Source organism: Bacillus rossius, chromosome 6 (assembly GCF_032445375.1).
Source record: "Bacillus rossius redtenbacheri isolate Brsri chromosome 6, Brsri_v3, whole genome shotgun sequence".
Lineage (NCBI taxonomy): Eukaryota > Metazoa > Arthropoda > Insecta > Phasmatodea > Bacillidae > Bacillus > Bacillus rossius.
The window spans coordinates 53,049,788-53,172,321 of NC_086334.1; the positions used below are offsets into that span (position 1 = coordinate 53,049,788).

General features: G+C 39.3%; 3 protein-coding genes across 3 annotated transcripts; 2 read left to right on the forward strand and 1 right to left on the reverse strand.

The window, feature by feature from the left end:
• The first annotated feature begins 38,054 nt into the window (after positions 1-38,054).
• Positions 38,055-39,221, forward strand: LOC134533193 (ELMO domain-containing protein 2). Its single transcript, XM_063370565.1, has one exon. The coding sequence runs from the start codon at positions 38,147-38,149 to the stop codon at positions 39,083-39,085; it is 939 nt and encodes a 312-aa protein (XP_063226635.1). The 5' UTR covers positions 38,055-38,146; the 3' UTR covers positions 39,086-39,221.
• A 5,967-nt stretch (positions 39,222-45,188) lies between these two features.
• On the reverse strand, positions 45,189-78,413 carry LOC134533194 (thioredoxin domain-containing protein). Its single transcript, XM_063370566.1, has 6 exons — positions 78,164-78,413; positions 61,859-62,044; positions 59,370-59,508; positions 55,195-55,356; positions 51,965-52,090; positions 45,189-49,551 (listed from the first exon to the last, which is right to left on the reverse strand). Exons 1-6 carry the CDS (start codon positions 78,291-78,293, stop codon positions 49,386-49,388), a joined length of 909 nt encoding a protein of 302 aa, XP_063226636.1. The 5' UTR covers positions 78,294-78,413; the 3' UTR covers positions 45,189-49,385.
• Positions 78,414-78,668: 255 nt separating this feature from the next.
• On the forward strand, positions 78,669-98,631 carry LOC134533195 (signal peptidase complex catalytic subunit SEC11A). Its single transcript, XM_063370567.1, has 5 exons — positions 78,669-78,955; positions 82,029-82,138; positions 86,195-86,344; positions 88,936-89,113; positions 96,820-98,631. The coding sequence occupies exons 1-5, from the start codon at positions 78,908-78,910 to the stop codon at positions 96,868-96,870; spliced, it is 537 nt and encodes a 178-aa protein (XP_063226637.1). The 5' UTR covers positions 78,669-78,907; the 3' UTR covers positions 96,871-98,631.
• Positions 98,632-122,534: the final 23,903 nt, after the last annotated feature.

Consider the following 122,534-nt stretch of genomic DNA (forward strand, 5'->3'; position numbering starts at 1 on the left):
TATATAAAAATTAATTAATGAAATTTTAATAAAATGAATTTCTGCCATTTTGAATTTTTTATGCAACATTGAAAATAAAACATAATTTTTATCCTATTTTAATTGCGAAAAAGTTTTAAAATTCATAAAAAATTTACTAAATTAAATTTGTATAATATAATTTTATAAAAGGTACTGGGTTTGGACCCGGCGAGGACAAATAATGGCGAGGAATAATTTCACCACGGAAGCCAAAGGCAGACTGACCAGTTTTGTATTTTTTTTTCCTCGTGATTAACACGCATCCAAAGTTAGTCGGTCGAGTTAAGACTCACGGTTTGGTCACTTTGACCTAAGAGCAGGCATGGCTCGGAACAAGTGTCTGCAGTGGCGTGTTGGGTCGACTGCGCCGCAAACGAGCCTGCACTGGCGATGCCGGGGCAATAAGAGGCCTCGTGCGCGGATGGCTGGAGGGGGAACCCATCTGGCTCGCTCCCCGGACATCTTCTCCCCCGCGCCAACGATACCCTGATTGCCGAGGAGGCGAAGCGGCGAACTCGGCGTGTGCGGTCGAGCGGCGGCCGAGTAAGAACTGCATCCTTCCCCTTCCTCGCTGGTTCCCCCCGCCGCCGCTAGATAATGACGGCGCTCGCCGCGGCTTGTCCGCTGCCAACCTTTACAATCACTGCTTCCCCCTTCGTCGGATCTCATTCCCAGAGGCTTCAAGTCACGTACCTGTAGCGCGTGGCAGCTTCTGAATCATTGCTGAACGCCTCGTTACACTGTCAATTATCTGCCGCCAAATACATTTGGAAGGGTATTATTGGACAGATAACCTCAAATATATGTTAAATCCTGTCAGAGTATATCAAACTTTTTTTTTTCAATTTTAATCTCAATTTTGAAATTAAATAATGCACCACAGTGCAGCTCCCTCGTCTCTGTAGCGGATATTGACTTCTGCTACACAATAGGTTAGATATGTCGACTTATCTTCAGAAACAAGGTTACTGCCACCCTCACAAAATTAGTACCCTGGCAGCACTCTATAGTAGATAAGAAGTTTCATCTAATAGTGCAGCCTTCACTCATCTGTCATAGAAATAGACGAGATAAGCCGTCTAATCAACTAAAAAGTAGATAAGATGGCTCATCTAATATTGCAGCCTACACGCATCTGTCTCAGGTTTCGCCTTAAGAAGCACACTATGTTAGATGAGCCGTCTCATCAACTAAAATGTAGATAAGATGGTTAATCTAATAGTGCAGCACTATGCATCTGTCGCAGATAACGTCCCAAGAAGCACAATAGGTTAGATGAGCCGTCTCAATAACTAAAAAGTAGATAAGACTCTCATCTAATACTGCAGGTGAACAGAATTTATCGCTGAATTTGTCGCCTGCAACACACAATGTTTGAATAATAATATCATACACCAAAGCATACTTGCTGCCACACTAGCTTACCTTTACCTTTTTCCCCGTGGGATGGGGGGTTGGAATATTGATCTCTTGTTGCAATCTCATCGTTTCTCTTCCTGACCTGGTCTCTTGCAACCAATCAGTTAGATCTCAATTATTCAAGCGAAACCTTCTCGCTATCTGACTGTCCTCGAACCGACCATCGCAGCTCACGAGTCATCTGATTTATCAGGCTCTCCGGGGGCTTATTACTAGGTAAGGAAATCCATTATGCTGGTTCGCATGTACTACATTAACCAGCTACAGTTCACTTACTATACACAATTTTTCATACCTATGTATTATTAATCTTTTTCAACTTTACCTAATCACCATAATGTGCTTTAGTTAAATTTATGAGTGCACACAAAACTTAATATGTAATAATATATGTTTATAATGTCCGCATTTACAGGGATATTTTTTATTTAAATTTTATTTTTAGTTATTTTAATTTTTATTTTAATCATTACATTTTTTATGTATTACTGTTTGATTAAATATATCAATTTATAAGGTTTTCGTTTTAGATCGTTTGAGTAGGAATTGTAAATTAGTTGAAGCTACTGTAAGGCTGGATGTTCCACCTGCAACATCTGATATACGAGACGGAACTGCGCTGACCATATCGCAGCACCAGAAGCTGCACTTAGGGTGGCGTCAGAGGCTGCAGAGAGGCGCATTGCTGACGGCAGACGACCTGAGAAACTTCAAGCCATGTGGGAGGAATGCATTACTTGTACATAGGTCTCCTGAAAAAAAAAAATTGGTTGTCTGTAAAGTCGGTTTACGGACGATAGTATAAAGTGACGTCATAACAAAAATTGATGAAATGATTGCATACTTTTATGAATAAAATTGAATCATTTTTATTTTAATAATAAAAGAATAAATACTTGAAATTATACTAGTAATCAGATTTAAAATGCAAGAATAATTAACCTTTATTGCCGAAATTGTTGTTGTAATAAGCAATGAAAACCACATTAACTTTTCACTTCACTTTATAAACAGTCGACGAAACAGTTCACGTGTAGATGTAAGTTGTGTGCTGCCGCTGTCTTTCTTCTCCTCGGACGCATAGGCCAATCGAGTGGAAGAGAGATAGATGCGGCGCAAGCGTACAATGAGCGTAACGGGACACAGCGTAACGGAACAATGTGCGTAACGGGACACTTTTTCGTGCGTGCAGCTGGCGTTCATCGATTTATTAGACGTTGTCACGTCAAAAAAAGATGTTGATAAGATACCTTTAACCTTGTCTCGTTAAATTGATCTCAACAACGTCTTTTTTTTATTGTGAACATAAATGAACAGGCTTCTCGGGGAAACTCACTGTGTATAAAAAATAAAGTGTTAACGAATCGAGCGCTGTACCTCCTGAGGACGTCTTCTAAGGTGATTTGGAAGAAGGATCGACGTCAGAGTTGCGATTTATGTAAATTAAATAATGAAACCACGAATCCCAATTTGCACATGCCTACTAAATTGTATGTTCAAAACACGTGAGCCCTTTAAGGAAGTCCATCCTCTTTCAGGTCATTATTACATATTTGCGTTAAACAGTGTTTAACTTGTAGACATTTGGCTGTGTTAAATATCACCAAATTAAATGGACGATTACACAAACTGCAGACGTTTCACATAATCATATGCAAAGTTTTATTTAAACGTTTCGGCATCTTAGAAAACTAGAAAATTAAATTAAATGCAGAACTGAATCCATTTAGGTTTAAAGGCAATACCACGTTCTACTTCATTTAATGGTTTTAACTTCCTTCAGTAGAAGTTAATTTATTTTACTTAGCTGTATAAATACTTACAAATCAATTAACTATGAATGAATAGACAAAATATAAAAAGTACTTCTTCAAGAAATTCAAGCCTTATCTTAAAACAGCCTTTAAAATGTAAACATTGAGACATGTTTACATGTTTGTATTCATTTTTGTCGCATAGTTATATGTTTACTTTTTTCATTTAAATAAAAATAATTGTATTTATTTCATGTATTTAAGTATTGAGTTATGCAAAATGCAACGACCCAGGCTTATTCCATAGTATATCAGTTGCTATTCATGTTTGGGATTTTATTCTTCTTTGCTGAATATTTATTTGAGATATATTATTCCATTTATTACTGATTTCGCTTCACTGCACTCATTAGCTATGGTCTTCGAGCATTAACTCTCTCGCCAAGTAGGAAGCGAGGTTGCTTAGTCATTATTCCTAGCCTAGATACTCACTGGTCGGCGATTTTAAAAGAACACTTACTTAAGAGTTGGGCTTCGGATTGAGAAGACGTTCTCTGTGCGTGGGGCGGTCCCTCGTCTAGGGATCCCGCGCAGAGAACGATAAGATACACGGCTACCGCGAATTTATGTAGTTTTGCAAGTATTAAGTCAAGGAAGTCCGGGTTTTTACCATACGGACCATAGGTAGTCGTGTTTCGCAGTCATTTACACTACCGCGTCGGGCGAATATCCGCTATTGTGCTGCGAGACTTCCAGTCAGTTATACAACTACTATTCCTGTCTACACTGGTGAGACACACCCATTTTAAGAAATTTTAAACCAATCCTGTGCGGAGCCAAGCTGAGTCGCTGTCATCAATAGTTTTGCTGTGTCGTAGTTCTAGACTTTCTTTTACAGCGAGAGTTGGCGCATATCCTGAACCGGCTGGGGACAAGACCAGAGGTTCTAGAAGAACGGAGCTTTCAATTGCCTTTCCCTGAACTTAGTCGAGTATATTTTATCTAATTATCGTGTGTAGAATAATGAGGCTGAACCATACTGTCTAGACTGAACGTAACATTATCTTCAATCAGTTTCAATGGGTAGTCCTACAGTAAATAATATGGCATGAATAGTTTTAGAGCTAGCAGATATTGTGTTTTAAATTATATTGTTTCATGTAAGTACCTTAACTTTTAATGTTAGCGATGTGTAATGATGTCCGATACTCACAAATTCATATGAACTATATCGAAATATAGAAGAATAGTTGAAAAAATAATAAAAATTTTTTATTTGAATAATTCTGTGGATGTGTTACGTCAGACACATATTTCTGTAGTGCTAAGGCAGAACCCAATATGTCACAAAAATTAGATTTTTAGGTTTTAATGCCAATACGTACATCATGTGGTGAATTTTACGATGGCAAAACCAGATATTAAAAAAAAAAAATTCTGTAACGGTTTTTAAAGTAAAAACGAATTCCAATATGTTAATTTATTTGTATTTGATTGTTGGTAAAACCCAACATGTTTGACATATTGGACTCTGGCATCCTTTCGCAACAAGCGTGCATATGTGAAATCCAATATGTCAGAGTTATTGGGATTTGGCTGTTTCTCAGCCCATCATTATCCTGACTTATCTCGTGGCTGTTGACAGCTACATTACATTACCAGAAGACAGCATTCCTGACGTTGTAGAAATGGAGGTAGGTGACAGACCAACACAAAAAAGAACAGACAATGCAGACAATACAGCAAATATCATTGAAGAACAACGCACTTGTTCACGGAAGAAACGAAGGATTAACACGCGGAAACAACAGAAGGAGCTGCGTGATCATGGACAGGAGGCAAAGACAAGAGAAGGCAAAGTCATTCCGAAGAAAGAATTCCAGCCAGCTGGTAACTGTTGCCGTAAAAAATGCTATGTGAAAATAAATGAAGAAAAGCAAGAGGCTTTCTATGAAAATTGTTATAAGTGTTCAAAACAAGAACAAAACCAGATTTTGGCAGGAGTTATGTCAATCTCCAAAAAAAGCGGCGAAAGGAAAGATCGAAGTAAAACAGGTATTAAGCACAACCGACAAATCACTGCTCAATATTCCTTGAAAGTAGATACAAGTAGAGAAATTGTCTGCAAAAAAAATGTACCAATCTGTTTATGGACTGACAATGTTCAAAGTAGATTATTTGGTGGAAAAATTAAAAGGTTCTCCTGTTCCGGTTGTTTCTCTTGAGGATAAAAGAGGTCGGCATGAGCCCACAAACAAGAAGATCGAAGAGCGGAAAGCTATGTTGGAGCACATAGAGAGGTATTCCAAATATGAACGTCATTATTCAAGAAGAGACTCAAAGAAGAAGTACCTACAAAGACATTTAAACATGAAAATTTTGTATAGTGAATACAAGGTGGAAAATAAAAATGCTGGATCATACGATTTGTTCAGGGAAGTGTTCAAATCAACAGGTTACACATTTAAACAACCACATGTTGATACATGTAAGACATGTGACTCGTCCATATTGAAAATCAAGCAAACCAATGACCAAAATGTAAAGATAGGATTGATTCAGGAGCATAACAAACCTAAGGATATGGCTGACTTAGGCTACAAATCGAAGGATATCGACAATAGCAAAACAAATGAAGACGCAACCACGAGAGTCTTGGTATTCGACTTACAGCAGGTCTTAGATACACCTTCACTTACAGCCAATGTTTCTTTCTACAAACGCCTCCTTTCGACTTACAACCTGACAATCCGGACCTACAACCTGACAATCCGGGACTGCACTACAGGTGGAGGTACCACACACTGCTACATGTGGCATGAAGCTATTGGAAACAGGGGCTCTGAAGACATAGCGTCCTGTGTATTAAAAAAACTTGAAAGCTTGCCCAAAAATGTGAACCATGTGGTAACTTACTCAGATACATGTGGGGGGCAAAACAGAAATATTAACATGGCCTGCATATTTATGTTGTTTGTCAGCAAGAGTAACCATGTTGATTGTGTTGATCAAAAGTTTTTAATGCCGGGACACACACGCCTTGAATGTGACGTAGATCATGCCCGCATTGTAAGGGCAAAAATGAATGCTGAAATTCCTATCATGGTACCCCGGGACTGGTTTCAGTTTGTTCAAACTGTAAGGGGAAAAATGCCATTTCAAGTGCATGAAATAAGCCAAGAGGACTTCATGTAATTTTCAAAAATTGTTCAAGAACACTTGACACGTAGGACTACTGACACAGAAGGCAGAAAAGTAAGTTGGCATGAAATGAAATGGATCAGGTACGAAAAGACTTTCGGGCTAATATTGTTCAAAACCTCACTTGATGAAGAAAACTTTTGAGTGCTCGACTTGCGGCGATTGAAGAGGGACAAGAAACCAACGCCGGTGTTAACGAAATGCTACAATGGTCCACTGCCCATCAATTCCCTAAAGAAGAAGGATCTACTAAGCCTCCTTCCTCTGATTCACACCAAGTGTCACCAATTTTACATGAATCTAGAAACGAGTGGCAGAGTACCTGAGGTAATGGACAATCATAGTGAAGAAGAAGACGAGTGATTTGATTACTTTATTTTCATGTTTCTTATATTACCGCTGAATGTCACAATTTGCCTTGTAAATCTGGAAATGAGTGGCAAAGTAACTGTGGTAGTGGACAGTGAAATTGAAGAAGACTAGTGATGTTCCCTTTTTCTTACTTTCCCTAAAATTACCACTGAGTATTACAATTGGTTATGTAAATCTAGAAGTTAGTGTCAAAGTACCTGTGTTAATAGACAATGATATTGAAGTACATGAATGATTTTCTTTCATGTGGTTTTTCAGTAAATAAATGCTTTTTACCTAAATTTTATTAAATTAATTTTTATATATTATATCTTCAAGTATTAGTGTAGCCTACTATAACATTACTTTAAAGACTTACACAATCAGTCACTGAAAGATCCTAGTAAAAGCGCAGGCTCATTCGGTTGTAGGTATAATCAAGGTAGTTAAAAGAAGGAAGAAACCTGTATGTCGCTAACCATCACACAAATTTAAGCAATAAGTCAGTATTTGTATCAAACAAAAGAAGGCAGAGGACGATATGTCAAACTAACAGTAATTGTTCGCTTTGTCTAGTAAATTTCAGAATGATCTATATTTTCAACAATATAAAACCCTTTGGTTACTCATCTATGTTAATAAAGTGCACATTGAAGTTACACCTTAATTACAGCAATGCTGCAAAGATTAAAACTCGCGTCCTGAAAATTCTAGATTTTTGACATATTGGGTTCTGCCTTAGCACCACAGATTTATAATAAGAATATTAATGAGAATAAGTGTTTATTATGGAATATATTTGTTAACAGCCTAAAGGTCGGACAAACACATTTCTAACACGTTAAGAGGATTAGAATTCAAACAAAACAGATATATATATATATATATATATATATATATATATATATATATATATATACAGGATGTATCAAAATTCATGTTACAACGCTTGAGGGTAGAAAGCTCTTATTATTTGCAACCATTTTTGCCAATAAACATGTTGCCGGAAACGCGTAGTTCAGCCCCTGTAGCCCCAGAAAGAGTCAGCGTAGGCAACCCGTTGTAGAGTTTTATGTTGTGGATGTGCGGGCGTTCGAGTAGAGAAATAACCTTTTTAATCGTGGCACAGATTTTAATTTCACTCTGAAATCAATCACAGCTTCGGCTTTTTTTCACAACATTGAAATTGTTGCATACGCTTTAACAACGTGACAGCCTAAAGCAATGGCTCAAAAACACATCCACCTTGAGCGACACAGAGGTGGCAACGGCGAATCATGTTTTCACGGATACGCTGGAGCATGTGTGGAGTCGACCTTATGATTTCGAACGCTTCAATGATTCGCTGTGTAAGCTCTTCTACCGTTTCTACTGGCGTAGCGTAGATAAGCCCTTTTACGTAACCCCACAGAAAAAAATCTAACGGGGTTAGGTCCGGTGACCTTGGCGGCCATGCGACAGGGCCCGCTCGTCCAATCCATCGGTTTGGAAATATTTGGTTTAAATACTCTCGCACTTGCAGGTAAAAATGAGGTGGTGCCCTGTCATGTTGGTACCACATCACACACCGGACATGCAATGGAACCTCTTCAAGAAGACCTGGTAGTTCGTTCTGAAGGAAGTGGAGGTATCCGGCGCCGGTAAGTCGTTGCGGAAGAAAAAAAGGCCCGATGAGTACGCCGTCAACAATACTGACCCACACATTAACTGAAAAACGTTCCTGGCGAACTGTAACACACATTGCATGCGGATTGACTTCGTTCCAAACATGACTGTTGTGCGAATTGAGAATAGCGTCTTGAGTGAACTTGGCTTCATCGCTGAATAAAACCGCTAACTCGGGGTTCCTCAATACTCTTCGAATGTACCAACGAGAAAAGGTCATGCGAAGAGGATAGTCCGCCGGACCCATGTGTTGCACTTTTTGAAGGTGGTACGGGTACAAGAGTTGCTCATGAAGAACTCGCCAAACAGCCATTTTGTCAGCGTCCATATCGGAACCTTCTGCCCTTGTGCTTGTATCCGGACTCTCCTCAAATCTCTGAAGTACATCTTCTTCAAAACTGGGAGTACGAACCCTGCGTGGAGCACCAGCATTTGGTCTTGTGACGGCACATGTACCAGCATCACGCATTCGCTGAGTAAGTCTTGCAAACATGGTGTGAGCTGGAATCCTACGACCCGGATATCGTTCTTCGTACAGACGACGGGTGGCTCGTCCATTCTTACCGTAAAAAAGCAGCATGTCCGTGTACTCACTAAACGTGTACTCCATTGAGCTCTACTAAAACGTCGCCCTTTTCAGAACCACAGCGAAAGAAATGACACCACGAGTTTGCTTGTACGACAGAACAGTCAACGACAGACCACCAGTGATATCAAAACACACTGCGACACGGCGATGTCAGGCTGCGCAGTGCTATGGCACGGCACGAACGGAAGAAAAGAGGTGAGGGCGCCACCAACGGAAGTAAAAAGGGGTGGGGGTCAGCATTCGACATCGTACAGTCCTCTCGAGCGCTGCCCGGCGTCGTAAACACGTAATTCACCACAGCATCGTCTGTCTCGTACAAAGCCCAACTGATTGCCTACGCTGACTCTTTCTGGGGCTGCAGGGGCTTAACTATGCGTTTCCGGCAACATGTTTATTGGCAAAAATGGTTGAAAATAATAAGAGTTTTCTACCCTCAGGCGTTGTAACATGAATTTTGATACACCCTGTATATAAATATGTATGAATATATATACATATAAACATATATATACACACACACTTATATATATAACTGTAGGTGTACACACACGAGAAAACAACACAAAACAAAAAATTAAACCTATTAATACTACTCATTAACAAGCCCCAAAAAAATACAAATGTATTTTTATAGCTAACTGTGCAAAAGTATTCAATGAATATTATTCCCATTTTGTGAAAGTTAAATCACTAAGAATATCTACAAATGTACAGTGTATAAAGTAAATATAAAATAATGAATTAAAATGGAATGCCCGCCCTTAATGATTTGTGCACTTCGCGCACGAAGGTGACATTGGGCATCGTGCGCATCCCGGTGGACACAGCAGTCGTCCCTCACCCAGCGACGAGGCCGGACGCGACATATCGGGGCTTCTCGCCCAGCCACAGAAGTGGTCTCTCAGTCAGCTCTGGGGCTGGACACGCTCGCATCTGCGGGACTGTCGCTGCCTTCACTCACCAGCCATAAACCATTACATACATAAGCATATCAACCACAGCACCAGCTCTGTGGCCAAAACCTCCACTATATGGCATATGCACAATATTGCATATGTAGCTTACATATTCCTTTTGTTCATTCTCATCCTCCTGACCACAAGGTGTGGTGCAGGGTTTGTTTAACTAAGACTTTGCAGTGATGTACATAATAACCATGTAGGACACAGTTCTATGGGACAGTCTGCCCAGTGTTCAACGAAGAGGCTAGACATCCTCTATTTTGCCGACTTCACTGCATCGTCTGCATGTATTATTAGTTTCCTTTGTAATCTGTATGCCATTAAGGATAATATCCTTTTAGGCATCTTCCTTTGTGTTTAGTGTTTCCGTGTTTGTTGGTGAAACAGCTGCACTGTGGGTCTGTTAACTTAACTCGCCCCACCTGCTCTTGGAATAGACAGACTCATAAACTTTCTGTTATTCGAGTAACTGCGAATAAGTGATATGTGGTGTACCAAGACGAGTCCCAGACTTGAGAGTGGAACAGGCAAGGACATGGACAACACCATGTAAAGTGTGTTTGCTTCAATAAACCTAACATCATACAAGTCGTAGTTATTATTCCATAATTTAAGGCTTCCTGAACGGTCTGAATCGTCCAGGAAGATTCACTGCTGACGCGCTACTGCCTCCGGCAACATGGTTGACACTGACCCCTGAGGAATGCTTTTGCTCTATGCTCAATTGCATAGGGAAACACCTGGACTCACATCAAACTGGTTTGACTTTCCTTGTTACCTCGAAGCCATTTTTAATTATGCAAGTTGTTATGCCAAACTCAGATGAGTGGTAATAGTAATGAAACCTTTTTGGAAATGATTTTGGAACTATGCCGATGTCTCCTTCCCAGCCGGCATGCTAAAGACACTTTGCCCCATATAACTTCACCCATTAATATAAAACTGCTTCTTATCAAGGGCTAGATGTCATTTTTGCACATGGAGCACTTGATACATTGCCATGCTGGGGCGAGGAGCACCAATGTTGGCAGCTAGTTAGCCAGAGGATAAAATAGTGGTTGTACTGCCGTCGCCCGGGTTCTCGTGTTCGAGATCCGGCGGAGTTCCTAGCGGGAAGGCTGATTTCTTGCGGAGAAACGTGTCCGGGAGGGCGCCAGGCTAACTCAGTGGTGGCATTGGTGTTAGGGATCCCTAATTACTGATGCACTACTGGCCCTACACAGCATAGCACGCTGATCCCTAACTGGATGGGGGAGGTTCACAAATAACGTACACGAGTCTGTTTTGCACTGTCGTATAAACGTCGCGCACAGAGCACACACTGGGCACTCTGATGCGCCATCACTAAAATTAAGCCCTCATGCCAGTCGAGGTTGAGGGGGAGAGTTCGATTGGAGTCGGCCAATCCCGTAAATGGCGAACGGCGACGCTCGGGTCCACTTGTGTGGACCGCGGCTCGCTATTAAATTAGTTAAAAGTCTTTAACTATATGTGGCCAGTGCCTGTTCACTGCGGCAATTAATGAAAGTTCTGTTTTGGCGGAGTCGGCCCACGCCGTATGCTGCACTGCCCCGCGTAAAGCGTGTTGCGGGGAGTTTTATGTTTAATCGGCTGGGATAGGCCCTACACCGTAAAGGGACCGGGCGCACATGGGGAGTTAATTAAAAAAAGGTTTTGGTACGTGACTATATTTACCAGAATGAATTCAATGTAGACTATGGTTGATGGCTCCCCGTGGGACGCACGTCCGTCCCGGTCCGTGAGTCACTCGGTACTGGCGTCTGACCCTGGCGCGAGGGGAGGGGTGAGCATCCTCTCGCGCAAAGGTTTCTAAAGTTCCGTTATTCGTAAAATATTGTATTAATAACAAAAGGTAAGTGGCTCTAAATTCACACATTAAATATTAACAATTAGGTAACCTAATACATATATACATTTTGTAAATTAGATTTAACAAGTTTATATGAAATAAGTTTGAATAATCTGAGTCACACTGGAGACTGTTCGTCGCTTGATGACTGCTCCAGTTAAGAATGATACATGAAAATTTGGGGCGGTTTTAATTAAGTCACACACTATGTTATTGAAATTAAGCTGAAGGCCGCAAGGGGAACACTCACAACTGTATTAATAAAAAATCACATGTGAGTGACCCGGGCACTCCTACGTCGCACTTCCTTTGCACGGGGTTGTTAATTAAAAGTGATGTGATCATTAATGTGTGTTGAATTTACAATGTACTGGAATCGTGTTGTCTGGTCGATTAAGTCATGGGCTTTGATTCTACCTTTGCTCCACGGCGCTTGCCTGACTCGGGTGGGACATGGCTAGGGGTGCATTCCGTTAGCGGGGTTGGATACTGGTGGTTGCAGGTCGGGCTTTAGGGTGGCCTTCTGTCGGACGATGTCAGTACTCTATGAGAATTATCTACCCATTGACTCTACAATAACCCTGCTGCTGACCAAACTAAATGAGGAGAAGCATAATGTTTAGCGCTGGCCAAGCCAAACAGATAGGTCACCACCAGAGGACGATTACTATGTTGACTAACCATCTGCATTAGAGGGGCACCAACTCCATAGTTCCTACTACTGAACACAACCCTCAACATTTCACCCAGCTCACCAACTAGGCTGTGCTGCCAAATCGTAGTATGCAGGAGCAGCTTACACTAATCGATGTCGACATGAACACACAGGTCGTCAGTAATGATGGTGGGCCACTCAATTTCAATGGAAACTCCAAAAGAACCTCCGAAGACTCAAGTTTAGAAATCTTACCCATATCTGACAACTTGTTGATGCCGACCTAAGTGTGTAGTGCATCTTGAACTACAGTTTACATAGTATCTTGACGCCGACCGCCAACGCTCCTCTATGTCGCATAGACCGCTATGCCTCATCAACATCTCACAAAGGTGTGTGCACCGAACGCGCTCGTGCGCGCACCAAAGTGTAGATCGTGCAACGAGGCGAATGCCAGGCAACAAGTGCTACGTCGGCGGAAGGATCCGGCCGGGTGTGGCATATACCTCCGCCAATATACAACAAATAATGTAATTATGTATATTTTACACAGGTTTTTATTAGACATTATTTTCATCATTTAATATTTCAGTCCTCTCAAAAATTATGTTCACTGTGCGCCTGGTCCCGAACCTGGCCGGTTCAGTTACCCGCGAAAAGCACACGTTTCCGCGAGAGGGTGGCGGGGGAGGGGGGTCGCGCGCGGCGAGAGCAGCTGTGTCCTTCAGGAGCTCGGGGAGGCTGGCAGCTCCGCGCAACACGGAACCAGCAACTTTTATTTTCACCGCCATGTAGTCTCCATAGTCGTAATCTTTCCGAATCCTTTTCGTACATGTCCGTGGTCAGCCTCAATTTACCATGAGGTATTTCACTTAAATAAATCAGTGCTCCAAGATGAGCAGCATATTACGTAAGTACTGTGGGGAGTCTACGATATGTTACATCGGCACTTCACGCAACAACCTAGCTTACCGGCTAAATAGTTTCAGCCCGCACGGGGAAGCCAGTAGGCGACACGTGCCACCAAAATTATTAACGAGTCAATATCTGGGACAAGTCTAAGTGTCATGTAGAGTCACCGGATTTACGGGCCTACATGTCATTAGCCCAGTGTAATACATAATATGTAGTAGTGAAGTGTTTTTTGTCGTCAGGGTTTAATATGTCATGTTAGAGTTTATTCTGTAACTGCCGCACTGTATCGTGCCACCAAACTTACTAACGAGTCAATATCTGGGACGAATATGAGAGTCTGGTAGAGTCGCCGGAGATACGGGCCTACGTGTCATTAGCCCAGTGTAATACGTAATGTGTAATAGTGAAATGTTTTATTCGTCAAGGTATTGAAGCACTGCTGAGCTTTCCTTCCCCTCATTTTCCCTCCCCTCTCCACCTTTCTCCTTCCTCTCCGACTTCCCCTTTCTACCCACCCTCTTCCTCCCTTCCCCGCCGCACCACCAGCGCACTCTGCCGTGTATTGTTCCCGGCCTATATAACCTCGGCACCCGGGCTATTTGCCGCAGTCTTCCGGTCGTTTGACACGAGGGCTGCCACTTGGGACTGGCATCGCGTTGGTATGTACTCGGCTGTGAAACTTAACGTCTGTAATTTTCAGTAATTAGTATGATATCTTGTTCTTGCTTGCGCGTCGTGGCCGCGCTTTCTTTTTTTCATTTTTGCCATGTTTAGTAATGCTTGTAATTTCTCTTGGACCCTTCAGGTCAGTGCTTAATTGGATTCTTTGCCTTAGTTTCTCTTGCTCACGCCGAGTACTACCGGTAGCTTATGTAACAGTGTTCTTCTGCGGTTGTATATGGGCATGCCATGATGGCTTTGGACACTTCTTGTCAAGCCGCGTCGTAACGGTAATCGTAATTGTATGTAATTGTAAATGTAATCTCTTTCTATCTTTCTTGTTGTTGCCTAGCGGTCCATATGATTGTGCTACGTTAAACGCGTCGTCAGCTTGCCCCATTTATCGCACCAATGTTTTAACTTGTTTTGTATGTATGATTCCCGTGGGATGTTTCGCTCACAATTCATAAATGTTATGTGCATTGTATGTTACAAATAAATTACACTGCTTGTGGACTTTGTTTTTTGCAGCACCAGCAAATATCTGCCGTTAGTCTTACTGGAAAGACTCCTGTTATTTCTTGTTTATGTTGTTGTCAGTTGTAGGTGCGGGTACAGTATAATTTGTCATGTTAGAGTTTATTTTGTAACCGCCGCGTCGTGTGCAAGAGTACGTCCTTCATGCGTAGTAAAATCGTGAGCCGCCACTGAGGAAGTGGGCTGCGCGTGTGACTATTCGATTCGGGACAACCGTTATGGCCAGAACAGGCAGCACTATGTATAGGGCTGTGCCATAATAAATTCATCAGGCATCAACCAGTAACTTTGTGTTCTTCTTCAGGCGTCCCGAGTGGCCATAAAAGCTCGGGGGGCCCTACTGCGTTAACCCCTACCTCTAGCCACAAGGCCGAACCTACCCTGAGATCACGAACCATATAAAAATCAAGTAAAAATCAATGGAGGTAGAGGGGACGACGTCAATGTTATAAAAATGTATGTTTCTGGTTTTACTCACAATAAATGCTTCGGATGGCAAGTTTGATCAATTGTTCACAAAAGCAAATATTCGGGTTTGACTATTTTAATACAAAAATTAATTAGAGAATGGGAGATTTTTGTTTATTTATTTTTTGTTAAAACACAGAGTAGATTAAAGTTACCTTGTTTTCTTGCCATCTTTCCTTATCTTTTACTATTGATGAGACACCTGTTCTACGGGTCGTTACCACAACGCCGAAATACCACAACGCCGAACGTACAATAACGCCGAATACCATAACGCCGAATTACAAATTGACCACAACGCCGACGACCCGAAAACTGCTGTGTACCACAACGCCGAATGACCACAACGCCGAATGACCATAACGCCGAAAAATGTTGCTGCGGGAGTGCCAAATGAGCAAACTGAAAACAACTAAATGAATTTATGTGTGTTTCTCAAAAGTACCTTAACGCCGAAATACCACAACGCCGAATGCCATAACGCCGAATCGGTAATTGACAACAACGCAGAATTCAATGTTGACGATAACGCCGAAATCCAAATTGACCATAACGCCGAATCTATACTTGACCACAACGCCGAATCCGTATTTGACCACAGCGCCGAAACCCTAGCGTGTTGCCTACCAGCCAGGAACCTAAACGCAGTATTTGGAAACTTATTTTCTTTATAACGAAAGCAGCAAAGTTTAGAATCTTATCTGTAGTTGTAAAGTTGCACAGTTAATTAAAGTAAGTTATAATTGTCAGTTATTATATGAATTGTTAGCGATGATTAGTAGCCCCGGATACTTGGTGAACGGAATAGTTATTTATAAAATCATTCCTCTCGAGCTGTCTCCTGAGTTAATACTTCGTTATCATTTCATGATAGCATTTAAACTCACTTCCATGTATCATTATTAACCGCAATGCCTAAGTTTCATTGTGCACTGTGTAGGTACATATAATTGAAGTAGGTATTCAAATGCTTGGAAAACATTTAAGACTTTCAAGATGACTACATAACATAATTATGCATTGTATTAAGGTGGTTTGGACGCAATAACAGTTGTAGTTTTATATTTGTACCAAACAATGTCCAACTTTTAACATTGATTGCGGTTTTCAATGGTTTCCCGAAAGGATAATGCTAAAATGGCGCGGTTGAGATATTCGGGCGTTTTTAGGGTCTTGAAAATTACATTTCATAAATTCCTTACATATCGCAGGGGTTTGTGAATTTTTTCATGTTAAGAATAAATCTTGTTCTAGCCGCAAATGCGTTCTTAAATGCGATATAAATGTGTTTAATAAAAAAAATAAGCATAGTACACCTAATAATTTTTTCTTGAACAGTTCGTATTTATGTTACAGATTTTATGAAAGTATAATTAGCGAACATATTTTGCTGTTTTTTTTTCATTCCTAGGGGCTTTATCTTGAGCCTAGCATAGAAAGAAATTAGTGTGAATTGTGTGATGCAATAAACAATAAATTAAATATTATTTACTTGGCTACTGTAAATTGTATGCACCTAATTATAAATTTATCTTATTTAAGCGTAGCGACGAATTAGTAAAATAGCATGTATGTAAACTGATAGAGCTAGAGTTAGGTCCCGTTCGTAAGTTTACTGCGTTCAAGAAAGGTAATTGGTTCGTGCAGGAGCCCAAGAACAAACTATTCTCTATACCGCGAGGGTAAACGTTGCTTCCGAAGAGCCCGCTAGAATGCGTGGAGTAGTGTGCTAAGGAAGGCGCGCTTTTGTCACTTACTCGTCTGTTCTTTTCCAAGTGAACGAAGAGCGCCGGAAAGTCCAAAACACAAAACGTGACAACTTCGTAGTCGACAGTGTGAATATTAATGTAAACTAAATGTATGTATGTTCAGTTAGAAAGCGTAGGTCAGATATTCTATTGGGTTTGCCATAAATTTACGTTGCCGTGATGCAGTAGGTACAGTGCGTATAGTGAAAAATCGTTACGTTTTTCTAGTAAGGCCTGTTCTAAAATGCAACGGTAACGGAACAGACGGGACCGAAAACGAAAACGGATCGTTGTTCCGTTCCGTCCGTATTTTTCTCTTTCTACAACTACACAGACCCGTAATAAAAACAGCCGGTAAATAGCAAGCGTGACGTCACATAAAACTAAGAGTATCAAATTAATTACTTTTTAAATCTTTGTATATGTACGGTAGTATATCTGGAAATATATTAAATAGACATTTGGAAAGGAATTCCGAAATAATGGAAGGCATAAATCCCCTCGTCTTACGTTTAAACATTTCATTTTAAAGTTTTTCTCCTTCTTGTCATATATATAGTAAATATTTTACCATGAAAATCAGCAGTTCGTTAAAATTCATCACGACGAAAAACACGCGAACAATTAAATCACAACACTTGTTTCCATTTTGTTTCTGTAAAGTAAAAATAAAAAAATAAAAATTTAACAAAAATAAATCAAAACAAATTGCGGGAGGTTATGCTGTCCACCCTGGATAGTCAAGGTCACTGTGCGGAATGAGTGTTTTGTAGTAGGAGTACGGGGGTGGTGGTGGAGGGTTAAACCAAATATTTTAGAATGACAATATAGGAAACTCGAGCCTTTTAACATGGTGAAAGCTGGCGACACCCGACAGCAGCGACCCTGGTGGCATTGCATAAAGGAACGCCCGCGAAATTAAAATTCCCATGTATTACAATGGGAGATACCAGCACAGATTTACTCTCGTCTCTTAAAATATTGTTGTTATCGTGAAATAAATTTACGGTGAATATATTTTTACTGAAACAGAGTATTCATATTTCAAAACAGTTACCCAATTTACAGAGCTATATTGATTTTTAAGACCATTAAATATAGTGTTACTGTAAACATAAAAGACAACCAAATGACGCAAATCAGACAGTTTTTAATAATGAAACATACTTAACTCTAAACCTGAAATTTTGTAAATCACATATTTTATAAATATTCCGTGAAAGTTGAAAAAAATTTTCCTCGAGGAACTGCTTAAAGTGAAAAAAACAACTTAAAAATTGAATATGAATTGTCCCGAACCAAAATTAAGTATTTTTAATGTTGCTAATTGAAGTCAACCAAACACTTATAAAATTGAGATTAATTTAATTTATTTAACATAACCAAACACTTAAAACTAATTTACATTATTTTTATGTTGAAAACCAAACATAAAACCTTTGAAATCAATAATTTAGGTAAACTGCTTGAAATACTACAGTGACAACTAAGTCATTCAGCATGAGTGGAGCGCAAATATACAAATTTGAGGATATTTAAATTATTTTTTAGGTAATGCTCTGGTTTAAAAATATACAATAAAAATTTAAAAACAAAATTATATTAAAATAGATTAAAAAATATTTTAAAACATTGAATGTTGAAATATGTATCATTGTTTCCAATAATGCACTATCATTTTTAAACAGTGGAAAAGGAATATTTGATTTAAACTATACACGAGTAAACATGGCTATAGCAAATATTGTAGTTCTTATTAAGATATTTGGCTATAGTTTCAGCCTTCGGAAAACTAAAAAACGACTTCTAACAGCTAGATACATCGTAATTATTGCAACCAAACATTGCACAAACTTTTCCAGTCATTATAAATAACTTAAACAGGAGAAAACAAAGAAAAAACGTCCATTCAAAATTATCAAAATAACATTGTCTCAAATGCGCTTACAACGTATGTCCAGGCTAGGCCGCCAGAATGCGCTGCTGAATGTGTCGCCCGTTTTTTTGATGAATTTCCTATATTGTCCTTAAATATTTGGTTGAACCATCCTCACACTACCATAAACCTGTTTAGGGACTTAAGTGGGGGGGGGGGTGGTACATATCCCACATTGTAAACAAACAACGTCTACCATCAACTACTAAGTACTATAACTACTATTATAAACGTTCATTTAGTAGTGTGTCAACGATGTGAGGGATATAATAGACTATAGATGATGATAATACACACAGATTCACGCAATTACTGAATGCTGGTTGTGATCTGCCATACCACTGGCGCTAAAATACTAAATTCTTCCACGCTTGATAACTTAAAAAAAATATTTTCATATTTGAATTGTTTTCACATTGTAAACACCGCTCTTAAAGTGACAATAGATGGTTAACACCACTATGCAAGACTAATTTATATTCAAAGTCATCCACCAATCCCTTGTCATAAGCTTGGAACAGTTTACCGACATCAGATTAGTCATCCCATGGCTGAGGGGATGACACTGACATCACGCAAAATGTTTATTCAGATCTGTAGCCTATAATTTTGGGTGTGAGTGTACATGAACGTAATAGAATTGTAATTTTTTATATTAGTACTTAGTCTGCCACTTAGGAGTGTTTTTGTGTATTTGTAACATTTATGTAATTGTATCGTTTGAGCATTGATTTTTAAATAACATATCAATAAAAATAAAGTGTATTTTAAATGTATCCAGTGTAAGGAACGTTAGCATGCCCTCTGCGCTTTTAAAGACGTTCATAAATGAGAATGAATCACTGGAATATCAGGTGTAGGAATAGCGATATATATACACAAAAGCATAAAAGTGACTGCCTTAGACTTTCTCATGCCAGGTAGGCATGAATACTTATCAGCAGAAGTACGTCATAAGCACAGGGATATTGCCGTTAGGGTCCTGTACAAGCAAAAAAAAAACAAAATATATAGGTATATTCCATATACTAATTAAACTGAAGACTGTTCATGATAAATTTAACACTTCTGAGCACCTGGTTACTTTTTTCTCTCGATCAATTTCACTACTTGTTTATGCTAAATATTTATATTTTTCTATTCAGGATAGTCTGTTTTTTTCAACCCAACAAAAATTATATGTCCGAAACCTCCACGAAATATAATATTGGTTGTTGTTGTTATTCAAATAGTAGTGATTTTCAAAGTGTCCACTTTACCGTGAACGGCCTACCTTAAAAATGAATTATGTAACATGTTAGAAAAATATGAAGATATAATCTTATTAGATGATTTCAACATAAATATGTTCAAACTTTCCGCTGTGAAACAGTTCTACGCAGGAATCCTAAATATTGCGCAACGATTTAAGGTGGCCGCCTGATAGCGGGTATGATTTAATGTTCGAGGCGTGGGAAGGGCGGGAGAGCTAAGAGCGATACAGACACGCGCATCAAGGTCCTAACGCCTATATCTGCCAGGCGGTCTTCTGACATGCAGCAACATTGTCGAAGACTCCCCTCTAAGGCAATTTCAGTGGGGATCCTATCATTTTATGACGAAATATTAAATATGAAGTTTTTTTGCACGTTCCTATACCATTTTCAAGTCAGTGAAACTTTATTTTCAAACCTAAAATTGACGGTGAAAATAACCATTTTAGCCATTTTCAGCTTCCTAAAGAGGTTATTTATATAGAGGATTGTATCAGCTGGCATCAATGGTCTAGGAACACGTGTAACATATGTTAAGTGGTATTGGTAGCAAGTGCCGAGCACACACGCGGTACACTTGTGTGATACGTGAACTGCTGAAGCTCTGCACAGTATTTATAGTGGCCGGTCTAAACAACCTCCTTAAATAATTTCACGTAACTGGATATAATAACCCAAAGATATCACCTGAATACCAGAAGAACCTCAGTAGTATATAATAGGGCATCCGAGATCTGGCTTCTGGCTGTGGTGTCTGTGGTGTTTTCCGCCATCTTGGATTGTGACGTCACGGCGGCCATCTTGGATGGATGTGACCTTGACCTTTACCCAGGCGGCCATTTTGGATCCGCCATCTTGGATCCGCCATTTTGGATGACGTCATTGTGTTCTAGAAAATTCCGGCGTTGTGTGTTCCGCCATATTGGATTATGACGTCACCGTTGTAATTTCCGTTACGGCCGCCATCTTTAACTTTTTTATTTATTATCCGATTTTAATGAAATTTTTTTTAAAAATTATAAAAAAAATTAAATAATAAAATTTTAATAAAATAATTACAAAAAACAAACATGTACGACACGGAGTTCGGAGTCCTCGGTTCGAACCCGACGAGTGCAAAAAAAATTAAAAATGGCGACAGGCTCCTTCCTTAATGGTGTCTGCAGGCAGACTGACTCCCACCACTTTTCTTAAAGCATATATATCGTCACCTAGTATGACGTCATGTCCGCCATCTTGTCTTCGTTGCTGGAGACCACCATCTTGTTTTCGGCCGCTAGAGTGCGCTGACACCATGTTAGTTTAGTTCTTATCCGCTAGAGTTCAGTAATCATTTATTACTGTGACACCCGCCATCTTGAAATTTGGACGCCATCTTGAAAATCCGTAATTATTTAGCTAGAAATTCGGGAAAAATTCTAAAATTCATTAAATAAATCACTCATTAACTTACATATTGATTCGATGGATTCCCGTCTTTGGTTCGATACCCGATCGATGCAATAATGTTTAATTTTATGTAAAAAAATAATTGCCATAAACCATGTTCAAAATTCATTAAATAAATTTGTAATCTATATACTGATTGAATAGATCGACTAAGGTCCATGGTTCGATCCCTGACCTATACCAAACAACAACTTTAATTTTAAAAAATACCACTAAAGTGTAAGGTTTGAGTAAATAAAAACACCGCAAGTTCTTTTAAAAAAACTTTTATTACATACATACTACACTACTACAAGTACAAAAAAAATACACAGACAAATTACTAAAGCCTTGTGGATTTCTCGACGTCTGCATCTGCCACCCACGAATTGAAGCGAGGTGGAAAGCCCCACCACTTGACGTAGGACAGTCCATTTCTTCGTTTTATAATCTTCTCCACCAAGTACGTATCGGGATACAACGTAGGCTGAATCTCTTCGGCATAGAAGCCGCCATGGATAGGTTTGTGGTCCAAATCTTCGAGGTAGTAGGTCCTAGGCTCTGATTCACGAACATGTGTCACACGGAAAAGTTCGGGACTCCAGTTCGCAGTGAAACCTTTCTCGAAGATACCTTTCTGCTTGGAGATTCGCACAATGTCGCCGACGTTAGCTTTACGCTTTCGTGGATCTTTCTTCTTCGTGTTGGGAAAAACTGTTTGAAGCAGGCGATTATCCTTTACGTCCTTTGGCTTCATTTTCGTGGTAGAATGCACAGTGGAATTATACTCGCTTATTAGTTTCGGCAAGATGTCAAGCCACTTGTAATTTCCGTTAGCCGTGAATTGCCGCCACATCTTGGAACGCAAAGTTCTGTTAAACCTTTCGACAACGGAGGCTTTGACGTTACTAAATGTAGAGTAGTGTTTGATGCCATACTTCTTCATCAAAGCCTTGAAGGTCGCATTGTAGAATTCTTTCCCCGAGGTCCGTTTGCAGGTGCGACGGTACACGTCCATCACGCAAAATATTGTTCATGGCCTTGGCTACGTCAGTTGCAGTCTTTGATTTGACAGGTCTAGCCCAAGCGAACTTGCTATAAACATCGATGACTGTCAACATGTACTTGAAACCTTTATTCAATCGGGAATACGGTATCATCTCAACAAGGTCCGCCTGGAATAAATCATCAATTCCACGAACTATGACTTTGCGACGAAGGTATTTCCGTCTAGCAGGAGCATGAAGTTCGCGAGCGATTCCGGTTCGACTCATTGTATGTAGCCGGCTTCCTTCAGTTCTTCAAGTATGGAGACTATTTCGTTGATGTGCGAATAGTTTCCTACACTAAGCGATGCATGTAGAATTCTAAGGCGATCAACTAATTCATTAGGGTCGTCCCAATATACATAGTCAAATGTCTGACCACTTTCTAGCTTTTTTAAACCTTCGCCATGTATTGTTAGTTCACTGAAGAGATTAGCGAGAATGTCGATTTTTTCATGATCTACGTCTTTATATACACCACTATCTGGATCGTTATCGCGAAAATGTGCATTGGTTAGCTCTAGCAGTTTTTTGTACTCTTGTAAGTCGTTGTGAGAATATCCTTTAGGCTCCCTGCGAAACAGCAATTCGTACAGACCTGGAGTCCCGCGCGTTTTGAACTCTGCTACGCGCACGATATTTCCTGGTAGAAAGTCTATTTCTTTAGCACCGAGGAACCATTTATTATGTTTTCTGTACACTCCGTAGGTCGTGTCATTATTCCGGCTCGTAAACGATATCAGGTATGGTCGGACCATTGCATTAACTTGTTGTCCCTTTTTCGGTATTTTTTTCTTGTGCATGGACTCTGTACTTGTTAAGTCCTCTTCTTCTCGATCTGGTTCATACTTTCTCTTCTTTACAGTCGGCATTTCATCTTCAACTTCTGTCTTCACAATGAAGGCTGGTTCTTCCTTGTTTTTAAGTTCGTCGAGGCGACTAGTGATTGGTTTAAATATCTCCTCATTTTCCATCTCACGTGCAAGTCTGGTTCGTCTAGCAAGTAAATATTTTTCGCGAACAGACTGTATAGCTCGATGAAGGTCACTGGCCAGGTCCGACATTGTACTGGCTGAAAACTTATTGCAAGACCTCCTTTTATACTTTTCTATTCGTTCGCAGAAACTTCTTTCTTGTGTTTGGCCAAATCTGAATTTGTTGACGATTGAGATAGTGATGCTTTCAGACTACTTTGAAAAGTCCTCAGATCGTCCCGTCTTTGTGCATTCGAAACTTCGATCATGTCGCGAATGCGAGAATCCGAAGCTTCCACGCGCTGGTCTATGGCTACGAGGTACTCAAGTAATTCCTTTTTCACCCCGTTTATTTTTTGAGCCAGTAGCGAAATGTATTTGCGGATAACGTCGTCATGAGACTTGAGAGCAGTACGTAAGTCTCGACTGCTACGACCGAATTTCGAAATGCTATGACTCATGTTTGGTGATAAACTGATCGAAACCTCGTCTGTACCTGCCCTTATATAGAGGCCAGTCTTTGACTACAACTAGGAATCCGTGTTCTTCTTTCCAACACAAGTAGCACATGTCTTTGAATTCCTGGAATGTCATGTCGGTGTTTACGTGATCATCATAAGCGTGGCGTAAATTAAGTTCGTCCATGCGAAACAAAACTATGACATTTGCGTTGTCTCGTAGGAGATGTTTTGGAATACGACTGTACGTCTGACACAGGTAAACGCAGTCTACCTTGGCGTGTCTGCCCATGGAAAAGTACTCTTGTATTATGCCTTGTTTCTCGCACATTACATCGTCGAAAACAAACACGGAATTGGCTTTTGCTGCGCTTGGAGGTACAACATCGGTATTATCGCTAAACGGAAAATACTCCAGACCATGCACAGATCGTAGAACAGTTGCTAGGCGCTGGTACTTTGGCTGTTGCAATGACTTGGAATACAAGTAGACGTTCTCGAACCGAAGACCATTTGGTTCCTCCAGTAAACTCAGTAAAACACACGTCTTGCCACAGTTTGACGGACCCGCCATTATGCATCGTACGGCAGAAGGCAACAGTAAGCCATGTCGTGATTCACGTGCACTAAATACATCATCTTGCGTAATGCGCACGGGCAAACACACGTCTTGCTTGACGACCTGCATTGTACTAAAGTAATTGTATAAAAGAAGCGTATTTATACTTTCTGGTCAGTTGTGCGTAATGACTCGAAGAGGTAAGAACAAAAAACACATCGGTGCAGGACTTGTGAACTCGCTGATAAACAATCTGCCATTCGAGCTACACATTCCCGGCTACAGATTTTGCGGCCCCGGGACTAAACTAGCGAAAAGGTTAGCTCGAGGTGATGTGGGCATTCATTCTCTCGACGAAAAGTGCAAGCAGCACGATATCGCATATTCATTAAGCAAGGATCTGGAATCTAGGCACAGAGCAGATCAGATATTGGCACAGGAAGCCGAAGATATAAGCAAATCGCCGGACGCGGGACTAGGAGAGAAAATCGCAGCGTGGGGCGTATCTAAAATCATGAAGGCAAAGACGAAATTAGGACTGGGTGCTCGACGAACCAGCTCCATCAAGTCAAAGACTAACTCACGCAAGACCAAGAAGCGCAAGACTGGCGCAGGCGTGCAAAAAGCCAAGCAAAAATTACAGACTCTCGACAAGAAGATTATAGGAGGATTTCTTCCTTTGCTTTTGCCTGCATTGGGTGCTCTCGGCGGCCTCATCGGTGCAACGAGCGGTATAGTGCGGGCAGTCAACACTTCGAAGAATGAGCGCAAGCAGTTAAAAGAAGCACAGCGACACAATGCCAACATGGAAGCCATTGCCATCGGTAAAAAAAACGGCGCAGGACTCTACTTGCAACCTCACAAGACAGGACGAGGCATGAGGAAGAAACGAATGAAAAAATCCTAAGTTCTTTGCCGAAACGTCCGCTCACCAACGTAGATTTAATAAAGTACGCACGCAAACTGAAAATACCAAATTTCCGCGGCGTGTTTATGCGAGACACTTTGCCCAGTAAGCCAAAGACACGTGAGTGCGCCATAATTAATTTAGACACGTCAGCGGGTCGAGGCACGCACTGGGTGGCCTATGTAAAGACTGGAAACATGGCCGAGTACTACGACAGTTTCGGTAATTTGAGGCCTCCGCCAGAACTGCGACAGTACCTGGGCCGGTCCACTACGTTGTTTTACAATTACGAAACGGAACAGAAGCCTAATCAAACAAACTGCGGACACTTGTGTCTTCGCTTTTTAACAAACAAAAATTAGCTGACAAAAAAAAATTTGCTACTTAAAGGTTGTGCAGTGATGATAATTTATTAGTCATGTCGATAACACTTACCCTGACAGGTCACGCATCTGAGCTGCGGGGGGTTCATTTCCCGCCTCTGGATTTAGTCGGAGAATGGTGTATCGGACTCGTAGATTTTCAAACGTATAATGCCATACCTAATATCGACGAGGAAAACTGCAAGATCTGCTTCCTGAAAAGCGATGGGACCGCTCATGAAATACAGTTACCTGTTGGCTCTTACGAAATTGACGACATTGCAAATTACATCAGGGATATGTTACCACAGGATGTAGACTTTCAACTGCGTGGAAATCCAAACACTCAAAAAAGTATTCTAACATGCAGTGAAAATGTCGACTTTACGAAACCTGGCACCATAGGTACCATGCTCGGATTCGAATCAAAGGTGTATTATACAGGAAGAACATACGAATCTACGCGCGCAGTAAACATTTTGCCTGTGAATGTCATAAGAATAAACTGTAATTTGGCAAGTGGAACGTATCTCAACGGAAGACTAAGCAACATGCTGCACGAGTTTTCACCGATGGTCCCGCCAGGATATAAACTGGTAGAAGTACCGCAAAGTATCATTTACGTTCCAGTCGTCGTGAAGTGCGCACACGAAGTCGTCGTCCGAATCGTTGACCAGCGAGGTCGATTGGTGAATTTTCAAGACGAAGAAATTACATTACGTCTGCACTTGAAGCGATGGGCATAAAGTTCGTAACACCGAACAGTTATAAAAGAAATCGTATTGCCTTGAATAAGAACAGTTCTCTACCAGACATCGGTGCATTAACACCTGACAACATAAAGTATCTTCTCAGTATTGGACAAGTGCCGAATAAATATGGAAGACGAAATCCTCAACGTGGAAGATCCGGTCATTTTTGAAGACAGCATTACGAAAATGGAATTGCACGAGTACCAGCCTTTCCTGCTCGGACCGTACGCACTACCATCGGAAGTACGCATTGCAGTACAACACCAAGATATTTGTACTTTACCTTCGCAGTCATTTCTACGTATAAGAGGCACGCTTACAAAAGCGGATGGTACGCACCCGACAACGACATCAATATCCTGCAATGGTATTCTACACCTAATCGAGCGCATTACATATGTACTCAATGGTGTCGAGGTAGACCAGACGAGAGATGTAGGCATAACATCTGCTATGAAAAATTACCTTTCGCTCACTCCAAATGAACTGTCTGCTGCAAAGATGGCCAGTTGGGCTCTCGAGGATGAATATAAGCTTCCGGTTTATGCCGAAGGGAAGTTCGAAGTTTGTGTTCCTCTGTCCATGCTTCTTGGATTCGCTGAGGACTACAAGCATATAATCATTAATTCGAAACAAGAGCTCGTACTGCTTCTAGCCAACACGTACATTAATGCAATTGTCACCGCTGCAGAAAACCCTCAAGATGTCTCGCTAACACTACAGTCTATCGAGTGGATGCTGCCCCACATCCAAGTGAGCACCGTTGAACGAGTCAAGATGTTGAAGAACATAGAAAATGGCAAAAACTTCGATGTGCCATTCCGATCCTGGAGCCTGGAAACTTATCCCGGCTTGCCTCATAGTCAGCGTATCAATTGGATAGTAAAGTCCAGCTTCGCTACGGAAAAACCAAGATACATCATCGTTGGCCTTCAGACCGGAAGGCAGCTCAATGCAGGAGTAAGTCGCTCCGTATTCGATAACTGTCAAATACGCAATGTAAAAATATTTTTAAACAGCGAAAGTTATCCGTACGTTGACATGAACATGGATTTTGAAAGTGGAAGATTTCTTCTAGCATATCAAATGTACGCCAAGTTTCAGCAAGCTTACTATGGGCGGATACAGTCACCGATACTGAGTCCAGACAGTTTCAAGAACAAGGCTCCGTTAATGGTGTTTGACGTTTCCAAACAGGATGATCGAATAAATTCAAACATCATCGACTGTAGGATCGAGATAACGACTAGCGGAAATATTACCCCAAACACCTACGCTTTTTGTCTGATACTTCACGATCGGCTTGCTTCGTACAATTGTCGAGACAAACTTGTGAAAATGCTGACTTAAATACTGTTTCGTTTGCGATAATAATTCAGTTACGATCGAGCATTGCTAGCGACAAGATGTACTGCAACCTGCAAGGTTTTCAGAGCCAAAACGGCTTTGTTCTCAAAGAAATTGCCGTCACCTCTGGAGACAAGACTCGAACCCGCAGCTTCCGACCTCCGTATCCTTGGAAACTACTAGACGAAAAAAGTAAACGCTCGAACGAATGGCTATGTAAATACTACCATGGCCTGGAGTGGGACGAAGGAAAAATTCCGTACCACCAAGTGAAAAACACACTTCAAGATTTACTAGTTCAAAACGGAACAATCTACGTTGCCGGACCTGAACAGAAGAAATGGCTGAGCAAGTTGTGTGACGACAGAGCAGCTGAAATCGTAGATATACAGACCGACTACGGCTGTCCTTCCCTGCGCAAGCTTAGTGCAATATATGACATGCAGCCACGTGACAAGTTTGAACGTGTCTGTGCCTGTACAAACTCGCAGTTAATGCAGAAATGGCACACACAGTGTTAGTAGGAGCCTGCATATATAAATGGCGTACCTACGTACATGCCTTCAGTTGACGTTCGACCTGCAAGAAGATGTTTACGTTTCATCCTGCTAACGTGTACGTGAGCGCAAGACCTAGCTTCAGCAGTGTAGAGTACAGCTACTGGGATTCCGGGTATCTACGTACATATACAGAAACCTGTGATGGAGGCGCTCAGCATTGGCGGTTTGCGCACTTTCCTGTGTCCTACGAACCGACCCAGCAGCTGGTAGATTGTTGCGAACCTGGAAACTGTGCCGTCTATCACATGAGACCACACACAATCCTTCCTGCTAGCATCGCTGAGGTAGTCGCCTCGTCTGCATGTGCAACACCAAACATGAGCGTGTTGCAACCTGTTGCGACCTGTGATGCTTCTATGCAGACGTCCAAACGGTGTGTGTCTCGTCGTCGCAGTTCAGGCAGTGAATCTGTCCCAATTAGCACTGAGCCAAAGCCCAGGCGTAGACGTGGTCACAGACGTCATCGACCATGTCTTGTCGGAGTTGTCAACGTCACAGAAGATGACCAGCTGGAAACCTGTGTTCCTGATCCTGTGGCCTGCGAACCAGTTGGAACCGGAGTCAACGAACCAGTTGGAACCGGAGTCGACGTGTCAGTTCGTGCGGCATTAAAGACTGTGCTTGTGAAAATGCTTGATTCCTTAACCTAATATGTATTTGTGTAATTTTTATAAATAAATGTGTAAAACTTGAACTCATATGCTTTTTATTTCTACAATTTTTAGATACCTAATAAAAAATGTTTAAATACAGACAATCTTTTGACTCATGAGGTATACCAGTAGACCATGGGTATATAAGCGAGGTTCAGACGACTGGACCCGCAGTTCACCTCTGGTCGCGGTGCAGTACGGACGTGCTCTCTCCATTAAGTTTCGTGAGATTTAGTTATGTCGACCGGAATAGAATGTTTACCGACAGCAGCTGGGACCTCGATGGCAGCAACGATGATTGAGTCGGAGATCCCGATACCATTTGCAGAGGAGACCACGGCAGCGGAGAGCTCAATGGCTGAGGTGTCGACAGCTGTGGAGATCCCGATACCTGCTGCAGAGAAGACAACGATACGTGCTGTTCCACCATCAGCTGAAGTTTCATCATCAGCAATGGATTCTTCAACTAATGAAGAGCGTACATCGCATCAATGCAAATATTGTGGTGCATCAATAACCTGCAGTAGGTCTCTGACAATCTCTCGAGAGACATATAAGTGCGACAAATGCGATAAGGTTTTTTCGCATTGTAACAGTCTGGACAGGCACAAGATTATGTGCATAGGAAACGAATCAAGTGATAGTATGCTTCCATACCATCAGACATCATCATTTATTGCCTTACCTGAGGCGATAGTCAACAAAAGAGCAGTAGTCAATTGCCAAAACTTCAAGGACCAGTTTTGTTTTAAATGGAGTATTTTGGCAAGATTTGTCGAGGGAAGTCATCAAAACCGTGTTGATAAGAGGTATTATGCTTTGGAGAATAAGTACAACTTCGATGGACTGTGCTATCCGCCACCGTTAAATCAGATAAAAGTTTTTGAGAAAAATAACCCTGAAGTCTCAGTTAATGTGTATGCGCTAAATGAGGATAATAAGGTGTGTCCGATTCGGGTAACCAAACAAGAAAGAAAAAATCATTTCGATTTGTTGCTTGTGACAAGTGAAGGCGGTTCTGCACACTACTGCTACATCAAAAACTTCTCCCGACTTGTGAGACCCCAGGTTACAAAACATCAACATAAGATTTATATGTGTAAGATGTGCTTTAAGTATTTTGCTAATCGACCTCGAAAATCAGGACTCACAGCTATACAGTGTCTTGAACAGCACAAGATTAAATGCGGAAATAAATCTTAACCAAGACTTTAGTAATTTGTCTGTGTATTTTTTTTGTACTTGTAGTAGTGTAGTATGTATGTAATAAAAGTTTTTTTAAAAGAAATTGCGGTGTTTTTATTTACTCAAACCTTACACTTTAGTGGTATTTTTTAAAATTAAAGTTGTTGTTTGGTATAGGTCAGGGATCGAACCATGGACCTTAGTCGATCTTTTCAATCAGTATATAGATTACAAATTTATTTAATGAATTTTGAACATGGTTTATGGCAATTATTTTTTTACATAAAATTAAACATTATTGCATCGATCGGGTATCGAACCAAAGACGGGAATCCATCGAATCAATATGTAAGTTAATGAGTGATTTATTTAATGAATTTTAGAATTTTTCCCGAATTTCTAGCTAAATAATTACGGATTTTCAAGATGGCATCCAAATTTCAAGATGGCGGGTGTCACAGTAATAAATGATTACTGAACTCTAGCGGATAAGAACTAAACTAACATGGTGTCAGCGCACTCTAGCGGCCGAAAACAAGATGGTGGTCTCCAGCAACGAAGACAAGATGGCGGACATGACGTCATACTAGGTGACGATATATATGCTTTAAGAAAAGTGGTGGGAGTCAGTCTGCCTGCAGACACCATTAAGGAAGGAGCCTGTCGCCATTTTTAATTTTTTTTGCACTCGTCGGGTTCGAACCAAGGACTCCGAACTCCGTGTCGTACATGTTTGTTTTTTGTAATTATTTTATTAAAATTTTATTATTTAATTTTTTTTATAATTTTTAAAAAAAATTTCATTAAAATCGGATAATAAATAAAAAAGTTAAAGATGGCGGCCGTAACGGAAATTGCAACGGTGACGTCATAATCCAATATGGCGGAACACACAACGCCGGAATTTTCTAGAACACAATGACGTCATCCAAAATGGCGGATCCAAGATGGCGGATCCAAAATGGCCGCCTGGGTCAAGGTCAAGGTTAAAGGTCAAGGTCACATCCATCCAAGATGGCCGCCGTGACGTCACAATCCAAGATGGCGGAAAACACCACAGACACCACAGCCAGAAGCCAGATCTCGGATGCCCTATTATATACTACTAACCTCGTATTTTACAAAAAAAATTGAAAACTCAGCAATTATAAAAAAAAGAAGAAATAATTTCGTTATGGGTATATTTCAGCATATTGCCTATCGCATGTAATTTCATTCTGAATAATTTAATATTGGTTTTTACTTATTGTATGCTCGTGTAACATGCATATTTTGTCTTTAACAAGCTGTTTTGAGAAAAATATGCAAACTATGCTTACAACTAATGTATACAGAATTAACGATATTTATAATAAACATCAAACAGTGAATTTTTCACACTTAAACGCCTTTAAGGGGCCCGCCTATTGCAACGCCCTTAAGTTCATTTGTATCCAGCTAGTACATTTTCTGAAATAGCACCCTAAACACCCCAGTTTTGGCTATTTAGACGCGACCTAAAAGGTGTTTATATTGCGCATGTTTTCTTGAAAAGGTGTGTGTTTTTTTTTTTCGTAGATAAACAGCATAAAGACACTTTACTTAATCTGTAAAAAATTATTCTGACATGCTACAATGCAGTTTAGGCACATGTAGGCGAGCTCCTTAGGGAAATGCCAGATAGTTTTACAGTGGTTATAATTTTTTTAAATATAAATATAGTAGGCTTATTGGTATTAAAGAATCTCTTCATTATTTCGACAGTATTATACAATTATGTATAGCCTATTTACATTATTTTATAGCAATTAATCAAATAGTTTTTAAATTTATGCACCTAAAGTATTGTAAATATTGTTATGAAAATAGCCTAAAATGGTATAATACTTTTTTTTTGCAGACAAGTATTGCACTATTTGCAAAAAGCGTACATTTAAAAAAAATACTTTATGTATAAATTACGAACTACAAACTACAACACTTATTGAGACAAATGTTTAAGACGCTCGTCCACTCACAGGTTACTTGTGTGAATGAGACACAAAATCGATATACCGCCCTTATCCACGGTGCCTCCAACTCTGAGTCGCCCTTCACGCACAAGCAATTGAACGAGCATGCAGCGTGTACCTACGGGACTTTAAGTGGTAACCCTATCATTTTTGTTATAACTACGTAAGTCTGAATCGAATAATATATTAGTAACTGCAAGAGTGGAGGTTAGCTACAGCATTAGCCTCCAACCTAGGCGATCCGGGTCCAATTTTCAACGAAAGTTGGCAAATTTTTTGGGATCTCGTGTTTCTCCTGCCCATCATTCCCGGCGCTACTTCATATCTAATTTATTTCCTCAAATCAACTCTAAGGCTGACATTTCAAAAGGCCGCCTCCTCTTCTCGAAACCCTTGTAAAAACGTTGCATTTTCGAAATAAAAAACCTTCAACTTGACCTTGAATTGTAAAAAAAAAAAAATATTATTCTTTCAAAAATATATTTCATTTCAATCAATGTTCCATTTGCCCTATAAAAAATAATAAAGTGTTATGTTTAACTAGGGGAAAAATCAGTACTCATATTGAATGTGCAAAACGATAAACATGTTGGCTGTATGTTTAGCTTCACAGTTGCAAGAGAGTGCGCTTATCTTACGAATACAGCATTTCAATGCCTGGCAGGTAGGCAACAAGTTATGGTTTCGGCGTTATGGTCATATTAGAATTTCGGCGTTATGGTCATATAATGGTTTCGGCCTTATGGTCATATAATGGTTTCGGCGTTATGGTCATATTGTAGATTCGTTGTTGTGGCATTCGGCGTTATGGTATTTCGGCGTTGTTGTACATTTGAATTCTCTTTCAGTATATTTAGTGACTTTCTTCTGAGTTTGTTTTTGTGGCAATACTGCAATGAAATTTTTCGGCGTTAATGTATTACGGCGTTGTGGTCATTCGGCGTTGTGGTACACGGCAGTTTTCGGGTCGTCGGCGTTGTGGTCAATTTGTAATTCGGCATTATGGTATTCGGCGTTATTGTACGTTCGGCGTTGTGGTATTTCGGCGTTGTGGTGCGTCCCCCTGTTCTACCAGTGTTCAACCTAGATTAAAAAAAAAAGAAAATATATTGCTGCTGATCAAAAGCCTCAAGACATAAAAGGTGGTGTGTCAGTGATTTCAACTGCTAATAGTACGAGGGTTGTATGAAAAGTTTCCAACCTCAACATGAAGATGACAGCATTCATAAAAACAAAATTGAGGTATGTGGTTGCTCATGCTTTGGAATGTACTTGCTTAAATTTAAGCCATTTTTTACCTGCATTTGTTTATTAACAATCGTTTGCGTGCATGATTTTGTGAAAATGGAAAATTGAGTACCGTACACTGGGGCAACTTTGCCCCAAATATTTTAAGTTTTAAAATTTAATCTTCCTAGCTAAATTAATTTGAAAAATTTTAATTTTATAATAACTTAGCACAAAATAAACATATTTTTAGAATGAGTTTCATTGATCACACAAATAATAACACTGATAATGTTTTTAATAATGATTGTTTTTAAAGTGGGTTAATTATATCCCTACATGGGGCAACATTGTCCCAGTCACCATATTTATGTGATTTTGAAGTTATTTACATTCCTGGGGCAAAGTAACCCTATTTCTTAATAAAAGCGATACTACAAAATGAAAAGAAATTGAGTTATTGTATGATAACTTTCACTAATGGTTAGTTACTACACAAATTATACAAGTTATTAAGAAAAATAATTAAACAAGTTCAGTAATCCATCACAGCATATGACAAACCGTGACATATTTTATAGATACTGGTACACATTAAGTACATACCTACACTAACAATGTAAACACATAGAACTTTACAACAGATTTGAAACAGTAGAGACTCCAATTAGTGAGTTTCAAAATTAGCCAAAGCGAAAAAATGTTCATCATACACCACAGACAAAAGAAATCAGTTTCAGAAAAACTGACTTAGCTCAGGAACTGCAAAATATCCCCGACGAATAAATTTTGGAGGTTTTATTTTCATTTTAATGTCAACCCAGCCACACTGTAGTAAATCCTTCTTTTCTGGCCACCTCCAAGACTTGTTACACTTCATCATGCAGTCCATTAAAATGGGATTTTCATCACTAGCACTTCTGTGAATAGTTCTCACTAATCCTGGATACAGTGTTCCATTATAATTTACAGCGACAAAGTCTCCCTCTTTGAGTCTGTTTTCCAAATCTTTTCTGGGTAAAAAGTTGCCATGTTCTTCAATTTCAGAATTTTTATTTTCCACTTCACTTGAAGATGTAAATTCCAATCCATCTTCACAAGGGTCATCGTGCACACTGAACTTGCTACTGCAACTAGTGTCTGTCTTGTATGAATCATCCCTATCCTGCTGCCTTTCTGTTCTTTTTTTGTAGTCTCCCCTAGAACTGTTATCAATTAGCTGTAAATCAGCTGAAGAAGCATCTTCAAATACTTTTCTTGGTCTGCCTACTCGTTTTTTAGATGTTTGCTCTTTAACTTGTTGGCCATCTGTGTTTGGCATTTCATCAGGGCACACACTCTTGCCTGGTGAGACATTCATCATCTTACATTTTCGATTCTTCCTCTTAGGCGAAACAATATTTTCACGTTTTTTCTGCACAGCTTCCAGGAATGCTTCACCAACTAGTTCTTTACAAACAGTGTCTTCACTCGGAATTCGATCTATTACTTTATGTTTGTCAAGTGGGACAGTTCCACTCTTCAGAAACCCTGATGCAAGATTATTACCTTTGTCTTTCAGAGCAACGTCCACTAGTTGTTTAAATAAGGATGGAGATGTGTCCTTTGGCAAAGTTGAAGTGGTTTCGCAGTGTTGCGTGTTTTTCCATTCTCTCAAGATCTGTCTCCATGCTAACTTTAAAGGATGAAAATACGCTACATCCAAGGGTTGAGTTAAGTGAGTTGAGTGGGGAGGAAGGCACACAAACCTAATGTTATTCTCTTCGCATGCCTTTATCCCATTTTCATTTAAATGGGACGATAAATTGTCACCAATTAGTAGTTTGGGTCCATCTTGTTTTTTTAGTTTTGGTAATACAAGACTAAAGAACCAATCTTCAAATATGGAGGCATCGAACCAACCACTTTTTGATCTGTTATACCGGCAACCTTTCGGTCCTCCCGCTGTCCAAATGTCCCACATTTTCTCTGCTTTGTAGACAACATATGGCGGTAGCATTTTCCCTTCTGCATTTCCGCAAAGCATTATGGATGTTGAAGTTTTGGTTGTATTCATTATGTTGTCAACGTACTTACGTCCTCGTTTACAGACTACTTTGACACTGCCTGGGTCATCTGTAAGATTTGTTTCGTCATAATTCCAACAGTTTGAGGGAGGCACTCCTTCAGTGCTCTTCTCAAGATTTTTGAAATATGACTCAATGATATTTGTGTCAATTGCTGCCCTATTTTGTTTTACATTATTACACATTCGTGTAGAAAGTTCCTTGATACGGCCTAAAAATGATTTCACCCAATCATATCCTGGCAAGTTATCTCGAAACAAGTTGACTGTACCTTTTTTATCCAGATAGTTTTTCACACAATGCCTCAGTTCTGTTTCTGTCACTGGAAATCCAAACTCACTGAGAACTTTAATGTGTTGTATTAAGCTTTGTTCTTCAACATTCGAAAGGACTGTTTGCCGACCTGGTGTTTTGAGAAATTTACCTTTGATTTTTTCTTCAATGTAGACCTGGGAATGCTGTAATATTTTGCTGCCTCTCTTTGAGATTTTCCCCCCATTTTAATGTCATCTAGGCACTGTTCCAATTTCTCTGTTGTCCAGTTTTTGTATGGCCTACTTCTCAGTATTCGTAGGTGTTTCCTTGCCATCTTTAAGTATCTCTCCTAGAATAAAGAATGTAAATGCATGTATTATTCACTCAATAACACTAATGTGATAGTATTATATATTTAGTTGGGGCAACTTTGGCCCATTAAGTATAACTTTGGCCCGGGCCAGTGGCGGATCCAGGATTTTGGTTTGGGAAGGGCTTGACCCAGCTGAGGCTAGGTTTTATCAAGGCAAACACTAAAACAATAGTGGACCCAGATGCTTTTGGAGGGGGCTTGAGCCCCTTAGCCCCCCCCTCTGGATCCACTACTGGCCCGGGCCAAAGTTACCCCAATATTGATTCAGATGATGTCAGGTTATAAATACAGGGCAGAAAAACATGTTTCCATCAAAATTGTATCCAAATACATCATCATAATATAAAAAAAATTATATGAAACATTGTAGGTGTATACTTACAATAATTTTTTATTCTCGTTGTCAGTTTCACAGTTATGAAATCATCTTGGCATTAATAATAGCTTCTGCTTATAACTATACATTCCCCCAAGTGGTACCAACCTTAAAAATTTATTTTTACCTTTTATAGCTATGAAATGTATTGTCATAGAGATTGTACTATAAAGACATGCAAAATTATGTCCTCCATCTTTGTTTCATTTTCAATATATAAATTTTATAACTTTTTACCAATGGTGGGCCATAGTTAGACTCAATGGACAATGTTGCCCCAGTTTACGGTATCAAACTGTCATTGAATATTTTTTTTGAGAGGCAATAACCGATAGTAAATTAAAAACTAGTTGAACACTGCATAATGAGACTCTGCACCATTATTTACCAGAGTGATATCCTTAGCAGCTGAATTTAAACACAGATGTTCCAGCTTGAGGGACATTGAATGTTTGCGACACATATAACTGTGAAGAAGAAATCAGCTCCAAAAAGTCAAAGACTGTTCCTTTAGCAGGGTTAGTTGTGGTGACTGTTTTATAGGACAGTCTTAATCGATAATCTTGAAAAAAAAAATACCATGGCAGGAACATACTACGCACCATTACTTGACATTTTGAAGGCAGAAATCGCAGAAAAAGGTCACATTTACAGAAATAATAATTTTTATTTCACCAAGACAATGCACTAGTTCAATCCTCAATGGCAGAAATCTACGAATTGAATTCTGAACTGCTTGACCACCCTCCTTCCTCACCAGATCTAAACAAAATTTAATATTTTTTTGTTTCCTAGACTAAATGTTACACTCGGAGAACAGAGATTTTTGTCGGATGAGGTCATCACCTTCGTAAACAATTATTTTGCAGATATTCACGCAAACGATTGTTTTAAACAACTGTGCATCCTAAATGGCTAAAATTTCAGTGAGTATATTTCAAAACATGCACAAAAACATTCCTCAATTTTTAATGATGTGTGTTACTATCTTCATTTTGAGGTCGGAAACTTTTTAGACAACCCTCGTAAGAATGGACATCTGTTCTAAAAATTAAAATCCACTCAAGGTTATATTCCTTTTCTAACTTGAACACCTAAGGTCACTAACGAGGGTTCTTTCATATACTAAATCCATTAAAAGACACTGAGAAATGTTGCTTTTGATGTATGGTTTGGAGGCTATTCTCCTTTTTGAAGCTTGTGGGATTTGAAAGGTCAAACAGCCCAGTATTACAGTAATAACTTTTAGGATTACTTGTTTCAATTTAATGCAAGATTTTGCCCTACGATAATATTTCGACTTTGCGAATTATGTGTTATTCTAACATTTTCTATTTTTGTTACAATGCTTTAAAAACAATTTAAGACGTGTTGGGATACGCTGAAGGCCAAATTTAATAATACTTTGTGACGCATTTGTTTATTTAAAATTTGATATTTATTTATTTTCTACATTTTTGCAGAATAACTTATCTAGAAACTGAATGATGTGTTTAAATATTTATCAAGATAAGGAACTACAAGAATATCCTCGATGTGATTTTATCACTGCCTAAGCTAATATGGGATATGCTGAAATAGTTTAGCGGCGAAATAACCTATGCCAATGTTCTTATTTGCATCATGTTAGCGTCTTTATGTACTTTGATTTATTGGTACCTGCGACCTTTTATTAAATGGTTCTTAAGAAGGACAACTAAATTGTGTGAAATCCAGCGTATTTGTTATGGAGAACGACCTGGAGCCCCAAGGACCTTAAAAGTTGAATATTCTTTAGTTAACTCGAGGTCTTGTGCAATTCAACATCTTATAAAACAGTTGGATAATCTTGCTGCTTTTGAAAAATTCAGGAGTGACGATAGATATCACATAATTAGTTACGCAACAAATATAATATTGGACGTTAAGGGCATCAACCCAAAAATTCATCCTCAGTTTGTTAAATCGTTTGGTAAATGTGTAGAACTTATTTGGGGCTATCAACAGTTGTTGCACATTGTTGAAAGTCTTCGTGTGACTCGGTATGATGCTAGCAATACCATTCATGAAACAAAGCTACTCAGACTGTGGACCCTGTTAATGCCAAATGTGCCTCTTGAATCAAGGGTTACCAAGCAATGGCAAGAGATCGGTTTTCAAGGGGATGATCCTAAGACAGACTTTCGAGGTATGGGGCTGCTAGGACTTGAGAACCTTATTTATTTTGTGGAAGAATACCCAGGATCTGCAAGCCATGTTTTATCACACTCGAATCATCCGCAGTATGGATATGCATTTGCAATAGTTGGCATAAATTTAACTAGTATGGCATACCATTTGCTTAAAGAAGGAACAGCTAAGACTCACGTGTATAATGTTACGAAAACTATACCGACTATCAAAACATTTCACCAGTTATACTCTTATTTATTTTGTGAATTCGACAAGTTTTGGATTGAGTCCAAACCACGTAGTATGATGGAGTTTGCTTTCATTAAAGAAAGGTTTGAAAAGAGTGTTAGATCAAATTTGTTGGATTCTAACTGTGTTTTAAGGATAAATGTTTTGATTGATTGCATTTAAGTTTTCTTGCCCCACTCATGCTTGTCGAAGGATGCTAGTTTAAACCATAAGCTTCTTCATATTGATGCATATGATGCTTGTACCTACTCAACTAATGTTTGGCAGAGCCATTCATAACTAATGAATCAACAGCTCATTGCACTGCATTTTTTTTTGTCTAGTTGTTGAATGCTTCAGTAATTAAGAGCTATTCTTTGGATTATGGTTCTCTTATCTGAATTGAAAATAGTTTTTTTTTTGTAAGAGCTTGTTAGGATGGTGCAGATGTGTTCTTATACCTATACTTGGTGTGAATTGAAATTCTGTTTCAGTTATTATGTCAAACCTAGAGCCTGAAGTACCTACTGTGCTAAACTATGTTTTCCCCCCAATGTAGCAGCATTAGTGAATAGAAAACAATAAATTATTGTGCTGAGTTAAATTATTTTACTGAAAATATGTTTAACAAAACGTTCCAATTGGATAAATGTACCTTGTTTTCTGTGATTCTGCCGTATCAGTATGTATTAAGTTAAGTTTTGATTAGCTGCCATGACGGTGAACTGTTAAGCACACAGTCTGTAATCGGCTGTGTGTGTTCCCAAGTTACACCTGAGTAAGAAATTGTAATCAGTGAGTAATATTAAAAATTGTTTTTGTGATTTTAATTATTATCGAAATATTAATTATTTCAGCTTATTCATGGCACTTTGTGAGATCTGTTATTAAGTTAGGTAATGTTTAAACTGATAAAGCTAAGGATTAAATTTTTTTTTGTAATATTTTGTCAGTTTGTTATGAAATGTAAGTTCTAGCTGTACTCTGTGCAATAGGTAACTGTTACGCTGACTGGGAGAGTTGAAAGTGTTTATATTAGCTGTAATAATGCACTACATGTAGAGCTGCACACTTGATCCAATCTTAAATAGTTACCTAGTTCACCCAGCATCATGCCTTGCATTGTGTGAACCAGTTCCAGGATGTTTTCAGTATCTTTTAACAAAATATTTTAAAAGTTTATTTTGACGTGATAACGCCTTATAAATCGATGAACGCCGGCTGCACACACGAAAAAGCATGACTCATTGTCACGTTCCGTCTGAGCTGAGCGTGCAAGAACCGGCCAAACCACCATGCGAGAAAATCTTCTATATCAAACAGGTTAAGGCGGTTTTTTTAAAAGCAGCAATTTAAAAAATTTGATTTATTTGTCCAAATTTCATCATTTCAAATTAACAATTTATTGACATTGATTTGATTTCAGTTTATTTCTATAACGAATTGTTCGTGATTATATTTAAACAAATTATTTAAATTAAATTTGCATATTCTGTAAATAATATTTGAAAATTAAAAAGTATGCAATTTTTCATCAATGTTTTCGTATGACATTATCACGTAAAATTATCGTCTGTAAACCGACATTAAAGACAACCTCCCCCTTTTTTTATTATCAAAGGATGAATTTTATATTTACATACATAACCAAAATTAAACACGAACAAATGCAATACAAACTTTCCTACAATTTGCGGGAATGTACAGAGTTTTTGTTAAAAAAGCTATAATATGTTCAGAAATAATTTCCTCACACAATTATAAACTGAAGTGAAGCCTCAAAAAACAGAGCAAGACTGCTGGAAATTTAAACGTTTCGAAACTCACAGACCATTGCTTTTTATTTATAGACTTTTTCATGACTTTCATGACTAGTTCTTCAGTTTCTTTACTTTTTCGCGGCCTGTAAACATCCTGTAAATACCAACATTTATAATGCCTTGAGGTTATTCAGTGTAAGTTCAGAAGTAACTCTCCCAGTAAGTTTGCCCTTTCATGCTTGCCCCCTCCTCCTCATTCAGTATTTATTTTTCGAGATCACAGTTTTACCCTTTGAACACTTTGGTTTCTCTTAAATGATGAAATTCTGTTCTTGATTGCTGGAATTTTTCTTTATGATCCTATGTTTTCAGAAACACAAAATTTATAAGCACAACATTTTCTGGTTCTAATGGGGTTTCCTCTGTGTTAATGTGTAAATATTTACAATTAATCATTGTACTCTTTTATGTAACTGCATACTTTATACATTGTGAAATGATGAGTTCTTGCCTGAAATGTTATTTTTTTATTTTTCTTTTGTCATTCAGGTCTAAACAACAGTTTCAGTAATTTATTTTTTTAAATTTTCATTTTATTAGTTCTTGAGTGGAAAGCATGTGTGTTGGTTCCTTGCTTATAAAGATAAACTACTTTACTTAAATATTACTCCCCTACCATGTTTTTTTTCATGAATAATTTAATATTTTATATTTGACATTTCAAATTAAATGTTTTCAATTATTCATTACCAATAGCTACACCAAGTGGGACTCATAATTTGAAAAGAAAAAAATAATAATATTGATTTAAGAAAATGAATTGCCAGTTTTTTTCTCTTTCATTTTGCACCTCTATACATAAATAACCATAATAGAGGTGTAAAATGAAATAAAATTAAAAAAAACCTGGCAATGCAGTTTCTTAAATCAATTCTTGGACTCCTTTGAAGAGTGAAAAAAAAAAGTTTCACTGTATGTTAAAATTTGATTCAAAAAATTCTATAACTATTAATTGTATGATATTTTATTTAAAATTAGATTGTAATTAAAAAAGGTATTTTGTCTTTTTTTTTAACAGTGAACTGTGATCTGTTCATTAAGTCATCTAAATAAAATGGCTACCTTGATGTACCTTATCAAATGAGATTGCTGATAAATGATCTGCAACATATTTTTGATATACAGAACTAAGATCATTTAAACTAAATCTCTTTATTTCATGGAGTAAGTCAACATGGATGACCCTCTTAATATAAGCTGGATATTATGCAAGGACGTGTTTATCCTTTCTTCCCACATGAAATTTACAAAAACACATGTTTATTACACTTCAAACCAGTGCAGTCAAAAAACTGTATTGTAAATAATTTTATCTACTAAAAGATTAAAAAGTAAATGGATAAATTATGAAACAACGTTAAAACAATTAAAATTGTAATTTGAAGTTGTTAGGTTATTTAGTCAATATAATTTTTTTTTAAAATAATGAATAAATGTTGAGAAGGAAACAGTTACAGTGACTGCTCTCTCTTGTCACAATTATATCAAAACACCATTAGGTTTCTTTAGTGAGTCTGATGTAGACTATTTGAAATACATGCTTTGCTCGATTTTATATAACAATTAGTGTTATCAGTGTATTAGTAGTGTTAATGTGTTGAAATCATCATCATAGAACAGTCATATATTGTTGTCAATAGTGAAGTAGTAGGTATTCTTCATCCAACAGTATTTCACTTAAGTTCAGTCATTTTCTATAAATGGCTGCAGTGTAGCATTGTTTTTGTTATCATGTTTGTGTTTTAGGAGAGAATTTAGAATTTAATAAAGTATTATACTCGTACCTATTAAAGAAGTGATGTAATACTGTGTGTGAAAAAGTATTTTTGAATGGTGCTCACTGCCTGCTTTAATGCAACATTTTCAACCTCGCAAAAAGTAATAACCATAAATATAGGTTAATATTTTGTTTAAAAACAAAATTATTTTCGGAGTACAGAGTACAGTCACTGCCAGCAGGGTTTGTACATATAACATGTTCTGTATGTTTTTGTTTTTTTTTTCTATGCAAAAACTGTTGCATTCCATTGTTGACTTGTACTTAAAACTGTGCTTTATTTTCCTAAGGCAAAGCCTCACAGTTTACATTAAAGGTTGTGCTATTATGCATGTTGTGTGATTATTCATTCATTTATTCCATTTATCAATTATTACCTACATACTTTGTTTCCATATCATCACTAAGGTGCAAAAAATTGTATCTAGTTATTGGTAGGTTTTCATAGATAGATGCCGTGGGTAAAATTACTTATTTTTGTTTTTAAATACTTATTAAAGACAGATGTATAACTAAGTCTAGATCTAATGTCTGGACTAAGTTACCTATTACTTGTTTGTTGTACCTCAGTGTAAATCCTGTATCAGCTAGACCTACCTGTTGTTGGTATTATCAAATGTTTTTCAGTTTGACCCAGTGTTTTGATGTATTCAAAATTTTACATGTTAATTTAGGAGAGACATCCTACAATTTCTACATGAAATTGGAACATAGAGTGCTGTAAGCTTTCACGATCCCAACAATGTGCCAACTGCACATGTAACGAGACACATCCAGGGGCGCAACAACAGGGGGGGGGGGGGGAAGGGTTTTTTGCCCCCCCCCCCCCCCTCTGAAACCTTGAAGTGGGGGCAAACAGGGGCAAAGAAAGTGCTGTGTATTCAATTTTTAGATAGTAAAACTGCTTAAATAGCAACATTTTCCGAATTGAAATACAAATTTTCCCGGGGGAGGACCCCCGGGCCCCCCAGCTTCAATAGGGGGGATCGATGATTCTTTATAATAAGGAAATAAGGTATGTTGCCCCCCCTTTGGAAATTTAGTTGTTGCGCCCCTGCATACAACAGTTCTGTTGTAGGATGAGCTGTATTTGCTTCTCGCAGCTCCAGCAAACACACGCTGCTACCGAATTAACACCGAAAAGCATGCCAATACACCATATAACATCGAAATTAAAGTTAATACACCACAAAATGCAATTAAAATTATGAAACTAATCAGCATTTTCAATCAACTCTAATGACGAAGTAATCTAATTTTTCAAATATTAAATTAAATGAAAGTAATTTATTTAGCATGACATTTGAACCACAAATTAATGAAAAAAAGATAGGAAAAAGTTTATTTTTTTTTAAAAATCTTGCAAATATTATTACTAATCATTTTTACACTATAGACTTAGAACATTTTTCAAACACAAAAATATTCACCAGATTTATTTTATTTATTCCGAAAAGTTAGACATGCTTATTACAAAACATAACATGTATCAGTCAAAATGCCACAGTTTTAGTATCACAAAACATTTAGGTATCATATTTGTTCTATTATATGCTATATTTTTTAATAAACAGATTTCATAAAAAAATAAAGACACTGAAATCTTCTGTTTTAAAAATCAAAATTGGCATTGAAAATAAAACCATAAAATCTTGTCTCTACCCATAGTAATAGCAGATTGTCAGTGACCCCTTCCAGAGGTATTTCAAACAATTCCAGTTCAGAATTTGACTAGTTATGTTAGAAATTCAACTCTTATTACAATTTTTAAACATATGGAATCATATTTTAAATAAATTGCACCGCAACTTATTTTATAAATATAATTTGCTGTCTGTTTTCTAGTGATTAATGGTTTATTATACAGAATAACAGTTTACACTTTTAAAATATGTTTGGATTGTAGTTGAAAAGAAATTAGTAATCAAACAACATTTTTATTGCATTGTTTTTGTTCCCTATTACAAACCAAATACACTACAACCTGAGCTGCAATATAACAGAGTTACTAAAAGATGTATGTTCATATATTTTGAAAATATTTTTCTATTTGTAAACAGCTATTGTGTACACCAGAATGTAAAATATGTCTTTTGACATCAGAGACAAGCAAAAATTGTAATTTGCTTCCTAAACTCAATTTATTTTAAGGTGTTAAAAAGTACACAACTATGACATACCTACACTTATTATTATTGCTTGGTTAAGACCTAAAACAAGCTGGTTCTGATTCCCATTTTGATTCTCATATTTGAGATTTAAGCCTTCACTTTCAAATTGATTCCATCAGATTCCATGTGCCAGATACCTTGATTAATTGGCGAAAGTTCCAGTTGAGCGGAACGTTTAATTGGCTGAAAATCCTATTTAAAAATTTCAAAGAATTGACTTTCATGGTCTTATTTAAGTATAAAATATTAGCAACTTAATTTTGAGGTTTTTCCTGTAGAGAAAGAAATAAAAATGTTAGATAATGAATCTAGATTCCATTGAAGTTTATGTAATCAGCCAAATTCAAAATTGGAAACAATCCAACACTAGTTATTATTTTGCAACATGCATATGGCCTAAAATATTGATACTGCCCAGCAGATAAAACTGATGATCGTAAACAGGTAGGTTTTCTATTCATGGCAGTAAATACCTATGTTCTTTAGGAACGAGGAAGAAAAAATTACCACAAGTCAAATACTTCAAAAATATATATTTTTTATCTCAAATGAGTACAATAATTATTTTTATTAGCAAAAGTAAAAATCAGCAACAATCACAACAAGGAAGGAATAAAAAACAATACTTAAATGCTAAATTTCTTAACAGGGTATACACGTTTTCCTCGGTGTCTGAAACAGAAACATGTTTGTTGTGTGTCTTCCTGATATTCAAAGCTGTTTGTTACAAAGTAATGATCTGATATTTATATCATGAACAAAATCACTTATTGAATCCGTAAGTAAACCAACAAAAAAAAAATTCATGCAATTTAAACTATAGGGATGGGAGTGTAGATTGTTCGGTGCTCAATTCCTACATGCATGGAATTGGCAAATTTTTTTTCAAAGACTGTTTAATGAGGAATACCATCATACTTATAATCCCTAGTGATGACTGGTGAGTAATGACAACTGATAATATAGTAAATGTAGTTTGCGAGAATGAAACCAGAAATTGTTGCAAAATTGCAACATTTTAGTATTTTGCGGCCAGAAAGACAAATATTTTCACACAAGTTTTTAGTTAAATTAGTACATTATGTTAACAAAATAAATTCCTGTAAATTTAATGGCTACTCTTATGTTTAACTTAGTTGCAATTTAAACTTACACTTTGTATTAAATGCCATTCTTGCCAATATCAAGAAATTTTATATTCATTCTAAAAATCATGGCAGATGCAAGTACAGTAAAAAAAACAATGAAAACAAAATGTCATACCACATGCTGTAAATAAATGGACTATACTGTAACAGTGAGCACAATCAATGAAACACAACAGTCATTGTGATATTTTAAATTGCACCAATATGATTGGCCCACAGCATTTGGTACTTCCAGCGGCATTACACAAACACAAACTGTCGCGTACACATATCCCCTCAACCCTTGCTGCTGGAAGAAGGTATCACACACCCACAAAGAGCAACAGTAATTACAACTTTACTATCAGCAGTTAGTACAACGGGTTTTAAGAGGTTTGGCAGAAAAAAATGCAACATATTGAATCTTGATTCTAAGTTTCTTAGTACCATTTTTCATTTATTTTTGTAATTAATTTAAACCACATAACATATTTACCATACAAAAAATCTAACATTTTCAAAGTAACTTTTTTTATGCCCCTTACATATTTGGGACCAGGTAAAACCCCTGGCTCATTGATACGGGGTTAAATAGTGCAAGCATTTTAAGCAGGCAGGTTCAATACAGGACAAGAAGGATGGTCCGGAAGAATATTTGGTCAGGGCAGATAGTTTGAATCGTGCTGGGGTCTGGAACTTGGGCCTTGCGGTCTGCACTGGTGTTTATGCACGTCTGGGTTGGTACCAGTGGCGCATGCGCTCCTGGGGGCGGGCGACAGTGCTCGTCGTCCTTACGGCTGCCGGTCAGCGCATGTACTTAAAGCTAGGAAAGAAGTTATTGGATGCAAACAAAAAATTTATTAATTTAATTACATTAATTAACAGCGTGCTGGCACATCGGATCTTACTACAGAAGGAATAGAGCGGTCGGTCACCTGCTGGCAGTAACAGAATATCGGCAGTTAGAAAAATTATCCAACCCGTTGCAAAACCTAGGCCCAACATCTACGCTTCAGGAGCTACGAGTTAATTAATTTAAAATGTAATGCCTAACCACAAGTTGGTGCATAGGAACACACTCAGGAAATGATAGAGCTGCAGTTTGACTTGTCGCGAGTAGGCATTCAGCCGGTTAGAAAAATTATCCAGTCTTCATCATGAATTTACACCATAAGGGTCTCACCATATATCTGTCTTCATTAAGAGTTCCATTCTTGTCTTTGTGTTCCGTGCCTCAGCTTATTAGCGCGTAAGAAATACAGCACTGGTGTTGACCTCTTTGTCAGTAAATTACTGGACGGGGAGAGGCGGCACACTCCTCCCCTTTTTTTTCTTCACATTTTCAAATCCCTCAAATTTATCGCATACCCTTGTTTCCCTTTCGTCTATTGTGTTTTATTTTTTTTTACCAATCTATTTTCCACGGAGAGAGAAACGTGGCAAGCTACTCTCTGTAGGTTCCTTTCTTGCTATAAAATCTAGCACTCATAAACACCAACAATGGCTGCAGTTTTGTTATGGAATGTTTAGTTGAAAGCGTGGAATATCTCATGGAAGAACAATAATAATTGGGCACAGTTGCATCACAAACATCAAGACAGACACATTAATTGCATATTGTGCCAGTTCACGGGACATTAACAATGATCAACTCTGCCACATGGCCTCACACACATGTACACACACATTCTTGCTCTCTCTCTGGCTGGTTTATTTTTAGATTTTCCCCTCAACTCCTCGCCCTTACATTGCAACAGACAGTCACTTGCTGGCGCCGACATAGCACCATAGAACAAGGAGGGAGATATAGAAGTGCAACTCTTACAGTGGAAACTGAAACCACGATTGGCGTGACATGTGAAGCTATCTGTTGGGAGGGACCACATTTAGGGGAAGAAGAAGAATAACAAACAAACTTGGGCAGGAGGTTCAAATCCAAATTGTTAACTTTATAATAATAATTTAATTGCCCGACGACTCATTTCTTAGTAAAAGACACTGCGGAAAAAACTGGTCTGTAACAAAAAAAATGTTCTATACAAGTAAATAAGTAGAAGATGCAGTATGTCATACCAAAAGATAGGTGGCTACCAAAATAAAATGAAATAACTTTTCACTGGTTGATTTGCATGATAATAGCTGATGCATTACTTCTCACAATCAATGTACGTAGCTACATTAGTAAAATACATATAATAAAAGCACCTATCTAGCGCGGGGACCCAAAACTACTTCAAGAACTATGTCTCATTCTCAGTAATTAAGAGTTTCTCTGTCATGCCTGTCACGTGGCAAACGCACACGCACAATAACCGTGCTGCTCACAGAGCACTACTACCGAGATAATTTTGATTAAACAAATTATACATACACGTGAAGTTTAATTTATTAAAAACCAAAATTGGTTAGTTATTTACGTAAATATTCAACCACACAGAGCAATATTATTAGTATTTTTTTTACCCATGGTCAAAAACTTGCATAAGGATTGCACATCATTTTATTAATCTAAAAACTGGCATAAAATGTGCATCTGAACACGCGTAAATGTGGTATCTTTAATTACCAGACTTTTTCAGCAAAAATAACAATTAAAAAAAAAAAAAAAAAAAAAAGGAATTTGTTTTTCCTGCCAAACCTCAGGGAATCTAAAAAGTTTTCTTAATTTCAGGATCCTGCACATCCTAATATATATATTTTTTAATTAGTAAAGTCAGTCCAGCTTAAATTTTATTTGAAGTACCATTTTAAAAAAGTTTGTTTTGTGATAATTTATATGGAATACTTTTTATTATAATTTTTTTAAATATTGATATGTCAATTATGACACAAAAAAAATAGTTACGCTGAAACTGAATTTTGTAAATACAAAATTTTTAAAATAGAAATTGGAATTTCTAAGTTTTAAACCCACCCATTTTTACAGGCTAGCATTACTAAGGCCAGAATTACAATGGCCTGTCGTGTCCATCTGTCAGCATCAGAGCGATTTACAAAACTTCACTCGTCCATTATAATTTTTCCATTTTATTGCTGCCAACTATGTATTGAGAACACTTAAATTTTGGAGAAAATTTTTCTTGTATTATTTATGTACTTTAGCAATCATGTAAGTCACACACTTATAACACATTAAATAAAATGTTTTTTTCACTCTTGTCTTTATTTAGAACTGTTTTGAGATGCCATGCATAATTAATCACACTTCTGTGACTCGAAAAATAGTTTTAATTGTGTTCTAACATATGTTAGAACATATTTATGAGAAGCAGCATTACAATTTTAACAAATTTCAAGACCTTCTAATATAATATTTGAAATGCATAACTTTGCAGATGTTTGGATATTAAAAACGTTGTCAGTCAAAAAATATTAAGTCACCAAAACTTTTGACGAATTACATTTTTTTGGATTATCTCATTGGCTGCAGGTAAGGTGATTGACGGATGGACGGAGGCAAGTAATTCTGGCTTACAAAGTCAATAGTTCTACGAAGTTACAGATGAACCCAATTTGTCTGTGCTGAACAGGAAACTAATGGTAACCCACATGAAAGTTGGGAAAGGGCCACGGAAGAGTGCGCGAGCGCTACTTGCTCTTCTTGGCCTTGGCCGGGGGCCTGGCCCGGGGCCCGGAGCGTGCCAGCCGGCGGTACAGCAGCCACAGGAGCAGCAGGAACGCCACGCCCCCGCCCGCCTGCCACAGGAGCAGGTTGTCCCTGACGTGGTCCGCCACCATCTGGGTCAGGTCGTCGCTGCGCACAGGCACACACTCGCAGTAGGTACAGATGGTTTTATTCTTAGTCAAGTTTTGTTTTTAAATCACAAAAATTAGGTTTTATTTTTAATTTTAAAAAAAATTAAGTTTTGTAATACTTACTTTACCATAATAGTGATAAAATTTACATGCTACATTTTAACGATAATATAATTTGTAATAAATTGGGCTAAAACAAATATATTCAGAACAATAAAAATAAATTAGTGAGTATTTGTGGTTTAAAACTTAAAAGCGATTCAATATTGATACACAATTAACAAAAAAAAAATTAAATTAATATTTCTGATCCATGCACTTTGGTACAATTGACGTGCCCCTCTCTTCCTAAACATGTGTGCGGGCCACGGCAGATGGCCGAGACAGCAGTCGCTGCCTGGCCACACTCACTACGCCCGTTGCTTGGGCGACCACGCCCAGGTCTCTGGTTGCCCGGGCAACCATGTTGGGTGCTGGCGAAGCTATCCGAGCCTTCCCGACCGGCCGCTACCCCACACCTACCAGGCCAGCCGAGTGTGCATGGCACTACTGCAGGCTGGTGTTCCTGGAAGCGGCTGGCGATTCCCGGAATCCCCTCCCTTCCTGACGTCACTCCCAGGCTCTCAGGACGGGTATAAAAGGGCCAGCCCTTAGCCCAGGACAGTCGTACCCAAGAAGCACCACCGGCACCTGAGACTAGCTCACCGTGCCTTTTCAAGCAGCTGAGTTCTGGACTCACCGGGCTACCAGGAATCAACGCCTGCTCACCAGCGACGCAACAAGAGTCCCTCCAAGGAAAAAACAACCACGTTCGGCAGGAGAGTCGCGAACCGGAGGAGTGTGATTCGTGCTCACCAAAGACCTGCATGTCTATAGGCTGTAGGCAGATTTGAGCCAGTGGTAATGACAGCCAAGTAGTAGGAAGTGATGGATCCTAGGTCAGAGTGTAGAGAGACTGTCCCTTGCTCCTAAACATCTACTGAAAATAAATCTGGTATATACAAAGCATTTGGAATATCATTTCCAGGAAGAGAGGACCCACGGGGAACCTCCACAGCTGTCTCCATCCCCGTCTGCATCAACCCCAGGGAGGAACTGCCCAGCAGCAATTCTGTAATTACAAATTGCCCCCCCCCCCCCCCCCACACACACACACACACACAAATAAAGGTAATTTTATTTTTAAATTTATCAAACATTTTAATGGAATAAAACAGAAAGGATAAGCTCACCGGACAAAAAAGTTAGTCACCTTAGGTATTAAGCCTGTACAGATGGGGCAGTGAAAGAGTTCCAGGCTCGGATGCCTCAGATGCACATGCAATGCCTCTACGTGAGCATAAGGCAGTAGCGATCAGCGAGACATTGATATATCAAGCGGACAGTGTATGTCAACATGGGTAGACGTAAAGATGTGACAAGAGTGACAAAAAGGGGCAATCATGTTTGGCCGTGCTCACGGCCATACGGTGCGTGAAGTTGCTGGATTTGTTGTTTCGCAGCAGACAGTTCAACGTGTCTACAAGCAGTGGTGTACTACGAGTGGCCACGAAACATGACGTCAGAATTGTAGTCGGTAAAAGATCCTGACTGAAAAGGACCGGAGACGCGTTTCACGGATTGTGAATCTAAACCTACTTCCAAACCTGACAGGAATTGCTGCAGTCAGCGAATGAAGATCCATCCCGACCTGCTATCAAGAGAACTTTGCGACGGGAACTGTATGCAATGAACATTTGGAATCATCACCTCGCAAGAAACCATTGCTCACACAGGCACATAAAACTATGCCTCTTCAGTGGGCTAGAAATCATTGAACGTGGACAGCAGCTGACTGGCGGAACGTAATGTGGCCTGTATTCCAATGACTCAGATCGTCAAGTGCACAGAAGGCCAAATGAAGCATATCATCCTGGATGTGTGCAAGGTCAGGTTCAAGCCGGAGGTGGGTCTGTCATGTTTTGGGGGTGTTTTTCATATCATGGTTTGAGCCCGCTCACTGCCGTGACCACTAACATGAAGCAACATGTTTATGTAAACATTCTGAGTGATCAGGTGTTGCTTTTCAGTTGACATCTGCATGATGAGTATGCTATTGATATCCCTATTTTTTCAAGATGACAATAGCAAAGTTCATCGGGCTGGACGCATATGTGACTGGTTTTATGAACACTACCCCACCACTACATCTTGACTGGCCTGCAAAATTACATGACTTGAACCCAAATGAAAATCTGTGGGACATGTTGGATCAGCAGGTAAAATACATGTAGGTAATCAGTTTTCCATGAACAGTTTACCCAATGCACCGAAAGATTTTATGCCAGTTAAATGCATACAAACTTCACTGTAAAACATGATGGTGTAAAACTGCAGCATTACTAAGAATAATTAATTATAAACCCACTCACAAAGGGCTTTTCGGCGCTGGAACAATTTCCATGCGTGCATTCTTGTACCAATCCACTGCAAATGCCACGAACGATGGAACGTCGTAATTGGGAATGTTATAGCGATACATCTTTCCCTGACGAAAACTGCAACATACATAAATTAATGACAGGGTTGTAAAAAAATGTATACCAATTGCAATTAGTTATATCAGTGGTGCACCGATATGACTTTACCGATTCGATTACCGATTATGAGAGCAATAATTGGCAGATACCGATTCACTTACCGATTATAATGAAGAAATTTTTTTAAGTTTAATAATGCACACAAAAACTTTTATTCCCATGTGAATTTAATAACAAGATTAGGTAAAATTGAGAATACGGTTATAATAACAGTATAAAAATATATAAAATACACTATTAAGTCATTGCAAAGTGTAAATTAAATTTACTTCTATTTATACATATTTGTTATTGTAAACAACTTGAACTATAGTCTAATAATTGTAATTTACAATGGGTAAGTTTTTGTTGCGGAAAACTAGCATTATTATCGACTATCACATAAGGTTGCATCAAGAAATTACCGTTTAACAATATAAACATGCTGCTTTATTTTGTTCACTTGAGTTTATAGAAACAGGTTTCCACACTTCACTTTTTTTCCTCCCTACTCAACATCTCACTATAATTATATAAAAATGACTAAAAACCAATTCTAGCACATGTGATTTTATTTATGTTGACTGAATATATAAAATTATAAATACTTTTTCACTTTTCACGTCACATACTAATAACAAACGGATAATGTTACCAAAGACGCCCATAACGAGTTTGTAAAACGCAGTGATAAAAACAAGAAGGTATCGGGACCACGATTTTTAACCGCTACTACGACTCGAAAACATCGATTGTCATAGAATCCACTGCAACTGTTTGTGGTATTTTGATTGCGTGCCATCTATTTTACGTCTCTGGCTATAGGTAGTGTACAAGGCCACTAAACAAAAGACAGAACAAAACACAAAACGTAAATAAACGTGTAGGAAAAATTTATTTTTTATTGTTAGAGGCAATGAGATTTATTAAACTTAACAAAATATCTGTAATTATGATATGACGGAGTTAGATGAATTTTGTAATACAGTAGAATCTCGTTATAGCGAGCACGGTAATAGCGAGAACACGGCTATAACGAGGTATTTTTTGAGAAATTTACGGCGTGATCGCTTGAAGCGCGCTTTTGTTATTTGTCTGCTTTATCTCCACCCCTCTCGCTCGCCACTAGACATCTTGCCGTTGACATGTCACATTCTTCAGCCGTGCAGTCGCCACCTAAGTGCGTGGCTTAAAAATAGAATCCCATCCTTTCTTTCTTTTATCAAACTTCCGTTAGTTATCTGTGCCGTGTGTAGACAAAGTTTGAGATTGGAACAGAAACAACGTAAGAAAGTATTTTTTTACAAATAAGAAATATGTATGTTTTTGTTTTTATAATCGCGTATTTTCACGTTTTTTTTGGTTGTTATCTTAAAAGAGATAATATTAAAAAGCCGCTCTAATGAGATTTAATTGTTTCTTGGTTAAGAAAAACTATTAATTATCAAATATTGTTAATTGTTTATATTCTATTTATTATTATTTACGCGACGTTATACTGTACGCGTACGCAATACGACTGGATTCGTTGCTGCAACATAACATAGCATAATATGCGGTATCAGAAGTAACGAGTAACGTAACGATAGTAACGAGTACTAATTGTTATAGTAACGAATACATACGGGTACACATTTTTTTCGTTACTTTTACACCTCCAGTAGGCACTACCGTATTTATTTCCGAATCACTAGGGCAGTTTTCTTGTAACTTTTGTTTCGGTCAGTTGTTTGGGTATCTGTCCGGGAAAGGGGTGGTGATGGTTTGAGTTTAATCCCAAATTTATTTTCTAAAAAAGTTGACAGGTTTCTTTAAATGAAAAAAGTATAGTTTTTCAGCGACTATTTCGTTTGAGGCGTACGTGCGTTGCCGCAGCCGCACTCCTGCTTTTTTTGAAAGGAATTAAATCGTCGCGCTACACTAGCACCACCTGTTTGCTACATCCCAAACCAACATGGCCGCCAGCAAACAGCCCTCGTCGACGATAGATAGCAGGACAATGCTGCGTCGGCCGCGGGCCAAGATTCTATACTTACGTGGCGTGGCAGGGTATTCTGGTTATTTTGACGCAATCGGTGATCGCATCCATACTTATGGGGTATCGTTTTAAAGAGAATTCACACATCTGCTCACAGAAATTAAGATTTCGTTAATATAACCTGTTATTTTCCAATTATACTGGTTTAAACACAATTTTAAACTATTTTAGGTTAATTTTTATTTTGTGGGGGCCAAAATGTCTAATTCGGTTATAGCGAGGACACGGTTATAGCGAGGATCAAACCCGGAACCGTGACACCTCGCTATAACGGGACTCTAGTGTATATACAAATATTACCGTATTTCGTCCTAAAATGTGTAACAAAATAGTACACGGTAAAAACCTACTTTACGCCGGGACGTAAATAATCGGCAAAGTAATCGTTAAGATAATCGCTGATTACGATTAATCGGTAAGTACCCATAATCGCCGATTACGATTCATCGGTATCCGCATCGGTGCACCACTAAGTTATATCATGAAATTTAAAATAATCTAGAACCCTGTTATAATGTTCCTGCTTATGTTTGCTTCTTAGATTCAATAAATACAAAAAGTATTTGGAAACCTAACTATTCCAACACTTATCCCATCTGTGAAGTTTAACATGTTAAACAGTTTACTTTACAATTTGCATACGTTTTTGTTTACTTTTACAATTTGCATATGTTTTTGTTTACAATCACTGTTATATCATAGGTGTAGATTGTTCAAATAGTATTGTATGCAAAAACAAAATGTGTGTCATAACACTAGCACTACACGTTTAGTGCTGGCTAATGCTGTGCTGTGTGTTGCACTATTGCACCTTGCGTAGTTTACAAACTGCTACCCTAGAATGTTATTTCTGAACATTGTGCATTCTGCATTTCTCGCACTCTTGCATTGTTTGTAAACCTGGCCTTACTGTCTCCACATGTTGGTGTTCTGTATCTGTTTTATGATATATTCTCCTTTGTATTTTTTGTGTGCTGCAGAATGTAAAGGCAAAGTATGTTTAGTTGGAACAACTTGGGCAGACAGAGAGGAGAGGGAGCCTTACAGGATGAATGCCGGCACGGAGCGGACCCCGAACCTGCGGCCGGTCGCGGCGCCTGTCGTCTGCTTGTTGACGCGAGCGACGTTGAGGCGTGTCTTCAGCTTGGCGCCCACGGCCTCCCACCGCGCCTGGAGCCTCTGGCAGTCAACACAGTCATTGCCGTAGCTGCAAGCACGCACGAGGGACGGATCTCATAAATATCATGATTTTAGTTGCATTTCGTTGCAATTCACCACATAATCTTGTCTCTAATAATAAGTCATCACTATTTAAACCCACCACCACTCAGTACCAATAACTGTAATCATGAAAACATTAGTGTCTACTTTACCAAGTATTTTTAAATAAGTAATTTATTGACACAGAAAATATACACAAAATAATGCATAGTATGTGAGGCTAGCCTTAATATAATGTGAATCATTACATGCTCAAACCATATCGGCTCTTTCATGTGACACATAAGAAAACGAGACTCTGTTTACAGAAAAAAGAAAGAAAACAAGTTACTTATTCTAAAATTAATCTAGATAAATTAAAATAATAATAATAATATAATAATAATAATACCAGAACACCAATCTTATCCTATCTATGGGATGATGAAGAAGGTTCTTGTTCACTTTATATCTTTGTGTACATTACATCTGTGACAACTGAGTACATAACAACAATAAACAAATGTTTAGAAAATAAACATGCTACATAAACATGCGGAAAAAAAAAAGTATTAATTATGTCCCTTAGAAAAACTTTTTTTATGAAGGTTAATTTTAAATGATACAAATAGTGCAGACATTAAATAAACTACACACGGTTCTGAAACATTGAGGAATTATAAAGTCCTATGGGGGATAAAGTTTCTAGTAGTCTAACATTGTCAGATGTTTTCGGAGTTCAAGACACTTATCTTGAGACAGGTCACAAATAAGAGGATTATTATGTCTTGAAGCTTTCAAAAAAAATATTTTGGCATGCTTGAAAATGGAAGTCTCGTAAAGAGGGTAGCTAATAATGTTCTCGTTGGGAGTATGTAATGGCTTCCCCAGGATAAGTCTCAGCGCACAATGACAGGTAGTCCTTTTAACTTTCCACAAAGAGCGTGAAACATAGGCCCACATGGCTACCGCATACAACAGTATGGGTGGAACATAAATATGAAAAAGGTGTAAACGGTCATGAAGCGAAAGTGCACTTCTAGGTCGTAACACTGGCGCCAATGCAAAAATTGCATTGTTGACTTTCTTGGCACTGATGGTGAAGTAGCTTGTCCAATTGAGTGTTTTTTCGAAACCCAACCTAAGTACTGGATTTCTGTTTGCCTAGGGAGTGACATGACCATGAACAAGATTTTATTGGGTGGAAGAAGTCTCCTTTTTATAAAGAATCTTGCTTTGGATTCAACTGGATTAGGTTTCAGTTTCCATTAGTTACAATACAGCTGAATTTGGTGTAGACCAGCTTAGGCCCTGGAAATTAACATTTTAGCATCTTTCCCTGCACAGGACAGCAGTGTGTCAGCAAGGAAAGTCAGTTGTAATGAACTGGGAACATAGAGGTCCACTATATATAGCGTAAATTAGAGTGGAATTAACGTGGAGCCTTGCGGGACCCCTGCAGCAATGGTAAACTTCAGAGATGACATTGTCAATGCGGACAGAGAAAGAACAGCAAGAGATGAAACTTTGTAAGATACAATTAATATGCTAAGGCAAATTATATGATAAAAGCTTTTCAAGTAAGGATACATGATGTATGCAATCAAATGCTTTGGTAAAGTCTATCAGAACAGCATGGGTATGTTCATGATCATTAAAAACTGTTGTTATTTGACTAATCAGCCTGGCTATGGTATGTACCGTTGAATGTTTTTTAGGGAAACCAAATTGATGATGAAGTATCATGAATGTTTCTACATGACTGGTCAGCCATTTTAAAAGTACAAGGTCCATGATTTTTGAAAGTGGTGGTAAAAGTGCTACAGGCCTATATGAATTTGACTCATTGGAAGGTGTTTTTGGCTTCAGGATTGGTATTATGATGGTGTGGCACAATGCATTAATTACATCACAAAGGGCCCACCATTTGGAAGAAAGAAAAAGTTGCTATGATGCATACATACAATAATAGCTATCTTATAGGTTAGTTGGTACCAACATTTTAAATGTCATTAACTAATGTAATGTTTTACAATTTGTTGAATACCTTGTAAAATCCCAAATTTTTTCCAAATTTCAGATACAGTCAAATCTCAATAATACAAAAGACATACACCATAATTTTGGAAATATATGAATTTGTAATTAAAGTATGAATTTGTAATATCTGAGCTTTTTTTCTGCAGCCTTCATTGAATCGGAATTGAAGCAATGGGATCAGTATTATTTTATTTGAAACTTCACATTGTTTCTTTACATTATTGATATTTGTATGTATTAACAATTTTTATTTTATTTAATTGTTTACCCTTGCAACAACAACAATATCACATTTGTATTACATAATAGCCATACTTTTGCATTAAACAAATTACTTAGCAGTTTAACCCTTATGTAATTTCTAATGACTGTGAAAACACTTTGTATTAATGAGAGTTTTGCATTAACAGGGTTGAACTGATATTTACGAGCTGTATAGTGTATATAGTTCATGAACTAGGGTCTTTACCTATCTGAACTATTATTCAGCATATAGTCTCTATGGACTATTATCTGAACTCAGGTGTAGTCAGATTTAATAATATTATAAATAATAAATATTAACAGTAGTTCTCTCTCTGGATATTAATTCTTATGATTATTAATACACTATCGAGTATAAACTCTTTGGTTAAATTTAAATATGTATCTGGGCGCCACCCTTATGTAGTGTGGTACATAAGAGAAAAAAAAAATGAAATAATTTCACACTTTAAATCTATAATGGGCATGAGATTGGCAACATGTAATTTGAGATCATTAAGAAAACAAACATATACACAAAGAAATAATAACAGGGTAACATAGGATTAAAACAAATAATCTTTAATCAAATAAAATATAGTTAATTAATGGTTGGACCAGTGGTATACTATTATGTTTTCTTAAATAACTGGAAGTATGTTGCACACATGATAAAACACAACAAAAGTTCATACAGTTCAAATTAATTATGCCTGTTGCTCTTACTTCAGAATCGAAAATTAGTGTGAAAAAAATAAATAATAATAATGTTTATTATCTTCGTAATTTAAGTTAATTTTAGTATACCGCGGCTGAATTCAGTGTGTAAATTGCGGTAGAGCATCATGAGAGCTCCGTCTCATTTCACCTCTGGGTGTAAGAACTAATTAAAGTGTAGATCAGGATACGTAATTGGCTTTAACAAGTATTTATATCAATAGGTCTTTAATGTGTTCAGCACAAAATCAATGTTTATATGTCCGTCGGCAATATTAAAATACGTGTATGCAGAAAACAGTTCATTCAGGATAGCATTATGAGTCTGTATTTTACTCACGGTAATTCACTCCTAATTACACGTCATATAGGACGTGCCCTAATTAAACAACATGTAATTTATACTCAAACGACGATTTAAAACATCCTAGTAGTAGGATGATCTAATTAGCTTGTAGATATTTCTGATTTTTAGGGGGATTGAAACCCGGGCTATCTAGCCAACGCCATCGTTATTCCAAGACTTTTTCGTTAATTTTAGTAATGGCGATTATCTTAAGTAACATGGCCTCTCATTGGCCGAGACACAAAGATCGTTGATTTAATTACTACATCAAAACAAAATACAGACACTTAACAATACAACTTAATATGCTAAAATGTCTTAAATTTAAAACTTGATTTTCCAACAATGAAAGTTTTGTTATGCAAATTATGTATAAAAAGTTCAATTTGCCATTTAAGTCAATTGCTCCCTAGAGGGGTCTTGCTAATTGAGGTTCCAAGTCACTTGGGCTACGCCATAGAGTATGGTAGTCGTAGATATGTCCAAATACACAACAATAGAGCAAAACATAAAAATGTCAACAAATAATAACAATAATTAAAAAATGTTATTTATAATAAAAACAAAACACTTTCTGTGCGTGGGACAGTCATGTAACAGCACAGGATTTTCATTAATGAGGCTTGACAGTATTGGTTTGGCACGTCAAGAAGCAACCAGAGAAAACCACTTACAACATGACGAACCAATCCCCAGTGGTGGCTCCTGACGAGGCCTGAGTGAGGTGTTCGAAGTCGCTGTCGGACAGTTCACGCACCGTGGGCTCCTTGTTGTCCACGAACGTGTGCAAGATCAGTTCATCGTTTAGAGGACCTGCCACAACAGCACACTATCAATGTATGTGAAGATGTGCGTGAGAAAATTTTCTGCAAAAATATAACCATATATTTTTCCAGAAGATTTACATTTTTTACATTTACATTTACATAACTTAAGATAGGTTGATAGTTGATTCAGGTTATGAGATAATTTCTTTTCTGCAGATTGGTAGGTTCTGTTTAAACCACAACTTTTTGTTCCTATCAGTTGGTAGAGGGTTCTATCCTACTCTCGAATGTAATGTGAGCCATTAGTTGGAAAAAAAAAAAAAAGACAAAAAATATTTATTTGGTTCTGTTTGTATAAAAAAGTTGATAAAACTTATTTGCAGATTCTGTGAAAGTATAAGTTGTTGGAAAATTTCACAAACATTATTGTTAATTATGCATTCAGAATTAGATAAAAAATTATTGTCTCTGAAAAATATTTAAAAGAATAATAACATATATATTTAATTACATAGAGACCATTCAGACAAATATGATATGTACCTACTACATTAAAAATATTTAAAAAAAAATTAATAGTATTATTTCAGAATTTTTATCAAGGTAAACGTTCTTAGTTTTAGAGATTAAGTCAACTTCTTTTACGTTCAACAAGTCCAACTGTACTGGACAACACAAAAAAATAATTTTTTATTGTTAAATAAAACCTAACAACTTAAAACAATGAAAAAAATTTTTTTTACAGCTTCTTCTGAACCTAAAAGTATTTTAAAATACCCACAATATAATAAGAAGTTTCCTAATGGGACTAAAAATATAGACTTACTACTAAGGAAGATTCTTAAACTGATTAAAATACATTATGTTCAAAGAAAGTTTGAGTGAAAAATAATAATTTAAACTTATGAAGGGAAAAAAGTCTTTAGAATATCTGCGAAAAGGGTTTCACTTAAAAATAAAACCTATCCATTTTTATTATCAACAAATATTCTTTTGATTTAAATGTACATTTAAAATTAAAAATCAAGTTACACTGTTGCAAATATAAAATGTCACACTTAACATTAATCCAATGTCCATGAAATAAGATTAATCAATTTTGCAATTCAAATGACAAACTTTCTATAAGATGTTAATTTGAGGTACAACTACTTTTCTTGCCAACCTCACCCGGTGTATAGTAGAGTGTTAACACTTTTCCATAGTGGCAGCAGTTTTTTCAGCTTTCATTTCAAAAAAAAAAAAAATATGTGCCTACCTCAAAAAATAAATATTCATACATTGCTATTCATTAACTGTCGGAGATGATTACGAAGAGAGTGGAAGAGAAGTTCAAAGAAGGAAAGATGGAAGGCCATGCTATTTGCTGACGATTTGATGGTAAGGGGAGAACAGGAAGGTGAGGTGCAAGAGCAACTAATGGCATGGAGTGAGGAAATGTGGTATGAGGTTCAGCACTAAAAACAGTGTATTAATGGTCAAGATGAGGAACAAAAATGGAGGAAGGTGAGAACCGAATTAGATGTTGTTGAGTTGGAAACCGGTAGAAACCTTCAAGTATCTAGAGGGGAGGGGGCAATAACTAGGATGAACAGAAAGGTGAGGATAACAAGGAGATTTATTCTAAAGGTGAGTGAGAAATTTGGTATGGAAGAGGAAGGTGCCATTTGAGCTGCGGAACATCAGGACGATGTCACGGTGCTTCTGTCTTTGCCTCTCCATCCCCTCCTCCTAAAACTCAAGACTCACCTTGCTTCCCCTCTATCCGTTCCCCTACTGTTCCTTCACTGAATTGGGCATATGCGCATGAGCATGATTTTTTGCTACATAAATTGAGGTCTTATTTTTGTTATCTACACGTGAGTCTTGGCAAATTATTAACTTAAGAGTAAATGCCCGCAATTCCACCAGCGTTATGAAAATGAAGATTTCACAAAACAAAATAAAATTCTGAAAAGCTTAAAACTCGTTCAATAACATACCTATACAATTTAGTAAAAGTGTCTAGATAAGACTGAATGGAATGTACCGTAAAGTCCTGCTAATCTGGATCACGCTCGTCTGGCCACTGGTTAATTCAGATGGAATTTAAAATGTACTGTGTTTTATGTACTGTACAATCAATAAAATTTGAATTTTAACACAAAGCTGTTTTGTTATTCCTATATCAAATAGTAGCTTAAAAATGTTGTTCTACGCACACAGTAATATTAAGATTAAAATTAAACTGTACGAAAGGTTGTATTTATGTTTATTTTTATAGTTTTACCCATTCAAAACTTGTATTACATGTATTTTGAGTCAAATTCCATTTAATCCTGACTTTCTGTGATTCGGACAGGGTCCGGTCCCACTTAGTTGGGACTGTAGCCACAGTCCCGTCAGTAGCTGCTCACCATCGTAGATGAGCGGGACGCCGTGCCGCAAGAACACCAGCGCCGGCTCCTTGCTGGGGTTGTAGGCGCGCACCAGTTGACTGCCCACGGCCTTCACCACCCACGCGTTCAGGGCATCCACCAGGTCCTCGCGCAGGTGTATCAGCTCGCTCTCGTAGCGATCACACTGCTCGCAGTCGTCCTTCGCTGCAACACGCACACACGCTGCCCTCACAGCAGGGCTTTAAGGGAGGGGCAAGTAATGTGAGGTTAGGGGGAGCAGTGGAATCCAGCCCACACTGGAGGGAACTGCAGTGACTGACCAAAGGAAATTTTGCATAGGAAAATTGTTCAGGGTGGCAAAGAGAATGAAACATGTCTGGGTGGAGTAGATGGAAGGTGGAGGTAGAAAGAGAGTCACTGGCAAGGAGAAAAACCCTGCGGGAAAAATAAGGTTGCAACAGGAAGGAAGTGGACTCATTGTGGGCAGGGAGGGAAAGTGGGAAAAGAAAATGGAGGAGGAAGTGAAGAAGCTAAGATGAATGGTGGAATTGCTGGAGGAAAGCATGGCTGACATCCAAAAGGAAGTTCAGAACATAGCAGAGCAACAGGAAAACTAGAGTGAGAAAGTTTGTAAAGTGCTACAGTACAGTGTTGGAAAGTGAAGGCGGTTTGATTCACGAGGAAGAGGAAATTAAATTGATATGGACAAACTAGGTTCAAGGGGTGATAAGGAGGGTGCTGGAGTTGCTTGGCAGAATCCTACAGGAAGCAGGGAGGAGGGTAAGGGAGGAAGCATACTCCACATTGGTCAGACTAATGATGGAACATGTGGCTTACTTACTTAGTGAATAAAGTAAGGGAGCTGGAGAAGGTGCAGAGTAGAGCAGAGAAGTGGGTGATGGATATGTAGAGAAGAGAAGGGAAAAAGAAGGAAATGCATAATACACCTGAGATAATTAAGGAGTTGAGTGAGAAGCCTTACAGGGGAGGAGGATGCTGTTTAAAATGATAAAGGGAGAAGGGGGCTGGGGACAGCCGGGAACTAGGGTGCACAGAGGTGGGTATAGAAGATGGAGATGTCGCAGGTGGAAGCTCCGGAGGGAATGGAGGCAAACAGAAAGAGGGAGGAGGTATGCCTTCCTAGTGAAGACAGTGAATGGGCTGGAGGAAGGAATGCTGGTGGTGAGAGATGCAAGGGACCTGAGGGGGTAACTAAAAAGAGGGGTGGGGAGGGCTCCTTGCCACCAGATAAAAGCCCAATTGCAAGTGTAACACATCAAATAAAAACAACCCACTATCTGCACTTCACAGGAACACCTCTTTCTGAACAGGGGTATACATAGTATGAAGAGGAGGGGCGGGGGGGGGGGGAGATGCGAAAATCATCATTGCCACCAACAAATGGAAATAATTTAAAAACAAACAGTGGTAAAAGTAGTTCTATTCCCCCCCTAACAAAAAAAAAATGAAATTGTGTAGGTATGCACTCATGCACCCATACTGCAGTTCAATCTTGTGTTTTACCCTACAACATATTTACATAGCTACAACTCCTTCACACTAGAAGTAGGGCTAACTAACCTGTAAATGGCATGGTTCGAATTGTCCTCCCTCCCTTCTTTGTACACAGGCACAACTAGAGTTCTCCATATCACTGTTCTGGCAACCCTTCCTTCAGTGACTGAGCCAACAGCAGCTCTGGTATCTGGGTCATTTCATGTCAAATCACTTAATTAAAATAAACTATCCTGCTTAAATGTCACAGATTTTGTTCAATTTTTTTTTATGCATACATATCTATAACACGAGTATCTGTGAATTATTTTATAATTTTTAAATTAAAACTGTAAGAATGAGAAATTTTCGAAACTTTCTGTTTTTGAGCAAATAATGTTCTCCAATGATCTTCACCAGTACACTTAAATTACTATAAAACCCACAATTTTTATGCTATCTAGCTCATTTAGATTGCAAATAAAAGCTAATATTCCATACTTTGTAGATGTGAATAGAGAAGTAACAAATTCCATCACAAAAATTTTACACTGAGCATGGAATACAATTTTAAGCTATTTTGCACCTTTGCTCGCTCAATACCATAACTCAACAACCACAATGAGCACTAGCTTGAAAATTTAGCATTAGATGTTTTTTGTGGTTTTTAAATAATGTTTTTTTAATGTATCTTACCAAGGTAATACAGTATATGAAACACTATTGTGTTGCTTTAAAATACATATGGCCCAAATTTTAAGAGTTAAAAACTTCCTTAATCTTCTAATGTACCTACTATGTTTATCAGGAATATTTAATTTTATTTACAATATTAAATACAAGCAATTTATTATATTATTTTTTTATTTTTATCAAGCTATCCTTAGACTTTTAATTTCATTATGTTGATGCACATTTCACACCTTTAATACTTTTCCATGCATAAAATGTATTAAGCTTTTATTCTGTTTAATTAAATAGCTAATGCACTATTATAAAGTATTTTTTAGTAAACTTTGTGACTTCCAATCTCATATGCTCATCAGTAAAACCTGGTTTATTCTAAAAAAAATATTTTTTTAAACGTATTGTAATGTTGGTCTAGCATTCATTTGTGAATGAGCTGCTACTACATCACAATTCAGTAATATGTGAGAGGGAATGATGTGTTTCCATACATTTGAGTCACCCAGTGATCCTTCAATTTTATCTCTAGCTGTGCTGGCTCTCTCCTGCTGGTTAAGCAGAAAACATATGATAACTGTGCTGATAAGTAAACTGCTGCCTTCTTGCCCAATACTAGCTAGTCTCTCACTGGCTTCTAATGTGAATAGGTTGTATGTCCAGAAGTTATGAGTTTCAGAGTCAATGGAGTATTTCACAGTTTTCTATTTGCTGCGCACAGTAGTTTAAAATAATGAAAAAGTGCTCAGTTGGCCTGTATCTCCAAGAAGACTGCTCACCTCACACAGAGTGTAAACAAAAATGTTTTATGTGCTTTTCTGAATTTGGTGAAAGAGAACAGGAACTTTTAAGGCTAAGAACTAATTGTCACAATATTGAAAACATGTTACCAACATAGGTGTACCTACGTTTCTTACAACATTTATTTGAAGATCGCCAGAGTATTTGTTATGACCCATTTAAAAAACACAAAAAAAAAAACGTTAGAAACGGTCTCAAAAGTGTTTGTTTCATTTTCAAAAAAATATCAGACCAAGGTGAAACTTTAACCAGGCACCAAACTTTGTATAACCTGTAGAAAATTAGTAGTGTCAGCGACTAGCAACAGTGTTTCAGACAGTGACTATGAACCAGATACCCCTTCTCAGGTCCTGGAAAAACTGAATGAAAGTTGTAAACTAATTGGTTCTTCTCCAGTAAAAGTTACTAAAAGGAAGCAGTGGAGGAAAGAAGTGCATATTTGAAAAGTAAGGCTCAGCATTTATCAGCTAGTTTTACAGAAATAGCAAGTAAAGCTTTTTCCCATTGAAGACTGTAAACACTGCCAGTGATTCAAGCATACAGTGTAGTGATTGCAGTTGCCTCATGGATAGATTAAGAGAAAAATTTAAAACAACTGAAATTATTGAAAAACTTCAAATACTGACACTTGTCCCGCAATCTTGGAGTATTCAACAACCTGTTCATTTTTTTGACACAACTGAATATATGGTAAAAAAGGCTAGAAATGTTCTAGAGAATTATGCAGTTTTATGTAGTATACACAAAAGGAAAGGTCATCGTCTAAGTGAAAAGTTAGTAAAGAAGGTAAAAGATTTCTACTATGACGATGAGATAAGTAGAGTTTCTTCCAACACAAAAGACTGCGTGTCTGTACCAAGTGAACACGGTGACGACGTTAGGGCCGTTCCCGTGGTTCGGAGTCGCTGCCCAGCTGCTCCGGTAGAGAGGGTACGTGCCACGTGGCAAGGGAACTACCCTAACTTAGGTGGAATAAAAGAGTTTTGACGTTAAGGTGTGTTTAATGCACACGTCACACTGTACATGGGCTGTCACGGCTCCCCTCTGTGACAGTCCATCAGGGCGAGGCCCGGCTCCACGCACCTTGAGCGCGACACGACACTACCAGTGACCTGACTGGCGGTGACACGACAGTGACGCGACTGACAGTGGCGTGGATGACGGTGACGTGACTGGCAGTGACGCGATTGACGATGACAGGAAAGACTGACGTAACTGCCGACGCGAACGACGGTGACGTGACTCCCGGTGACGTGATTGACGGTGACGTAACTGACGACGCGAACGACTGACGGTGACGTGACCTTCGCGACCGCGCTCTCTCATGCCACTTCGGCGACTGACTGCACCCACGCTCCGCGACGTCTCAGCGGCCTCCCCCCTTGCCGCGTGCACATGAATCTCCCCTCTTCCTTCGTGTGCGAGTGCGTGGAGCCACATGGTCACAGGCGGGGAGACGCGACTCAGTCGCCCGGGAAACACATTTTATCCGTTTTGAACTCAACACAATATCAACACAACAAGACAAATAGATATTCACACCCTTACATAATTACATAAACAAAACCTGTTACACTTTTGCGCACGGGCGCCGGCGCACACGCAAGCCTGAAGCAGCGACGGGCAATAATGGCCTCAGCGAGCCGGAGGAGCACTTGGGACGACGTCAAATGCTCCCCCCTCCCCGAGGTCATTTTGCCCGCTGATGCTACGATCACACGCACTTCACCATTAACACTCGGCACTCGGGCGTTCATATTGGCATCCCATGGGCGGAAGTAGGAGTAACCTGCTGGGTGAGTACCCATGGCCAATAGTCTAGCAGGTAGGAGGGAGGCCTGCGCTGACGAGTGGAATGGCGGGCTATTTCCGGAACCTGGGGATTCGGTGCAGTGTCTGGGTGCATAGGTGGGGATCTGTCCCCTTCCTTCACCTCATCAAGGAGTTCAATGATGACCCCTTCCTCGGGACCACAGGGCCCTTCAGGTGGATAACCTATGTGGTGGTGGTACCCATCCCCGTTTAACCCTTCCATTACTTCCTCGGGGAATACTATTTTAGGGATGGTGTCAATGGTTGGTAACTCAGGGTCCTCTTCATCAGGGATTGGGGTAAGGGATGTGTTAAAGACGGAGTTTTGGGCATCCCTGGAGTCCAGCCTGTCAGCAAGCTCATCCAGGTGGTCCATGGTGAAACCGTTGGGCTCATACCCATATGCTTGTTGGGTGGGCGTAGCTTCTCGGGAAAATACTGGAGCTTTGGGATTTAAAGAATTCTCGCAACCTGCTGGGTTGGTATTGCCAGTGACCATTTCGTCACCGAAGTTCGTCGGCACCAAAGGTGAGTCCGATCTCCTTCCTTCCCTACTGCAGTGGTTTCTTCCAGGGTCGGTGTCTAGGGGCATCGGGTCAGAATTGGCACAATGGCCTCCTCGTGGTGTCTCTGGTTGTTCCCTGGGGCAGTCCTGGTCTGTAAAACTATCTGCGGCTACTACGGTTGATGGCTGCTGCGGCATCGGGACCGTGGCTAGCCGCAAGGCATCACGGTGTATTTTGGCCATTCGGCCATTCGGCTGCCGCACCAGGTAAGTGGTCATCCCCAAGCGAGCCACCACCTCCCTGGGCTCGGACCACTTGGGCGCGAGGCCCGCGCAAAACCCACGGCCCTTGGCTGACAGATGCTGGAGCCTTACATGCACAAACTGTCCTGGAATGATCTGCGGGGGTGGATTTAGGGACTGGGGTGTTCGATGATCCAAAAACTGGGCCTGATGCCTGCGTGCCCCAGCCCGTAGGTCCTCTACCGGGAAAGGTTCTTCTGTGTGAATGACGCCCAGTTCGGCTGGCAATGCTAAGTTGTGACCATGGAGCAGCTCAGCTGGAGAATATCCCGTTACCTCGTTCGTGCGCCGGCGGAGGCAGTACAAGAGGGTGGGGAGGTGAATGTCCCACTTAGTGTGGTCCTCATCAAGGCGGATACGGAGCTGGGTCTTAATGTCTTGGTTGCGGCGTTCAGTGGGATTTGATCTGGGATGATAGGTAGGGGTGGTGTGATGATGGACCCCCCACCGCCCACATGCCTTCCGCCAGCTGTGACCCGTAAATTGGACTCCATTATCCGTGAGCAGCACTCTCGGATACCCATACCGTGGGAACACCTCTCGGTCCAGTAGGGCGATGATTGTTCCCGCCTTGACATTGGCGACAGCAAACGCCTCGGTCCATCGCGTAAACACATCAGTGACTACAATAATGAACCGCTTTCCCCGGGAGGTGCGTGGGTAGGGGCCCATAATGTCAAGAGCCACCTCGTGGAATGGGTGGTCAGGGCGTCGGGGAACCTGTTGCTCCACGCCATCAGGTCGACGCGCCTTACACTGTTGGCAGCGTTGGCACTCACGCACGAACTGCTTAACGTCGGCCGTGACCTCCGGCCAGTGGAACGTCCTGCGGATTTCTCGCAGGGTCTGTTCAGCCCCAGGGTGCCCCGCCAGCTCATGACTGTGGAAGAACAGTTGGATGGCTGGCCGTGCAGCAGGGGGTGCATGAATACTCCAGCGGCTTCCTCTGCGAGCACCACGGGTCTGAAGCATGCCATCGAGACTACGCTGATAGGGAAATGCTTGGTCGCCACACTCGGCCAGTCGGGCTCGTGTTTGTGGGTCGTCCTGCTGGGCGTCACGCACGTGAGTCACCAGCTCTGCCATGGTAGCGAATTGGATGGCCGGCTCTGGTGTGCTGGGCCCAGGCAGCATGTACAGTAAGGCATCGTCGGGGGCCGGGTCCGAATAGTTGGTAATCGGAACCGGGGGTAGGAGGTTGTCCCACCCCTGGTCATCGTAGACTATGGTTCTGGGGTCCGGGTGCCGGGAAAGCTCGTCAGCGAGCTCATTTTCCCGGCCGGGTACATGTTCCACCGTGAAGTGGAAGCTTTGGAGGAGAAGGGCCCACCGGGTAAGCTTTGACTTGCCCTCCTGCACGGAATCCAGCCATTTGAGGCACTGGCTGTCCGTGCGGAGAATGAAGGGGCGCCCCTCGAGGTAGTGTCGGTATCTTTTTAGTGCCCACACCACAGCGAGGCACTCTTGCTCATTGACATGGTATCGTCTTTCCGCTGGGCCAAACTTGGCACTCGCGTACTCGACGATACGTCTCTGGCCTTGGCCGTCCAGCTGGTACAGCACCACCCCCATGCCTTCCTGGCTGGCATCGGTCTGCACGAACAGTGGTTCGTCCGGCACCAGCCGCGACAGGGTGTGGCAGTTGCGGAGCTGTTGTTTTACCTCGCCCAGGGCCTGGTCGGCGGCCTGGGTCCACCGGAATTTGTGCTTAGGTGAAAGCAGGTCGGTCATTGGCGCGGTAATCGAGGCGAAGTGGGGAACAAATGACCTCAACCAATTCAACAGCCCCATGAGTTTCTGGAGCTGCTTCCGTGTCTTGGGTGCCTGCTTGCCCTCAATAATGGACAGCTGTTTGGGCAGCGGGCAGCATCCCTCTGCGTCCACAATATGGCCCAGAAACTCGATCTCCTCCGCCCCAATGTGGCACTTCCTCGGGGCGCACGTCAGCCCGTGCCTGGCGAGCCGCTCAAACACCAAGGCCAGATGGTGTGCGTGTTCCTCCCACGAACATGACCAGATGATCACATCGTCCAGGTAGGCTTGGGCAAACTTGCCGATGTAGCCATCCAGGACACGGACCATCATGGTCTGGAAGGTCGCAGGAGCATCCATCAGGCCGAACGGCATCGCACAGAACTGGAAGCGCCTGCCGTCTGGGGCGGTAAAGGCTGTTTTGGGGCGGTCGGCGGGGCATACTGGCACTTGCCAGTACCCCGACTTGAGGTCAAGCTTTGAAAAGATGGTGGCTTTCCCCAAGCCAGCGAGGGCATCCGTGATGTTGATTAATGGTGGTGGTGCCGGAATGGTGAGGTGATTTATTGCTTTGAAATTTACGCAAAATCTCAGCGTTCCATCTTTCTTGGTGGCCATTACGATACGACTATTATAAGGTGAATTACTAGGTTCTATGACGCCACTCGCCAGCATCTCCTCGATTTGCGCCTGTATGGCATCCTGTTCACGGGGTCCGAACCCGAAAACTTTCTGGAATGGAGGGGTATGGGGCACCAGGGGTATGCTATGCTCTGTAATTGTAGTCCTCTGTAACTGGTCCGCAGCTGCAAACACTTGCGAATGAGCCCTTATCACCTCATCGATGTCGGCGTGGTGCTCGGCTGGAACTCCGTGGGTCAGCTCATCCACACCTACAACTGTGAGAGGTGGGGATGGAATAGGCCGGTGGATACCGTAGACAGTCCAACGGCCGCGGGTACCAAGGTGCAAGCGCCCGGCACGGACTTCGATTGTGGCATCGACCTGTGCAAGCCAGGGGGCTCCCAGGATAATCTCCTCTCGTAGCTCATGCAACACTATGGCGTCCGTTTGGCTAACATGGTCCCTTATGTGAATTTTTACCTGGGCGCGCCCAGACGTGGGCGCGCAAGCTCCCCTGGTGGCCAGCAGGACTGTCCCAGCCTCAGCTGTCACGTCAGCACCGGCGACGAGGTGAGCGGCAATATAGCTGTGGCTGACGGCGGTGTCCACCAGCGCCTCCAGTTCCCGGCCGTCCACCCGGACAGGTATGCGCAGTAGACTGCCTTCCTCGGGACCCATGCGCCCGAGCCGGGACAGTGTATCCTCTAGCCCCGCATCTACTGTCGAGGCCCCCAGCGATGTAGGGCGAGCGGCAGAGCTCACCGAAGACTCGGGGCACGGCACATCGGGCCGGTGCGTACCGCCCCCGCCGACGTCAGGTGGGCGGGGCGGTAGCTCACTGGCGCCCTTAGCTGCTGGCGGGGACGCCGACGACATGGGGCGAGCGGCATAGCTCGCCGATGACTCGGGGCACGGCCCGTCGGGCCGGCGCGGACCGCCCCCGCCGACGTCAGGTGGGCGGGGCGGTAGCTCACTGGCGCCCGTAGTTGCTGGCGGGGACGCCGACGATGTGGGGCGAGCGGCATAGCTCGCCGAAGACTCGGGGCACGGCCCGTCGGGCCGGCGCGGACCGCCCCCGCCGACGTCAGGTGGGCGGGGCGGTAGCTCACTGGCGCCCGCAGCTGCTGGCGGGGACGCCGACGATGTGGGGCGAGCGGCATAGCTCGCCGAAGACTCGGGGCACGGCCCGTCGGGCCGGCGCGGACCGCCCCCGCCGACGTCAGGTGGGCGGGGCGGTAGCTCACTGGCGCCCGCAGCTGCTGGCGGGGACGCCGTCATTGTGGGGCGAGCGGCATAGCTCGCCGAAGACTCGGGGCACGGCCCGTCGGGCCGGCGCGGACCGCCCCCGCCGACGTCAGGTGGGCGGGGCGGTGTGGCTGGTTGGAGTTTCGGAGAGCGGGGCCCAGCTGTCTCATCGCCCTCACCTAGGCGTTTCCCGATGGTGTTGTGTCACCTCCGTTTCCCCCTTCTCCGGCGGCCTTGACGGGGCATTCACGGTGCCAGTGGTACATTTCTGTTGGACAGTACCTGCAGCGGGGAGGCCGCTCTTCGCGGGCTGTCGGGCCTCCGCGTCGCTCCCCTCGGTCGGCCTGCCGCCAGGTCAGCCTCGACTGGCCCTGTGGCTCAAGGTTGCGTCCCCGCGACCCCGGCGACTGGGCGGATCTGTCCGGCGGTGCTGGCGGGCCAGTGTACCGCACCATCGCTCCAGCATCTTCTGGTGACAGCACCGCCGGGGTGGGGTTGGGCCTCCACGGCATCATGGTCTCCGTTGCACTCTGTATGGCCTGGATGTCTCTCTCCGTTTCTCTCGCCATGGCTAGGAAATCGTCCACGCTTCTTCCCGCGGCGTTACGCATGAAAGGTCTTAATTCCGGTGACAGTAGCTCCACAATCACTGGCAGTATCTCGGCGACTGAGCCGCTTGTCGTCAGACGTCGGTGGAGGCGTAGCTTTTGATAAATAAAGCCTTCCACGCTTTCCCCGGCCCGCTGTGTTTGACAGTACAGCTGGTACCGACAGCTGGCACGGGAACGCGCGTCATCAAAACGGGATTCGAACCGGGTAACGAATTCGGTCCAAGACATCCGGTATTCGCCTGCCATCGCCCACCAGGCTTGGGCACTGTCCCGGAGCTGTCCACTAACTCTGTCCGTGAACTCGTCCTCGGGCACCGCGTGTCTTGATAGTCTGTCCCAGCATGCTTGCAGAAATGCATGCGGATCTTCATGTGCTCGCCCCGTGAATACAGGTAGTGACACCGCCACGCTTGCATTTCGCGGTACCGGTTCCGGTTGTGCCTCCCCATGGCGCCGCACACCGTCGTTACAGGCTGCGCATAGAAATAGTCCGTCCCTGAAATTAGCGAATTCGCGTGCAGTCGTGCAAATCCGGTGTCTGACAGTGCCGCACACATAGCACTGCGCCGTCTCGCCTGGTCGCCCGGGACAGCCTACCATCGCGCACGTCACGCGCTCCCTTATCACGGCCCGCTCTGTGCCATGGTTATATATTTCCTTTTTTACAGTCTTTTCCTTAGGGGTACATGAGCACCATAGTGTAGCGCCCTCCCCTCGCAAGCTGCCCTCTCCGTGTGGCTTATGACACACCTGGCAGACCCCGTCCATATTCACGCGCACAGGTGTGTAGCATTCCGCGACATGCGCGGCTGACCGGCCCGTGCGGCGGACCGGGACGTCAGGTGGCGGGGAACAGACAGGCATGGCCCGCCTCCCCCCCTCCACTGTCGGAGGTCCCGTTTCCGCACGCTCTTCGTCCCGCGGAAGTTGACCCGGCGGCGCGGTGATCTTGAATGGTCCGACTCGGCTGTACTCGTCGTCGCTCGGCTGGACTCGGCTCCCGCTCGACCCAAAGGGCGCAATTCGCCTGCGCTCATCCGGCGCGATCCCTTGAAGGGGAAAAGGGGGAAGAGCGAACTCACTCGCGCGGCCGAATGAAACCCGATACCTGTGTGAATGCGCTCTTATCGCTTGACGGCGCAATCTCACACCATTTTGGCGCGTCGGCTTCCGCTCCCGCGCCGCTCTTGTCCACGCTCGACTCCCTGCAGCATTCTCGCGGCTCCCGAAAGTTTTGAAAATCCGCACTTTTCATGTCCGTTTCTATGTAAAAGCTCATGGTCAGCCACACTAGTTGGGCGCCATTTTGACGACGTTAGGGCCGTTCCCGTGGTTCGGAGTCGCTGCCCAGCTGCTCCGGTAGAGAGGGTACGTGCCACGTGGCAAGGGAACTACCCTAACTTAGGTGGAATAAAAGAGTTTTGACGTTAAGGTGTGTTTAATGCACACGTCACACTGTACATGGGCTGTCACGGCTCCCCTCTGTGACAGTCCATCAGGGCGAGGCCCGGCTCCACGCACCTTGAGCGCGACACGACACTACCAGTGACCTGACTGGCGGTGACACGACAGTGACGCGACTGACAGTGGCGTGGATGACGGTGACGTGACTGGCAGTGACGCGATTGACGATGACAGGAAAGACTGACGTAACTGCCGACGCGAACGACGGTGACGTGACTCCCGGTGACGTGATTGACGGTGACGTAACTGACGACGCGAACGACTGACGGTGACGTGACCTTCGCGACCGCGCTCTCTCATGCCACTTCGGCGACTGACTGCACCCACGCTCCGCGACGCCTCAGCGGCCTCCCCCCTTGCCGCGTGCACATGAATCTCCCCTCTTCCTTCGTGTGCGAGTGCGTGGAGCCACATGGTCACAGGCGGGGAGACGCGACTCAGTCGCCCGGGAAACACATTTTATCCGTTTTGAACTCAACACAATATCAACACAACAAGACAAATAGATATTCACACCCTTACATAATTACATAAACAAAACCTGTTACACTTTTGCGCACGGGCGCCGGCGCACACGCAAGCCTGAAGCAGCGACGGGCAATAATGGCCTCAGCGAGCCGGAGGAGCACTTGGGACGACGTCAACGGAAAAAAAGAATTGAAAACAAAAAGGCTAAATTTGCATAATTTAAAAGATGTTTATTTGTCTTTTAAAGAACAAAACTCTAATGATAAAATAGGTTTTACTAAGTTTTGTGAATTGCGTCCAAAAGAATGTGTAACTGTAAGGAGTCGTGGTATTCATTCAGTGTGCGTGTGTACCTATCACCAAAATGTGAAATTAATGATGCAGAGTATTCATTTAAACATACCATATCAAGAGCTTCTGCATAAATTGGTATGTGACCTTAATTCAGAAGAATGCATGCTTCACACATGTCCTAATTGTCCAAATGTGTCAGTACTTTGTGAGTACCTTATGCAATTAGAAATTTTTGAAACAAAAGACATTATTGTTTTTAAACAATGGATTCACACTGACCGTGAATCGCTTGAAACACTGACAAAGTCTGCTGATGATTTTGTTGATCTGCTAATAGATAAATTGGTGGTTTTGACTAAACATAATTTCACAGCCAAGTCGCAAAGTCGGTACCTAAAGAAAATAAAAATTGAATTAGATAGAAACTCTTGCCTCTTTATAGCTGACTTTGCAGAAAATTACACCTGTATTTTGCAAGATGCTGCACAATGTTTCCATTGGCAAAACATTCAAGTTACCTTACATCCATTTGTTGTTTATTATAGGTACTGATAGTGATGATGTCTTGAAGTCAAAATCATTCTGCTTCATAAGTGACTGCCTTAAGCATAACACCACAACATTTTTCACTTTCCAAAAGTCATTATTACAGCACTTACGAAGAGAACTACCACATTTGAGTCATGTATTTTACTTCAGTGATGGTAGTGCTGCACAGTACAAAAACTAAATTTTTTTTATTAACTCGTGTTTTCATCAAGAAGACCATGGTCTATCTGCTGAAAGGAGCTTCTTTGCCTCCAGCCATGGCAAAAATGCATGTGATGGAGTGGGTGGTACAGTCAAACGACTGGCTAAAAGAGCCAGTCTTCAGAGAACTGTTGACAGACAAATTTTAAACTCTGAGGATTTATTCAAATTTGCTAAAGAAAATATAAAAGGAATTAAAGTTTTTTTTTTTTTTACATATATGTGGTTTAAATAGAGTATAATGAGGAAATTCTTATCGAACGATATGCAAATGCAACATCCATTACAGGCACTAGAGAGAATCATTACTTCAAACCTACTGATGTAAAACTTTGATTGTTAAACGAGTTTCTGTTTCTGAAAAATCTTTTACAGCAATAGTTGGTGTACAAAAACATGCAGAAGTGATGAATATTCTTCCAGAGAAATATTTTGCGGTTAAATATGAACAGAAGTGGTGGGTAGGTAAAATACTTGAAGTGTCAGATGTTGAAAGAGATGCTAAAGTTCAGTTCATGCATCCTTGCGGTCCTTCGTCACCATTTCAGTGACCATTTAAAGATGACTGCTGTGGGGTGCCTTATGAAAACTATATTAAAGAAGTTCAAGTACCTTCAACATCATCATCAGGCAGGACATATGCACTACAACCCGATGAACAGAAAATTATTGAAGAATTGGCATACAATATGACAGTGAGATGTGCTTATAGTCTATAAACACTAAGTAACATTATCTGTACCCAGTACGATGTTACTTTGGTAAGTTTCTTTGCCAAAAAAAGCGAGATTTGTATTTAGCATATTATTTGGTAAACCCAATTTAAATCCAATTATTTTTAATTTTTTTATGTGGCAATTACTTTGGATTTGGGCATTATTACATACATACCTCAGTAATAAAAATTTAATAATTTAAAAACCACAAAAATAACACCCTTTTCATTTTTCAAATATAGTTACCTAATGCTAATGTGTATGTAAAAATAAATTTTCAAGCTAGTGCTCATTGTGGTTGTTGAGTTACGGTATTGAGCGCGAGCAAAGTTGCAAAATAGCTTAAAATTGTATTCCATGCTCAGTGTAAAATCTTTGTGATGGAATTTGTTACTTCTATGTCCACATCTACAGAGTATGGAATATTAGCTTTTATTTGCAATTTAAATGAGCTAGATAGCATGAAAATTGTGGGTTTTATTGTAATTTAAGTGTACTGGTGAAGATCGTCGGAGAACATATGCACTCAAAAACAGAAAGTTTCGAAAATTTCTCATTCTTCCAGTTTTAATTTAAAAATTCTAAAATAATTCACAGTTACTCATGTTATAAGTATGTATGCATAAAACAAATTTGAACAAAATCTGTAACCTTGGAGCACATGGCTCTAGGTGATTTGACATGAAATGATTCATCTGCCATTGGATCTTGATGCCTTCCACTCCTTCAGTCTCCTTACCTCCCTGGTTATCACCTCATATTGAACCTGAAACCTACCTATTGCTGTTAGGAGGGACCCTTTGTGATCACTTCCATTCAAGATCCCCCAAGACAAGTAAGTATTGCTTCTGGCGTATCCAGGCCTTCTCTATTTTGTATCTCCTCAATACTGCCCGCCTACCCGGGCACACATACAGTATGCAGAGCTTCAGAAAAAACCACGTGATTCGGAAAGTGAAGCTGTGTATTATATGTGTTTTCAGAATAATTTTTAGGCATGAAACATCCGGTAGCGATTCTTGGCAGCACTCAATGGACTTGCATTACACCTTTATATTCCTTTCTCCACCATGTTATAGTTACCACACAAATCTCTTCGTTATCCTATGCATGACAAGAAGACTGCGCAACAGTCCACAGCCTTGCGCTTAGAGGCAACATCGCTTGTGAACATACCACTCACTAACATAAATTCACCCTTGTCTAGGTGGACCTCTTATCACTCCTCAAGTAGTTGTGCTCAGTATGCCTTCATCCCTTCCGACATATTTTTCCAAATTTTATTGCCTACTTTTTCTCTCCTCACCAGTTACCTCATTTCCTTTCTCTCCAGATCCTCCCCCTCCCCCCTTTCCATTAAACCAGCTGAATCTTATCCCCATTCTCCTTCATGGAATAAATTTCTGAATTGTCGATTCTATTACCACCACCAGGTCAGTGTTTTCTACCACCAGCCCCTTTCTTTCAGACTGTCTCTCTTATCTCACCACTGAATATCTTTCCCAATAATGTTCACAATTATTTCCTACTTTCATGGTGGCACATTCTCACAACTAGCTTCACTACTGGTATTACATCTAGTAATGTCTCAGTCACCCGTCTACCCTGTCTGTGATGCCTCTCTGCCACCTGCCCTTGATTTACCAACTGGGAGGCCCACCTTTGCTCCCACACTACACCTGCGATGTATAGATCACAATTATTCCTCCCCCAGACTATCCATCACAGCCAGTCTGCTTCACCTCCCCAGACTGGTGATCTTATCTTTAGTAGTTCCATGTGTTACCCCATCTATTCCACTTTTCCTTACCTCTTCTGTTCCTGTCCCTCCTGAATTTTTCATAACTTGCCCTGTTGTTAATGTTGCAGGCTTTCACGGCTATTGTCTGAAGTAGCTTAGCTTCTGGGTTGTAGCCGTGTCCTTGGCGAATAATTCACCGACGATTCGGTCGACATTGCAGTCGCCATCATCAGGGAAAGCAGTTACCTACTCCATTGCAACTGCAATGTCGACCGAAACGTCGGTGAATTATTTGCCAAGGACACAGCTACAACCCAGAAGCCAAGCTACTTTTGCCCTGTTGTTCTTGTAATTCCCAACTTCCTCAATTTCACAGCCCTTCTGCTCCATGCTAACTTCCATTCCCCGAGTTGTCCAGAGTCTACACATCCATCTTCCACCCCTCCATCCTCCCACATCACTCGTAGTTGTGATTTCTAATATGTCACACTCATGTGGTGAGAGGCTTAAGTACGATGCCCACATCTCGGCATGACTCAACTATACAAGCACCTAGTTTGGAGTTTGCATCAACTTAAGCTTCTGTGCATAACTTATGATGTAAAACCCTACCAAATCAAAATCCATCACCCCATTCCCCAAGTGCAACTACTTTCATTAGCAACTTGGACACTCCCCCCCCCCCCCCAACCACTAGATGGACCCAAGGTTTGCTCTTTTTCTTCCCAATTCTGTCCCTTGCCGTTACATGAGAACCCCATCACACCACAAATTACTCTATTTGTTCCTCAACGCTCCTTACCGCAACAATAATTCTTTGCTACCCTCCAGATCAATAACAGCTGTGACCTTATTTAACAGTACTTGCTTAGGGTTGAATGTAACAGTTTTTTTATTTTTGAAAACCCTACATTTTCAATTTCATTTCTCAAGAGAAGCTTGCCTCACAAGATTTATGTACGCCATAATGACACCCTTTTTAAACCTATTATTTACAACAACAAAAAAAACAAACAAATTTTCACAATTGTAAGTAAGTAGTTACATTTCTTTACTTACTGAATAGCACGACAACATACTTCTCAGTTTTTATTAAATTTACTAACTCGTCATCAGTAACTATTTCTAATTCGGCGGTAGTAGAAAAAATACAGCAAAACAATGAAACAAGGACATAAATAATCGACATTTTAAATCACGCGATTAACTAAGTTCAAACGTGATTACCCTAGTAACACAACAAAGTGGAAGCTCCACATCCCACATTAAAAACTTCCGGCAGTCCTTTGATTTGCTGACAGTGGTGACGTGAACATGCTTCAAAAACACAAACAAACAATATTGACAACTGCAAGACATCAAAATGCATTTCACTCACAAATATTTTATGTAAGACTATAAACTGCAATGTAGTTGTTTACAAAAATATTATAATTTCGTGACTGAAATATATGAATTTTAAAATAATTTATGATCCAAAATAACTAATCCTACAATTGTCACTCATGTTGTCACCATGGATTTCGTGATGTTGTCAAACTTGAAAATAGGATCTGAGATAGTTGACTAACGTTAAAACACCACCGAAAAAAAAAGACGAAGTGAATGCATGTCGAATTGTCGAGTAAACTGACGTGGCCCGGTTGATACAATCTGGGAACTTAAATGATATTTAATTTGTTTAGTGTTCAAATTATTTTTTCATTATTTGAGGTGTGTGGTGTGGAATGTGTTGAGACGTAGTTCAGGGCAGTTGAAGTAAAACAAGTTATTTTCCATTTTTGTAACAAAGCTTCAAGAAAAATGCTTCAGAGCTTATTTGACGATGTAAAGCGTATGAATAAACGCCAGGTCTGTATAAAAATATAAATAAATGATGACGCTGCATATAATAACATAGGGTTATTGGTATTAGTGTATAATAAATTTTTAGTTCTAATGATTTTTTTCAGACCTTACTTACCTAGTACCTAACTGAAAAATTTTGTTCAACGTCATTCTTTGCAATCTTCTTTCAACACAACCACCTCAATGTTTAGTAGAACTGTATTTGAGATGGTTTTTTTCTATGCATAACCTGATAATCTAGCTTATAATTAATTACCTTCTGAAGACTATGGTTTCAGGAGTGAATCACAGGGGATGACTGCTTACTCCTCCTTGTATGATTCTCACTTTCTAAGGTCTCTAAATGTTTTAATCCAGCTGACATACAGGATGGGTGAATCCATAGTTGTATGTAATATGACTGAGTGTTGATATTTGACAACACTACTTATTGAGCAGTCCAAAAAAATACAATATCTTGTAGTGCTACTTAAAACCAAATCGTTCATTATGTATATTGTCTTCAAATTTTATTTTCTGTGTATCAGGTGCCTTAAGAGAGTGAATGTCATCAGTAGCTATTGTACTTGTTAATAAAATATAAATTACGAAAAATGTTTGTCTTACTTTTGGAGTATTAACTACATTTTTGGACTGACTATCACAAAATGTTTTAAATCTTTATGGTATTATATTTTTACATCTTTCACAGTGAGGAGAAAAAATGTACTATTCGCTCCTGTAAACTGCATTGAGCTATGTCAAATAGTTTTCCAGCAACAGACTTGTAAAGCGTAGGTCGAATGTTTACGTGATATCCAAGTATTTCATGCAATTTCACAGTTGTTTAAGTGCATTAAACCTGGCTTGTAGCTGCAGTTTTAAGTTTTTAGTTTGGTACCTGTGTAAATATTTGTGCATGCATTTTATTGATAAAAATGACATGCATGGATTTTATGTGTTTGTATTGCTATTATTTGTTACAATGAATATGTGCATTTGATATAAATACACATTAAAATTATCTTGGTGAATAATTAAAACACAGATTTATTGCTTGCATACTCGCAAAGCTACTTCACTGTTATTCGTAATCAAGCGTTGTAAACATACCCTATTAGACATTTATTTGCTGAATACTGATTGTTTAAAACCAATGGAAACGAAAATTATGGTTTAGGCTACTTTAAAACAGTAGGCAGGTTAGTGATTAAAGTATGGAACCATTTCCACTTACTCTTGTCAACTTTGGGGTCATTATGGACACGAGATGAGAATTGATCACTGGTGGAATGAACGGATGGGGGAAACGGGAGTGTTTCGAGAAAACCCACTGGCTCACTGCAGCGTCTGCCACATTTACCACCTGCGTAGAATCAGGGTTCGGCCTCGCCGAGAGGTTGCCTTTGTGGGAGGCGAGTGATGTTCGCTCATAATTGACTCATATCGGGTGTTGGGATCAAATATTTTTCACACGAACCTTACACACCGCTGCAAACATGGCCACTGACCCATGTGGTGTTACATAGAGTTTGATCAATAGAGTTGTTTGTTGCAAAAAAAAAGGATGGGGGTGATATTTAGGCTGGTAGTAAGAAATTCTAAAGATTTTTTTTACTTAAACAAATGGCCAAGCAATATATTTTTTCCAAACAGTCACTGCTAAATTCACTGTGTCTGAAGCATTGACTAAATATTTTTACATCTGCAGTTCCTAAACATACCTACTTTAGATGTTTTGTTTATTAATATGATGGAATTTTTATTTTTACCCTCCTGACTTAGGATTCATGGGTAACTCTCAGAAGACCAGCATGAACTGGGTTTCACTGATGCATCTCTGTGAGCTAGCAGGAATCTGGGTTCTTTGTTAAACTGTGAGGTGTCAGTGTCACTTGTCACTGAGCAGCACTGGGGTTAGACACACATTTACTGTGATGCATTGGAAGAATTGCTGGGAACAAACATAAACGTGTTTTTTTTAATAGGTGAAAAAATTAAAATAATGTAGCCATACCTATGATGATATAAAAATAATGTGCCCTAAATAAAAAAAAATGCTTAAAAAAATAAATATTATTCTCTTATTCATTGAGACAGTGTTATTTTATTTTTTACTAATTTATTTTGTTCCATGGATCCCACGTGGAATCAAGGCTCTGGGATATAGAACATGTCAAGTATATGCACATGCATTGCTATTGAAAAACATGTTTACCTCCTTTAAAACACAATACTTATTTCATATCTAGAATTATTACTGTACAGTGTGTACCTACATAAGTAGTTGTAAAATTAAACTTAAGTAACTTTTCACTTAAAGTAAATTTCAGCATAATTAAACTATCTAATTGAACCTCTAAAAGTTCAGAAATGCTATTAAATTTGTTTGATCATAAACATTATTTTCATTGCTTTTGTTCCCAATTAAGTAATCGTAGTTATAAAATTTACATTTCAATACACCTTTTGTCCTTTCATGTTTTCGAATGATAGATTCCTTTTGATATATCACATAATATGCAAGTTCTGTAACAGCTCTTAAGGAATTGATGTCAGATGTACCCTACTGGCACAGATAATTCATAATTCACAAGTTTTTGTTAAACACAAGAGGTTACTTATTCTAGACCAGTGTATTTCAGATTTGTAAATTCAGTAGGAACATAGTAGGAACAGTCTGTTAGCAGAAGGAATAGTTTTAGGTCTTCCAAGAAGTAACATCTAACTTTACAAGTGATAGGGGCAAAATATATTTTAAAAGTTTTCATTGTCACCTTATCAAAGTTGTCTTGGTGTGGGTCATGTGTTATCTATCGACTGCCTCAGTGCTCAGTATTGAGTGAGTTAAAAAAAAAAAAGGTTTATGTAACACAAATATTACACCTGATTTTTAGTAATCTACTACATATTTTGTATTCTAAGAGGAAAAATTAATACATTTGTACTGTTTTAAAAAGAACTTTGGGTTCAAAACCTATAATTTGGACACCTATAACATAAATTTTTTTTAACTTACCTACTTGCTGTTGGCCTGTAACTAACAACCTATTTTCATTCTCTAATTATAACTTACTTTGTTTCCTGTTGATTGCAGTTCCTGTACCAGGTTCTGAGTTTTGGCATGATTGTGTCCTCGGCACTGATGATATGGAAGGGTCTGATGGTGGTCACAGGAAGCGAGAGCCCTATCGTCGTTGTTTTAAGGTACTTTTATCATATGCAAGTTAGTGGATTGGATGTTGTGTGGTATTCTAATATATGTATATTTCATGTGTGTTGTTATATGTCACTTCTGCTCGTGGCCTCAAACAACTCCAAACACATGTGAAATGTATTTTGAAGCACTTGAAGACAAATTTACTAATTATGAAGATGATATTTTAAAATGTACCAGGCGTGGAGTGATTCTACAACCAACACACATACCACAGCTATATTAAGTCCAAGGCTCAATCCCTACTGAATTTTGCCTTCGGTATGAACCTAAGTCAGTTCAATAATACCAACCTCTCAATTCTCTACTTGATTTGTGTTTCACTAATCTATCTGAATGTGTGGTCTGAAAAGCTTAATATGCTTTAGTTAAAAATATCTGCTACACCCTACTCTCAATATTAAAATAATCTTGGGATATTTATTCAACCACAAATAATGACCCCTTCACCTATAGAAATTATAAAAGCGGCTATTATTTAGGTTTATCTAACGCCATAAAGGATCACAACTGGTTGGAATTCTATAAGAAAATAGATGTAAACCTCTTGGCTGATGAATTAACAAAGTGTTTATGTGATAATTTAAATACTTAATCCCATTGTCGACTGTCTGAGTGTCCAAATTCTCCCATGGGTTTTTCAAGGACCTCATTCAAGCCTTGAAAAAAAAAAAAAAACTGTCTTAAATTATTTAAAAGAGATAACAATATGCTGTATTACATACATTTTTCCTATTACCGTCAAAGAGTTAAACTTATCAAAAGAGACAAAATCAAGATAAACAATGACATATAGAAGACCTCAAAATTTTTTGGCAATATGTCAACGTAATGAAGATTGGTTATAAACAAAATTCATCTTAAATATCAAAGAGGTTTTTTTCAGAAGGTCCTGTTTTGATTTCAAATTATTTTACCTAATATTATTCTAGTGTTTATGTATTGCCGAATGTCATGCCTCCCAATGTTACTGTGAATGCCACTTTAGATTCAATTCCAGTATTTTTCATTTCTGAGAGCGTAGTACGATGGGGCATTAAATCCCTTAAACCTACCAAGTGTACAGGACGGAATACCCAATTTCACGTTGAAAGGATGTTCTTTCATAATCATGCCTCTGTTATACTACTAATACTAGTTTAAAAACAGAAGTCTTACCCCAGAAGTGGAAAATTGCTAAGGTTATTCTGATTCCTAAAAAAAAGGCAGTAAACTACAAGTTACCTATTATAGGCCTGCATCTTTACTTAGTGGTTTTGCAAAAATAAAATTTGAAAACATTGTGTTTAGGCAACTGAATTTCAACCTTAAAAGTAGATTATCTGACAATCAACATGGTTTTATATTTAGGATGTCAACTACCATAAATTTATTTACTTTTATAAATCTTATATACACTGAAGGGTCAAGTTGATTCTACTTTGAACTCGTCAAGGCATTTGATACTGTGAATAGGGTTACCAGACACTGATAACAAAAAAGGAGGACATTCACCTTGAAAAAGGAGGACATTTCACTAAAAAGGAGGACAATATATTTTCTTAAAAAGCCATGAATTAATTACAATGGAGAACGATATTTTACAATGTTTTGGCATTTAATACAGTTTCAGTATAAAGAATCAAACAAACTACGCATATACAGCATATTAAAAACACGTGCTTCTGCATGTGCTGCTACCTGTCAAGCTGTCATAGAACTACTTACTAGTGGGATGACTCTGCGGACAGCGCGCGCTTTACTCAGAGTGTAACTGCAGGAATTATCTCACTTTATAAAAAAGCCGGACATTTTGGAGCATTAAGGAAAATCCGGCCGGACGCAAAAAAATACATAAAAAGGAGGACATGTCCTCCTTTTGCCGGACGTCTGGTAACCCTAACTGTGAACCACTGAATAATACTTCAGAAGCTAACAAGATTTGGTGTGTGTGTGATAAATATGTAGGTTGGCTCTCTAGCTACCTTAAAGATAAATGTTGGTTTATTTCAATTATAACTTTATCTCTTCTTCACACCAAGCTCCCTCTGGTGTTCCTCAAGGAGGTACTCGATCACCTTTATTATTACTCTTCAGGTCTGTTATTTCCTGGCAATCTTAAAATCTTTAGAAAGATCACTTCTGAAAATGATTGTCATCTATTCCAGGTATGACATTTCTGAAATCTCTAATTGGTGCAATGCTAAATTGATGACACTCAATAAAGAAAAGAACAAAAGTTATATCTTGCACAAAGAAACTATTTCCTAGTCGGTGTGACTACAAGCTTGATAATATAACTAAGCAAAAACTTTATATGTAAAAGACTGAGGCATTACACTTGACTTTAAATTATATTTCCATCATCATATTAACTCTTCGGTATCTAGCTCACATAGAACCCTAGCCTTGATTGAATTCATTACTTGCTACACATCTGAAACTGACTCATTACTACATTCTACTATTCGTTAGTTAGGAAAATTAGATTATGGTTCCGTAATTTGGACCGACATAATCCCTTCTGACTATGATAAACTCGAAAACATTCAGTCTAGATTAATTAAAATTATAAATCAAAAGCATGTCTCAAGATCTTTTCTACCACCCTTAATTGAACGCAGAAATCTATTAGATCCGCTCATTGTCCGCAACTGCTTTAGTTCCAAAATAAGCTAAAATTATTTCTTAGATAATTCTGAGCTTAAAGTTCCTCAATTTAACAGTAATTCACAGGTATTACTCTGTACTGTTATACCTAACAATACTAATGATATCATATACAGATTGATTAACAATTAGATAAATATGAAAATTTTTTTGACAGCAAAGTGGGCATGGAAAGGTTATGTGCTAGTGTACATAATTAATGAATTCTTTTTTCTTTTTAAATTATTATAACTTACCTCCTTTTTGTTATATAAATAAACCAAATTGTCATGAAAAAAATGTTTCTAATCTTGTTGATTTTATTTTTCCTTTTTTTTATTGATTTCATATTATTATTGTTTTTTTTATATTTGTATCTATGTGCCGGTTGTTTTGTGGTATTATTTTGAATTTTATGGTTCTTTGTGTTTGTTGTGTGTGTTGTAGTCCCTGCAAGTATGCAGTGCTGCTAGTGTCAGTTGGCTATGTGCTGGTAGTTCCTACCCGAGTTCTCTCCTTGCAGGTGGTGCCTACGTGGGTCTGGTGCTTGCATGCCCGTAGGGACTACAATGTCCTTTGTACCTTTTTGTATGTCATGCCCACCTTAAAAGTTCCCAAACCATTGGTAGGCATGTTACAAATAAATAAATAAAATTATTTATAATTTTGCTTATTACATGCAAACTGTAAAAATTATTACAAAAAGTTTCCGAAAAAATTCTGAAATTCGTTTACCAGGTATTTGGAGACAACCTGTATTTCCCTTTCCCCAGAAAGTAGCCAAAACAACAGAGCATGCTGTAAACTGATTGTAGTGTTTCCTAAATGGTAGTTGCTGCAGGCAGCAAAATTAAATTTTCTTCTCTGACTGATTATTACTTTCTGAGCTTTAGCCCTTTGGTGTTTACTCACACCGCTGAAAGTTAGTTTTCTGCCACCGTAACCCTGGGGACAAGGCCGACTGCAGCTATACTATCTGTGAACCACTCTCAGCATGTTGTCACATAAAGTAGGTGGAAACAAGCAAGTTAAGGGGCCCGCCTAGTCAGGGGTGTGTCTGTGATGGTGAGGCGGGATGATGAGAGTGACAGTCGCTGGTGCTTCTAGCGCGGTATCGCCTCTGGACCGGCACGCATTCATCTCGTCGTGCACAGGGCAACCGTGAAATTTGAGCTAGAACCAAAAAATTGTATGGCAGAGAAATAAAGATAAATGTGTCATGCAAGTCCCACGAATGCTTTCGAGAATCTGTACGGAAACAGAACTACTCATCTGCCCTAAGGGTATTCTCAAATGCTTTGCGTGAACAGACCCCACTCGGATATGTGGGGAAGTTATCAGATTGTGTGGTTTCTTGTGAAGCTCTGCACACCGGGTGGGCGGGGCCCTTAACGCTGTTGCTTTGCTTGCCTGAGCAGCGGCAGCATGGAGCCAGCGTTCCACAGAGGAGACCTGCTGTTCCTCACCAACTACAAGGAGGAGCCTGTGAGGGTGGGAGAGATCGTGGTCTTCAAGGTCGAAGGTCGTGACATCCCGATTGTCCACAGAGTTCTCAAGCTGCATGAAAAGTGAGTACTGAAATAACTTTCACAGTTGTGATTCGCTGATTCCTGCTTGCAGCATTTATATTTTGGCTTGTAGCATTTATGAAGCATTATATAGAACTGACTTTAGTATTACCAAAATGGTAGTCACAGTCACTATAGTTAGGAACATATTTACTCTTTGACTGAATACCAGCATTAATTTAAACAGGGCAAAATATAAATTTATCGAAAACTGTATCATAGCATGTATGTAGCCTGCTTATTAGAAAGAAAACCAGCTTAAACTAAGATGATTATTTTATCCAGTAATAAGCCTGAGTGTGCATTGAGACAGGCAGGGTTAAACCAATCACTTTGCCTTGCACACGCATAAACCTTGTTAGGCAAGTCTCTTGGTGCACATTTGAACTTATCAAAACAACTTAATGAAAAAACTACAATCTCAGCCTCCCAACAGCATCAACAAGCCACTTTTTATGATGCTAGGTATTAAGATGTAAGTTAATAAAAATGTTGGTAGCGAAAATGTAAATATTTGATAATCTATGTTTGTGAAGTGTTAGATTATGAACAAAGAAAGCACAAAATTAACACACTAGTGGATTTCCATACATAATCACATCTAACTATGCTATTGAATCAGCACATAATTGTCTAAAAGTCTAAATGATAAAAGTTTACTAGGAAAATTATCAAAAATGAAATGATTTGAATTCATTAAATTAGATATTAAGGATAATCTTCATTATTTTAATTATTAAAAACTAACAATTAATTCTAAACGCAGTTTCCATCTTGTCTTACATTTTGGCTTGGCCAACGACTATTGAGATGTCTGGTAGAAAATGTCTTGAAATTAAATTTGCCATTCTCAGTTGTTTTTTTTTAATTTCCAAAAGCTGAAATACTAACTAATATTTAATATACACAATGCCTATTCAGTAGAACAGTTTTGAAATATACCCTCGGGACCACTACGTATGTCCTGGTAACATGCAAATTAATGATAGAAACAAGTGAGGAACTCACGGTGAAAAATAAGATTAATGCTAGAAACAAGTGAGGAACTCGCGGTGAAAAATAAGATGATGGCTGAAGCACTATGACAGTAGTCTCGTTGAGAAGTGGGAGCTGAGTAGATTAGAGATGTCTTTACAGTATCTGCTGCTGGGCCTACGAGTAGTGTAGTTGATGGCATCAGCCCCGGAAACTTCGGTGAGGTGAATGACGAACTGTGGAAGGTCAGTTAAATACATATCAGGCAGACTCCCTCTTTCTGAGCTCACAAAAATTGGCAAAACTTAGCTCTGACAATTTTAGATAATATTCTGAACCGTAAAACTTTTGACGACCGGAATCTTCTCGACACCTGCAATCTCTTCAAAGCGCGGGGTTGCCCTCGCATATGCAACAGTCACCTTGATGATAGCCACAGCTCAACTCTTTTTCCTTCTTACGATACCTGAGTTTAATTTTTTTCTTTGTAACATGTCCACAGCCTAGGGATTTAGCAGTGAGCATGACACATACAGACAGAAACAAAACAGAAAATAAAAAACAATACAAAAGTAAAACAAAACCAAAACAGAAACAAAAATGGTCACTACAAGTACCTGAACACACACTGTCGTCAGCACCAAAGTAGGCAAGCTCTACTGAGGAGAAACCACAGCAGGTAGGCACATCCACAGTTGGCCAACCAGAAACTGCATTTAGGACAAAACTAGCTATCTGTCACAACTGTGTTGGAGTGTAAATTATGACGAAACATTCAGAATTATATAAGAAATTTTCAGAAATTTTAAAATTATTTATATTTTTATTTATTTGGTTATGTTTTATATGCCATCCAACAGCTGAAGGCCATTGAGAGAGTGACTCAAAAATCAAATATGTAAAACATACAATATCATAAGTAACATACAATTACAAAAAAAAAAAAAAACTTTTAAAACAAACATAATTAAAAATATACGTACAGTGACAATACATGTGACAACATATGTGTAAAAACTTAAATGTAAAAAAAGTTCATAACAACAATTGTTTTTAATTTTTTACAGCTTTCCCTAAATTATGACAAGAATACAAATACATTTATAATTTTAACTTAAAAAACTATAAAAAATTATATGTACATATGAATAATAAAAAAATGATATATATAACTATAAATAAAATAACCACCATAAAGTACAGTATATAGATGAAGACAACCTCAAATTAAATCAACTTTAAAACAAATGGACTAGGTTTGTAGTGATTCTGGGTGAACTTAACAGTATTGCAATATATGAATAAAGTGAACGATCAATTTGCTTGGTCTGGAAAATAGGACGAACTATGTTTACTTGAATTATTATTTATATTATCTATGTTAATTTGTTGATCTTGAATAGTTAAATAAGCTGTTTTTTCTCGTGGGGATTGAAGATTTTCTAAAGTAGAAGAATTTTTAAAAGTTCTGTTTTTATTTTTGTAATAAGACGAGGAAGAATTATCTTTTTGGCGTGCTGGTGTGATGAGTGTTCTGTTTTGTCTTTACTTGCATGTTGCAGTTCAGTGTAGTGTGCTGCGGGGTAAAGCGTGCTCCTGCGATGTTTTCCGTGCAGGAACAACGGCACGGTGAAGTTCCTGACCAAGGGGGACAACAACAGCGTGGACGACCGAGGACTGTACGCCCCCGGCCAGCTGTGGCTCACCAAGAGGGACGTGGTGGGGCGGGCTCGGGGCTTCCTGCCCTATGTCGGCATGGTCACCATCTACATGAACGAGTACCCCAAGTTCAAGGTCCGTCCCTTCGCCATTTACTGTCACTTTCAATTGAATGTATTAAAGTTGGGAATGAGGCGAAACCAAATTTTTTTTTAAAATCGGGATTCATAAAATAATCCTTTAAGATTACCGAATCGTAGACACCCTAGAAAACTGTCAATAAAATAACAAAAACTATTTTAAAATAAGGCAAACACGGTGCAAAATCTAGGTATTTAAGCATAAATTTATGGAAAAAAAAATTGTGTAGAAAATGTTTGTTTTATCAAAAATGTAGTATAAAAATTGTATTTTTACATTTTATTCCCTTAAAATTTGTGTTCAACCTATGAATTAAAACTAATTCTTTTTTGTAATTCTGAAGAAAAAGTCTTTTTTCAAAAAAAAAATTATTAATTACTTTTTTTTTTTTAATTTTCTGACTTTTTTTTCCAATCATTCTCTACAAGGGTGTTTTAATACATATAGTTTTAATTAGTGGTTAGGTTAGGAACATTAACAGTACTGTTAAAAATAATGTGGGGAAAACTGGGTACGTAACGGATAGCTCAATTAAGTTTTATTACAGCTTTATTAATTACTGATATTTACATTACTAATAAATAATTGTACTTAAAAATGTCTGATCACCAATCACTTGCACTTAAAAATATTTTAGGCTCAACAGTGGTTCACCCCTTATCTTGCGCCACTCAGTCACCGCACTCTCACGATCCAGTCGAACTCCATGTCATGCCACTCTGAGGGGGTGGGGGGGGTGTCTTCTCTCTTTCACCCTCTTCATCGATATCACGCTTCCCTTTGCTGGAAAGAACTCCCGCGGAGGCTGGCGTCGCTATTTAAGTACTCTGGCGTCCTTCTCTAACCGACGAGAGCAGCTGTGACGAGTCGTGTCATCCCAGGCCGACCTGACGCCCGAACAGTTGAGAAAGGCATCACTTGCTCACGTCACTTCACGCGGCGGCCTTTGGAATGATGATGTGTAGGTAGTGGAGAGGGTAGCGACGACCCTTGTAATCCGGCCAGGCGTGCATGCCTTACGTCAGTGAACACCATGTGTCATGGCTAGAGCCAAGATTATATGGTTTTATGCGAAATCGCAAATTTTCACGCGAAATTCATCCCAAACCGCGAAAAATGCGAAATGTTTTCTAACCACAAATAAACACCTCAATATTGATTTAAATCGTTAACTACCGATTATTGGTTGATTGACAAAAATTCCGTATCTGTTTGTAGAAGAAATGGTCGTCATCCAACTGCAGTGTAGTGGTTATTTAATGCGTTAATTATTCATCTTAAAAAATTACAAGATATCACAAAAATTGACGATTTCACGAACAAAAAAAAGATCGTTATCGGAGTTAGGTTAGGGTTTTTAAACGCATCTAGCCACTGGAGATCACGCAATATTAACAACTGACGATCGTAAACTAAAATTAACAAGTTAACAAACACAACAACGTGAAAAATCTCAGCGCCTTGTTTGCTGTGTCCTTTGAAAAATACACGTGAACAAAAACTGCATTCATTAAATAAATACGTATGAAAATAAAATAAAAGCGAACATTGATATTTAATGATCACTTGATATTTAATGAAATTTCACTGTAACGCAATTTTGTGAGCTTGTTGAATAAGCAGTTTACCGTGAAGCCTTCATTTTCATTTCACACTTCACAGGCGAGAGAGCCAAAATCGTAACATAATCGATGTTTTCCGATCGCTAATGAAAAAGCACCATATTGCAAGGATTTATTTGTTTTACGGTCATTAAATATTTTAAATAACGCTTACCTACCCAACCCTCCCGGAAAATAAATAAAAACATTTATTTCACTGACCTGACATAACCTAACCTTTTACTTCGGGTTGAGTATATGGCTCTCTCGCCTGTAAAAAGTAGGCTTCCCGCGGTTTATTTTTTCGCTACAACTTCAGTAAATACTAGTTTTTGGTACCTCCGGGCTTTGTTTACAAATGACGTGCATAAATGAAAGCTAAATTTCTTAATCATGCCGAAAAATAAAGCTACTGCGGCATCACGTGCTGACGAGTTTAAGAATGAGGGATTATATGTCAGTGACGGAAAAATACTTTTCTGTAAATATTGTAATTGTCGTTTGGAGCATGAACGTAAGGACACGGTAAACAAGCACATAATTAGCGACAAACATGTAAAAGCTAAACGATCCCCATGCACTTTGAAACGACAGCTTTCTATCCCAGAAGCAGGAGTGGCGCAAATATGCGCAAAAAAACAAAAGGAAGATTTTGTTCTCGAAACTGTTGAAGCCTTTGTAGCTGCAGGTATTCCTCTTGAGAAACTTGACAACAGCAAGCTGACTGCATGGATGCAGAAGAATGTAAGTGGTGCTGGTGATCTTCCAACAGCGGATTGGATGAGGGAAAAGTACATTCCCCTACTTAGAGAGAAAAAAGAAGTGGAAATCAAGCAGCAGCTCTTGGGGCAAGATGTGGTCCTACTCGCAGATGAAACCACTGATAAGAGTAATAATTGTGTTTTCAACATCTTGTTTAAAATTCTGAAACCAGGTGCTGAACAAGATGTTATCTTAGGGGCTTCTTGTGTCCTTGATGCAGCAAATGCTGTTTGTTGTTCTCGGGCAGTGATTGATGTATGCTCCAAATATGAAGTCAAGGAAGAAAACATAATTGCGTATGTTACGGATAGTGCCAGGTACATGACAAAATCTGCTGGCACCCTTGAAGGTGTTTTTGGTGACCACATGTACCACATACAATGTTGGGCCCATAAAGTAAACATTGTTGTGCAGATCTGGCAAAACAACTTGGAAGAACTGAACCTCTTCGTTTGTAAGGTAAAGATGGCCTTTCTTAACACCAGAAAGAGGAGGCATGCATACCTTCAATTTCTTCTCCAGAAACATGGAGAAAACAAGGCTCTGGTCAAGTTATTCCCCATGCCAGTTGTTACACGTTGGAACACGTGGTTTGAATCTGTATCATACCTCGCACTCCATCTGCACGACATTGTGGAATTCTTTGAGCAGCTTAGCGAAGATAACTCTGGTGTTAAATATATCAAGGGTCTCCAGAAGGAAGAGTTACAATGTCTTGAGGCCACTCTTACATTTGTGGCTCAAAACTGTAACACCTTTGTAGAGCTAATTAATTTTCTTGAAGGAACAAAGTATCCTACTGCTCATCAGTTGTGCACAAAATTGAGTAAACTGCAAACTACTCTTGATGTCTTGGCTAAGGGAATATTTCCTGAAAATGTTGAAGACATTTTGGCTGAAATGAAAACTGTCAACTCTGCAGCCCTTAAAGAGCAGTTCAAGAACACAGCTAAACTCAGTCTTATAAAACTGATTGATCTGGTGAACACTGATCCATCTCGTCAACTATTTCTGGGAATCAGCGCTCTAATGAATCCTCAAAATGTAGGAAACATTCGTGTGGAGGAAAAAGAATTCCAGAAACATATTGGGAACCTACCTTTCCTTTGCAAGGTGCAGAAGACTTCTGTAGCGACAGGCTACATAACACTCCAAAACCTGGTTTCCCAAGAGCAGAAGAAACCGCATGTGAACTACATAGACATGGTGGACATACTATGTAAAATGAAAGCGGATTATCCTGAATTTGCAGCTGCTGCTTTAAAGTTACTATGGATACCTGCAACGAATGTGGACTCAGAAAGATCTTTTTCTAAGTATTCTGTAGTTGTAAGTGACAGAAGAAGATCTCTAAAACCAGAGAATGCTGAACTGCTGACAATGGTGGCTTTTTCCTGAGCTTAATTATATTGCATTTATAGAACAAAAGTTTAACTTTAGTTTCTATTTTAATTAATTTAGACTCTCTCCTGAACTCGGGAACAGTACTTACCTGCATAAGAATACTGAATATTTTAGTTGTTAATTTTTTATGTACTCTCAACATAGTATTGTTTAATGTGCATATTTTAAGTCTCTAACCACGAATTATTGAAGCATTTGATCAAGGCAGCTCTGCTAGGTGTGTACATGTTATTACATGTGTTTTAATTTTTTATGACGATAAAGACGAAATCCACAATTCTTAATGACGAAAAGTCCTTTTTCATAACACCATAAAATCTTGGCTCTAGTCATGGCATGTGACGGTGGTCTGGTAGGGCTGCCAGCCAGCTCGAAACGTGGGGCGTGTCGCGGTCCTGTCTGCATTCGTAACAGTATGAATACTATCCTACTGGTATTTACAGTAAAACCTTTTTGTTGTGACCCCATTTATTGCGACCACCTCTCTATTACAACCCGATTTCGAGGAACCGTGAAAAATTGCCGAAAATCCGAAGAAAATCTGACAGAAAATAAGTTTCTTGTGGTGAGTAGTGTGTTACTGCGTTTCTCTTGCCGAGTACTGTACTGTCGTAGGCAGCGCATATCTAAAAATAGATACCATTTCCTGTCGACCTCTGTCAGCGCTTAACAACCCCCATTCCACGTCCTTTGCGGCAGGGAGCAGATAAAGGTTTTTGTGGCGACGTGTTTACGACCACTGTCAGCGCTTAAAAACCCCCATTCCACATCCCTTGTCCCTTTGCCGGCAGGGTGCAGATAAAGGTTTTTGTAGCAACGTGTTTACGTTTAGCTTTTTGTGAGTGTCTAGTGTGGTACGCAGTTAAGGCAAAGAAAGCTACCTGCTGGATTTCTCTTAATTTTGATTACTATCGGTTGACAATACACAGCGACCGACTGGATACACGCCCGCCTCGACTTGTTTTAACTGCCACAGCGATGTTTGTTTTGACAGCTCAAGCAATTATCTTTTCCTGTGGGTTGATAGAAAAAGGTCGCTTCACCCAGCATTAAAAAAAAAGGCTACGCCACTTACTGCCCATGCAGGAAACACACTGGCTGCCGTCTGTCTCCCTCGCATTTATCTTTCTTCTAACATTCCAAGTCTCACCTCTCGCGCGAGCTATAACGAAGCGACCACGCATTGCACCCACTCGCGTTGCAGAACCTACAGCTGCCATATTTTTAAAGGAAATGTCCCATTATTTTTCTGTTATTCTTACACGAACATTATTGGAAGTATTAAAGCCGACACAAAAATACGTTGTGTGTTAAAATTAACAGATTTTAATGATCTGTCAATTTTTTTTTTTTTTAATTTTTTTTTTGATTTTCACATTTTGGTCAAAATGTCCAATTTTTTGATGGTTCCCGAGAATGTATTCATAAAATCACTGCTTCGTTAAATCCGGGGTTCGTGACATCGGGGTTCTAGTGTATTTAACTACGGAAAGCAGAAAACATACATGTAAACTAACACATATTTTCTTTAGAGGTGGCCTGTAGGGCGACGAACTTATGAAGGTTGAAGTGGGTTTAAAGCAAAGCCGTCTAGCATTGTGAGTGACAGAATCCTGCCATTGTACGGCTGGTTAGCGAGTAGCGGTTTTTGGAAAGGGGGGTGGGAGGGGGGGGGGGGCTTGGGTTTGAAATGAACTGAAAATTTAGGAAAAAATCTATTACGACCCTCCCTCTATTACGACCCTTTTCCTGGGAACCGTGAGGGGTCGTTTCAGAGAGGTTTGACTGTAATTGAAGTTTTGTGAAAAGTAAACACCAAACACATTTAAGCAAAATATTTTATTTATCCATAATTTTTCATAGTTTAAGCTCACTAAGAATCTTTTGTACATTTCAAAATTAATAAATTAATATTCAGTAGCGTGACATTCTAAAATGCTATTTGATTAAAGTAATGCAGTCCTTATTGCCAATTTCAAATTAGTTAAATAAATAATTTTTTTTTCATTTTTAATATAAATTTTTAATAAATATATTTAATATAAAAATATATATGAGTATACATATATGAGTATACATATATATGTATGCTTATACTTAGGGACCCTTTTATTTCGCGAATGGTTTATTCACGAAATTTTTATACAAGCATATAGGGTCAACATACCAACAATTTATGTTATTTTTATTGTCTTACAAACCGTTTATGCGTCGCGAAATTACGCGAAATTTCACGAAATTTGCCATTTTTCTCGCTTTGCGCGAAATAGGGCTAAATTCCTCTATTTCACGAAATTTTGCACGAAATAGTCCATTTAAAATCACTATTTTTAAGATTTGCGCAAGAATATGTTTACAAGTCAAAGATAAAACTCCACACTACACGAAAATATTTTACAGAACGACGCCTAGGCAAATAATTTTTTCACTTTATAATTTGATAATATAAGTAACTTCATATTTTAACGCCTTCGGGTTCAAGAAACGGGTTTATTACGTTTATTAACCTAACAATAACACAACTGTTTTGTTTTCTTTCGTTGGCCAACGGGTTTCCTAACGGCCATAACAAGCCATAGAAAAGAAAGTACATAAACACTTTATCATTGCGACGCCATGTTGAATTTTTTAATTTTTCGCTGTGAATCTTTACTTTTTTCTTTCAAACCCCATTTATACGGAAAAAAAGTCTTAATTTTCTAGAACATTCACAATATATCTGAAGTCAATACCGAATTACGGTAATTTACAAAAAAAAAAAAAAAACAATAATTTTACCAACATGGCGTCCTTCCATACAAAATGACGTCCTTGATGTATTGTGAAGAAAACTTACACACTTTATCTCGTCTTCTCTGAGACGTTCGGAGAAACATTTATCTTTGGCTCAGAAACTCCGGGCTTGTTTGTTTTGATGCTGCTTATTGTTGAATACACACTTTTTATATATTTTTTTAGATTGATAAGTGGATTTAAGTGTTACTCTTGAATTTATATATTCATACATTTATCTGAAACAGTAATTTAGCTAGTACTTTGCACTCGAATGAAGCATGTAATTTAAACAACAGTTATACAATTGCAATTCGCCATATCTAAACGTGTTACAAGCGTTTAAATCATGCCGAAAATTGTATCAATTTGCTACTGACGGATTTTATGTATTTGATGCAAAGAATCAAATATTGATGTGCAAATTTTGCAACTTCCCAACAAGGGTTTATATTAATATTACAATTTTAAATGTGTAAATGTTCAAGTGTTTAAAAAAGCAAGATGTTTTCAATATTATCTCATAATGAAAGTTAAAATTTAACAGTTAAGTTATTTTCACTTTTCCTGTATTCTCTCCTCCTCCCCCCCCCCCCCCCCCCCCCCCCGTTACATAAATGTACTACGTGTTAAGTGAAACAAATTTTATTTACCGCTTTATTAAAAATTTTGACTTTTTACACCGCTTCTGCTGGTTTTTTTACACCGCTCTTACCAGGGGTTGTTACACCGCTTTCACTAGTTTTTTTGCACCGCTATTGGTAGTTTTTATTTACCATTTTTCAGGGTCCCTACTTATACTTATATATCTATAAATTATAAATGTTTTAAAAATAAAATTTTTAGAGTGTAAAATTTTGAATAATATTTAAGTTCCTTACCTTCAACCTCATTTAGCTGTGATCTGAAAACATCTTGTATTGCAAGTAAGATGTAAGTTAATGTTTCTGTAGGTTTGTAGGCTTTTGCAAATATCACAGAACAATTACATATATAACTTGAACATCTGCCTTGTGTATTACTTATCACTTACATATCATTTGATTTATTGTTTCACTTGTGAGTTATTTTTTTTAAGATTGGTTAATGTAAATTCTTTGTAGTGCATGCAAAATTGTCATAAGTTATATTTGAACTAATTTTCTTCTTCTTTGTTTCTAGTATGCTGTCTTGGCATGTCTGGGTATGTATGTCCTTATACATCGAGAATAACCTCCGGAGGTGGAAGCCAGACTCACAGAATGTGAACTCTACATTTTATGATTGATTCTTCCTTCATGCAGTAACTTTAAGCACATATTTATGTAATTACTAGGCTTCTGCAAATATTTTTATATATATTTTTAAAAATTCAAATTTAATATTAAATAATTCATGAATATTGAATATAGTTTGAATCAATTTTTAACATACAATGAATTTGTTTTTCATACATCACAAGCATCTGTGAAAAGTTAATACAAAACGCAGTAAAATGAAATAAAAAAAAGCATTACTTTTGGAACCAGAACCATAATAGAGTGGTGAAAAATGTAAGAGGCTAAAAAACCTGGCAATGGATTTTGACCCAGTAAAATTTTAAGTTGAAAATGGGTTTGCTAGACTAACATATTATAATCTTAAAAAGAGATTATTTGAATCATTATAACACCTACCTATGTTGTTCTATTTAAGACGCATGTACATATGTACTATGTTGCAAAATACAAATATAAATTTATTAATAAATCATTTCGACTTCATACATGTTGCACTCTTTTCATTAAATTTTTTGTAAATGAGTTGGTAATGATTATTAAAAAATAAAACTATTTTATTTGAAATGTCATATCCAATGTCACTTCGCGAATATTGAATATTTTTTAAATATTTGCAGACCCTTAGTAACTATCCAAAATGGTTTTGTACGTTGAAATAAAAAGAAAATCTTCCATAACAAATGGTATACAGTGAAAAGCAAAGAGTAAAATGTGTATGATTTTATATGCAGATGAAACTTGATCACCTGTAATTTTCAGCTATAATATTTTATTTTGTTCATCTGCACTACTTCAATTATTGACAAAGATATTTATTCTTAGCAGGTAAGTTTTCTTCAAAGTAGACATACAGAGTTTTTTTTTTTTTTAGTAATTTTATTGCATTTAAATGTCATTTTTGTGTCCTTTTATCATCCCAATGCATTTTGAGAATTTCTACAGTCCTGCAGAAAAGTCTTAAGACTGTGGTCCCATTTTGGTAATTTTATTACTATTATACCTCTCACTGTGTGGGACCCTCGAGAGTTTTGATATAGTTCAGGAGGAAGTAAGATTCATTTCTTGTTTAGATAGGTTTCCATTTTGTACTCTGGACATTATTCAGGACTGAATGTGTGATACCTGATACATGGTATTGAATGTTTTTCATTTATTTCGTAAGAGCAATCTTTTATTATAATATTTTTTGTTGCTGTTTGTTATCATGATCATCCATTCTCGTAAAGTAGGTCCTAGTATGCTATTGAACAGTCTAGGCAAGATGGTGTACATTTATTGTTCGTTGAACAGTGTTGAACAAACATCTGCAGTCTGGCCATCGTTAATTTACACTCCCCTTTAAGACCTGACTTTTTGTAAACGTAAAGAAAAAAAAAATTTTATGATGTCATGTTTGATTTTTTTGTTTTGTTTTTAATAAGGAATTTTAATGTTTGTTTTGGCTGAACTTCTTTAAAAAAAAATTTATGAACAAAATATAATAATTTTTTTGAACATTGTGTCGGTGTGTAATGTGTTACAGAGTTAAATGTAGATGTCTAGTCTTGTGGTATGGTATACATGTCACTCACTAAACTCATTTTGGCTAAATAGATTGATAAATGATGACTTAAGTGATAAAATGTGAGAGGTGTTTTGATGTGTGAAGTTGAGAACTGGTGACCTAAATGTTGCAGTACACTGTCAGTTTTTCATAATAAATGATTGAAAATGATTTGATGTTTTCGTAGCAGATATTTTTACTAAATTCCTGACACAACTTAAAGCTATGTTACAACTTAAAGTTATGTTACCTGGTGTTGCTTCACATACAAAATTACTAAGGACATGTATTTTTTTACGAAAAAATCTTATTGCTTATTAGACTGCAATAAGATATTCTTGCACTAGTGATTGTTCCCTTGTAATTTGCGGCCATCTCCAGAAGTCATTGCCCTTTTTGGCCAGGCCATTCAGGACGCCTTTTCTTCCGCACTGAATGGCCATGATTGGTGTGCGGACAGTAGACATGCACCTGTTACAGACCCAGCCAACCACGAACCACAGATAAAGCTACACACAGCTGGTCTGAAAATCTTTTTTGTGAAAAATACACGGCCCTACTAATTATTACTTGTGTTAATGTTAGCAGACTGCACACCCTTGGAATAGGTACATGTAGTGAAACTTCATTAATATGTATAAAACCAAAGTTACTGTATAATTAATTGATGTTTTGTTTTAATAATAGGTAAACTAACCAAACTATTGAAAAGTTACTGTGATTGTAACCTAGTATATTATGTTATCCAAACATATATGTACTTATATTAATAAAGCATTTTGTTAATGTGCAGTTCTACTTAAGTAAAATAAACTGTATGCAGTCATTATTTGTCTGAAGGAGTGTTGTATGTTAATGATGTTTCACTATATGGTTTTTAAGGAGATCCTCATAACTCATAAATTATCAGGATTGAGGACTTCATTCTAAAGATAATTTTGATATGATTTTTCATTTAGTAACAGTTATATAAATATTATTTTCTTTAAACTTGTAAATTACCACATGCCCACTTTATTTTGCTTTACGAAACACATTTGAGGGTGGGAGGGGGGAAACTAGTATAAAAGGCAGGAGGCAGCAATATATTTGTGTGTGTGTGTGTACACACACACACACACACACCTACACACACACAGAAACAAAATACACTTGCATAAAGACGGTTATACGCACACAGAAACAACTACACACGCATGAAAAAAATTAAATAAAACTTACCAGACGAAAACAGGAACGACTCTGTGTGTACTGCACGCACGCACAACGAGGAGGGCTGGAACGTCGTACAGCACACTGTAACCTGTAACACAGAAAGAGACCACCTGGCTTAGCACTCGAATTTTTTTTTTTCAAGACAGCGCAAAGACACTGATGTCAATATTTTATGTTTTATGTACTGACCGGAATCGAAGAAGAACGGTGCAGGACTCCAGAGGGCAGACAGGCGTTCTCCAAGCGGATCACACTGGGGAGTAGCTCGACGCAAGGAGAAGCACTGAATACCTGCAACACACAATATTTTTTACGTAAATGTACTCCTTTTTTTTATTTATGTGAAAATATATTTCTGTATTTAGTTGTGATAAGAAATTCTGTATTTTATTAAGTATAAATTTTTTTTCAATTTTTATTTTTGAAACAAAATATTTTTTTTCTATTTGATTATTAACAGCAAGTGCGCGTGCATCTGTTATTTTTTTTTTGGGCCAGGCGAGGGGGCAGGCAGGACGACTTGAGCGCTCCATGCGGCGGTGCGCGGTAACTAGCCAGATGTAAGCTGCACGGCGCGGCAGAAACATCGCTCCGTGCACGGGACGGCCAGGGAGCGCGGGGGGTCGGTAGGGTCCTCACGCGCCGTGTATGGGGGGGAGGGGGGGCAGTCCGTCCAGGAGGAGGGAGGGGACGCTGTGCGCACCACGGGTGGGGGCTGGAGCATGGAGGGCACGCTCTGCGCGCGCTGCCCGTCGGTAGGACACGGGTGTGCACGGCATCCATCTTGTTTCGAGCTAAGTCGTTCATGCATGGATAATAATAACTAACATGTATGCTAGGGGAAAAAATATTATTTCAAGATGAAATATACTGCAACTGATGGCACTAATAATTTCGACTAGAAAAAAAATTGTAATAATCACAACCGTAAAAAATTAATACTGAACCAAACGCAGACGTAACATCTAAAACAGTTCCACTCGCACACATCATCTAAACAGTACCGATCTTAGACGTGAAAAAAAAATAAACACACTCACAAATTTCTTAAAAAAAATGTTGGAAAACGGACGGTTACTACTTCTCGTGCGTACGCCTTGCTTCTTTTTTATTATTATTGTTTCTACTCTCTCTCTCTGCTGGCCGGCTGGCCGGGGAGCCGGCGGGCGTCGCGTCAGCCGTGCGCGCTCGCTCGGGTGTTATCACCACGTCACGTACTAGCTGGCTCAGCAGCGGCCTTCACCCAGTGGCCAGCTGTTAGGCTTGCTGACTGAGTGAAGGACGTAGCGAAGGCGTACACACACGCGAGACCGTAATGTAAAAATAAAAAAATTACAGTTCAAAAAAATTTCAAAGTTGAAAAATGTTCCGAAAAATTTCAAAGTTGAAAACGTTCGGAAAAAATTTCAAAGTTGAAAAATGTTCGGAAAAATTTCAAAGTTGAAAACGTTCGGAAAAATTTCAAAGTTAAAATTTACGAAAAAATTTCAAAGTTAAAATTTACGTCAAAATTAACAAAGTTAAAATTTACGGAGAAGTTGTACTTACCAAGCTGCTGGAGTTGTAGAAACGGAAGGAGTCGCAACGAAGCTCGAACACGTTCATACGGTGACGGCGGCAAGACCAAAAGTGAAGCCCCCGACGTCTCACACGGCAATTTATAGGCAAATTCCCCCCTTGGTCACAGGCTCAAGCCAATCAGGATGCGTGGGAGCCGCTGCTATGTCGGCGAGATTTTTGTAAATGGGGGAGGGGTCGAGGGGGGAGGATTGAGGGGAAAAGTGGGAAGGGATTTGCGTGCAATGGTTAGTGCGATTTGAAATTTACGGGAGGGGGACAAGGGAAAAATTGGGAGGGATGTAGGGGAAATCGGGAGGGAGGTTGACAATCCCCGCCTACTGTCGACTGCACGGTGGGAATATCCACTAGCCAATCAGATTCAATCAGCTCCTGGCAGCTGGAAGATTCACTACGATACTCACTTTGCTCCAAAGGAAAAAAAAAATTAAGTTATTGAAAAATATATATAATTACGTTAATTTATACGATTTTTTTTCAACAGTGTCATATTTAAATAATTTACTGAAAAATATCATTTGTTTTTAGTTTTATGATTACCTTTGCAGTCCCAAATTATTATTTTTTAAACGGAAGGAGAAATAAATAAAAAGTCATTACAATAGTTTTACATTTTTTTTTATTACTTCAAAACATCTAACAAGACAGAGAGAACAGAACACAGGGCGCTACGAATGGTTTTTACAGAATCAAATTTGTAAAAGTCCGTAGCATTATCACTGAAGATCTGCGGCGTATCGACGCTTAATCCATGTTTCTTGATGCTGCGGCGACGAGTTGCTGGTTCCAGTCTGGGAGAGGGTCGACGTCGAGTCCTAGTCTTGAGTTCAGGTCTGGACATGTCGCTGCGCTTCGAAGCGACGAGTTTGGACAGGTCGCTGCGCTTCGAAACCTCTAGTTTGGACTGCTCACTGCAGCCCAGGGTGCCGGGGTCGATACCTCTACAGCATAGGCTTACCCAGGAATTTTTTTCGGGGGGTGTTCTTCCAGATTTTTAGGAAAAACTGCACAAACACCAAAAATTAATTATTTCTTGAGTAAATAAATAGAATAGTCTCACATTTAATTTTTTTCACCTGGGCAATTGTTGATATGTAATTTGTACATAATTTTTCTTTCAATTAACTTAAGTAAAGTCACATTACAATATTAAAATACCTACAAAACCCCCCAAAAAGATATATATATAAATAATTAGTTAGCTTAACGAATTTACGTACGCACTTTACAAACTTATTCCTAATAAGTTGACGGCATGACAATAGAATAATTACTGTATAATTTGATTGTAAGGGTGTTAGCGACTAAGGCCGGAATTACAATTACGTGACTTGCACCCAATAAGATGGACTGAAAAATGTCATCCACTCGTCCGTCTAAAGCTTGGTAACTTTATACTTTTGACGGGTGAACGGATGAAACTATAACCTCCTTATGTCTTCTAGGTGTTTGCATATAAAATATTATATTAAAATGTATTAAATTTTGTTTAGCTGATTCCAAAATAATTTCTTAGCTTACGTTTAGACACATTTCGAAAGCTCTTTTTTGAAACAAAAATGGTCTAAGTCACGGAAGTATTATAATTACGTATAGTAACTCTGGAAATGTGAAAATATATACCGAAAAAAAAACACTCCGAGTTAAATGAGTTTCAAGCACCTACTTACTTTACATAATTGTTTAAGTAATATAATTACATATGATCATTTTTTCCCCCAAATTGTTAAGTTTTCTCAACAGTTGTCAGCATTGACGTGGAGAAATATTATGACGGACAAGCGGAGTGTTGTAAATCGCCAGCCGACCTCCGTAGCGTAGTCGGATGCACACTGGCTTATGGTGGGAGAGGTTCTGGGTTCGAGTCCCGGGTAAGGCATGGGAGTAAAACTGAGACTTATTCAAAATATACACTTGCGATAAAAGATAATGAAAAAGAATAATTAAATTGATATTTCTGGCTAAACGGATACCGCTCAAGTCCAAAATCCAAGCAGTCAAGTGAAGTGAAGTGAAGTGAAGTGAAGTGAAGTTGTATATCGCTTGGTGGCTGACGGATGGATGTGACGGGCTATTGTAATTCAGGCTTTACAATTCAAGTGTAGCAAAACAGAATTAAATCTTTATATATAAAAATCTCGTGTCACGATGTTTGTCCAACTTAATATATAGGCTACATTTTATTTTGATTAATGACAGCGTTTTCTGGAAATCGGCTCCCAAGGGTGTTTCAGCACTGGCAACAGTGGGTACTCCATCTCCATGACGAGATTTTTCATTGTTTATGCCTTCTGCGTCTTCATGGCAACGGGCATCGCTTTATCGATTTTTTTCAATTTGAGGCATATTTCTGTATAGATTTAATTATTATTTAATGTACAATTATTTAAATTTAAAAATTTATTTCTGCGAAATACCACTGACTGACTCATTACGATTGACTTGAAATCTTTCAACCGATTGAAACTTAGCATAGTTACTCATTTTGTGATGTATGTAAATACTCACTAAGATATGATTTTCCGAAAATCAGCTCCCAAAGGGAGTTTTGGGGGTGTAAAATATCAAAATTCCAGTTTATGGTAGAAAATCACCATGGCAATGGCTGTTGCTTTGTTGATGCTTCATTCGTTTCTATGGCAACAACTAATTCACTATTAGTGCAGTCCTCATCACCTTTGAAATTTTACGGGGACTTTAAATAGCAAAAATTGCCCTTTTTTCAATTTTATATCCTACAGATTTGAACTTGACAGTAATGTTCCTCATGTTATGCAGAATGACGTTTTCCGAAAATCAACTCCCAAGGGTGGTTAAGCCCGGGCAACAGTGGGACAGCGGGATTGTGCATTGTTTATGCCTTCTGCGTCTCCATGGCAACAAGCATTGCTTTGATTTTTTTTCCATTCGAGGTGCGGCAGTGGCGTACCCACAAGGAGGGGCATGTATAATGAGCGGCGCAAGTGTTCTGCCTGTAGACTGCTGTAGCGAAGTACGGGTACATCAGTTGTACTTATCGGGAAACCATCGGTGCTACTCGTTTTCTCTCCGGTACAATACAAAGCATTGTAATACATTTTTGTTGAAATTAATTGCATTTTATTTCATTTATTATTACTGTAAATGGGATATTTAGTCTCATTTTTCCCCCATTAGTATAGCCGTGCGAAGCTGAGTCGGGCGGCTAGTATATTCATGTTAAATTATATTGTTCTATTACAATATTCGCTAAAAACATTGAGTTGAGGCCATTAAGCTACTGACTCAAACACAACTTCACACCACGTTGCACTCAACGAGGTCCCTTTCATCTGAGGCGAGAAATTTACATTTAAGCTTTTCAATGTTTGTAACAGTCGTTTAAAATTACGCACCTTGCGATAATCTAACTTTTTTTCTTCGTGTTATACGTACAGATGTACAGTATTTAAATGAAAGTACCTGACTTGACAAAACGGCCAAAAAAACGTCCCATCCCCCCCCCCCCCCCCAAACGTTTTAATAGTTTTATAGAGTTTTGTATTAAATTAGGTCGCAATCACTACTGTTACTCAATGCCCAATTCTACTAAGCAAATATAAAACATAATCAAAGTAGAGTTGAACTGATTATTCCATAGACCAATCACCGCGATTTGAGAATTTAGACTGACCTATTAAGAACCAACCACTGCAATTCAAATTTGTTTACGTTTACTTACCAAATGGGCTGCTTGGTGACGTTATTTCTCTCGTTGCTCTGTTTTTAGAAATTGAGCTCGAATGACATGAGTGTTCATAATTTTCTTGCCTCATTTCGGGGGGGGGGGGGGGGGGGGGGGTTTGAACCCCCAAAACACCCCCCCTGGGTACGCCTATGCTCTACAGTCTTCTGGCGTGCAGTCGGATGCGTGTAGAGTTGTACCGAGAATTTCTTCCTTGGTGCATGGAAGAACGGTTGTTGGTCTGAGGTTAAACACGACGCACTTTTCCTCCCCGCAACAGTTTATTTGTTGTTGGGATGGCTCATAACTGCGTGGCGAATGTGCCATTAGGAAATGTAATACTCCACCGTAACATACTTCCGTATATGTGCGTAAATTTTCTTCTTCATCCAGGAAACTGTATTCAATACAGCTGTAGTCTGGTTTAGCGCTCAGGTACTCGGTTTCCGGCTGGAATGGCGTCATCGTGTCCGAACGTCAACTGATTGATAGAGCTCGATTTTCGAGCTATTTATAGTAAAAAAATAAAATACAGGTGTGCCACTATTTGACAAAAAAAAATCGGGTTTGCCAATATTAAAAAAAATTTATTCCTGCTGCGCGTGCCATTTCTGCATTAGCTGCGAGTTTGTGCAGGCACAGACACGTTCAAACTTGTCGTTTGGATGCTTAGCTTCGTACATTGAACAGAGTTTGCGCAGGGAAGGACAGCTGTAGTCGGTCTGTATATCCACAATTTCAGCTGCTTCGTCGTCACACAGTTCTCGTAGCCATTTATTCTGTTCAGGTCCGGCAACGTATATTATACCACGCGGATTTTGCAGTAGTAAATCTTGAAGTGTGTTTTTCACTTGGTGGTACGGAATTTTTCCTTCGTTCCACTCTAGTCCGTGATAATATTTACATAGCCATTCGTTCGACCGTTTACTTTTTTCGTCTAGTAGTTTCCAAGGATACGGGGGTCGGAAGCTGCGGGTTCGAGTCCGGCCGTCGTGAGTGACGGCAATTTCCTTGAGAACAAAGCCGTTTTGGCTCTGGAAACCCTGCAGGTTGCAGTACATTCTGAAACCAACTGATGATGTAATGATACATGCAGACGTATTTATATGTTTTTTTATCTAGTTCAATATTTTCACGAGGCCTGAAAACGCATCGTAATTAATTACTCTGTCGTGTAGGATTAGACAGAACGCCGTTGTGAGTGGCGGTACATCATCTTTCGTGGAAATTTCCAATCAACAATCAATCATAGAACTGCGAATCGATTCGTCTTCTTTGCTCACGTCAAATACGATTAGCGGAGCCAATGATTTGTATGTGTCTGGACTCAGAATCGGGTGCGATTCTCGTCCGTGGTACGAAGATTGGAACTGCGTGTACATGTGATACGGCAAGGAAATACCGCCATATTCAAAATCAATGTTCATGTCCACGTACGGGTAACTTTCGCTGTTTAAAAATAATTTAACATTTTCCATAAAACAGTGGTCAAACACCGATCTGTCGGTCTTGAGGTTCATTTGTCTGTCTGTCTGAAAATCTAATATTATATATCTCGGTTTTTCTGTACTGCTCGACTTCTTGACGACCCAGTGATTGCGTCTATTCTGAGTCAGTAAGGGGCACGTTACGAGATTCCAGCTCCTGAACGCAATTTCGACCGTCTTGTCCTTTTTGACGTAACTTAAAAGTCTGACTCTTTCCTTCGTGCTGACGGTTATGTGCGGAACAAACCACTCGGTGCTCGTGACGGTTACTGCGACCGGCTGGGGGTCGTTTCCGGGTGCTCCCACGACGGCATTCAGGTGCGTTGTCGCTAGAATTAACACGAGTTCTTGGCGGGCTTGAATTAATATTTTCTTGTAATCCTCCGCGAAGCCGAGAAGCATCGAAAGCGGTATGCTAACTTCGAATTTTCCAGATTCGTAGATGGGAATTTTGAAATCGGGTTCCATTCCAAAACCTGCGATTTTGGTCGCGCTCAGGTCGTTCGGTGTTAGAGACAGGTAATTTTTCATTGTGGCAGTAATGCCCAGGTCCCACGATTCGTCGATCGCATTATTATTCAATTCGAAAATAACTCGTTCGAATAAATGCAATATTCCGTTTCGTCCGAAGTATGCAGTTGTGGGATGTGATCCGTCCGCCTTTGTCAGCGTGCCTCTTATACGAATAAACAACTGGCAGGGTAGAGTATAAACGTCTTGTTTCTGTACCGGGATGCGTATTTCTCTACCGGGCATATACGGCCCTTGGAGGTAGGGTGCGTAGCAGTGATATTCAAATTTATTTACATCGTCACTAAACTGAGCTCTTTCTGACACGCTTAAACAATCTTCCATGCTTGTGAACTTTGTAGCCTAAACTGCGGAGATACTTAACGTTAAGATGTGTTAACGCGCCGCGGCCTCGCAACATACTGGTCCTGGGTTCGTGTCGCTTATTTGATTTATAGGCCTTGAAAATCAGTCCCATCGCTTCAAGTGCAGATGTAGTGTAATTTCTTCGTTTCTAAAATTTACTAGTTTATCGTTTTGATCGACAATGTCCACTACCACTTCGTGTACTGTTTTGGCGAGCACAGGGGCGTAAATGATACTTTGCGGTACTTCGACCAGTTTATATCCGGGCGGAACCGTTGGCGAAAACTCGTGTAGCATGTTGGTTAGTCTTCCGTTGAGGTACGTTCCACTTGTCAAATTACAGTTTATGCATATTACGTTTGTCGACATGATATTTACAGGACGCGTGGAGACGTGCAAGGTCTTGGCTGCGTATATTTTCGGTTAGAATCCGAGCATGGTACCTATGGTGCCATGTTTCGTAAAGTCGACATTTTCACTGCAGTAAAGTTCGCACTGAAGCGTGTTTGGATTATCTCGCAATTCGAAAATTGTGTTTGGAGACAGGGCTTGCTTGATGTAATTTGTAATATCGCTCAACTCGTATGCGCCGGTAGGTATGGCAACTTCCCGAGCTGATGTTCCATCACTTTTCAAGAAGCACATTTTGCAGTTTTCCTCGTCGATATTAGGTATGGCATTATAAGTTTGAAAATCTACGAGTCCGATGCTCCATTCTCCGTTCAAGTCCAGCGGCGGGTAGAATGTGGCTCGTAGCTGCGAGCTACGACCTGTCAATATGAGTGTTACGGACATGACTGATTGATTTTCGCTACTGTACGTTTATTTTATATAAGAAAAAATATACTTGTTTTTCATAGTTCATATTTGGTCAGAAATCTCAGGCACAAGTGTCCGCAATTTGTTTGATTAGGCCTCTGTTCCGTTTCGTAATTGTAAAACATCGTAGTGGTCCCGCCCAGGTACCGCCTAAGTTCGGGCGGAGGGCGTAAATTACCGAAACTGTCGTAGTAAGTGGCTTTTTTCCCCGTCTTTACATAGGCCACCCAGTGCGTGCCGCGACCCGCCGACGTGTCTAAATTAATTATGGCGCGTTCGTGCATTTTTGGCTTGCTGGGCAAAGTGTTTCGCATAAACAAGCCGCGGAAATTTGGTATTTTAAGTTTGCGTGCGTACTTTATTAAATCTACGTTGGTGAGCGGTCGTTTCGGTAGGGAACTTAGGATTTTCTCTTTACACGATTTTTTTTCATGCCTCGGCCTGTCTTGTGAGGCCGTAAGTCTGCGCCATTTTTTTTACCGATGGCAATGGCTTCCATGCTTGAATTATGTCTACGTGCTTCCTCCAACTGCTTTCGCTGGTTCTTGCTAGTGTTGACTGCTCTAGCAATATTTACCGCGACTGCTGCGATCCCGCCTAGTGCACCTATAGCGGGCACCAGCAGCGGTAAAACACCGCCCTTTTTCTTATTGGTTCTTTGTATCTTGCGCTTCTTGGTCTTGCGAGACCTGGTCCGGCGACGAGCACCCATTCCTAATTTCGTCTTTGCCTTCATGATTTTAGATACGCCCCAGGCTGCGATTTTCTCTCCTAGTCCCGCGTCCGGCGATTTGCTTATTTCCTCGGCTTCCTGTGCCAATATCTGATCTGCTCTGTGCCTAGATTCCAGATCCTTGCTTAATGAATATGCAATATCGTGCTGCTTGCACTTTTCGTCGAGAGAATTAATTCCCACGTCACCGCGAGCTAATCTTTTCGCTAGTTTCGTGCCGGGGCCGCAAAATCTGTAGCCGAGAATGTGTAGCTCGAATGGTAGATTGTTTATCAGCGAGTTTACGAGTCCCGCGCCGATGTGTTGTTTGTTCCTGCCTCTTCGAGACATTACATGCAACTGACCTAAAATCAATAAATACGATTGCTCTTATAGAATTTTCGTCAGTACGATGGAGGTAGTCAAGCAAGATGTTTGTTTGCCCGTGTGCATTACGCAGGACGATGAAACTATCGGTCGTGAATCACGACATGGTATATTATTACCGTCCACCGTACGTTGCATCATAGCAGGACCGTCAAACTGCGGTAAAACGTGCGTTTTACTGAGTTTACTGGAGGAGCCAAACGGTCTTCGGTTCGAGAACGTTTACTTGTATTCCAAGTCGTTGCAACAGCCAAAGTACCAGCGCTTGGCCGCTGTTCTACGCTCAGTGGTTGGTCTGGAGTATTTTCCGTTTAGCGATAATTCCGATGTGGTGTCTACCGACGAAGCAAAGCCTAATTCCGTGTTTGTGTTTGATGATGTGGCTTGTGAGAAACAAGGCATAATACAAGAGTACTTTTCCATGGGCAGACACGCCAAGGTGGACTGCGTATACCTGTGTCAGACGTACGGTAGAATACCCAAACATTTGCTGCGTGATAATGCGAATGTTATAGTTTTGTTTCGCATGGACGAACTTAATTTACGCCACGCTTACGACGATCACGTAAACACCGACATGTCGTTTCAGGAATTCAAAGACATGTGTTCCTTATGTTGGAAAGACGAACACGGATTCCTAGTCATTGTAAAGGACTGGCCTCTATATAAGGGCAGGTACAGGCAGGGTTTCGATCAGTTTATCGTCAAACATGAATCATAGCATTTCTAAATTTGGACATAGCAGTCGAGCTCCGCGTACCGAACTATGCACCGTGAAACACGATGCTGAAATACGTAAATACATTTCGCTACTCGGCCAAGAAATAAAACGCGCAAAGAACGAAATAATAGTGTACCTCGTAGCCATAGACCAGCGCGTGGAAGCTTCGGATTCTCGAATTCGCGACATGATCGAAGTTTCGAATGCACAAAGACGCGACGACCTAAAGTCTCTTCTGTCAAAACTTAATTCACGTCTGGTGTCTAAAGGTGCTTCGAAATAAGAAAAAAAATTATGGATGTTAACACCGATTTGGCTAAGCAACTGCACGATGTCATCGAGGCCATACGAACAAAGTACTTGCTCGCCAAGCAACACAGATTAAGCGACGAGGTTCGAAGAGAGGAAAAATTGAAGCCCTTGAGTGCCCGTCTCGATAGCTTCATAGCCAGGCGAGGGGACGTCGAAAACGAGAAACCGACTAAAATCGAAGTAAAAGAAGAGCCGTCAACTACGTTCGCGGGCAAACGAAAGCGAAGTCCAAAATTAACAGACGATTCCAACGTATCTACTAGCGAAGACGAAGTTCGTGTCGGTCGAACTCTTAGGAAGAAACCTCGAAATAAAAAAAGGTTTCGAAGTCGGTCCTCTCGCTAGCGAGTACCTGGCTTCCTCTGTGCCTCGAAACAGCGACGCAACGTATGGTGTGCATAAACGAGGTAGTAAATGGGTCCTTGGTTCGAAGGAGGTTCATTTCGTGTCCGGCGATAATATTGAATATGGAAAAGAGGTGATAAAACTTACTCGTGGATTATGCGAACTTTCGTTTCGTAAAAAACCGCGGCGATATTCAGAGGTGGATTTGCGAAAATATAGAAGATTGCTAGATGCTTCCAACGCCGTTTACGCAAAAAATGACCCGAAAACGGGTCGTTTCAAAGATTATGAACATGAGAAATATCCTTTGATAGCTAGTCTTTTCTTAGACATCGAAGGGGCCGGACTTTATAAACTCGACACTGGTAGAAAATTGGACTATGTATATTGGGACGAACCGAACGAGTTGGTTGATCATCTTAGACTGCTACAGGCATCTCAGAGTGTGGGAAATAATTCGCACACCAACGAAATCACTTTTATACTTGAGGAATTACGGGAAGCGGGATATATTGAATAGTGATCATGTTAAAGTTTGCAATTGCGGGCGAGTTGCATAAACCCGCAAGACGTAATTATTCACGTCGAAAAATCAAAATCAAAGGATTGGACGACAATTGGCAGTCTGATCTGCTCGAAATGTGCGAATATTCGCGTGTGAACAAGGGCTACAGGTACATTCTCATAGTCATAGACACCTATTCAAAGTTCCTGTGGGCTAGACCCTTAAAACGGAAAACCGCTGTGGAAGTTACGAGTGCCATGGCGAATATTTTGAAACATAAACGAAGACCTTCGTTACTGCAGACGGACGACGGGAAAGAATTCTACAATGCATCATTCAAAAAAAGTTTGACATTACGCATTATTCTACGTTTAGCGGTGTCAAAGCATCAATGGCGGAACGTGTGATTCGTACGATGAAGAATAAACTGTATAGGAATTTTACAGCGAACGGTAATTACAAGTGGCTGAGTTTAGTTCCTAAACTAGTACGAGAATACAATTCTACTGTGCATTCTACAACGAAACTCAAGCCGAAGGACGTAAAGGACAATCGACTGCTTCGAACTGTGTACTCCAAGACGAATATACTTGATTCGCGAAAGAAAAAAGCGAATATCGGCGACATTGTGCGGATTTCGAAAAATCGCGGAATTTTTCACAGGCCTTACAAGGGGAATTGGACTGGAGAATTATTTTGTGTATGTAGAATAAAAAATACGTATCCACGTACTTATTTTCTCGAGGATCTGAAAGGAAAACTTATAACTGGGGCGTTTTATGGAGAAGAGATTATGAAAACTAAATTTCCAGTTACTTTTCTCGTTGAAAAAGTGTTACGGCGTAAGAAGGGTAAGGCCTTAATACGATGGTTGCATCATGGACCAGAGTTTGACTCGTGGATTGATGAAAAGGATATTTTAAAACAATGAGTTTTTTTTTAAATAAATACTTGTGTGTGTGTAAAACATATTTTGTGTGTAAATAAATCTTTGTATGTAATAAATTGTATTTTTTTTTATTTCTGTACGTGTATATATGCGTCATGCGGGGAGCGTGCAAGAAGCGCGACCGCTCCGTTACGCGGTCGACGGGGCAGTGAGGCGACTTTTACCCCCTCCACAGCGCCCGTGGCGGTGGTAGGGGCCTGGCGTCCCCTGGCCGCAGCGGTGGTGGCAGCGTGGAGGTGGTGGAAATCTTACTTTGCAAAAATATACCCTCCTCTCCTTCTGGTCCATGCAGGTGCATCTTCCCCCTCCATGTCGGTTGCTGGAGCGTGGGACACGGCGCTGAGGGCACAGACCTGATGTCCCTTCAAGGACACGTGTGCTGGTCGCCATGTGCTAACAATATATTACAAAATTATTTTATAAAGAATAACTTTTAATTTTCCTTACAGGTATAAGTAATAAAGAATTAATTTTCTTTACAAGTATAAAGATGAAAATAATTAATTTTTTTACAAGTATAAAGATGTATAATTTTTTTCCAAGTATAAAGATGAAAGGAATTAATTTTTTTTTTCAAAGTTAAAGATGTACTGTTATAAATTTCCAAGTATAAATGTGAACTGCTATGTTTTTTTCAAGTATAATGATGAACTGATATTTTTTTTTTCCACGTATAGACATAAGGAGTTATAAATAATATGTATTTTTTAAAAACGTTGTGTGTGTGTGTATAGTGACTTGGGGGATTTATTATTATGATAAAACACAAACATTCAATTTTTTTTATTTTTTTTCCTCTGCATTTTCATAAATACATATATATACATCACTCATACATTAGTTTTTTGCCCCAATTCCCCCTCCCCCCTTCCGAGTACCTTCTTCGTGCCGTTTAGACGTAGATTTGTTTTTTTTATATTCATTTGTTTAACAAGTTTTTTTAATACATACTTTAACATCAAAAACATTATAAGAATTTTAATTTCGTTTTGTAGATATACATTTATAAAAGAATTTCTTGATTACAAGGTTTTTTACAAAGATACAAAAAACAAAATAATAGTAATTATAAAGAGCATGACTATTTTTTTTTTTCGTTCACGTTTTGATTAAAAAGATACACTGCATCAACTATACAACATCAAAATAATATTTATAAAGTATATGATGGTTGATTTTTGCATTGCCTATGAATATGCATTGCTGCGTTAAAGTTAGCGTCACACAATAGTTTTGATCTGGCCACGGGACACAGTTCACGGCAGCAAGGTGTCTCAAACTTTGAACAATAACCTAAATCATCGTGGTACATGTACCTACAATGTTTTAGTCCACCGCACTGTTCACTGTAGCGATATTTACGGTTACCGATTTTCGATGTCTTTAGTTCATCAATCGAACACGGAAAATACGCTTGCGGATGGCATAGTTTGATTACACAATTTGGGTTCGTACAGTCATATGCAATTATAGGTTTCACGGTACCGAAGGGATCCTTGGAATCCCATTCAAGCCTAAAGTGCATGTCGTCACGACACGATTCAAAATACGTAATGTTCGTGGCGAACACGTCGGTAGTGGAACCGTGATAAAACATTTGATATTGAACGCACTGCTGTCCTGATCGTACGAAAGAATAGTTTTCTTGACCGATGTCGAACAGGGCACACTTTTCAGTCTCGTGAGGGCGTGGGTCCGGACAGAGGTCCCAGCACCACGTGGTGACATCTTCGTCATCGTGTAACCCTTCTTCCTCCTAACTTGGAAGAAGGATTGCGTCCCCGACTCACTCTGGGCGCGAAGGGAAATTCCATAAATTATGAAAAGGTATGAAAGGCTACACCATAAAAAATTCCCCATACCAATGCCCAGGGGTCAGGCCAAAAACTTTAGACAAAGCAGAGCAAACATAATTCCAAATAAAGGCAAGATTTTGGGCAATTACTATTAAAAAATAATAATTTTCAAAAAATAACATATACTATAACAATATAACAATACACGTTTGGTAACAAAAAAAAGGCGATAATAAGGGCAGTCTCTTAATCCATTCTCAAAAATAATCATTACCGATTAAATATTATAAAAATATAAATAACGATTACAACATATATATATATATATATATATTAAAAATGGCCTTACTAATAATTCAATGATCACAGCGAAGGGCGTGAGGTGTGGCCACAAAAAAAGTTAACCCAAAGATGGCCTACCTTAATACCAATTATAAAAAAAATATATAAATCTATATAAAATTCTATATAAAATCCTACATAAAAAGTTCTAATACAAAACATGAATTAAACGTATTTCTCAGCTCTCAATATTTGTTCTCTTCCTTGAAATAATTTGTCACTACAAGCTTGCCACTATGTTAACATTCTAGACGTCCGCCGGCTCGCTGACCTTCCTCAATAAACTAGAGAGTCTAATGCCTCGCCGACATACTGTTCCATAAAAATGAATAAATTACGCACTAACATCAGTCCGTGCGTGCGGCTAAACTCCCTTGCATACACTCTATAATACTGCAGAAAGTCATTAGCGTTAATAAAGTCCAATTGAAAATACGCTAATTATGCCAATGTCTCAAAACGTCGCTACAATTTTCCAAAACGCCGAGTTATTTTAAAAACAAACTTTCGTGTCCCACAAAACGGGCAAACGGGCGACCGTTAACAAAAACACGTCATCACATCACCAATGTGTGACATTAAAAACATGGGCCTCTTCTCACAAAAAGGGTGCAAAAGTTCCGTCCAAACTAGAAAAGTTCAAATTATGATCTTCGCAACAGTTAGTTTATCACCACGAGGGAAAAATTCAATGCGGCCGCCTCTTTTTACCTTGTTCAAAGTGTCTATCACCGGGCAATCCCTTGCCCTGTCGCCCTGCGTGGTGAGTCCATGCTGACCCTGCCCATAGCCGCCCGCTGCCGCCCGGCTCTTCAGCCCGCGCCGTCACATGCTGCGTGCTCCACACGAGTCCCGCCAATAGTCCTCGCTTCCAGAATGATTGTATGCTCGTTGCTTCCAGCTGATACCTCCCACTCCCGGCCGGCCGCGTCAGTGACGTCATCGCCAAACCGCCGGGAGCGCACCAAGTGGAAATCATGCGAAACACAATCGATATCACGTAACTACCAATCCATAGTTACAAAATAAAAGGCTTAGCTTAAAATAAAATATTAACAGTCACAACCATTATATAAAGAGAAGAATTAACATCAAATAAAAAATGAAACCGTAAAAATACGTAAAATAAAACTATATAAAACTAAAAGCCAGTAACCTCAATAAAGCAAAATTTAATTACAAGGTTAAATGTGGCCCTGACGGCCACAACTGTATTCGTCGTCGACGACGACGTCGCCGACGTGGTCGACAAAGTCTGGGTACCTGATAGAAGATGTCCTCTGGGCGAACCACGTTGACGATCTCCGGGGCAGCTGTCGCGACACGACGGCTGAGACGTCCTCGTTTGGGACGTGCGGCTGCCACGGCCCCTCTGCGAAAGATGTCCAAAACGTGTCGGACGATGGCGACATCGATGGGCTCTGACGATGACCCTCGTCGACGCGGTCACCCGCCGCCGCCTCCGTCGTCGACATGTTGCGGTTGCTGGTTTTGTTACGAGGATGCCGCGACGATGGTGCCTCACTCTTCAATGCCGGAGTCTTGTGCGTCTTGCTGCTGCTGCTGCTGCTGGAGCTCTATGACCGCCTCCACCGTACACAGGATGCGGTGGTGTAGATACAGAATGAATTCCTCGCTTCCGGGAAATGCTTCAAGAGTACTTAAGATGGTTGCAGTTAGCGATTGACGAATTTGATCGAACGACATCCCTTCATATCCCGTGATTATTTCAGCAATGAATTCATGCATTTCGGCAAGCGAAACCATGATTATATTTATTACGTGAAAAAACAAAAATCCGTCTCGCGACACGATGTAAGTACTCGGCGTCGACGGACGTCTCCGCGGCACGAAGTAAGTACTCGGCGTCAGCGGAGGAGGAGGAACTGAGGCAAAAACTGAAGGACCCCGGGTCCTGCGACCGGTATTTATACTTTAAAAGGTAGAATAGGGGTGAGGAGGAGGGTAGGGGTGGGAATGACGGTAAAGTGAGGGAGGGAGGTAAAAAAACTAGAGTAGTGATGGAGGGTGGCTATTACGATGAAAAATAATAATTTAAAAAAGGGGGGTGGGGGAGGGGTGGATCGTCGTGTGCGAAAAAAATAATTTTTTAGGAGAGGGGGGAAGGGGGGGGTGTAAGTTCGTATATGCATTGGTACAAGTGGTGGGGGTCAGTCTGCCAGCACCCACCACGGGGGAAGGATCGGTCGTCATTTTTATTTTTTTGCCCTCACCGGGTTCGAACCGAGGACTCCGAACTCCGTGTCGTATATGTTTGTTTTTTAAGTATTTTTTATTAAATTTTTATCATTTGAATTTTTTTATAAATTTAAAAAAAAATTAATTAAAATCGGATAATAAATAAAAAAGTTAAAGATGGCGGGCGTAACGAATATTGCAACGGTGACGTCATCATTCAGAATGGCGGAAAACACATCACCGGAATTTTCGAGAAAACACAATTACGTCATCCAAGATGGCAGATCCAAGATGGCGGATCCAAAATGACCGTCTGGGTCAAGGTCAAGGTCAAGGGTCAAGGTCACAAACATCCAAGATGGCCGCCGTGACGTCACAATTCAAGATGGCGGACCGGCACCAGGCACCACAGCCTGATGCCTGTGCCAGTAGCCTCATTTACACACTACTCTTAAGTTTAGGCGTTCCTTAAAGTCAATTCTCACGAAATTGGGTTTCTCCATCGTAACATTCACTTATGTAGGGATTTCTTAGTTAGGGACTGGCTTGCCATAGAGCGAGGGTTTTTACAGATATAAGCACTAATAGTTTTCAGGTTGGTACTTCGAACGTGTTGTCACGTGACATATATAAGGCAAATAATTATTTTTACTAAACAGTAAACAAATATCTGAATGTGTATTAAGTTCGCGGTAATTGGATTTTTGTGTATTTTCACAGAAAGTAGTAGCTATATGGTCGTTGCAAAGTAGTGTGAAAATGTCTGAAACAGAGAGTATAAGAATGCAAAACTTTTCTTCTGATGAGTAAATGAAGGTGTTGAGCCTAGTTGAGAGGCATAAAAATATAATAAAAAATAAGAGGACGGATGCTGTTTCGAGCAAAGAAAAGGACGCAGCATGGGAGCTATTGTAATTTTGTCTAAGTTTAAACTAAGTTTTAATAGAAAATGAAAATAAATAAAAAATCAGCTTAATTCCTTTAGGACATACAAAATTCGTTGTAATAAATGTTCTTTTAAGACTTTTCAACAGAAAAACCTTTAATTTCTTCCTTATTATATGAGTTCTTAAATAAAAGTGGAGTATGCGAACATACTCGAATGTATTTATAATAAAGGAGTTCACATTAAGTTCACCTTAAGAATACTCAGGCCTTCAGTATGGCTAGGTTAATTTTAATTCCTAGAAATATTTTTTTTATAAAAGTTATTTGTGTCTGGAAATAGCGTTTGTCTTAACTGTGTAGTCTTGCATTTGTGAATAACTGATTTATATTATAACATTAATGAAGATGGTTTTGTATTGTATAAATTTACACTTTATTTGTTGTAAGGATGATTGTTATCCTTTACCAAAATCTGCATAATACGTTGTAGAGCAAGGGAAAACAAAGGATTTTTTAAAACAAAGCATTTTTAATCATTTAATTATTTTTGAATCATGTACTAGCCCACTTTGTCAATCTACAGTGACAAAATTTCTAGGATGCAAAGAACCTTTTAGGTCATGAGAACATATCAAAGCCCACAAATTAATATTACCTTAATGTATATTTCACTGATAAACACATAATATTTACTCTTGTTGTACTTAGAGATTACTAAAATATTCTTATCATAATTTAATGTATTAATAAATTTGTACAAAAAACCGTGAAAAATAGAAAAGCACACTTTTCCTAGAGCACAGACTTACATAATTTTGTAAGGAGATTAGAATGTCTTATATAAATGTATTTAAGGAACAATTTAGCAGGACATTAGTTCAAATTTAATTAAACTGTTCTCACAACCTGTTGTAATGAAATGTAATTTAAAGGCATCATTAGAGATTGGTGATCACATTTTGTTGCAAGGTGTGTTAATTATGACACATTACCACGAGGAGGCAAAATAAGGTCTGAAATTGATCTACTGGCATTCATTGTATTTGGTCTCTGCTGTTTTTTGTGTATTTGGTAAAGGGACATCACCACAAGAAACAAATTTTGTTCACCACAGAATATAGTAATGAGAAAAATATTTACTAACTACACAGTATTATTATTATTCAACAATTTTTTAACATTTTTAAATTAAAAATGCAGTCAAAACTTGTTAGTTATCCTCTGAAAATATATGTATATATTAGTATATAATAATTTAAATTCAAATCTTATAATATTAGTACATTTTGATTGAAGTAAAATTTGTACACCTAATATTTTGTTTAAAATCCAACTATTTAAACATTATATATGTGTTAGTAAGTACACATAAAAATTTCTTCTGTTTTAGGTAAAATTACTTTTACAAATCACACGTTACAAATTGTTAAAATAATTGTTCACAAGATATGCCCTGGTATTTCCATACTGATTATCAACTTCATGTGTGTTGATGGGCACCTGTCCATTGGCTATTTCTAGTTCCAGTTCAGCAGGAACTCCTTCATGAGGAGGTAGTTCTTCATTGTTTTCGACACATATGTTGTGGAGAACGCAACATGCCACAATCACTGCCATGACTGTATAAACAGAAACGCGCATGCCCACTGCAAGTACGGGGAATCTCAGCTTGAGCTTGAACACCCCATACTGGCGTTCCACTGTATTTCTTGTCCTTATGTGCCTTTCATTGAAAGTTACTTCACCATGTGCCCACTTCGGCGTCCAGTCCAGCACTCCCCCACAGTGGCGCTCGCCACACACTGCTAGTCGGCTCCTCACTCGGCAATCCCCCACTCCACCGAAAAACCACGAAGGTGTCAGTCACACTGGTACCAACTTCACAAACTGTCCGTACGTTCAGACCGCACCAACACGGGAAAGTTCGGAAGAACAAAATAAAAAAAATTACCATCTACTAGAAATAAACAAATATAGATTAATTAATCATTACAAATAAATACCGTTAAAAAAACATAGGTAACCAGGTGACGCCGTTACCAACCCAGTGGTAACATCCCTCCTCCTCATATTTGTATCCATATGCTATGGTCCCTTCTCCTCATATTTGTATTCGTATGTAATGACTTAGCTTGTGTGTACCCTCCTCATATTTGTATGCATATGCAATGACTCGACCAGAATGTCAGATCGGACTTTGTACATATATTTAGTTGGTTTTTAAGATGTATGGATTTATCCTGTGGTTAAGTCGGTATATGCTGTGATATTTCTATGGCATGATGTGACTGGTTATGTCTGTAAGTGGTATTTGACTCAAAAAAATTCTTTACTTCAAGAAACATTCAAAGCGTGAAAGAAAATACATAATTAAATGTTCAATTTAAAGTGTTTGTAAGCTGATGAATGTTGGGTACTGCGGGCTGAGGAATAGGGTTGTATATTATGGCTCTTAGATTTAAAACTGTCTTTTGACATGTTCATTTTGGATTGTTGGGTGGACCTATGTTGTATATTTACTATGATGTAGTTAATGTTTGCGTATGGTAAATATTTATGGAATTATATCTATTAAGTAGTTTGATGATGATGGACTGATAATATTAAATTCTGGTTGCTTTTGAATAATGGTAAGTAAGGAGACAATTATTTATGTACGATTACGACTTTAACTGCTACAATGAGATGGAATGTTACATAACACTATATGTGTAAACAGTGGCGGCTGGTGCCTTTTGAAAATGGGGTTCACAGCATTGGTCTCTTTATATAAATAATCACCGACCTCCCTCCCTTTTGAAGGGGCGGGTCCGGGGGCCTTCCCCTGGAAAAAATTGGATTTTAAGGTGTAAAATGGTGCTTTTTGGGCATTTTAAATCACATAAATACCAACAATTTTTTCCAAGTTATTGTGGGACGAAAGTAAGTTTTTACCTCCAAAATAGCCACCGGATATGCCGCTCACACTGATAATATAGCAAATGTTAAATTATGCAGTGTGAAGTCTTTTTAAAATAAATACAAATGATTACCATAAAATGTAAAGTTCACAAAATTCTGATACAGTTTGCTAGCAAGAGTTTTTTTAATGTGACCAGTTGTAAATAAGGTCTATCATTTTATCCAGTGTTTTGTTGGTAATTATATATAAATAGATATATTGTATTTACAACAGCATTACATTTACAATATTTAAATACAGCATTGACTTACAAAATTTGAATTACCGGTAGTTTATACTTTTCCTTTGAACTTACTTTCCTTAAGCACTAAAATAGAATTACAGTAGTACAATAGTAATATAAACATATGGTATTCACAATTTTAATTTAGTTTTTAATCTTTTCCTTTGAGAGAACATTCTTTAAGCATTACTATATACATCTTAACTTGAAACGAATCTGAACAATTCACTGTAAAATGAGCTGAACAATTCTTTTCGCCAAAAATTAAGTTGAACAATTTACGAACTCTTGTTTAAACAGCATAGGAAAACATTATGTGATGATATTATTTAGAATATTATTGAAATTGAAATGCTTAAGTGCAGTTATTTTAAACTAAATCGATCCTTCTATGTTTTTTAGAAGAAAATAATTTAATGACCATGACAATAAAATTTGGTATTTTGTTTATCATGTCTTTTTCTATTGAAAGCATGGCTAACGCACTGAGTCTGTCTTCACACATTGTACTTCTTAAAAATGTTTTTATCCTCATCAGGGTTGAGAAACATCGTTCAATATCAGCTGTGGTCATCGGAAAAGTTGAAATAATAAGTAACAATTTGTTTGTTTCCGTAAACGTGGTCTGTAAATTGTTTTCAAGGACAAACTGCAGAAGACTAGCTGATCCATCCATATCTCGGAAGTCGTGTCGCTTGTAAATTACTGCTAGCTCAGTTTTCAAACGAGCCTTATCTAAGAAAGGATACGTTTTGGTTGTTTGTTCAAGAAGATGAATAGGAAATTTCTTATATTCCCGGAAGTTTTCGGAATCAAAAAGGCATACCGCAGAATAATATGTTGTTAAAGAAAACCTCTCCTTTACTTGATTAGTAATCACATTACATACTTCCTTGGCTGCAACAGTTCTATTTACATGAACATCTTCCACTTTCCTTTTTTAGCATGCTGCTCTGGAACCAACATTTCAGTTCGCATTCTCACTTTATCCATATTCTCTCTTTCTTTCTCAAATAAAAGTCGAAAACTGTCAACATGTTTCCTGACTTTATCGGCATCGATGCTCCTTTTTTGTAGCTGATTAAACAAAATGTCTACGTGCGGCATTATATTGTGAAAAACTGTCAGCCAAAATACAAACACTGGATCATTCAACATGCGCCGAATAGCTCCCTACTGGTTGATTGTTGTTGACTGCTTGCATGACGACTCAATTTCGTTCATGCATTCAATCAGTTGTTTTCTGTACTCGTACACCGTGTTAACAGTACGACTCTTAAAATTCCATCTTGTAGAAGAAGCACGAGGAATTATCCTGCCAACAACGCCATTAAGAACAGCAATTCTCTGTGGTTTGAGTGGCTAAAGAAGTTAGTTATATCACTCAAATTGGAAAAGAATACACGGACCTGATGGTTTTGGCTTGTAGATTGTGCCACAATTAAATATCAACTAGTGCGCATAACAATGCACATAATGTGCACATATATAATTTTGTTGAATAATGGCCTGAACACCATTGCAATGTCCACTCATTACACTAGCCCCATTATAACTCTGAGATATAAATTTCTCGGGTTTGTCAACAATACTTTCCAAAACAATGAGAATAAATTCTGCAATTGACGCAGCATCATGTCCTGGAGGATTTACAAACTACCAGAATCGTTCTACTGCTTGCCCGTTAGGTAACAAATAGCGAAAAACTATAACCAATTGAAATAAAGATGATATGTCTGTCGTTTCGTCTGCAATCACTGAAACAAAACGTGCACATGAAATTTCTTTTTTGATGTATTTTCTTTTCCAATGACAAATTAGAAACACCAATGTTTTTATGTCCGAGACTGTTAACTTACTCAAGACCATAACGAGTAACTTAACTTAGTAGTTAAAACAAACTTTTTAAACGTCGCTCTAAACGCACATAAGTAGAACAATAACACGTGACAAACAGCGCCGTCATCATCCTCGAAGAGCGAGCAAAAATGGGAGAAACAGGACAAGAAATGTCGCGCCTCGCACAGGATAGCGTTGCGCACGACTGGACTGTGC

Coding starts and splice junctions, on each gene's coding strand:
- LOC134533193 (XM_063370565.1), top strand. CDS start 38,147: ATGTTAGCGTCTTTATGTACTTTGATTTATTGGTACCTGCGACCTTTT.
- LOC134533194 (XM_063370566.1), bottom strand. CDS start 78,293: ATGTCGATTATTTATGTCCTTGTTTCATTGTTTTGCTGTATTTTTTCT. Junction 59,509..61,858: donor CGTCCCGCTCATCTACGATG/GTGAGCAGCTAC, acceptor CTGTTGTGGCAG/GTCCTCTAAACGATGAACTG. Junction 55,357..59,369: donor GGGGATTGGTTCGTCATGTT/GTAAGTGGTTTT, acceptor GCGTGCTTGCAG/CTACGGCAATGACTGTGTTG.
- LOC134533195 (XM_063370567.1), top strand. CDS start 78,908: ATGCTTCAGAGCTTATTTGACGATGTAAAGCGTATGAATAAACGCCAG. Junction 78,956..82,028: donor AGCGTATGAATAAACGCCAG/GTCTGTATAAAA, acceptor TGTTGATTGCAG/TTCCTGTACCAGGTTCTGAG. Junction 89,114..96,819: donor ACGAGTACCCCAAGTTCAAG/GTCCGTCCCTTC, acceptor CTTTGTTTCTAG/TATGCTGTCTTGGCATGTCT.